This window comes from Elgaria multicarinata, chromosome 15 (assembly GCF_023053635.1).
Source record: "Elgaria multicarinata webbii isolate HBS135686 ecotype San Diego chromosome 15, rElgMul1.1.pri, whole genome shotgun sequence".
Taxonomy (NCBI): Eukaryota; Metazoa; Chordata; class Lepidosauria; order Squamata; family Anguidae; genus Elgaria; species Elgaria multicarinata.
This window is the reverse complement of record NC_086185.1, coordinates 6,567,470-6,691,344: the sequence shown is the minus strand read 5'-3', so window position 1 is coordinate 6,691,344 and position 123,875 is coordinate 6,567,470. Positions and strand designations below refer to the sequence as shown.

General features: G+C 44.5%; 3 protein-coding genes across 5 annotated transcripts; 2 read left to right on the top strand and 1 right to left on the bottom strand.

Moving 5' to 3' along the window:
- Nucleotides 1–10,948: 10,948 nt before the first annotated feature.
- On the top strand, nt 10,949–41,931 carry LOC134409300 (integrator complex subunit 6-like). 3 transcript variants are annotated; one of them, XM_063141986.1, is made up of 19 exons: nt 10,953–11,286; nt 11,465–11,542; nt 22,492–22,641; nt 23,270–23,359; nt 25,028–25,211; nt 25,696–25,824; nt 26,222–26,385; nt 26,885–27,037; nt 29,635–29,767; nt 32,540–32,634; nt 33,317–33,427; nt 35,506–35,721; nt 35,821–35,944; nt 36,599–36,741; nt 36,922–37,153; nt 38,101–38,490; nt 40,299–40,392; nt 40,789–41,189; nt 41,537–41,931. In XM_063141986.1, the coding sequence occupies exons 1-18, from the start codon at nt 11,176–11,178 to the stop codon at nt 40,886–40,888; spliced, it is 2,697 nt and encodes an 898-aa protein (XP_062998056.1). In that variant the 5' UTR covers nt 10,953–11,175; the 3' UTR covers nt 40,889–41,189; nt 41,537–41,931. The 3 variants fall into 3 exon arrangements, with proteins under 3 accessions (XP_062998058.1, XP_062998056.1, XP_062998057.1); XM_063141987.1 differs by lacking the exon at nt 33,317–33,427; XM_063141988.1 differs by lacking the exons at nt 33,317–33,427; nt 35,506–35,721; nt 35,821–35,944; ... (4 more) ...; nt 40,789–41,189; nt 41,537–41,931 and adding an exon at nt 29,951–30,030 and having other exon boundaries at nt 10,949–11,286; nt 32,540–32,624.
- A 2,869-nt stretch (nt 41,932–44,800) lies between these two features.
- On the bottom strand, nt 44,801–58,013 carry MMGT1 (membrane magnesium transporter 1). Its single transcript, XM_063142050.1, has 5 exons — nt 57,723–58,013; nt 52,900–53,158; nt 49,515–49,567; nt 48,402–48,505; nt 44,801–47,727 (listed from the first exon to the last, which is right to left on the bottom strand). Exons 1-5 carry the CDS (start codon nt 58,011–58,013, stop codon nt 47,565–47,567), a joined length of 870 nt encoding a protein of 289 aa, XP_062998120.1. The 3' UTR covers nt 44,801–47,564.
- On the top strand, nt 57,885–90,504 carry SLC9A6 (solute carrier family 9 member A6). The gene is made up of 16 exons (XM_063142106.1): nt 57,885–58,084; nt 65,106–65,305; nt 66,327–66,404; nt 67,111–67,187; nt 68,607–68,719; nt 71,011–71,116; nt 72,885–73,026; nt 73,690–73,795; nt 75,061–75,149; nt 75,574–75,687; nt 77,838–77,949; nt 79,344–79,497; nt 81,499–81,529; nt 83,430–83,509; nt 84,780–84,885; nt 85,862–90,504. Exons 1-16 carry the CDS (start codon nt 58,075–58,077, stop codon nt 86,132–86,134), a joined length of 1,791 nt encoding a protein of 596 aa, XP_062998176.1. The 5' UTR covers nt 57,885–58,074; the 3' UTR covers nt 86,135–90,504.
- Nucleotides 90,505–123,875: the final 33,371 nt, after the last annotated feature.

Genomic DNA, 123,875 nt, shown 5'->3' with positions numbered 1-123,875 from the left:
CTTAGTCGCGGTGGCTGCCGGGAATAGGGAGGACTCCTGGCGAAGCGGGCGGTAGCGGAAAGAGACCACAGGGAGCAGGGCGCACGCGCGTCGCCTATTCTTGACGTCATCGCTCTCGTGTTGGGAATTCCCCCCCGCCCTCTCTCGGACCATCTTTTCCCGCGCGTGCGCAGTAAGCGGGAGACAAGCACCCTTGTCTGTTACTGCGATGGTGCATGGCGGTAGCGGAGGAGGAGGAGGCGGGGGGAACGGTGGTGCTGAGGACGCGCATGCGCGCTTCCCTCAGCAGGCCGGTCAAATGGGGAAAATCGGCCACTTGATAACGGCTGTTTTGACAGGGCCTCAGGGCCGTCTTTGAACCAACCTGAGGCAAAATCAAAATGATGGTGCTTCTCCCATGTAGTAAAATAACAACGCAACCACATACAATAATATATATTATACACACGTATATGAGTTATAACTATGTTCCATGTGTGTCATCAAGTGGGATATATAGTCTACAAAAGCTTAGGCCAGAATAAATGTCTTAGTTGTTAAGGTGTCACAAGACTCACTTCTCATCAATGCATGTTAAAAGAGAGAATCCTCTCAAAGCCTAAACTACCCGTACCTGTCAGGATCTGTTAGCTGAACAGCTATCAGCATCTTTTTTCCAGATCTAAAACATCCAAGGACCAGGCAGTAGGCAATTTGCAATGTCATCCTCATCTTCATCACTTTTGCAAAACATATTTTGTGTATATTAATATTTTTTGTTATTCTCCGCTACACCTTGAAGGCCTGTCCTGAGGCAGAAAGGTGGGGTATAAATGTTTTAAATTAATAAACGAAACAATGAGCCTTATAGGTAATGTACATGTATAAAGGCAGCCCCTGCTGCTTGGCATATTGTAATGGTATTGTCAAGTCAGATAGGATTTATTTGTTTTATTTATATCCCATCTTCCTGCCCGCCCAAAAAAGGGACCCAGGTATGCCATTGTCTCCAAAAGAAGCGTTAACTGTCTAGATCTCACTTTTCTCCCTCACTCTGGATCATAAACACACAGAAGTCAGTCCCTCTAATCCCTATACCATACTGGCTCTCAGTATTGGCAATATAAATTAAAGCTTTTCTCTATAATCATGTTTGCTCATAACTTTCATGAGATGGGAGCGGCAGGCAGATTATCCATCACAGCCTGACTCTCCTTTAGCAGATATTTCTTCCAGTGTTTTCCTCTGTTTTCCTCACTGGGAATTATTTTAAAAACTTTCCTACCTAACATCCTTTGGCTTTTTTATTGTTTAGGTGAATAAAATGAATGTTCCCAATACTCACTCCTACCACTTCGATTGCTGCTGTAATGCAGCCCAAGCTTTCTCCCTTGGCACTTTGGCGCTTGTCAGGGTGAGAGATAATGGCATAATTATTATTGTTCTAAGAATTGTATTCCTAATGCCTGCTCAGCTAATGAGACCCATAAAGCTTCACCCATAATGGACCGGTTCCCTTTGCAGCAGTTTGTCTTTGCTGTTGCTGACAGAGTCCATGTCCTGCGTATTACATCATTTGGAAAGAAAGACTTCATGACTTATGTGCTTATAACTGAAAACAGAAGATGGAATTGGTGATTTTGATTAGGTTGTTGGTTCTCAATGTGTGTGTTGCATTAGGTTGTTGGTTCTCAATCTGTGTGGATTGCCCACAAATGGAAGATATAGTGCAAATTCTACAAGACACCCAGACTTGTGCTACACTGGTAAATGTTGAAGTGCAGGCGATCATCATAGCAATCTCCCATAGCCACGCCCTGAAGGGAAGTCCAAAAATGTAGGCAGATGTGTTGATCCATAACTATGTGCATGTTTGAATTACATGTGTGTACACATGCACTAAAGAGCAGCAGTTTATAGCACTATACCCAATCGATTAAGATCAGTTGACAGTCATAGAATAGAGAGCAAACATGGGACTTGTTAGCATGGAGAGGCATTGTTAATCCACCATTAAGTTCACTGGTTGACCTTAGACAAGTCACTGGCTGAATGTGAGAGAGAAAGATTGCATGAGAATGTAAAAGAGAGATCTACCCAATTTCCTTCTTTTCCGCCCCTCACTGTTGCTGCATTTTATTTATCTACTACTTCCTGTCTTGGGGCGGGGTGCAGTGGAGTTTATGGTTTAACGTCTAATCCGTTTTCCCTAACACAATTTTAGCACTAACTTCCCGGATTCCTTCAGACTTCTGTACTGCTTGATCTGTCACTTTGTTCTTACCTTGTAGCCATCTGACAGAACTCTGAGGAGACCAAGATCAATAGACTGAAAAAGTCCTAGCCATGCTCCCTTGAACACAAAAGGAAGCTAGTTGACACCTGATTAGGGATTACAGCCAGAAAAGCCACTTGATGGACCAATCAGGAGGAAACAGCCCATTTAAACCTAATGTTTTCCTGCCAGCTGAGGAATTGCTTCAATCCAGCCATGGCTCAGCACTCCCATCTTCCATAACAGCCCATTTTATCCACGCACCAACCCACAGTAAACCACAGCCAATTAAACCTGTAAAGAATTTTAAAAGCTATATACTAATAGCTAGTTAGCATTCTGGGCAGATGATGGAGCAGACTACGTGGGGTGGTGGGTGGTTGCATTAGCTAGGGTTCCTGGTAGAGATTATGGTCTAGCAAGGGGGAGGGGGAAATCATGTGGTAACTGACCCCAAAAGGAGAGAAGTAAATATGGAAACAAAGCTAGGTTTTGTTAAAAGCTGAGATATTTCCATTCCCTAGATATGACATTTCAAATTTTAGTAGTGAGAGAGACATTGGTGTGGTCCGCATGTAATGGCAATGCATGGTGTTTTGTTAGGTTAAAACTCTGGGTTGTTTCTTCCTGATGACCTCAGAGTTCTGGGTTCCCATGTCATGCAAACAACCCAGGAATATTGCATTCCTGTTTGATTTTGTAATGCAGATGCAAAGTGAAAGCAGCAAATGAGCAGGAGGCTGTAATGGTATTTTTATTACTATAGTCACTTGGTGTTGAGGAACTTTGAGCTGGCCAAAGATATTAGTGCTGCTGAGGCATATATAGTAGCCCTGCCAGCAACACATATTCAGAGAAATGTGTAACAGTTTTCGGTCCTAGCCTTTCTATAACAGGGATCAAGGTAGGAGCAACCTTCTGACCCCCCACTACCGCCCCCCTGGCTCATCCTCTAAATTTCTCTCTGATCTCGACTCGTGGCTGTCCTTTCTCCTCTCTGACAACTCTCCTACTCTGATCTTGGGTGACTTCAATATCCATGTAGATGACCCTCACGATGCTGCAGCTCTACGATTTCGCTCCTTATCTTCCTCTTACGATCTTAAGTTCTGGTCTGAAGCACCCACACATTCCCTTGGACACTGTCTGGATCTTGTCCTCACTCGGAACTGCTCTGTCCTGGACTTTTCTATTGTTGACTTTCCTCTGTCAGATCATCATCTAGTCTCTTTCAATATTACTCACAATCCCCCTCCTTCACGTCCCGCTTCACGCCCTTGTCGTGACCTGCATTCTATCAACAATGAGGCTTTTTCTCAGTCTTTAGCCTCCTCTCTTCCTTCTGTCTACACAGCCGTTTCCTTGGACTCAGCCGTCTCCTCCTTCAACTCCTCCTTATCTTCAACTCTTGATAATCTTGCTCCATCTACAACTCGGATAGTTCGCCCCTCTCAACCCCAACCGTGGCTCACCTCCTTCCTCCGCTACCTTTGCTCTTGTTCCCGGGCAGCCGAACGCCTGTGGCGTAAGACCAAGGACTGGGCGGACTTTGTCCACTACAAATTTGTTCTCTCCTCTTTCTCTTCTGCCATTTCACTGGCCAAACAGCAGCACTACTCAACGTTGATCCAGTCAAATGCTAAGCACCCTCAGCGGCTCTTCGCGTCCTTCAATTCTCTTCTGAAGCCTAATCCGCCATCTCTCCCCGCCTCTCTGTCTGCCAATGACTTTGCCTCTTTCTTCAATGCTAAAATCCAAACTATTCGCTCCGATCTAGCCAGCTCTGCTCCGCTTCCAGCTCCTGTCCCTCACCTGTCAGTTCCTCCTGCAACTCTCTCGGCGTCCCCTTCGGTCTCAGCTGATGAACTGTCTAAAATACTGCACTCGTCGAAGCCTTCCACTTGTTCCCGTGATCCGATTCCCTCTCGCGTCTTTATTAATCTTATCCCCGCTATCCTCCCGTCCTTGCTTCACATCATTAATTCTTCTCTGTCCTCTGGCTCATTTCCTTCTGCTTTTAAACATGCTACAGTCTCTCCCATTCTCAAAAAACCCACTCTTGATCGACTATCCCTGTCTAACTACCGACCTGTCTCTCTCTTGCCCTTTGTCTCAAAGATCCTGGAACGTCTGGTCTACTCTCGTTGTCTTGACTTTCTCTCTAATAACTCTGCTCTGGATCCCTTTCAATCTGGCTTCCGTCCTTTGCATTCCACTGAAACAGCCCTTACCAAGATCACCAATGATCTTCTTACTGCCAAGTCTAAAGGCCATTATTCCGTTCTTATTCTCCTTGATCTAACCGCAGCCTTTGACACGGTTGATCACGATCTTCTCTTAGATTCCCTCCATGACCTTGGACTCTGTGGCTCTGTCTATAACTGGTTCGCCTCCTATCTAGAGGGTCGCTCTTTCAGCGTGTCGGCTAACGGCAGCTCGTCCTCCTCTTTTCCCCTTTCAGTTGGGGTTCCGCAAGGCTCGGTGCTTGGCCCGTTGTTGTTCTCTCTATACATGCTGCCCTTGGGTAAGCTTATCCAATCTCACGGCCTCCAATATCACCTGTATGCCGACGATACACAATTATATCTCTCATCTCCGGAACTTTCTCCTGATGTTCACGATCGTATCTCGGCATGTCTCTCAGATATCTCAGCCTGGCTGCTTCATCATCGTTTGAAACTTAACATGGCAAAGACTGAATTGCTTGTTTTTCCTCCTAAACCTTCTCCTCACCTCTCATTCTCTCTTACTGTCAACGATGTCACACTTACTCCAGTCACGGAAGCTCGTAGTCTTGGCTTTATATTTGACTCCTCGCTCTCCTTTACTCCTCACATCGAGGCAGTAGCTAAATCCTGTCGTTTCTTCCTATATAATATTGCCAGGATTCGACCATTTTTGTCTGTCTCTTCTGCCAAGACTCTCGTTCACGCACTGGTTATCTCTCGGTTGGACTACTGCAACCTTCTTCTCTCTGGCCTTCCTTCGTCTCACATCAGTCCGCTGGTCTCTGTCCACCACTCTGCCGCTAAGATCATCTTCTTGGCCCGCCGCTCTGACCATGTCACTCCACTTCTGAAATCTCTTCATTGGCTTCCAACTCACTCCAGAATCCAATATAAACTTCTCCTGCTGACCTTCAAAGCTCTTCACGGTCTAGCTCCTGCCTATCTCTCCTCTCTCATCTCACACTATTGCCCCGCTCGTGCTCTCCGCTCCTCTGATGCCATGCTTCTCGCCTGCCCAAGGACCTCCACTTCCCTTACTCGGCTTCGTCCTTTTTCTTCTGCTGCCCCTTACGCCTGGAATGCTCTTCCAGAACACTTGAGAACTACAAACTCAATCACTGCTTTTAAAACTCAGCTAAAAACTTTTCTTTTCCCTATAGCCTTCAAATATTGAGTTTGTTCTGACTCTATACTGTTTAGCTTCACCCTACCCAGTGCCTGTTTACACTTCCCTGTGCCTGTTTGCATTCTCCTTCCCTCTTTATTGTTTACTACAACTTATTAGATTGTAAGCCTACGCGGCAGGGTCCTGCTATTTACTGTGTTATCTGTACAGCACCATGTACATTGATGGTGCTATATAAATAAATAAATAAATAAATAAATAAATAATAATAATAATAATGGACTTGATTGAGTATCTCATATTTGGAGTCAAACTAGATGTAACATGGGTGATGGGTGATGATATCACATCAAACCCAGGTGAGGCAGTGACTGTTCTGAACCAGTGCCTCGGCATAGTAATGGACTGGATGAGGGCTAACAAACTGAGACTCAATCCAGACAAGATGGAGGTACTGTTAGCGGGTGGTTCTTCTGTCCGGCAAGGTGATGTTTGCCCTGTCCTGGACGGGATTGCACTCTCCCTAAAGGATCGGGTCCGTAGTTTGGGGGTGCTCTTGGATCCAGAACTGTCACTTGAGGCAACTCAGTGGCAAAGAGCACCTTTTATCAGCTTAGGTTGATGTACCAACTACGCCCTTATCTGGACAGAGATAGCCTAGCTACAGTTATCCATGCTCTGATAACCTCTCGTTTGGATTACTGCAATGCGTTAAACATGGGGCTGCCTTTGAAAATGGTCCGGAAGCTTCAGCTGGTACAAAACAGGGCAGCCCATTTACTAACAGGGACTGGCCGGCGAGATCACATTACGCCAGTCCTTTTACAACTTCATTGGCTGCCAGTCCAGGTCCGGGCCCGATTCAAAGTGCTGGTATTGATATTTAAAGCCCTAAATGGTTTGGGGCCAGGTTATTTGAAGGAACACCTCCTCCCATATGTTCCTGCCTGGACCTTAAGATCATCTACAGGGGCCCTTCTCTGTGAGCCCCTGCCAAAGGAAGTGAGGCAGGTGGCTACTAGGAGGAGGGCTTCCTCTGCTGTGGCACCCCGGTTGTGGAATGAGCTCCCCAGAGAGGTCTGCCTGGCACCTACACTGTACTCCTTTCGTCGCCAGCTGAAGACCTTTTTATTCTCTCAGTATTTTAACACTTAATTTTAACTTAAATTTAAATTTTACTGTTCTAACTCTGTATTTTATATCAATTTTGCTGCATGGTTTTATCCTGGTTGTGCTTTTTATACTGTATTTTGTATTTGTGCTTTTAACCTGTTGGTTGTTTTATTATGGTTTTAATTTTTGTGAACCGCCCAGAGAGCTTCAGCTATTGGGCGGTATAAAAATGTAATAAATAAATAAATATGTACAAGATCTCCATGAGTGCATTTTTTAATGAAAAGTAGCTGGACAAAGTGGAAGGCAAAAGGAAGAGGGGCCGACCAAGGGCAAGATGGATGGATGATATTCTGGAGGTGACAGACTTGACTTTGGGGGAGCTAGGGGTGGCAACGGCCGACAGAAAGCTCTGGCGTGGGCTGGTCCATGAAGTCACGAAGAGTCGGAAGTGACTGAACGAATAAACAACAACAAGCTGGAAAATAATGTGACTTTGGGGAGAGGGATGGGAAGGAAAGAAAAAAAAAAAGAAGAAAATTATTTCCAAATAGCTGGAGGTCAGAATCAAGCAGGTGGTAGTAGTGTTGGAGGCCAAGGGATTAGGATAGCTTTGGGGTGACTTTTCTCAGTACTGAGCACGACCTTATTCTAGGTTGCTGAGACAAAGAGGAGGTGTGGAGTAACGAGTAAGAACAGATCAAGAAAATCCTGAGTTTGCAGCAAGCTCACTGGGTGGCCTTTGGCAAGTATCTTTCTTTCTCTGTCTCAGCCACTGTCTGGAAGATGGGAATATAGCTGACCTACCTTTCCAGACTGTCATAAGTATGATAACTACATTTTGTGAAGAGTGCACAGTATTATTATTGACAGGCGTGTCCTGCCTATCTTTACAGTGTAGTACGTAGGAAGTCTCAACGGACGTGGTGCAAGTAAGTGTACTGGATCCTGGCAACTAGTACAGGATCTATAACAATAATCAGTTAGCTGCGCTTAGCAGTGATCTCTATGTAGGTGCACTCTGGCTGTCTTTACACGGTAAAAACCAGGTCAAACTGGTGTCCTTTTATAGTTGCTTGATTCTAATCAGAGCCAATGTTGTGAAATGGAGAGAACAGGGCACCGTAAATGCACTGGCCGAGTTGGCCCTGGCAACCATATCTTTTGATCCAGTGAGTGCCTGCCCCAATGCACTGTGGAAAATGGGCTAGGGCTTGAGTTGATCTGGATGCACTTGGAAGCAGTGATCAGGGGTCTGGAAACAAAGCCCTACGAGGAGAGACTGAAACAACTGTGCATGTTTAGCCTGGAGAAGAGAAGATTGAGGGGAGACATGATAGCACTCTTCAAATCCTTAAGAGGTTGTCACACAGAGGAGGGCCAGGATCTCTTCTCAATCCTCCCAGAGTGCAGGACACAGAATAACGGGATCAAGTTAAAGGAAGCCAGATTCTCGCTGGACATCAGGAAAAACTTCCTAACTGTTAGAACAGTATGACAATGGAACCAGTTCCTTAGGGAGGTTCCCACACTAGAGGCTTTCAAGAGGCAGCTGGATAACCATCTTTCAGGTATGATTTCAGGTGGATTCCTGCACTGAGATGGCCTTATAAGCCCCTTCCAACGCTATTATTCTATGATAAAACATGTGGAAGTCCCCGCCCGTCTCCTGCATCTGGAATGCATTAGAAAGTGTGGGCTCATCCTTTCAGTCATGCTGAGCTTCAGCAATAGAACACCCTCGCTATAACTCAGGCAAGAGCTTCCTCCCCCATCCATGAGTGGGCAGGCAGGGTTGGTGGCACCAAACGTTGTGACGGGCTGCAAAGGCCACCCAAAATATGTGGACCTCAGTGTCAGTAGTATGCTTGGATGTGAGAAAATGAAGTACAAATTACTATGCACTCATCAGGTGTGCTTAGGTAATTTGGGTAGCCTTGTAGCCTAATCCACCTTATAGATCTGGGTTCATACAACATGATAACCCACATTCAGTGGTTGAGCATGGTTGAGTATGGGTTGTTGTTGAGCCAAGGGTTATTGTGTTGTCTGAACCCAGAGCGCTTTCTGCAGGGTGGTTTGTTAACCAGCCTGAACAGCCCAATAACTAAATAAATAGGTTTTTAATGCTTTATGTGTGTATGTTCTGTGTTTTAGAATTTTAAATGTTGTACACTTGTTTTTATCTCAATTTTAGAATTTCTGTAAACCGCCCAGAGAGCCCTGGCTATGGGGGTGGTATATAAGTGTAATAAATAAATAAAACAACTAAGAAAAATAAGCCACCCTGCATCCTGTGGAAAATTTGTGTGGGTTATCAAGTTGTGCGAACCCAGTCATAGGGTCTAAATGCCACTTTTGCGTGGAGGAAGGATGGGATGAAAATGTTAACTAATAATTTGCATGACACCTTTGGATTAATTAATGGCAAATATGAAATAATTTGCATGGTACATGAGGGAGAGGCAGACCTTAAATGTGTGAGAGATACAAAGTTGCCCAACTCTAAGAGTTTAGGACACCTTAGCCTCTTCCCTGAAAACAATGGCTATTTTTGGATTCAAAGCCCTGGCTGGCCAACAAGGCGTTTCCAGGAACCACGGCAAATAGGTGGTGGGCCCCAAACTCTCTACCGCCAAGCTGAAGGATTAGACCAGGAAGATTTAACTTCAAATCCTCAGGCAGCGACAATGTTTCTTTTCTCTTGTCCATCACCATGGGAAGGTTGCACCTTTAAAGGCAGCCTAAAAATACATTTAAATTAAAAAGTAAAGCTGACTGGGCCACCGCAGGCCAGTCCCTCTCTCAGTCCTATCCTACCTTGTAGGGTTGTTTTGGTGGGACACCTGTTTGGAGCTCTTTGGAAGAAAGTCAGGATAAAACTCAGCATATTAAACCTGCTCCCTTAGATATCACACCTAGATTTTGCTTCTTTGCTGGTGTGTGTGTGTATGTGTGTAAGAGAGAGCAATTGCCTTCAGAAGGTAGGCCTGCCTTCCCCAACGTGGCGCCCTCCAGGTGCGTTGGACTACAATTCCCATAATGCCACAGCCAGCACCATTTGGGGGAGGCAGATGGCGTCTTCGTTCTTGCTCTCTCCGATATATAGTTACCACCCGAATGTGTTAAAACCTTTGATGGTCCGGGCTGCTGCGACAGCGTCCCGCTCCCCCCCCCCGGGACTATTTATATCGAGATGGCATCGTGCGATCCTCTCCCACAAGAGCTGCAGCAGTTGTTTTACTTCCACGTTGCCATTCACGGGCGGCTTTGCGTCGTGGGAGTAAAGCCAAGCAGTTCCTGGGAACGTGTCATTCCGGCTGCAAAAGCAGGCGCGGAAACCACCTCGCGGTGGGTGGTGGGGGAAGGTTTCCACTTTAACTTTGCACCCGGGCAAACCGGGCGAGGGCCGTGAGAAGGCGCGGGCGCGTGGTGTTGCTCCAACAGAGCAGCGTCTGGGACACGCGAGAGCGCGCGCCTGGGGGAGGGATCCTGTGCAACGTTGGCTCCGGCGCAGCCCGATCCTAAGCACGTTTCCTCGGAAGGAAGCCCCACCCGGGCCCTAGAACGTGTGCACGGGGTCTGTTTTAGCAGCCGGGGCTGCCTTGCAGGCAAACGCGTGTCCTCTATCCCAGTTCGAGGCGCCCCTGGACCGAGGAAGCGGAGCCGCCCTCCGCCAGCGGCAAATGGAATCGGGGCGTGTGACTGCGAAGCCGATCGTGGGAGGAAGGAGCCGTGTGAAACCACAAGACGTGCTTGTCCTTGCACTCAGCGGGGGACTTGAGGCCCCCACCCCGCCCCGTGCAAAACGTGCCTGGGGTCCGCAACGGCGCCAGATTCCCTCCGTGTGAACGAGTTGGCAGCCACGCGTTCGAGCACCAACCCTTCCTCGGTTTTGCAAACACATACACACACACACACAAATAATAATAGCAACAATATATAATAATAATAATAACAACAACAACACGTCGCCTGCATTGCATTGCATTGCATTGCCTTGCAGGATTGCACCGCGTCTCGCGCCCTGCACTGTCAATCAGCCCTCGAGGGCGAAGCTGCCTCCTCCCCGTCCCTCGAACGAGCCCCGCCCCGCGGCCCCTCATGCATATGCAAACGAGGGCATAATCGGCGGCCAATGGCGCCTCGCTGCGGTCACATGCTTCCCTCCCGGCCGGAGGAGGAGGAGGCGGCAGCAGCGGCAGCTCAGGCCAGAGAAGTTGAGAGTGTCTCAGTGAAGGCAGGACGCGCGGAGGAGCCGCACACGCACGCAGGAGCGGCGCTGGCGGGGCGGGGGGCGGCCGGCCGGAGAAGGCGTCGGCGTCGTCGCAGCAGCAGGAGTAGCCGAGGCACGGCCGGTGGGGCGGACTGTGGGGAGGAGGAGGAGGAGGCGAGGCGAGGCGAGGCAGGCTGCCCCACCGCCTTCGCCCCGTGCCGCAGGGCTCGCCCGGACCATGCCGATCCTCCTTTTCCTCATAGACACGTCCGCTTCCATGAACCAGCGGGCGTATCTGGGCACCAGCTACCTGGATATCGCCAAGGGCGCCGTCGAGCTCTTCATGAAGGTGGGGCCCGGCCTCTCCCTCGGCGCCCCCCTCCCCGCTTCCCCTCCCCTCCCCTCCCGGGGCCTGACGTGTCCCTCCAAAACACGCGCAGCCTCCCCACCCCCCCGCCGCCCTCCATTACACGCCTTGACGACCGTCTCCCTTCTCTCTCCCCCCCCCCCCCACAATGTCTCCGCAGCTCCGGGCCCGAGACCCGGCCAGCCGCGGCGACAGGTACATGCTGGTCACCTTCGACGAGGCGCCTTATTGCATCAAGGTAAGGTGGGGGGGAGGGAGCCCCCCCAAAACCCGCTTCCCTGCCTCCGTGGTGGTTTCCGTTCCCCTCCCCCCCGTTCCTCTAATTCGTAATTTTTCTAATTTATTTATTTATTTCCCCACCAGCCCCCTCCCCCCTTATTATTATTATTATTTCTTCTTCTTTCTCTTCCGCCGCGGCTTCTCCTTCTCTCTCTCTCCAGCCTGCCTCCGCCCGCTTGGTCCCCGCCCCGGCCTGGCCCCGGCCTGGCCAGGCGCAGCAGCAGCAGCAGCCCCGGGGGCGCAGCCTGCGAAGATGGCGGACATTTTGCTTTTGTATGGAGGCGAGCGAGAGGCTGAGGGCGCTGCTGAGATGGAGGAGGGAGGAGGCAGGGAGGGGGAGGAGAGAACGGCCCAGCGGCCGACCCGCGCGCCGCCGCCGCCGCCGCCACCACCACGCGGCGCCTCCCCTCACGCTTCAGCCCGCCCCGCCATGGCGACGTGGGGAGGGGCCGGCGGGCAGGCAGACAGACGGGCGGACCGGCCTAGCCTCTGTCATGTCGTTCATCCTTCCAAAGGATGGATGGGTTTCTTCTCATCTTCCTCTTTCTTTTTTTTGGGGGGGGGGGGGCTAGGGAGCACCCCCATCTTGAAGGGGGGGGCAGTCCTCAAGTGAAACTGAAAGAAAATTAAAATTCACATAGACACCCACCCACACACCTACGCATACGGCATGCATGCATGCATCCCTAGGCCTAATTAAGGGAAATGCCCCATAACTGAAATTTTGTTTTTCCTGTGTTGCCTCCAAGGTGGGGCTCCCTTGTGGTCGTGGAAAGGAGGGTGTATAAATGTGTCTGGTAGCAAACCTATACACACACACCTATACACAAACACACACACGAGGTATGCACACAGTGTGTAGCCCTAGGCCTAATTGAGAGGAAAGGGGTATAGAAATACCCCACAACTGAAATATTGCTTCTCTTGTGTTGCCTCCAAGGTGGGGCTCACTTATGGTTGATGAAAGAGGGGGTATAAATGTGTCTGGCAGCAAACCTATACACACACACCTATACACACACACACATGAGGTATGCACACAGTGTGTAGCCCTAGGCCTAATTGAGAGGAAAGGGGTATAGAAATACCCCACAACTGAAATATTGCGTCTCCTGTGTTGCCTCCAAGGTGGGGCTCCCCTGTGGTCAGCAGCCACCCCATTTATGTATTTATTGCATTTCTTTACTGCCCCATAGCTGAAACTGTCATGGAAAGGTGGGATAGAAGTGTATCCGGAAGCAACCCTACACACATACACACATATGTAAGGTATGCACACAGTGGGTATCCAGTGAGAGCTTCCGCTATGGGGCGGTATAGAAATGTATTAATAATAATAATATCCATAGGCCTAATTAAGGGGAATGGGGCTAGAAATCCCCTACAAATGAAGTATTGCTTCTCTTGTGCTGCCTCCAAGTAGGGCTCCCTTGTGGTCAGCAACTGCTTTTAGGGTTATTTCATGGAAAGGTGTGATATAAATGCCTCTGGTAGCAATCCTATACATACTTACATTAGGGAGTATGATCCATATTGCAATGTCCCAGTGGGCAAGTGTACAGGTGTTCTGTTGAATGAAATAAGGGCATGTGGCTCCCACCCCATACTTTGTGTCCTCTCGGTACCTCTTGTCATTGCTCATAAATCCTTCCTGCCAAGGATTTCCTCTTCTCTACAAGCCCTTCTTGGTTAATGTTTTTTAGACTATAAGCCTACCGGCAGGGGCCTTTTCATTCAATTTCTGTGTAGTACCTAGCATGTGTTAATAATCTGTATTTCTTACCACCACCAAAAAGAATCTTTAGGAAATCCTCAAATCTATGCCTTACCAGTTATTTTCCCTACACCTTTTTTCCAGAAAGATTATACAAGAGTAGCTGTGGAAGGGTGAATGAAGAACGGTGTGGATTGCCCCCCCCCCCCCATTGCAGTGGCCATTTTGAATTCTCCCTTCTCTCCCATGTTGGCCCTATTCAGACAACATGCTAAACCATGGTTAGGCCAGTAACCCTTTTGCAGCAAATGGTTAGTGAGCATGTTTTAAACTGTGGCTGTGTCTCTACCATGGGTAAGAATGGTGCACATGACACATGGCTCACACCATATGCTAAGCCATAATGTTTAGCTCAAAATGCTTAACCACCGTGGTTTAGCGTGTTGTCTGAACAGGGCCATTGTCTAGGAACAAAATCATGCTGTCCCCTTGTAATATGTATTTCCATTACTTCACATTATGCAAGGCGGGAGAGAGGCAGGCGAAGTGGATACAGGCTCCTCTTTAGGGTGGGTGCGTGGGTTTGCAATTCTGTGTTCTTCCTTGCTACCAGGGGCAGCAGCGGTACATGTAAGCTATGTGATATTCTTTCTCCCACAAGGTGCTCCCAACTCAAATAATTTTGCTCCTTCTGGGCCACAGAGACAACGTCTCCCAGCTTGTGCCTTGGCTACAGAGGGGGTTCGCTCCCCAGGCTTCCATTCCTTCACACCTTTTGTTATTGTTGCCCACTTTTCTTTTCCTCTCCTGCAAAAGCAGGCAAGCTTTTCCATAGACAGTAGGGGGGTCTTGTATTAGTATTTCTATCAATAAAGATCCTTTGTAATATATACTTCCCATCTGTGGCTGTTGAGGATCAGCTGTAAAGGTGGCTGCCTCATTTTGAGGAAGACACACTGCCGTTATCAGTGTACTTGGAATTTGTACAAAGCTTAGTTGCTCCTGCCATTGAGTTCTGTCTTCCTTTCACACCACTTCTTGAATAACATTTTCTCCGCATCCTTTTCAGTCACACTTGTGCAAAGCAGTTATGAATTCCTGCTGCTACAGCTTGATTCGTCTACCTATTTGCTCCTGCTGTTACTGAAAAAGCTTTTTCAGCTTTTCAGCTAACCTGGAGAATCAGTGGCTAACTGGGGTCTAGATTTCTTAATTACTCTTTAGCTTTTCTAATCTTTGACTGATGCTGATCTAGAATTGGCTAAGTTCAAAGAGACTGTATGGGTTTAGTCTAAAAAAAAAATCCTAAAACTGCCTCTGCAAATAAGCTTAAGAGTGCAGCAGTGCTTTTTTAATGTCTTTTTTCTATGATATTTTCAGAAGTGTTTCACTATCCTTTGCTTTGTCATTTTTACAGCCACCTCTCTATTTCGAGAAGAACTGAGTCAGGAAATTGTGGCTTGCTCAAGGCCACCCACTGAGTCCATGGTTGAATTTGAACACGGGTCTGAACACAAGACCGTAGTGGTTTTCCTCTTGTGCTGATTGAAGCCAAGGAACATGATGCCGTTTGTTCCCCCTGCAACAAATTGTACACCTTAAAAGTACAATCAGCTTTCTTAAAACACAGAAAACACTTGCAGTTGCTCCTCCCACTTTCTGCTCATGTCCCCAAACAGTCATCTTTAATATCTTTTTTGCTATTAATCCTTCTGATTAAATGGAATTGACTTGAGGTTGTTAGAGGCCTCCCAGTTCATCAGTACTTCACAGTGTGATTCAGAAAACATTGAAATCCCCTTTTATTTCTTATACCAGTTCAGCACTTGAATATACCACTCTCTCCCCAATACATTGCTGAAGATACAAACTGGATTGGGAATAAATTTGTCCGTAGGTCTCTTTTATAAAGGCTCTGAGGGATACCAGTATTTTGAGAGAGAAGTAGATGAAAAATATCAAATGCCTTGGTCCACTTCAAATGCAAACACAGAATACACATGCAGTGACTGATGAAGCCAAATACTGGCTTCAGGACTCCACACATTTGCTTTGTTGCAATAGTTGAGCAAGGGTATGGAATGGTTGCATCCTTGGTAGGAGATGCTTACAGTATGAGCACAGTCTTACATCTAGCCCTTCAGGAGATACTTGCACATCTTGTGTGTCGCTTGTTTCCATCACCCACATTCTGTATGAATGTGCTCTAACGGCATTAACAGTAACACAATTAGCTAGTCTGAGAAAAGGCCAGCTACGGATGCAGCTCTCGGACAGCTCTTCAGCAAGACATGCATCTCCCCAACCATATTGTGGGCATGGGTCTTGCTTGTATTTAGTGGAGAGCCTGCAGCTCGCCTGAAGCTGATGACGTGATCTGATTTTTCCCATTCCAGCTTGAGAGACGAGCTGCTGGTTTCAGTTCAGCTCATCTTCAATTTTGACTGTTCTGCTTTGCCATAGTGGTGAGCAGTGGCTATCAAAGAAAAAACTTTGAAGACCAGAAGCTACTTTATTTCCCACAGTTATTGCTGCAAATAGCTCTCCCCCTCCCCCCCCCCCCATGGCAAAGGCAAAACAGCAATTTTGGAGTTGCAGTGGCAAGATTCTAATTTGTTTTTGTTGCTGCTGACGCTTCTGTAGGAAGAACTCTGAACAGAAGACATCTAGGCATAGTTCAGGAGGAAAGAGTTATAAACAGCAGTGGCCACTAAGAAAGGCTGTAGCTCAGCGGTAGAACCCATGCTTTGTGTGCCGAGGATCCCAAGTTAAATCCCTGGTATCTGGTAGGCTTCTGTCTGAAACCCAGGAGAACCCCTCCCAATCAGTATAGTCATTACTGAGCTGGGTGGACCACTGGTCTGATTTGATATAAAGTAGCTTCTGTTCCCTTGACATTTATTTCAATGCTTCCTTGGTCTGTAAAGAGGGTATCATTTGACGGAAGTAAAAGTGCGGTTACGTTGATTTTGTATGAGACGAAATAGCTATCTAGTCCAGCATTTTTTTCTTGAATGGTAGCTAGTGTCACACTCCTGGGAAAATCACTATAGGATTGGATGCAGCTAGCTATTCCCTTTTCCCCTCCAAAATCATGTGGTTTTGGAGGCTGAACATCAGGAAAAACTTCCAGACTGTTAGAGCAGTACGACAATGGAACTAGTTACCTAGGGAGGTTGTGGGCTCTCCCACACTAGAGGCCTTCAAGAGGCAGCTGGACAGCCATCTGTCAGGTATGCTTTAGGGTGGATTCCTGCATTGAGAAGGGGGTTGGACTCGATGGCCTTGTAGGCCCCTTCCAGCTCTACTATTCTATGATTCTATATTGCCTCTGTTCTGTGGAGGTTTGTTTCTTATCTATTGAAAGACCTATCCTTAATTCATTTGTCTTAATGCTTCCATAAACCCCACATTCTGGTGGGTTGAGAGAGTAATTTCTCTCCCATTTTCTTAACATGATTAAGAAGCTTCTTGCATATCTTTGCTTTAACAGCAACCTTTTTTTTTAAAGATGGGGTGCCTTTGTAGGTAGTCCTTTCAGTAGAAATCTAGTTCCCTGTAACCAAGTGGGTTCTTTGGGAGTTTTAGGTGCATAAAACTCGGTTGAACATCACTATGTAACAGGTAGGCTTTTAAGGTACAGTTGAGCATTCATTATTCAGCCTTCTCTTCAGATCTGATTATTTGAATTCACTGTGTTACTCCCATTTTTACACTTGGAAAGTATTGTTGCTTTAGCAGATATGACAGGACCACTTCAGAGGACAAATAGTCCAACCCACTGGATCCATGTTCTTGATGTTATGTGGGCCACACAATGCTTTATTTACAAAGGCTAATATGCAGTAGGACGTTTCAGAGAAAGTCCTCCAAAGCCAGAGAAGCACGGCCTATTTGTTGTACCTAACATGCAGTAGATGAGTGGCAGGATAAGGAGTATGTTGAAGCACGATCCTGTGGTTTCACATCATTTAGCAGAAATGATCCACGTCCTTTGAAAGTCTGCTCTCTCTTGAAAGCACAGGTAATTATTCTGCAGGAATACTTCGGATTCTGTGTTGTATCAGCAGTAGTCCACAATGATATCAAAAACATTTTGGGGGCAAACTGAAACTGCATGTCATTCTTGCAGAAAGAGAAATCACGTAGGGGAACTCCATTAGCAATTCACTGCACATAGAAATAGAGGGTGGCATAGGAGGAAATGTGAACACTTGTGAAAGAAACCAGTCATTGGGAAAGCAGCAATACGGATGTGCTAAGAAATGTAGGGAAAGGGTGATTGTGATGCCTGGATTTTGCACATGTACGATTTGGCAGCAAGTAGTGCTACCATTAATGCGTGTCTGGAGCTCCCAAGTGGATTTTATTCTTACCCTCCTGTTCTTACTGCATTTTGTGCTGCTCTTGTCTCATAAAGGAGCTGGCTGGCAACATTTGTTCTGGCTGAGCTCTCCGGATCTGTCACTGGAAAGTTCTTTTGAATCTCTGGTCAGGTTGCCTCTTCCTGTTTTTTCCAGATCTGCTTGCATCTTATGCCTGGAAATGGAGTAGACATTCCTTATGTAAGTGGCTGCTGAGAGTGGAACTTCATTCCTTTAACCCTTCTTGGGCTAAGCAGCACAGCTCTGTCATAGAGGACTAGTTCTAGATGGTTTTCTCTTTGCATAACTTGCAGACATGCCTGCTGTTTGTGTTCTCAGTGGCTCTCCCATCAGGAATATTTGATTCTTGGGCATTCCTGAAACTTGGGAGTGGTGTTCTTAAGTGCAGGATTGCATGTAGAATTTCTTGTGAATTTGACTTTATTAATTTAACAGCATTCCATTAATTGCATGAAATAAAATAAGCCAAAGACAGCTGTCTGTCCAAGTTGCCAATAATAATAATAATAATAATAATAATAATAATAATAATAATATTTGTTACCCGCCTCTCCCTCTGGATCGAGGCAGGGTACAACACAAATAAAAACACCATAAAATACATAAAACTAATTCAAATGTTTAAAACCAGTGCATCATTAAAAGCAGCACACCATTAAAAAAGGCATCTTAAAATTCAGCTGGGTAGGCCTGCTGAAAGAGATCAATCTTTATGTCTTTCTTAAATTCTGGAAGACTGTTAAGTTGAAGAATATCTCCCGGCAAGCCATTCCACAGTCTGGGAGCAGCAGAAGAAAAGGTCCTCTGGGTAATAGTTGTCAGCCTTGTTTTTGTTGGCTGGAGTAAATTCTTCCTAGAGGACCTGAGTGTGTGGGGCGGATTGTACGGGAGAAGGCGATCCCACAGGTAGCCTGGACCCAAACCATGTAGGGCTTTAAAAGTGATAACCAACACTTTATACTTCGCCCGGAAACTAATTGGCAGCCAGTGAAGGGATTTTTAAAAAGGTGTCTTAAATGTTTGAACAACCCAAAGTTCGTAGCACAGTCTTTTAATATATATTTTTATGGGGACATTTCTTGTGCCAGCAAAAATCTCTTCACCTACCCTACTCCCAACCATAATGTTTTAATTTCAGTGTTTCTAGTGCCTAAAGACACCTAGCCACGAACAGTTCTAAAAATAATGCAACCAGGGCAACTGTAGAATTGGGTTAATAAGGTCAAAGCAAGCTACAAGGATACTCAGCAGTTCGCCTGGTAGAAGACATCTTAAATAGTCCTACCAGTTATTAATTTCTTTTTGAGGGGGGTGGGCTGAGGAGTTACATTGATTAATTCAACTGTGCAACATTTGTTTGGTATTGTGGTACACATGTGACTAGTGTACTAAAACAAAACTTGAACTTGAAATGGCATTCCCTGTAGACTTTTAGTATAGAATCTACTTATTTATTTATTTTATTATTGCATTTATATGCCGCCTTTTTCCCTCCAATAAACCCAAGGCGGCATACATCCTCCTCCCCTCCATTTTATCCTCACAACAACAACCCTGTGAGGTAGGTTGGACTGAGAGTCTGACTGGCCCAAAGTCACCCAGTGGGTTTCCATGGCTGAGGGGGGGACTAGAACTTGAATCTCCCGGCTCCCAGTCCAAGACCTTAGCCACTAAACCACATTGAATCTTCTTGGTTTACCGCCTGATGCGGCTGTTCTTGGCAGTCATAGTAGTTTAACTAGTTGTACGATTCCTGATGTGCCTCTCTAATATAAAACTGCCCTGCTCTGTCACTTGCTCTGCTTTTGTGAATTTATGGCAGAAAGGGATTTCAGGTCTTTCCACTCCAGTTTTAGTCTCTCCCGCTCTGATCTCCAAGCTCTGGAGTGCTGTTGTGTGACGTGGAAGGCTTCTGTTGTTACAGGCCTGGTGGTGTGTCCCATCTGTTTGGGCATGTGACTTTTAATGAATGCTTGAACTAGGTGCTGCAGGTATTCGGGGAGCCCCACTTGCTACAAGCCAGCCATTAAAACTCACCCATGAAATTCTTACGTAATTGCAAAGTGGCATGTTTCTAACCTGCCAAGACAAGAGCCTGCCGAAGCATTATTGCATTGTTAGCTTGCAGAAAGTGGATCTTTAGAAAGCTTAAGAACTGTCAATTGGACTAGAGGCCGAGGAAGGGGGGTATGCAAGCCTCTCTCTGGCAATTTGCCATCATCATTATTATTATCATCTTTTTTTGGTCGCCTTCCAGGACAGAAGCCCTCTCAAGGCGGCTTACAGCAATAAATCATTTTAAATCACTGCCCCTTCTTGTTTGTTTTTCTGGCTCTCAACCCATAGGCACACCTCTGTGGTTATTTTTCTCTGCTCTTAGGAACACTGTTGTATCATGCAGTGTCACTTGCGAAGTGCTGACCTTTAGAAAGTTGAAATTAAAGTTTGTCGATTCACTTTTATTTTTCTTGTTGGGCACTGACAACTGGGTGAGAGGGTTTGTTTCCTCGTAAAAGAACCACAGAGTGCAATGGGTTAGTATGGACTCTTGTCATGTGGAAATTTGTTATAACCAAGTGGCAAAAGGCCATTTCAGATCAGTGGGGTGATCCCTGGCCTGTCTCAATCGTTGTTTCCGTCTCAGTGATTAGGCATCATCCACGATAAGGCAAATACTGGAAACAAGTAGTGATCTACTAGATTTTCTGACGTGGCTATTCCCAACCTTTTTTGGGTGCTGCTTCTTGCCAGCTCCTTATAAGGTTGCCTGCCTGGCATCTAGTAACCCCACTAGTATGATATGTAGTACCTGGAGTCAAACAAATATCTCATATGTCCTGGGATACCCCGTGACTGTATTTGGGATCCCGTCAGCTATTTGGAGGCAGACACACAACTACCCAGATTTCTGCTAGCTGAGGTAATAGGGAGGAGAGAGAGTTGAACACCGAACACTTTGCCTCCTGAGCCAGAAAAACGTTACACACACCATGAACTAGTTTTCTAATATCTGTTTTGTACTCCTGCAAGCCTGGTGATATCTCGCTCTTGGTGCCATTTTGGATACACCAGAACTGGGCTCAGACAATGAAGTTCACTATTGCTATGTGTGACAGCAGGGTGGGCAAAATTATGGGGTCACAGTAGGTGACACAGTGTATGCAAGGACAAGTTGTGCAAATCCACTGCAATATGATACCTCCTTTTTAGAAACTGTTTCTTGCAGTTCCAGATTGGAGTTAAATTGTCAGTTCATCAGCTGGGGGGATTTTTTCGTATGAATCCGTCCTCTGAGAAGTGTACAGCAGGGTCAAACTAGCAGTGAGACTAACATTTCCAGATTTTATATTGCCAGAAAGTGGGTGTGTAATTAAAGCATGGCAAAGATTTTTTTTTTTAAAGGAAAGACTCAAACTACCTTAGTTTAGTCAAACTCCTGCTGTGCTATCTTCTACAACGTGCAGTCATAGGTTCTATATACTTCCTTTTGTTAATTAAGTCACTGCCAATAATAGTTGGTGTTTGGAGACTATTTAAACAAAATCAATCCTTCTACAGAGAAAATAATGGTTTTCTTTCTGTCGAATCAAGCTCCTCAATTTTAAGGTTGCTTCCTACTATTTTTGTCTTTTGTTTTGCCTTGGGAAGCTGCTGGTGGGAGAACTGAGCTTTTGTAATCCCTTTAATTGGTGTCCTGTGTCAGTGGGTTGTTCTTGAAGTGGATCTTTCAGCGGGACTTGGGCTTACTAGCTGGAAACCAAAATTTGTTACTTGTAAGATCAGCAGAAACAGGATAAATGAACCAATTACGTTTTTAAAAATTGGATATACCAGTACACTGTGAGCTGGAATAGTAAAGTTTTAAGACAGTGCCACACATGTTGGGTTAGGTTTGCTGCCCTCATTTGCTGAAATAGTAAAGAAAAGTCAGGTCGTGATTTGTGGGGCACTGGATTCATTGGCATTGGTCCGGGAGGTGTGAAGTCACTGGCCACTAGAAGCTCCTCCCAGGCCTCTTTTAGCCTTTCCAGTGCCCAGCAAATACTGTTCTTGCTGCTTTAAGTGTTTCTGCATATTGAGGGCTAGGAAACTAAAACAGTTCTATGATATGCGGACATGGAGTGAATTGTGCTTGAACATAGTGGATCTTAGTCACACTCGGTCCAGTGATAACTGCTTCTGAGAGTGGTGAAAGATTGTGCTCCATCCAGTGGGGCTCTCAGGAAATTGGGAGGGTCTTTAGTGACCCAGGTAGGAATCAGAGTTTGCCCTTGTAAAAGTACAGACATGTCACTAGAAGTTTGTGTATGGTGTCCCCTCTTTTTCCCAGCACAAAGAAAACACTAGAGAAAGTTGTCTTATGCTCCACTGCTGTTCTTCAGGAAAGCACATCTTCTGCTAGGACTCTGTTTGCTATCAAGTAGGGTGGTTTAATTGGCCGATGTTCCTACCTAGTGAACTTCTGCAGTTTAACTTAATAGTACTGAAGGATTAGCAGTGATTCAAAGGCCCTTTGTAACCATTCACTTAAACATTGGAATGGGTTCTGAAAGACACTGCCAACAGTTGAGATGGGAAATTTGCTGGGCAAGTTGCTTTGTGTGAAAATAAGAAATTGGTGGGTAGGAATACTTAGGAGGGATTGGTAGTTCCGTTCTGTGCGTACCTGAGTAAATGGTTCCAAACACTTTACCAGTCTCCACCCTGACTTACTGAACAAAAAAGCGATTATTTGTCTTGTAGGCTTTTTCTTTTTAAAAAGATTAAAAACTTGCCACGGAGTAAGTGTGGACTTCTGCTCTTTCATAGGCTGGCTGGAAGGAAAACCATGCCACTTTTATGAACGAACTGAAAAACCTGCAAGCATCAGGATTGACGACCCTTGGGCAGGCTCTTCGGTCGTCCTTTGACCTGCTAAACCTCAACAGATTAGTGTCTGGAATAGACAACTATGGACAGGTAATGGATGCTGGCATTGAATTCCCTCGCTTCATCATCTGAAGAATTTCCGTAGCTCTTTTGTAAAGAGAAGGAGAATAGTTGCTGATGTGCTTAAAATAAATCAAGTAGGCTGCTTTGGGGAACTTGCTCATGTAGCCAGATGAGGCTGAAACGTGTGCCTTTTCTCCAGTCTCAAGCTACTTTTAGCCTGTGTGTGCATCTTCCATCCCCTCGTAGGCAGCCAGCAGGAATTGGAAATTGCAGCAGCTCTGGAGCTAAACCCCTGCCGGCTTTCCACAACTGGGAGTGAGCAAAGTTGAGATGCTGCTACATTATTTTGCTCAGTTGGTAGGGAGCAGGAGACCAGGACATGACAACGCTAGAGCATAAACCTGTTGCCCGGTTTTGACTGTCCCAGTGCAAAACTGGCTTGCCTTCTCTTGTGTTTTTGTCCACCATATGCTCATATAACTGCCTCTGCTGCTCCATTTTAGCTTCCTAAAATGAGGTCTGTTCTAGTGGGGGCCAGGAAAAAAAACCCTCAGTGAATTTTCATCATGTCTGGGTGGTAGTTTCTATGCATCTCTAAGGTCTCGTTTTTCTGTGTTTCAAAACGTTAACATGGGTATACTTTTCTTCTTTGTAGGGAAGGAATCCTTTCTTTTTAGAGCCCTCTATTTTAATTACCATTACTGATGGAAACAAACTGACAAATACTGCAGGTGTTCAAGAGGAGGTAAGACATGCTACTAAGCTTCAAAGTGCAATATAGCTGCACTGAATATGACAAGTTTGTTTGTTGGAAGCAGTATCCTAACTTAATTTTTTTTCGCAAAGCTCTGCTAGGAGGAGGCACTCTGAGGAAGGCCTTAGATGATGAGTGTAGTATATTTGGGTAGGGTCATGCCGGGAGTGGCGCTCCATCAGCCCAAGTTGTCCGGAGCCATGCTGCCAACAAGACCCTCCTCAATCCACACATGTATTAATACCGTTTAAGAAGAGTCCTTTTAACGGTGAATTGAAATGTTTCAAAAGCACCAAAACGCTAATAGAGAGACATACCCTGCTTGGTGTTCCCCGCCATGCCGGCTGCAAATAGGCGTTCTCTCTTTTCCCTCCCTCCCTCCCTCCCTCCCTCGGCAAGCCTGGGGCGGGTGCTTCTCATTTAAAGGGGCCGCACTCCTCTGGATCCTGCTGGTCTGGGTGCCTGGGCTGAGCAGCAGCGGACGGACAGAGGAGCTGAACAGATGAGAATAAAAAAGGGGCCGTGCTGTGCGTGGCCCCTTTAAATGGGAATCACCGGCTGCAGGCTTGCTGAGGGAAAAGAGAGCGAATGCCTTTGTTTTGCAGCCGGTGTGGCAGGGCACACCAAGCAAGGTATGTTTCTTCATTAGCATTTTAGTGCTTTTGAAACATTTCAGTTCACCGTTAAAAGGACTCTTCTTAAACGGTATTAATACATGTGTGGATTCTTCCCCTACATGGCTTGGGACCAAACTACCTTCTCCCATAAAAATGTCCCTGGGTTTTAAGACCTGGAGAGGTGCTTCTTGGAAAAGACCACCTTGAGCGCCCCCTGCCACCGCTTTGCCTCTTAGCGCCCCCCTATGCAATCCCACCGCCCACTTTGGGAAACACTGCTCTAAGATATTGAAGCTAATTGGTGTGGCTTAGAATTATAGATGATAACAGTCTTGTGCAGAGTTGTTTGTTGTATTTATGGATCTGCTTTTCCTCCAGGCTGCTTGGGGGTGTGGTACCTTCCAGCAACCCAGTGAGAGACCTTAGAATGTACAGACTTACACCGACTCAGACAATTCATGTATCTAGCTCAGTATTATCTACACCAGCCTTCCACAACCTAGTGCTCTCCTGGTGTTTTGGACTACAACTCCCAGCATTCCTGCTGCGAGTTAAGGGAATTGACTGCTGCGACTTAAGGGAATTGGAAGTCCAAAACATCTGTAGACATCAATTGGGAAGACTGGTCTATGCTGGCTGTGGTTCTCCAGAATGTCAGAGGGGTCTTTCCTAACCCTACCTGGAAATGCCAGGGATTGAACCTGGAGTCTTGTGCATGCGAAACATGTACTTTACCACTGAGTTACACCCTCTTCCCGGAAGAGAAAACTTGCCCAAAGTCTCCCTGAGAACTTCATGTCTGAAGCGAAGACTTGAGCAGCTGTACCAAAGAAGAGATGGTGAAAATCAAATCTCTACCCAGGCTGTCAGCTTCCCTGTTTTCCATTGCTTAATAATAACCATCCAAAACACTGGATAATTCTTGGATATTAGTTGGGAATTTCAGCAGAAAATAAAACTGGCGGCATGTGCGTTTTCAGGTAGGATCCAATATGTTTTATTGTTTTAGCAAAGCCTTTAGATCGCCTGTCTTTCTTTTTAGCTCCATCTTCCCTTGAATTCCCCACTGCCTGGTAGCGAGCTCACCAAAGAACCATTTCGCTGGGATCAAAGGCTATTTGCCCTTGTGCTGCGCTTGCCTGGAGCCTCTTCGGTGGAACCTGAACAGCTAGGGAGCGTTCCCACAGACGAATCTGCTATCACGCAAATGTGTGAAGTCACAGGAGGTAGCTCCTTTTTTGCCTTACGATTTCTTAGTGTGCAAATTTAAGTCTGCCTACTTGGAAATATTAAGGGATGTTACTCAGTGCAGTCAAGGATGTACATTATCTGGATGAGATTCCCATTCATGTATATCATTTAACATGTCCGTGGCTACAGCTGCATACAGATGTGAGTATAATCCCCCTCTTCCATGCATTAGTACTGGCTTGCTTGGGACTGTGGAAGAGTATTAGTAGAGTGTGTGTGTGTGTGTGTGTGTACTTAATATATACTGCTTAATATAATAAAAACTTTTAAGTGGTTACATATAAACATTACAAATCACATTGAAAAATACACACTTAAAAACTATTTCAACTACAATTAACAATAAAAAGCAACCGGTGTACCATTTAGGTGTGCAGTATGTTTCTTGTAATTTGCATAACCTAAAGTTGCCAAAATGTGCCTTCAGAACCTTGCTGTTTCTCTTGTTTTCCACTATAGGACGGTCATACTGTGTTCGGACGCAAAGAATGTTGAATCAGTGTTTAGAATCGCTAGCTCAGAAAGTTCAGAGTGGTGTTGTTATTAATTTTGAGAAATCAGGACCTGATCCACCCCACATTGGGGAAGGTACAGTAGAATCTTCCTACTTATTACAGGCTGTTCAAATAACAGATGCACAAACAAGTTTAGACAGAATAAACATAGTGTGGCACTGCAAAGACAGTGTAGACACTATACAAAACTGTCTTGTTAGTTTGCACTGGACAGATTTTTCCTTGGATATTTCCTTTCAGTTATTTGAAAGATTAAAGTGGTTTATGTATTACTCCAGAAGTTATTCTTCTATAAATTTTAACCAAGTTTTTTAAAAAATTCAAATCAACCATAACTATAACTTTCTTGCATCTATGCAGACTGACCAATACATAGTTTTAGTGGAGCATCTAAGTAGTGATTGGAAAAGTAACACTGGGGAGATAATATGCCATTGTTACTCATTGTTCTGTTCTTCTTTGGATTTTAGATGGACTCGTTGATGCCACAAGGCCCATCAATTCTTTTGGTTCTCAGCCGTGGCACAGCTGTCATAAACTTATCTATGTGCGGCCTAACCCTAAAACAGGAGTTCCTGTTGGGCACTGGCCAATTCCAGAATCCTTTTGGCCTGATCAGAATTCACCGACGCTGGTATGTAACAGAGGCTTTAGACTAATACGAACACACTACTGAACTGAGGTAATAACATAATACAGGATGTGTTGGAACTGGAAGCCCCTGATCCAATTTTCAGAACATCTAAACTAAAGATTTCTTCAAGTACGGTTGCCCAGCTTGGAGATCACGGAGGCGCTAGGCACACCCTCTTCTTTCAGCCTCAGACTCCCTCCCTAAACTCGCACGCACACACTGGAAATAATATGGCCCTACTGGGTATGTGAAGCATTCTGAAAAGTTTAAGGGAAGTGCTGGATAGTTACTAAATCACAGCATCCTGTTCCTTCTTTGCAACTGCTGGTGGATGCTTATGAGAGGCTTTGTCTTGAGTAACATTTTGACCTGTTGAAATGTGATAAATTAACGTTCTTTGCTCGCAGATAAATGCAATTGGGGTTGATGCCAAGCAAGGTTGTAACTTGCCTTTCCCCCCTTTAAAACGGTTCTGACTTTGGTCTTCCTTCCTTTCAAGCCTCCCCGCACAGCACATCCGGTGGTGAGGTTTTCCTGTGTGGATTGTGAACCCATGGTGATCGATAAACTTCCATTTGACAAGTATGAGCTTGAGCCATCGCCCTTAACACAGTACATCTTGGAACGAAAGTCGCCTCATGCGTGCTGGCAGGTATTTGCTTGATACCCATTACAAGGATTCCAACGCGATGCTGGGCAAACTTGTAGCAGAGAACATTGATGGAGCAGTAGAACCCAATGGGTAGCATTGGGGCTGTCACTTAGTAGCAGAGGACATGGTTGCATGCAGAAGATCGCAGGTTCCATCCCTGGCATCTTCAATCAAGGCTAGCAAAACTGGGAAAGACCTTCCTCTGCACATGTTCAGGTGCCTTACCTGAATTTTATGGGTTCTTGTGATACATCACCTTTGTTTTTAAGCATTAGCCTGGTGGCCCTTGGCAACTAGAAATTGCAAGCAGATGAGTGCATGGAATTCCATGCAGGTGAGAGAGCAGGCTGTCGGAAAATAGAGAATGGTTCATCCCTCCTCTGTGCCCTGAATGAAAACCAAGGGGGGCTGCTAAGAGGAGAGAAGCCCCTCATCTTCACCCAGCTTTGAAATGCAGCTCTTCGCCTTCCTCTGCTAGCCCCTGGCAAATCGACAATATATTTTTTTACAGGCTGGTTACTTTTGGGGTCTTATTTGCAAGACTATGATAAATGTAAACCACTCTGTGCCTTAATCACTTTCAGTACTATTTTTTTTAAAAGTGGTGATGTTTACTAAACTCCTCAGGTGAGTTAGGAAAAGTGAGCAACCCTCATATAACTTTCTATAGAAATGTTTATTGATGATTTTTCAGTTTAAATTGCATCCTGAGAGTGTACTTCAACACAAGAGGCAAAAGACAGAGAGCTATGCAGCTTTGGGCAAAATTATTTAACAAATATTTTGCCATTGAATTGAGTGGGAAGTGGACTGGCTGCGAAGTATTCCTCACCCTGGATTTATTTATTTATTTATTTCACTTGTTTACCGCTCCCATAGCCAGGGCTCTCTGGGCGGTTTACAGAAATTCTAAAATTGAGGTAAAAACAAGTATACAAAATTTAAAACTCTAAAACACAGAAATACACACATAAAACATTAAAAATCGATTAAAAACTAAACATGTGGGTAATTAGGATGTGCCGCCATATGCCTGGGCAAAGAGGAAAGTCTTAACCTGGCGCCGGAAAGATAGCAGCATTGGTGCCAGGCGAGCCTCATCAGGGAGATCATTCCACAGTCTGGGGGCCACCACCGAAAAGGCCCTATCCCTTGTTGCCACACTCCAAGCCTCTCTCGGAGTAGGCACCCGGAGGAGGACCTTAGATGTTGAACGTAGTGACCGCGTGCTCGTAGGGCCCCGAACTCAGAGGCTTAAGGTCATCCTATGCGACCGAGAGGCGCGTCGGAGGTGATTTCTGCCTCCCTGTCCTTCAGCCCTGCATTTATACTAGTTGGACTTCTTTGCCCATTTAGTGAAATCGTTTCAAAGGGGGAGGGATGGAGGCTTGAGTGGCCCCAGGATAGCTCATATCCTGGCCTCTCCAGCCTCCTGCCCACTGAAATGCTCACCACCCTTTCTCCCTCTCCAAGATTGCATTTCCAGCCTTGGAGAGGCAGCTGGTGCAGATCTTCGACCTCGAAGCTGGGAATCTGAAATATCCTATGGGCCCTAAGGTTGCTGTCTAGGTGCTATAGGATTACTCCCTAATTTAAGAGATCATAAGCATAGTTGGATGGGAACATCCAGCAACGTGAGATCTCTCTCTTTTTGTAAAGTCAGTCTGAGTCTTGCAAACCAACTTGGCCGTCTTCATTAATGAGCATATTGACCAACTGGTAATATGCTTGATCCTCCCAGAGTGCAGGACACAGAATAACGGGCTCAAGTTACAGGAAGCAAGATTCCGGCTGGACATCAGGAAAAACTTCCTGACTGTTAGAGCAGTACGACAATGGAACCAGTTACCTAGGGAGGTGGTGGGCTCTCCCACACTAGAGGCCTTCAAGAGACAGCTGGACAACCCTCTGTCAGGGATGCTTTAAGGTGGATTCCGGCATTGAGCAGGGGGTTGGACTCGATGGCCTTACAGGCCCCTTCCAACTCTACTATTTTATGATTCTATGATAATAGTGCAAGATAATTGTTTGGTAGGAGGATATCAAAGAATAAGGATAATTTTATTCCCAATAATTTATAAATATTTAGTACCAATATTTTAAAGCTTTGAGCTTACTCAGATTTTGAAAGCTCCATGAGCCTGGGTAGCTTTGTTCAGCAGTGAAGTTGATGCTTTGGTATAGAGTACGACTGCATTATTTACTTAAAATGTTTGTAGGCCACCTTTAGGTCAAACTCGCCAGGTGATTCCTGACATAAATTCACAATATAAAACGATACAAGTTTAAGACCGTAGCAGAACATGAATTAATTAAACAGTCAATTTTTTTTTAAAAAAAAAGTCATTCATCGCAGTAAGAACAGTAAAGTCAGATAAATATAAATTCCAGTAGCACCGCATGTGCAGCATTCCAAATAGGCAAAACACTAGTAAATCACATGTCTTGCAAAAATACAATATGCATCACTTTTTAAAACACACACACACACATCACTGGATTTTAAAAACTCTTGGCTTCCCATTTTAAAAGTGGCTTCGAGGCCCAGTAGCTCTTGGTTCATTAAACCTGGTCTCTCTTCCCTTGTGGTCCTCTAGGTCTTTGTGAGCAGCAGTGGGAAATACAGTGAACTTGGCCATCCGTTTGGGTACTTAAAGGCCAGCACCACGCTAACGTGCGTCAACCTCTTTGTGATGCCTTACAACTACCCTGTTCTGCTTCCTCTGCTAGGTGAGTGACGCGCAGCCGTGCCGCACAGCTGAGTAGGAAGGTAGTCTGTCTGTATTGTCCGTGATACTTGTTTGCCAGCCGTTTTCTTAAACGGGATGGGAGCAGTGAGTCTAAGAGTGTTGCAAACTGCTACGTTGGGAGAAGAGGATTTTTACACCCCCCTCTCCCTTTTTTTCTCTGCAGCAGAGGAGGAGAGCCACCTGCTGCCAGTGCATGTTTGATGCTGCTCACCTCCTAGACTCGTAGCTTCTTCCTTAATTGGAGTAAGGTTCAACCTCCATTCTTTTCCCTCTTTCAGGATGTGGTGTCTGCATATTCTTGCAGCAGCTTGTGTGGCCCGTTTTTTTGTTTTTGTTTTGAGAACTGATTCCAAGGGGTGTGTTGGGGAGAGAAGGAAGCCCACAGAGGACTAGAACCTTGATACCATCTAGGGAGGCTTCCTCCTCTCCCTTTCTTTTGCAGGAAATAAGAACCTCGACGTCTGTGGTGGGCTTGTTTCCCCAAACAGAATGACTTGTGCTCTGCCTTCCAATCCCGAAGGAACCTCAAGTTGACTTACCATATACTACACTAGTAGCTGATATATAATAAAGAGCCAGTGTTTTCAAAGGCTTGAGCAGTTAGACTTAAATTTGCATTCAGATTCCTGCTTAACTTTAGTGTCACTGCACGGGCAAGCGCGACACTCGTCATCCTCACCCCTAGTCATAAAATAAAATGCCCTCCTTTTCAGGGTTGCTGTACTGTCTCAGAAGGGATTGCAAAGCAATTTGTGTACCAAACTCATGTAGAAATAATTTAGCATGCGTAGTTTCTTGGATGTTAGCCGATTCTAGTAGATTCTTGTTACTGAAGGTGGGTTCTGACTTACAAGTTTCGTGGAAAGAAACACAATAGCTTTGTGTGGGTTTGTTTGCACCTTCTGTGTAGTATCGTCCTGACCATCTTCCTCCATCACCCAAAACATACCAATGCAAGGCTTGATCACGTACCCCATTTAAGTATATGCCTTCTGCTTCTCACCCTTTTGAATCACCCAAAGATTGTAGTTCAGAAGTGCATGCGTCTTCCTGCCTGGTAGGTGAACTTCAAAGTCATAGTTAGGACCTGATGATGGTGTTGTACAAACTTTACAGCTCTGTCTTTTCCACCTTCCCTGCCACCTCTTGCTTTTCATGATAGAAAACAAATGTCAGGCGGGTTCCTTTTTCCAGCATCTGTACTTCTCATCCACGTGCTCTTTGCAGGCCTTCTGTTTTCAGTCCAGCTGACTAAAATGTCAAAGCAGCAGGGTGGGGATTCCAGACCGCCTGAGTCACAGACAAGATGTTTGCTCTGGAGTTGGGTTTGCTTTGTGAACACGGGGTGACAAATGGCAGCAAACCATGGGCCTTGAGTTATTCCTTCTGTGGAGGAAATGCATCCAGCTCAATGCTGGATTATTATGCTTGCCTTCCTGGGCATCACCCTGAAGCATTTTGCTTCCTTGAGGCAAAATGATTAAGGGTTTGCATAAATACGGCTTGAACATTTATTGAGAGGCCTGTGGTGTTTGCATTTTAAAAACAGGAGCCCTGCCCAGCCTCAAATGGTGCAATGCCTCTTTAAGAGGAATTTTTGGAGGACTGCTTAGGACCGTGCCCCACCTTTTTTATTTTTTGCATGGTATTAGGGCATCCTGGCTGCTGCTTCAGTGTGATTGCTGGTGTGTTGAAGGAAATCTCACCTTTTTTCCCTGGGCAAAAGAGAACAGGGGACTCCTTGCGACAATCCCTTTTAAATTTCTTTCCTAATGTATGTGTCGAGAAAGAGAAGGCTACCTTAGAGGAATGTCTGTTTTGTCTTCGCCAGCATTCTTGATTTATTAGAGTGTTTTGTCAGATTTGTAGCAACTCTTCTGATTTTTCCCCCACCTTTTTTTTCTTTTTGGGCCAGCTTTTCCACGAAGACTACTGCGTTATTCAAATTAAGCCTGGTTTGCTGCCCAAAGTTGGTAAAGCTCCTGAACTGAGCTGGAGACAGCAATGAAATCCATGGCGAAACCTCCACATTGCCCCTCCTGTTCTGAAGGGAAGGCCACAGTCACCCCATGGCCAAGCTACACCCCAGAACACATGAGGGGTGGAGGTTGGCCATGGGGGCACTTGGTGAGCACAGAGGAAGGCTTTGGGTAGTAAAGTAACCATTGGATGCTTCTAGGAATAAGCTGCATGGAGTTTTTGTCTACCTAAAAAAAAAAAAGTCAGTGTCGAGATTCTTCGTTTTGACAGGTCCAGCTTCTGTTGGGAATAGTTTGGTAACTTTTATGCTTCAAAGAGCTGCTTGAGCACTCTGTATATAACTTAAAATACCCACTTTAAAACATTTCTGTCACTTTAAACAGTCTTGCAGATAATAATGCCATGGTGTGGTCCCCCCCCTCCCTGTGTTCCCCTCACCTGAATGTCTGGGAATTGGGAAGGCACATATAAGGAATGAGCTGGTGTCTCTTAAGCTGAGGAGAATCCAAGCTCCCCTTTATTAAAACTAAGAAATGCCACTTCCCTTCATTAAAATTTGTGGTTGTTGCTGTGGTAAAACCCTGCTGTGGACTGGGTTGTGGCCTGTCTTTGTAAGTTGGATATATAAGAGAGAGTCTGGAGGGAGGATCTGCCGTTTGAAAACGGAAGTGGACTTCAGTTGTTAAGGGGTAGTTCTTTGGGGGAAGATGTAGGTGGGATACCTTGAGTGCACCTGTGTGTATGACTTGGAATTGTTTCTCCTCTTTTGCAGATGACCTTTTTAAGGTTCACAAACTTAAGCCAAATCTGAAGTGGCGGCAAGCTTTGGACAACTGCTTAAAAACCATGCCTCCCTACTACTTGCAGGTATGTTCCTCCGTCCATTTGATGGGTCTGAACAGATTGGTGGTGTAGAATAATCCTCGTGTGTGTGCTCTTCTAAGCAAAACTGTTCACATGCCAGGATTCAGAAGTCTTTAATGCTTGCAACTTGCAACAACTTACTGGTCTCTCCTCAAACATTATTTTGGAGTTGCTGTCTAGCCCAAGTCCAATGCTTATTTTTACTTTATTTCCACCCTCCTTATCTTTGGGCCAAGTAACTGCTGATTCCTGTGCTACTGCTAGTAATGTGGGCACCCCCCAGATGACCGTGTTTAACGACAGAGCTGGCAGGGACAGGGAGGGGAGTTGGTTGGTTGGGAATGTTGTAAATCACCTTGCATCGCTTGGGCAAGATGCCACAGTATGGACTTGCATCATCCCGGCAATGAGGGTCCTCTATAGCCTTTTGTGCTTGGCGGTGCCACGTTACATGACGCCAGTGCTGATCACGTGGTCTGAGGCCTATTGTGAGTTGGCTTAAACCACCAGATGTCCTACCTGAACCCTTGCTTCCAAAAGTGGCAGGCCTGGAGCATCAACTCGGCTGTGCCTTAAGCTTCATGTACACTGATCTGTGAGGCCTTTTTTTAAAAAAACAAACACTTTTTTTAAAAAAACAGATTTGATACGCTTCTTACTCTTGTGTATTTTGTTTTCCTTATAGCCATTAAAGAAAGCCCTAAGGATGATGGGAGCTCCAAATCTGATATCAGATAATTTAGATTGTGGACTTAGTTTCAGTGTTATCTCTTACCTTAAAAAACTCAGCCAACAGGTAGTATCGACAAAACATTTGCAAATAGAAATACATTGATGATGATGATTTTTTTTTAGTGTGTGTTGCTCTGGTTATATAAATAAATCGCCTAAGGAATGTCCCCCCCCCCTGTTTTTTGAGATAGGTAAAGATCTGACTGTGTTTGTTTCAAATAGCTTGCGGTGGTGGGCCTAATGCAAGTTATAGAGGGGGTGGGCAGCAATTCAGCTGCCTGTCCAGCGTTCGCTGGATTTTAGTTGTGTGACTCTGATGCCAGAGAAGCCCCTTGATCAGTCTTGCCAACAACTGAGTCAGCGGCAACTACTGATCCGTGCTGCTGGTGGCTGGAGGCCATGCTTCTGTCTTGAAACAGCTTTTAGAAAGGATTATCTAAAAATTGTAACTCTAAGGAAAGGCCACTTGTTTGCTTCGTCAAGTTCCTCCCCTTAGCGTGTGCGAAATGCGACAAATACTTCTGTTCTGGCTTTGCTGGGCTGCAGATGAAAGTTGTACGGAATGCTGCAAAATTTTAGATGGGGGCTAACGCTTTAAAGGATGCTGTGGGATTATCCTCGCTTCGTGTGGCCTAAACTGTCTTGCAGATGAGAGCTGAAGAGTTAAATTGGGCACTGTTCATATACAGTTTTCTGCATTCCCTCCCTGCTATGCACAGCGCCATTTCCGCTGCTTTTGATAGTGGATTAAAATAGGGACTACAAAAGCAATGGACTCGTTGTGTCTGTTTGCAGTAACATGGGCAAAACCACCCTTTTCTGTTTTGGATAACGTGGAAGAACTGCTTGCACATTTCGCTACCTCTAGATACAATACAAGAGCTTTAGAAAAACGAAGTGTTTACCTGCCAGGTAGAAAGGTCTTGAAATACTCAAGCAGTAGTCTAATATCTCACGAAGATCTTGTAGAACAGTGGAGGTGTTGAAAGACCCAAGGTACACAAATGGAAAATCAAGTGTATGTGAGTCCAGTTGAAATAGCTGAGACTTAAAGTACTCTAAAGTCTCCTTGATTTTTAATTTTGGGACACTTGGAATAAAGCCATCAGACTGCCTTGAGGTAGCTACTTTCATGTCTGTTGAGGGAAGACTTTAAAAACGTTACTGCTGCTTGTGTTGTGGCAGCTGGTGTTTGTGTCCTTTGTTTGAGGTTGTTCGAGAGAGCCAGTCCATGTACAATATGTAAAATGCTTGATGTGAGATATGTGCTTATTCTTGGAAAAGCCCAACAGTTAACCCTATAAAGATTCCAAGTGGTATAAGGCATTATTGATATGCAATAGTCAAGAACTTTTAAGTTGCACAAATTAATTTTTGAGTAACTTCTAGTCCAGGAAGCAAGCCTCATGGTATTTATTTCAGCAAGTGTGCTTAAAACAGTTTCTAAACACTAGTGCAGAGTCCAAGGAGTTATTTTAAGTGAACCCAATGGAATTGTGGATGTGTTTTCTCTGCTCAGAAAGCTTCCATGTCCCAAACTGGGTTTGAAACTCCATTCAGTTCCAGAAGTACTGGCGCACAGAACTGACTGCGCTGCTTCTTTGAATCCTGGCCCAGCCTGCGCAAATCTTTAATCTCTTTGCACCACGTTAACCCCCTATTGGACTTACTGTGATTCATGTAAATACTGCAGTTGCAAGCTTTTAAGTTACACAGATTGCTTTCTAGAGCAGCAAGTAAATGTGACTAATCACAACAAGATAGGCAGCGTGGGGGCAGGGGAGCTAAAAAAAACCACACCACTGTTTGCCCACCAAAGAGTTCTATGGTCATCGTTTTTCCCATGAAAAAGCTGTGTTGATTTTGTGACTCATTTTGGACTAAAAGGCATCTTTGGGATCACTGATGAAAATGCCCCATGTAACTTGAAAGTTTGCACCATTTTTAGAGATGATTGTGATAGTGCTTTAGCCATATGCCTTGAATCTTTGAGGAGACCCGTTACGAGCAACCCTCATTCTCTTTCAACATATACAGGGCACGCTTCGGCTGCCCTTTTTGATATAGTAGGAATTTGTTTTATACTAGAAATGTCTGCAGTGCTGTTTGCATCCCTTAATGAGCCGTATGATTTTGTTGTAGACAAAAGTAGAGTCGGAGCGGATAATAGGGTCAGTGGGTAAGAAAGCGCCGCAAGAGACGGGCATTAAAGTGAAAAATAATTCCAGCGGCCTCTCCCTGATCCAGAGCAGAGATTTCAAACAGCTACTTCAAGGGATCTCGGGCGAATCTCCACTGAGGCTGCCTGAAATGAACGTGAAGGAATTTGCTGGCTTCCACATAGGGCTCTTGAACAAGGTGAGGTTGTGGTGGAGGAAACGGCTTTGCTTCGCTCACTTCTTTCTGGGGCAAGAAGGGGACAAGTTAACCAAGATTCTGTTCTTTACCACAAACCAGGATCTGAAGCCACAGGCCTACCGGAATGCGTATGATATTCCTCGCCGCAGTCTTTTAGACCAGCTGACCCGAATGAGGACTAACCTGTTGAAAACGCACAAACTGATTCTAGGCCAGGATGAAGGTCAGTGCTACCCTCGGCACTGAAGTGCGGTTCTGGTTTGGCTCCCTCTGGGTGGAGCGCAGGAGCGCAGGAAGCGGCCTCACCTGGAGTCAGGCTGCTTGTCAATGACTGGCAGTGGCTCCCCGGGGTTTCTGGCAGGGGCTTTTGCCAGCTCAACCTGGCGAGGTCGAGGATTGAACCTGGGATCTTTTGCACACGAAGCAAGGGGCCCTACCAGAGCTGGGGCTGGCATCCCAGATGCTGTCAGCTGCTTGTCCACCCCTTCCTCGAGTTTTCCAGGGAGGAAATTCCACAGCCTTAGATACGATACATCAGCTTCAAGGATACTCTTCGTATGCACGCCCCAGCCTGCATTTTAAAGCCTATGGGGGGGCTGAAGCTTTATAACACTGGCACAAGAAAGGTCACAGCTAGAAAACACTACATAGCAAGTAAAAAGCAAGAACAATGCATATACCGGCCTGTAGGTTTATGTGTGACTTACTTAGCAGTTGTTCAGCATGGGGTTGTTTGATACTAGAGGTTTAGCGTTTGGTATGTTGCGATAGGCGGTTCTACAGATTGTGATTAAGACAAAGGAGAACCTGTCCTGATGATGGGGCTGGTTGAATCTTCTGACCACGGGGCGCCTTGACCTTTCCATCTCGGTTGCAGATTGCCTTCACAGCGTGCCTGTGGCTCAGATGGGAAACTACCAGGAATACCTGAAGATGATGCCTTCTCCGCTTCGGGAAATTGACCCAGACCAGCCCAAAAGGCTTCATACTTTCGGTAACCCTTTCAAGCAGGATAAGAAGGTAAGCGGAGCGTCTTGCAACCAGACGAAACATTTCACTGGCTTCCCCCCACCCCTCCTCAATAGTTTCTCTCAATTCCTGAGCGCGTGGGGTTGCTTCTGCTGCTGCACCTTTTTTTTTTTTTTTTTTGCACTAAGTCCTTCCAAATGGGTTGATGGAAGATGTTTTCTTTCCCTCTAGGGAATGATGATCGATGAAGCAGATGAATTTGTCGCAGGTCCTCAGAACAAAATCAAACGCCCAGGAGAGCCCAACACCCCTGCGTCCCTGAAAAGAAGGCGCAGCATGTCCCCGCTGTTGAGACGGCCCCAGTCACCCCCTGTAATAGCCAATCACGTCGGTGGAAAGGGACCCCCCTTGGCTGCAGGGTCTGCGTCCAACCCCAACCTCAAAGCCATGCCAGCTTACAAAGGTATTTAGAATTACGGCTTAGTAGTAGTCTCTCTCGGGTCTCCATCCTGCTTCATTTACTCCTCCTCTGTGCTTTCTTTTAAATATCTCTGCCTCTTGGGGGTAAAGGGACAGCAAGCACAAGGTTGCTTGTGCCTGTTGACAAAGCAGGGAGGTGCAGTCAGTTGCATCCTCTGAAGCATGTACTGGTATGAGGCATGCCCTTTTTGTGATGTGTGCGCTAAATTTTCAGATGCACCCACAAACATTTCAGGCCTTAAAATGTGAAGCGGCTCCTGAGTGCCATATGAGAACTGGCGATCGTCTTTAAAGGAAAACAAAGGGAAATGATTTGTATATGAGAGCCCCCCAGGGTTTTCCTTTTTTCACCAGCTGTTGGCTCCCCTAATCTTACGCCCTGCATGTTTTCCTGGGCAAGCAGAGTCGAAGGCCGGGGAAAACACGTGCTGTGACATCCTAAGGGATATGTTCCAAGCGGCATTATTTCCTCGGAGCTGGAGTCAAGGTTCTTCGTAAGGCAGAGAGAAGAGGCTGAATGTTCAGAGATGTTTCCCCAGACCGTAGAACAGCCTTCTCCAACCTGTTGACTCTCCAGATGTTTTGGTCTACAATCCCAGCATTCCTGACGATTGGCCACGATGGCAGTTGAAGTTCAAAACATCTGGAGGGTGTGCTGTAGAAGATCCCAAACAAATCACTAGAAATTCTGTAGCTTCCTTCCTTCCGCTTTTCCTGAAGTTGCCCTCCCCTGCTATGCATTGCAAGGGCTATTTAAACGCAACCGAGCCTGTTTCGTTCATAGACAACCTAAGTCATTTTTTGTTTGAGGCCCCTTCCCTGCCTTCCTGCTAAAGGACTCCCAATTTCTAGAGGCTGGTCTTGAACCTCTTGACCTCTGAAGAGCTTTCTGCTTCTTTGGAGCTAAGTGCAAAGCCTTGTTTCTTGCAGATGCAAATAGCAACACAGTCCAAGATGGCGACAGTGAGAAGAAGGTGGAAAACTTCCAGGCGCTGGACAAACCGGGAGACGGGCTGCTGGCGAACCCGGCTCCAACGTCCCCTGCTGCTGTGGTGGACGACGACCTGCCAAATGACATGGGCTCCTTGCCCAGTGAACTCAATTGCATTGGGGAAGATGGGCTGGACCACAGGCCTGATGCCAACTCGCTTGTTCGGGGACCCGTAAACTATAGCGTGTCTTCGGAGGACCAAAAACTCACCGCAGAGCCAGCGCCTGGAACTGTGCCAAATTCCGTGAAACTAACGCCCAGTATGTTTGAAGGGAACAACGAGGTTATCAAAATCAAAGTTATGAAGGAGGTTCGCAAGCCTGGGAGAAGTAAGTCACGCGTTGGTCCCCGTCACCCTTCAACGAAAAGAGCAGCGGCAGAGAAATGTGCTCCTCAGCTGTGGTTTTGACAGCTGTGCAATAGGTTGTCTGGCTCCATTCTGACTGAAGCTCTTGGTTTTTCAATTCCTTCATACTCTAAACACACTCGCTTGAAAGGGAAGTTGAGGTTTATTGTGATGGCGGCCTTAACAAGCAACTTTTAAAGTGTGATTCCTGCCCCCCCTTTTTTTTAATTGGCAGAAATTGACACGTGAGCTTTTGAGAATAGTTCTAAGGGTTCTGCAGGACACCGTCTTGTCCCTAATGTTGTTCAGCATCTATATCAGCCTTCCTCAACCTGGGGCGCTCCAGATGTGTTGGTGACAGTGGGGCATTCTGGGAGATGCAGTCCAACACATCTGGAGCGCCCCAGGTTGAGGAAAGCTGATCTATATGAAGCCAGAGGGGGAGCGGTCATTAAGGGATTTGGAGCCAAGTGTAATCCGTATGCTGATGACACACAGCTCTATCTCCCTGTGACATCTGAATCAGGTGAAGCTGTCCAAGTCTTGGATCAGTGCCTAGACTCCGTGACGGGCTGGATGAGGGCCAATAAACTGAAGCTGAGTCCTGGCAAGAGGGAAGCCCTGTGGGTGAGCGGCTCCTGGGTCCAGGAGATAGGTTCTGGGTGGCGTTGCGCCACCTTTGAAAGATCAGGTTTGTCTGAGGGTACTCTGAGGTCTATCACTGTCATTGGAGACCCATGTAGCCATGGCAGCTCAGAGTGCCTTTTACCAGCTGTGACTGGTTCTCCAGCTACAGCCTCTCCTGGAGAGGGATAGCTTGGCCACAGTGGTACAGGTGCTAGTAACTTCAAGACTGGATTACTGCAATGTTCTCTATGTAGGGCTGCCCTTAAGGCTGGTCTGGAAGCTGCAGCTAATGCAGAATGCAGCGGCTCTGCTGTTATTAGGAGCTGCCCCTTTTCAGCACAGAACTGCACTAGTTGCCTATTAGCTACTGGGCCAGGTTGAAGGACCTTTGAACTAGTATAAAGCCCTGAGCAATTTGGAAACAGGATACTAGAGAGAGAGAGAGAGCCTTATCAACCTGCCTGGACACTGAAGTCATCAAATGGCATGCTTCTGGTGGTTCTGCATAGCCCTGTGGTCCAACTGGAGCCCACCCAGAGTAGATCCTTCAGTGTGGTGGCTCCCTCCCTGTGGAACTCTCTACCTCTGGAGGTCAGGCATGCACAAACATCGTGTTTTCAGCACCTGCTAGACATTTTTATTCCAAGAAGCCTTCCTTGATTGACCAGCCAGTTTTTATTCTGTTTTTAAAAACATATGCTTCAAAAAAATGTATTTTAATACAGGCTTTTTTATTTTTATCTGATTGTTTACTGCTCTGGAATCTGATTAGATGTGGTGCAGTATATAAGTATAAATAAATGTGGGAATGCAGTTACGAAGGGGACGGGAGGAAACAGCACTAGTGGGAGAGAAAAGGGTCTTTTCTTCTATGACAAAGTGAATACTGTCATGTTGGAGATGTAAGGGAGGCAGCAGTCTGGCTTCTCAGCTCCAGGTCCAGTCCCATGAGGTCCTGCAAAGCTGCTGATGTTTAGAAAAGAGGCCAAGGGTGACAGTGGATGCCTGAAAAGGGCAAAGTCTCCTCCATCGCTGATGTGTGGCAAACTTGAAAAAACTAGGACAGTGCTTAAAAGCAAACTTTGAGAAATCCTCATTCTGTGTGTGTGTCAGTGTCACGATGACCGTGATCCTAACACTGTCTTTTGTTTGTTTTTATTGTAGATTATGAGAAAATCTTTTCTCTCCTTGAAGAAGTGCAAGGCCCTGTGGAAATTCAAAAATATTTCATTGAATTTGCTATTAAAGAAGCCGCAAGGTTTGTATCAAGATGATTTGTCACACGTTCAAACAAGTGTTAGATGGTGGCCTCTGTTTTTGACATGTTTCAATTGTTTGAAGTTACTCCCTTCAATAGTGACCCAGGGGGCAAGACTCTCTTTATTTTTGTAAGTAGATTTCCCCACAGACAGATTTTAACTATTTTCTGACAGACCAAAGATCTTGGCTTAGACTTCCGCCTAGTTGATTGAAATATTTAACAATGTTAAAACGCAACAGGTCTGTTCTGGGGGGGAAACCGAGCGGAGTGTGTCAACCTCGTCCCATTTGTATATAGTAATGCAAAGGTCACTGTGTGTTTCGGAGGGAAAAGTTGAAGATGGAGTGGAAAACCCACATTAAACGGCTCCCCCCCTCCCCCTCTCTTTCTTAGGTTTAAAAAACGGGTCTTAATTCAGCACTTAGAGAGAATACTAGAGGAAATAGAGTTCAGCAGCCTTCCCAACAGAGTTAATCATGTCAACAGTAGATAATAGTGTGCCGGCAAGACGAATGTACGGGCCAGGGAGAACGAGTTTGCTGTGTCGCAGAGGAGTGGAAGAGGATGCGGCAGTGACGGCGGCAGCTGCCACCCTGGCGGCCGGGCGGTTTTTCTGTTGGAGTCTAAGAAGAAGGGTGGCGTTTTTACGTTTGCGAACCTCTTTCGCCGGAAACTGGGCTGTGACCCTGATGGATTTGCTGCAGGTGTGGCTTCCTCCCTCCCCGTCCCACTTTGGAGGGCCTGAACCACCGAAGGGGCTGAAGAAAATACCCAGTAGCTGCCCTCTCCTGCAGGTGATGAGAATTTACTCACTTGAACCCTTTGTTCTCAGACGCTTTTAAGACGCCGCTTTAGGCGGCAGGTCGAATCTTTTATCTGCACTTGTGTTGGAGAGAGATCCTTTGTCCTAAAAGAGGAGAGAGGGAGAAAATCCCCTCCATGGTAGGAGTGCATGTGGTCGCTCCAGACACGAAGGCGAAAGCTCCCGAGAACTGCTAGCAGGAGGTTTCAGGGTAAATCTGAATTTGAGAGTAAAGGCGATGCTAAACTGAGTTGAGGACAGCTGTCAAGAGCCCTGTGACTACTGTCCCGGGTGGCCGCTAAGCAACCTACCTCAGCCTCTCTTCTCTTTTGTCTGCAGACATTATGAAAGCGCACCCGAGGCTCCCCAGGTCCAGACTTCAGTTCTCTTTCATCTTGTGAGGAGGACGGAGACTCTTCACGTGGACTTGGCTTTGGAAGCACTTAAAGGAAACTTTGGGTTTAAAACAAACAGAAAAAACACAACCCCTTCCCCCGCAATCTGTCTACATATAAATATATAAATATATATATGTATGTATTTTACTTTTTAAATGTTCATATGAGAAGAGATTATTTTGGACACTGTTGTTTACCAGATCCTTAATTTGATATATCAAACGGTATGTGTGTGTGTGTGTGTATATACATATATATATATATGAGAGGATTTTTTGAGCACTTGTACATAATAAAAATCATTTTATGATTTTTCTAATAAGTGCCTAATCTGAATAGGGTGTTGCTGGAAAATGTCTGTTCATCCCAGTTGTCTGTGAACACACAGGGGAAAAAAACATTGAAGAGGGGAGCCGATGCTGACCTCTAATGCCGTCTTCCCATTTCTTCGAAAGACACGGGGCTGAACTGATAGGGTGGGTTCTTTCATGGCTCTCCTTTTTCCTTGCCACTAGGAGCTGGCTCTTCCTCAGATAGTCACCATCTGACTCCCCTCTATGCTTCTCAGTCATTAGTAGATCCTCCCTTCTTGTTCCTCGATGGTGGTTATCCAAGAATGGGGTTATTTCTCCTGCGTATGTTGGGAGCAGGACTCTACAGATGGCTTCATACTCTGTCCCTGTTCCACTTGCTTTGCAACAGCTCTAGCTTCGGATTTTTGTTTTCCTGGCTATTTACCTTACTCTTGATGATGGAAGTTTCTGTCATATCCACTGCTGTATGCCCCATGGAAAAGCTCCCATGCTACGCTACTGAAGTGCAAGTATTCTAGGCAGGGCCAGTCTCCTTTCAGCTGGGGCCACGTGGAGGAGAAAGAGCAGTACTGGATCTGGCAGGGAGGTGCAAGCCATCTTCCTGAGAGCTCCCCTCTTTAGCTGCAGTTTTTAGCGTAGTGGTACAGGGCCCTGAGTAGAGCCATGGGAGATGCCCAGCCAGCAATTTAGCAGGAGAGTGGTTGCGAAGGAGCTTTATTAGGCTTCTTGCAGTTACATTATGCAACATGGCCTAGCTGTTGCTGTAAAACTCAAAAGCTGCCCCGAACTGGCAGCATTCTGGTAGATAGGCTTAATGCAGCAAGAGGACTTGGAAGCTGCACTTTAGAATAATAAGTTGTGCTGAGACTTTTTGGAATGATTTTGGTGGTCTGTAGTTGCTGACAGAACCACTGTCGGATGAAGTGGGGGGAGAGGGACCTCCAAAGGCAAATACTGAAAGACTTGAGGAGTGTGATCCCAGGGCAACTGCACAGGGGCCTGTGAGCATCCAAGTTCGTCCCACTGCGTTGATAAAGGCCTTGTGGCTCCTTTCACCGGTGTCTCTAATCGTGAGGATGTAAACTTTGAAGCTGCCCTGACATTCCATTGTCAATTGCAGTGTGTGTGTTTATAGTTGGGGGTCGGCAACGTCTACACCTTTGTTCTCGCCACCAAATTTGCCGGTGCAGCAGCAGGAAAGGCCCTTTTTTTGCTACCAAATTCCAGCGTCAAATATGAGGAGGCACAGAGGTGAAGGATGTGTTGCCCACACCTAGTGTATAGCTATGGTAAGCTCCGTTAACTGGCTCCAGATGCAAAAATACACTCCTAAGAATTGGAACACACCATGCACTTCATTGGTTAAGTTCATCTTGTGTGTGCTGACAGAACACCACTGCTGCATGTGAAGAACAGTTAATAGCAGGCCAGTGCCAAGCTTGAATCAGGCAAAAGACACTCCCCATAGGCATAGTGGAAGAAATTTGCACAATACCCCTGTGAATGCTAAAAATAAAACCCAGCCCTAATTTGTGCAGTTTCTGTCTTGTTTTCCTGCACTGCAGTCTTCAGCTGTTGTGCTTCACTCTCAACATCTCCAGGGAGGGAAAAGGAGTCAGATGATTACAGGAGATGGAGTCAAGGCACATAATTAAGCGGTCCCTCTGTACCTGGCCAGCTCAAGGTTTTATTTTCACAAGTAGACATGGTAACGTGATGTTTGCATCCTGACTTTGCCTTGCAGGCTTTCTGATACCTATTTTAGCTTTAAAGAAAGCCTAGCTTTTTGGCATGGGCATGTTTTCTTTTTTAATTATATCCCATTAGATCAGATGCATTGGTCTATCAAAGCCGACAACCATCGCTACAATAAAATTAGACAGGTGAAGCTATTGAAAACTTGGCAACAACCAGAACCACAAAGATGGTTTCAAAACAACACTGAGGAACCGGTCTTCAAAAGGCTTCTGCATATAATCTTTCCACAGTGCCACAATTTATAGGCTTAAGGGTGGAGCAATTTTGTCATTTTAACCCTGTTTGTCTAACTCAGCTAGGCAGCAACCGGGCTGTTTTGAAATGTAAATTGCTCGGCAAATCATATACTGTTAAGCATGATCATTTGCCATGACTCACTGGCACTCGTACAGGGGATTGATTTGCTGTAGAGATGGGTGGGTGACAGCATTACAACCACAAATTTTGCCCCACATATGAAAACACCAGTCTAGATTGTATGCTTATGAATGCCCTAAAGTCCATCCTGTGTATTGCGAAAGGGCTGCTTCTAGCTTTTGAATATGCAGCTCTACTGGAGGGCAAGTAACCACAGAATCACGGTTTTTCCTTCAACACACAATTGCTGCATGGTAAAGAGCCTTGTTTTGGTTCCTATAGAGGTAGGTCATTGAAGGAACTTGAGGCATAGCTCTCAGATGTAAAACTTCTGGGCTGTACTACTTTAGATCAGCCTTCCTCAACCTGGGGCGCTCCAGATGTGTTGGACTACACCTCCCAGAATGCCCCAGCTGGCTGGGGCATTCTGGGAGGTGCAGTCCAACACATCTGGAGCGCCCCAGGTTGAGGAAGGCTGCTTTAGATGGAAGCCACTGAACTACAAAACAACTTCCCTACTTTTAGAAAAAATAGGTCAGAGAACAGGTCTCTGACCTAGGAGTTATTAAATGGGTAGGATTTTGTTTTTGTATGGAAGGGCACTCAACCATGTAAACCTAGCTGCACCTGTTTGGAAGTTGGCCTACAGAATGGTACTTTAGTAATTGAGAAGATGGGGTGTTTATTACACTTTAGAAAATAGCCTGGTCTTTTCATTAGTTTACACTTGCAAGAGAACGGAAGCTGCAGAAATAATCCATAACTCACACACTTCGTAATATTAGTTCTTTATTGGACATTGCAAGATCAAAAAGGGGGGAAACAAAGTCTGCACACTTGTGGAATAACCATTGACGCTAAAGGGTAAAGGTGGCTGCCTGCAAGTTTTAAACAGCCCAGAAGGTGCTTTAATGGGCTGCAAACTTCACAACATGTACAAGGGGAGGTTGAGGAAACGCCTTTAGGTTCTGGAGCAAGACACTGTTCTTGCAGCAATACTTGCCACAACATAGCCTTTTGGCAACCTAAAGCAGGCTTTGCCTAGGCTCATAGGAAATTGGTTAATAAGCAAGCAGTCCAGCTTGAGAAGGCTTTTATGCAAAGTGGTACCAAAAAGCAAACTCAGAATAGGCAAATTGTATTTTAGAGCTGTCATTTCCTCGCGACAGCAGGATGAGCTTTCGTTGCCCCTCTTGTCACTAAATAATGGCTTGCGCTGGTCTTGTTTTATAAGCCTTCCTATTAGTTTGCCTCCCTGGCTATAATCCTAGGCACAATCACTAGTACATAAATTCCACTGAACTGTGGGACTTGTTTCCAACTAAACACATTGAAGACACTGCTGCAAGGCTGCATTTGGGCAAGTGGTTTGCTCTCCCTGCAGCCATTTTGTGCACTTTCATGTTGGGATCCACAGGGACTACAGTAAGGCTCTTGTGCCATATGCCTTTATGCAAGCCAGATCCATCCAATCAGAGGGCTCAAAGGTTTATAGCCTCTACTGTCAGAAACCGAATCAGAAGCTGCATTTTAGCATAAACTGGGGTCTTACTCCAGCATATCTGGAGAAGAGAATAATAAGGCGGATAGCAGTAGGGTGATGTTCAGTTTGCCACCTTATGGTTGACAGGCAGAATTTCACCTGGACTGAACACAAGGCAAAAAGAAAGGGTCAGCATCTACTCAAGAGAAGGACCTTAACACTGAAACTAACTTTTAATGAACAGGAGCAATTGTTGGCTTTTTAAAAGGCCATCTCTTTTCCGCCACAACCAAAACTCCGGTATCCTGGTCCTTTCAGTAGGGCAACTATGGGCAGAATTTTCCTTACATTAGATTACCTCCATGTAGAGAAAAATATATATACCAGCCTTCACAAACCTCCAGATGTGTCGGACTATGACACCCAATGGCCATGCTCCCTGGGGGGTGATGGGAGTAGCAGTCCAAAACATTTGGAGGCAACCGAGATGGCCATACAATGTGACTTACGTAGTGGAGTGCATATGCTTTTATTTTGCCACATGTACACCAGTCAAGCAGCTAGCATACAGCAGATGCTCAACATGTGTAGTGGTACCACACTTCACAAATGGATGGTGCACAGAAATCCTCTCCATGTAGGGAAGTGTGGCAGGTAAAGCACCCCTTAAAGACCAGACAGGAGGGTCAATTTTCCTGCATCCTTGTTACTAACTCAAATCAGTTACATTCCATGGAAATCCAAATTGGAGGCAAACGTATAGTGAATGGAAGGGAATGTATCGCCTCCACCCAAACATCCCGCATACTTCAAGGCAGAAGAAATCTCTTCTGGTGATCAAATGCCACTAGCAAAAAGAGCAACACCGTGCAGTGGAAAAACAAGTCAAACATGTTCAATTATTCAAAGAAGAACCCAGCTGATCTCCCATATCTGAACCAAACATTCTACCATTTGTTCCAATAAGACAGTGTACATATAAATGGACGGAGCTGAATCAACATGCTCCCTTAAGAGCAGAGAGTCAAGAAATGAACATTAAAAGAACTGAGCAGCCTTTTAGCATTTCAAGATGGACATCGTAAGCAGCACTTCCGACTTTTCTTTGCATGTACCTTGCCTGTTACAAGCCATATATTGGATATGCAGCTGCCCTTCGCTTTACAGCAACAATCCTGTTTCACAAGTGAGCGCAATACTGAGACCCTTCAGCCCTACTTTCAGTCGCTGAAACACCGCTCGGTGTGCGCAATAACCACAACATGCTACAAGTGGATGGAACTTCTTGTAAAATCTTCATGGGGTTACGGCTGACATGATTCAACACCCCCTTCCCTGGCGGCTGATTAGAAACCTCAGGGCAAGTTTTCTCTCAAAAATGGTCCACCTTACTTTAAAAGCTGTGAGCATTTCAGGAAGCGCAAGGATACTGACCAACCAACAAAGGAAGTGTTTGTCCCCTTGGCAATTTGGGTTTAATGCCCACTTGAGAACTTGTGTCAGTCTGAATAGCTCTTCATATCATATCGTGGCCACATTACTTCAAGTCAAAGTGCCAAAGACATGAAAGTAACACAATCATCATTGTCTTCTGTGAAGGATTAGAGGAAAGGCAGGGGAGAAAGAGAAAGGACGGACACAAAGCACCTCCAGCCACTTCCTCAGCATACAAGAAAACAGTACAAGCAAATACCCCCTCTTCTGTGCTTATCTGTTGCATTAAAACCATCATCTGCTATTTGGTAATACGGAATTTGTTTTAAGTGAATCAACCGCATAGTGTTTTAATGGATGAAAGGTAAAATGTATTATTTCACAGCATAATTCTAGCAATAATTTACACTGTTTGCCAATTCACAATTCAGTCATTGTCATTAACAGTGTTCAAAGAAGGTCCTTTTTTTAATATATTTATATATTTATATATATACTTTATAAAGTCTGGAAGATCAATATAAATACTGCTCCAGAAATTAAAAAAAAAGTGTTTACATCCCCAACTCCAATATTATAGCTCAGTGTCCTGTTCTATTTTTAGTATCATCTGTAAAAATCTTTTAACGGCGGAGAGGTTCAAGTTTTCGCAACTTCAGCGATGCGCTGGACGACAAAGCATCCTGATTGGAGGAAGAATGGACAGTGTCTGGGGATTGGAATAATACTCTGCCCCGGTGATTAAATACATAAAAGGATGGATGGTTCCTTAATGTATCAAATGTCCTTAAATGAGAGAGAAACAGAAAGGAGAGAGTGGAATTAATATTGAGTCATAACAGTTAATTGACAAACAGCTCATTTTGGAAATAGTGGATTCTAGACGCTGAACTATTGTAAAAGCGCCATAACCAACATTACCTATAGATGTTTTTGGGATCTGCCACAAATTCTTAGGTCACATCTCAACTCTATACCCTCCCTTCAAATAGTGCCCTTAGGTAGAAGGTGCAGCAAGAGTAAAGAAAGGAACAGCACTGACACCTTACAGGGGAGGAAGAATGTTGTTGTGAGACCCACGATGCTTACAAATGAGGTGGCACTGCTATGGAACTAAGCCAAGGAGCTAGGGAGTTGCATATTACCTCCAACCATAGAGGTTTAGTATAGCCATCATGACTAATAGCCATTAACAGACCTATTCTAGGGTGATACCATGCAAAGAACAAATTCCTTGTAACTTTGCTGTGCATGAGGGGGAAATACGGCAGGTTGCAGCTTTTCACTCCAGCAGCACCATGCAATGATAAACAGCAGCCACCAAATCCTCCTCTAATAGGGTAACAGAAGAAAATGGGCTCTCCTACTTAAGTGGTTTTGAAAGGTGGGGGGTGGGGAAAAGTAGGAAGCAATGAAGTACGGAAAGTGGTAAGGCGGGGGAGAGAAAGGCAAAAACATACTTATTTTTTAGCTCTGAAGTGGCATCCATGTCTTTGAATTCTCCTGCAATATGTACTATCCCATAACAGGTAACCGCAAAGGCCAACAGCGTCTGAAGAACTATCTATAACAGATCAAAAAGAAAAAGAATACAGCACCTGAGTCTCTTAAGTAAATACCTCTAAAGAAATCCTCTCTCTTGTTTGATCTGAACTACCCATGTTCACTGAGCTTTCCAAGCTGGGAACTCCCAGGGCTTCTGAAATGTGCAATGCAGTAGACCGAGTCCTAGTTTTGGGCATGAAATGCCTCAGGCTGTTTATGTGGTGGCATAGGGTATGAACATGGGCATTATTTTGCAACCGTACCTATCTTCCAAGACTCAATAATATGGGGGAAAAATAACTGGATAAAATGTATTACAGTGTTACTTAAACTGATTCGTAAACTTAACTCTCTCTCTGAGTTTAAGGCAGCTGTAAGACTAGTCTTTTCAGGCAGGCCTACCTAGATGAATGTGAAACCAAGAATTTTTAAGATGATGTTGATTTGTTGTACTAATGCTGTTCCCCGCCTCGATCCAAAGGGAGAGGCGGGTAAGAAATCAATAAATGTATTATTATTATTTATTAGGATTAGTATAGTGAAGATTACAACAGCTCCAGACAAACAAATGCTGGGCAAATACCAGAAGGAGCAGGATGTTTCCTTTCCAGTGCATGGGGAACAAAAGCTAAGGCTTCCTGAGTACTAACTGGAAACTGGGGGGAGTTCTAAAGAGATGATTCTATGGCAGGTGGGAAGATGCTGAATTTAGGACGTTTTAATCTCAAGCACAGTGCAATGGCTACATGACTCAAGATTTGAAGTACTAGATTATGGGAAAGAACGTGGAGGCACAAGCAGCTCAAATTCAGCTGGTGGAAACGGCAGAGTGAACAAAAAACAGAGATCAAGTAATACAGGGCAGCACTTTCACAAGTCAGTCAAATTGACCCATTCGTCCATGAACTCAGGTTGTTCGCATGCTAACTTTATTGCAAATAAACTAGTTTAAATGCAGATATATCATTTTACAGATCATAGTCAAGCCTTTATTTTCATCACCGGAATAGAAAAAATGTACAACTTACATCTATCGGCAAGGTTTCATCTTCCTTTTCTGTTAACCTCATATAGGAACGATCTGCAAAATAAAGACATGCTGGTAAATAGTTTTGATTTCCTATGTTATGTCCACAGAGCCCACAAAGGGACCACACTGCTGGATTTTCTATCAGCACCACCACAGAGGAAGACCACCTCATGTTGGTTCCCACAGAGCAGCCTCCCCAACCTGGTGCCCTCCAGATGCTTTGGACTTCAACTCCAAGCATCCCTAACCATTGGCCATGCTGGTTGGGTCTGCTTTGGACTTCAACTCCAAGCATCCCTAACCATTGGCCATGCTGGTTGGGTCTGATGGGAGCTAAAGTCCAAAACATCTGGAAGGCACCAGGTTAGGGAAGGATACCATAGTGTCTCGTTCGAGCTGTATTAATCTGATCTTTAAAGCCTGCCTTGATGAATAAAAGTGCTCAACTCATCTCCACAATGCACAGTGGGACAAATGCATCCAACAGGCACAACCAAGTAATCAAAACAGTTACTGATAGTTCTCCAAGAAGCAGATCCAAGGCCGCATGTTAATTTAGCTCAGGGCTGCAGTACCTGTGGATCTCCAAGTGTTGTTGGACTCCAACTGTCAATCATCTCTGACCACTGGCTATGCTGGCTGGGGCTGATGGAAGCTGTAGTTGTGGCTGGAAGGCCACAGGTTCCCCACCTCTGATCTATCTTATCACAATTTCAGGGGTTTCCCCAGAAACCCGTTGCCCCAGGAAACACTTTTGGCCTTCTGCTAGAGGTTGCTTAAATCAGCACAGCGTAATTATGTTAGCGCTCGTGCTCCATTGGATACTGCCCACCGCTAGCTGAAAGGGCACATCACAACATAATGTGACTTGGACTTTTCATACTGGCAGTCGCATCTAGAGACCAGTTAAGCTGAAGCAAAAAGAGAGCCACAATCTGTTCTCTATCATCTGAGACTGTAGGACAAAAAACAATGGGCTTAAGTTTACAGGAAGGCAGATTTCGGTTGAACATCAGGAAAAACTTCCTAACACACAATGGAACCAACTGCCTAGTGAGATAGTGGGCTCTCTGTCACTGGAGGTATTCAAGCAGAGACTGGATAGCTATCTGTCAGGGGTGCTTTAAACTGGATTCCTGTGCAGGGGGTTGGACTGATGGCAGAAATGGCTCCTCTCACTTCTATGATCCTATAAATTTGGACAAATTTGCAGTGTAACTCCAGAACTAAGCTGGAAGAGCTAGAATGAGTATAGATGCATCACGGCTACAGCAGTAGTTAACTCCTGTCATAAGCTAAGGAGCATGCACAAATACTTACAGTCAGGGTGACAGCCTAGTAGTGCTATTTTAACTTTTTCATTCCAACAGTGTGCAAGGGAACATACATACCAGAAATGACAGTCTCTTACCCACAGATTATAAACTATGTGTAAGTAAGAAGACACAGATGGGAGGAATTCACCTCACTTGCCTTTAATTCAGGAACTTTATAGGCTGGGGACACAGAGTTCTAAACTTAGGGAAAGTACCTGTCCATGAGATCAATGTTTGGCAGTGTGCCAACTATCCAGCCATAACACTCCATCTCGTGATATAATTCCAGAATGGGCCCATGAAATTATCAGCTCAGTCAGACAAAACCTCAACAAATTTACTCCGTCTTTATGAAAACTGGATTGTTATCAACAACTTATCCATCACACATTTCAGAAGTGGGCGGTCAGGATCAATGCAACACACTGCACCAGATGTTACGTCTTAATACTTAGCAAACCTGGCTAATGTTTTCTAGGCTTGGTATGGGGTCAGCTAACTTTGCTAAATGAACATTTCTAGAAGGTTGTCTCAACCCACTGAGCTTAGCACTCTTATTCCTTTACACCCCAATCCAGACAAACATAGGCCCTGTTCAGAAGACACCTTAAACAACAGTTTTAACCATGGTGGTTAAGCCAGAAAGCCAGGCTGTGGTGATATAATCATGACACCATGCATTGGTAAGCAGTCTGCTGCCACAAATGTCTTAATAAATAAAATAAAATATTTCACATCACCTGAAGCTTCTAGATGCTCTTCAAGGGTAGCCCCACATAGAGCACATTGCAATAGCCTAACCATGATGTAACGAAAGCATGGATAACAGTTGCTAGATCAGACTGACTCAGGGACGAATGCAGCCGTCAGACTAAATGTAATAAGGCAAAGACGCTCCTTGCTACCACTGTCACCCGAGAATGTAAGGACAGGGTAGGATCCAGGAGCACAGTTAGTCCCACTCAACCCAATGGGGCTTCCCTCTCGGAAGGAAAAACAGGGGTGTGTGTGGGGGTAAGATTACACTGTGAACCAATTAAGACAGGCTTCCCCAACCTGGTGTTCCTCAGAAGTTTTGGACTACAGCTCGCAGGATTCCTGACAACTGGCCATATGGCTGGGGCTGATGGGAGTTGAAGTGCAACACCTCTTGGAGGGCACCAGGTGGGTGAAGCACCCAAAAGTCGCTGCTTCTCTGCTGTATTTAGTTTTCAAGCTTGCGACAGGTCACTTCCAGTGCATCTGCGAACCGCGATATTGATCTCATTTTTAAATCTTTCTTGAAACGTTTCTTTTCTCAAAAGCTTATAATCCGTAGTGTGACGATACTAGTTTTTATTATTAGTTTTATTGTCCCCCATGCGGGTTGGCCTTTCCCCTCTCTGTTTGTTTTGTTATTTTAGAATGTGAGCCATATGGCAGGGTGTTTTGTATTCTGTTTTATTTTGTTCTGTTGATGGTCCTATATAAATAAATATTAATAATAATAACTGATTTGACCCAAATCAGTATTTCTCATTATGTCCTTTTACAATGCAGCAAGTATTGAAAGATGGGATCCACCAGGTTACGTTATCTTCATGCTCGACTCCCTCTTTGCTCTATATCTGGACATTTATGAATGACTGCTTCTAGGTTTGTTTGGTAAGGGCTTGCCTTTGAAAAAGAGGTCTCCTAGCCTGGTTCCCCTTCGGACGTTTTGGACTAAAATCCCCAGGATTCTTGACCACTGGCCATGCTGGCTGGGGCTGATGGGAGTTGAAGTGCAACACCTCTGGGAGGGCGCACCAGGTTGGGGGGGGGGGAAAGAAGGCTGTTTTAAGGTCCCAAAAGGCTGCTGCTGCTACAACCGACGAGGAAGGCGCGCCCCAACACCCGCACCCCCTATATCCAAGCCAGAAGCCCCCTCCCACACCCGCCAGGCCGCCCCTCGGCCCGCATTCGCTTCTCGGCACCCGTCTCTCCTGAGGAGGAACGTGGAGGGAGCGGGGCCCAGGCCCGAAGCCTGCCTAGACGTCCCCCCCTTCGCCGGGGGAGGAGAGAAGGGGAGAGGAGGGTGTCACTCACGCTGCGCGGCGGAGAAGGCCGCGTGCGCCAGGGCGAAGAGCCCGACCCCGACCAGCCCTTTCCACAGCGAGGCGGCCGCCATCATCCGCCCTCCTCCCTCAGCCACCGCCGGGGCTGCGCATGCGCACGGCGGACTCAGGCGAGAGCGGGACGAGAAAGAGGGGGTTGGGTGCGACAGGAAAAGCCTGAGCCGCTCGGCGCGCTGGGATGGCGTCACGGACGGGCGATGTCGGCCCGCGCGCGCGCTTGTGGGCGGAGCCTGAAAAAAACAGGCCTAAGTCGGCGAAAGAAGAGGGCGGGGCTGCTGGTGGCGCAATCCTAGAAGAGGGGCGGGGCTAAGGCGCGTCCGGCTGTGGTTGGAGCACCCGCCCTTCGCGCGCTCAAACTCCCCTCATCTTCTGAGGCGATTTTTGGCGCTTCTTCTCCCCCGCTCCCCCATCTCCTCAGCGAAGGTGTGGAAAAGGCCGCCCGCCTCGTGAGTGAGGCGGAGAAGGCCAGGGCGGGGCTCTCGCCTCCTCTTTCCTCAGCGCCCCTCAGGACTAATGAAATAAACGTCGAAGCAGCGATTCATAAACGTCCACATTTAAAGCAAAGAGTGGCATCAGTCATGAAAACAGTGTGACACCCAATAGTTTCAGACTTCCAGTGCTGTATAACAATATACTGAGAAAAACTGATTTGTATATTGTCATACAGCTGATGACGAGTCTCTACAACAAAGAGAAAGTCCCATCGTCTAAGATACATGTCAACTGGGCTGCAATCTTGCACCCGCTTAATTCGGAGCGAGCCCCATTGATCTAACTTCTTATAAGGCAGTTTCCAAGCTTCCCATGAGTTTTGTACCTCTTGCATTTTAGGGGCTTTTGATCTGTTACATATACATGAATGTATATATAGAGAAAAATGTATCTGCTCACAGAATAAGTTAGCACCTCTGGCCCACAGCCCGTTGCTGGGCTAATAAGGCACCTCAAAGGCTCTTGGTTTTGGTTTTAATGAAAAGTCTGGTTTTAGTAGAGGGGAAAAAAGCTTTATAATCTCTAAAGGATTTGCACTGGGACTAGTACATTTTTTTTTTTAAAAAAAAACACCTTTTTATTGAAATCCTTTTAGGTTTATATACAAGTAGTAGGGTGGCCGGTTGTCCCACTTTGTATAGGACACTTCCATATTTGAAGCTGACTAAGGGCAGGCTAGCCCAAGTCCTGTTTAAAGATAAAGGCCTGGTTCAGACAACACGCTAAACCATGCTGCTTAACCACAAAATGGTTAAGAGAATGTATTAACCTTAATGCATTTCATTAACCATTTTTTGGTTAAGCAGCATAGTTTCTCGTGTTGTCTGAACCAGGCCAGAGTTAAGGGCAAACTCTGGAGTTGAAGTTGGCCATTAGCAGGAACTTCCTTGAGAATATTGTATTTCTATTTAAATTGTAGTTATCATTTCTAAAAAACATATAAATGAGCATATGTAAACGTTATGCCAAATGGGTGGTTTTTTGTCCTCTTTTGGCAATGCCTAAGTGGCCATCCTAGTCATACAACAAAAATAGGAAACAAAAAAATAAACTGTTCTGTTAGTCTCGGTATTATTTAACATTTAGAATGAATTTGGAGTCAAATGAACAAAAAAGTACTCATTTGTGGGTGGCACCAACTTATTCATAAAGTTATCTCTAAGGGGTTGCTATTATTAAGGTTGTGAAAAGTTGTAGGACTTTTTTCCTGTCTAAACATGCATAGGATTGGACCCTAAAATATCAAGAGTATAGCAGTTGTGGAAAAGGAAAATTCCATGCCAAGGATGATTGAAAAAGGAATTGAAAATAAAACTGCCAGTATCATAATGCCATTATATAAACAGATGGTATGGTTGCATTTCAAACAGCTCTTTGGTATTCTCTCAAAAAGAATATCATAGCATTGGAAAGGGTGCAGAAAAAGGCAACTATTAACCTAGGGTTGTTTGGAACTTTTTAATTTATAAAATTAAACAGGAGCAAGAACATAATATAGGTTAATAGGATTATGATTTATGGAGAAAGTGAATAGTCATCTTCCCCTCTTGTGATACTAGAATTTGGGGTCTTCCAATAAAATTAAAACTAGATTCAGGACAAACAAAAGAAAGTACTTTTTCAGACAGTACTTAAGGTATGGAATTCACAGGTGTGGTGAGGCTACTGGATTACAGATAGCCTTTTAAAAAGGTTAGCCATGATGTCATTGCAGGTACAAACTAGATGTGACCAGAATAAAAGCTTTTCAACTAAATTTTAGAATGTTTTTAGGATGTTTTAAAGATATTTTAATCATGTATGGTATGTTTTTAATCAGTTTTTAATGTGTTTTATATTCATTGTTGTTCTCCGCCTCGATCCAAGTGGAGAGGCGGGTAAGAATTTTTTATTATTATTACTATTATTATTTTATAAACATGTTGAGGAAGGAAAGTCAACAGACAAGTTTGTAGAAAAGTGTGTTTTATTTATATCATACCGGAAGACAAACTTCAGTGATAAGGTCGGCCATTTCACTTGTGTAATGATGCTGACCTAAAAAGGCCCTTGTTCTGTGATGTAGTAGAGCTCTACTTATATTATGGCCTTCAGCCCTAGCTGAAATATCTGCACTGACAAACCAATTATTCTTTGTCTACTCCACACCATCTCATTTTGAAAATGTCAAATGCTTTATTTTTCTTGGCCTTTGGCTCAAATGCCAAGTTATTAGAGCAACCACATCCTCAGACTGTATGTCTTGATAACTGGTCAGATATGCTTGTGGGTTCTTTAAATGCAGCTAGGTACGTCCGGGAAATATACTGCGTTTAAGGAGCTCTTTTAGTACGCTTCTTTTTCAGCTCGCTATTTGCGTCCTGGCCCCATTCAGACAACACGCTAAACCATGCAGCATGGTTTAGCGTGTTGTCTGAACGGGGCCGATGTAAATTAGTAAGCAAAGTTAAAACAAACCATGCATATTGTTAATTTTACGTTTTTATCACACTCCTGCCCATAGGTGTGTGCAGCATATTGTGTTAGGGTGTGCACCCAGGGATTATTATTTTTAAAGGCGAACATTTTTTTTAACTCTCAACCATAGTAAGGAGAGTGGTGTAGAACAACTGTGCAGACAAATTTCTGACCTACAATAGTTTTTTTGGTGTGGTGATGGAGCAGCCGGAGGATCGTTCTGCTGCATGTGGATCCCCCTCTGGATCCCTACTCAGTGGCCCCCTCAATCCATGCTTATTGCTTGAGACAGTAGGGTATGCCTGGACACACCTGGCACACCCCTTGCGCACGCCTATGCTCCTGCCATGTTTAACGTTAGCCTAAAAGATATGCTGTGCTAGCAATTTCCATGTGTTTTAACTTTTTCGGGTGTGGATTGGGTTTGGCTGTAGAGTAGCAATCCTAATAATCCTGGAAGCAAACTTAGGGTGCAATCCTAGGCATGTTTAGACAGGGGGAAAATGTCCTACAACTTCCAGCATTCTCCATCCAGCATGGCTGGGGCATTGTGGAAGCCTTAGGACTTTTTTGTTCTGTCTAAACATGCCTAGGATTGCATTCTTATTTGTAACTGCTTTCAAAAAACCCAACTGGACTGGGATGTAAAGCAGCAAGCACCACACACAGGCCGGCAGCTCAACCCTTTCCACCTTTCCTTGGGAGTAAATCCTTTTGATTCGAATGGGAAGCTGCCATTGCCTGCATGCTCACCCGTGAACTCGGCGGGACTCCCTTCTGAGTAAACGTGCGCAGCATGGGCAACCGTAGTGGGGACTGCAAATAAGGCCTGTTAGAATCGGCAGGGTTCCACAACGCATAGTTAAATCATGGAACTCACAACCACAAGATGAAGTGATGGCCACCAATTTGGATGGCTTTAAAAGGGGGTTGGATAAATTCTTGGAGGAGAAGGCTACCAAGGGCTACTAGCCCTGATGGTTATTTATGTGCTACCTCCACTATCCGAGGCAGTAAGCCTGTGTGCACCAGTTGCTGGGGAACATGGGTGGGAGGGTGCTATTGCACCATATCCTGCTTGTTCATCGCTGGCCGATGGCTGGTTGGCCACTGTGTGAGCAGAGTGCTGGACTAGATGCACCCTTGGTCTGACCCAGCATCAGGGCACTTTCATTATGTTCCTTCCCAAGAAAGAGGGAAGACTTGGGGTTGTTGTTGTTTTAAAGCCGCGGGCCTAAGCAGCGACGAGTCTGGTGGCAAGCACTTCCTTTGTAAGGTGACCATATGAAAAGGAGGACAGGGCTCCTGTATCTTTAACAGAAGCATAGAAAAGGGAATTTCAGCAGGTGTCATTTGTATACATAGAGAACCTGCACTGGTGAAATCCCCTCTTCATCACAACAGTTAAAGCTGCAGGAGCTATACTAGAGTGACCAGAGGGCAGGGCACCTGCTGCTTTAACTGTTATGATGAAGAGGGAATTTCACCAGGTTCTTCATATATACAAATGACACCTGCTGAAATTCCCTGTTCAGTACAACTGTTAAAGATACAGGAGCCCTGTCCTCTTTTCATAGGGTCACCCTATTCCCATGCAAACGCAGCCCCGCGGGGTTGGCCTCCCTGGAGCAGGGCTCGGTTTCCGGAGGATCGGGGCGGCCTTGCTCCCTGTGCGCCTTGCCGGCCGCGCCTGCGCGCCCCTCCTCCTCCTCCTCCTCTCCAAGGCCCCGGTAGTGGCGCCGCCTCCCTCCTCCTCCTCCGCCGCCGCCGCCGCCTCCTACTCCACTCCCGACTGTGGGTAGAGCAGAGGAGGAGCGAGCCGGTGGGTGCCCGAGCAATGGCCACCTTGGCCCAGCTGCTGCCGCTGCCGCGGCGGTGGTGGCGCTGCGGCCGCCAGGGAGGGTCCCCGGGGCGCCCCGAGTGCCCCCAGCAACAGCGGCTGCTGGGGCTGCTGCTGTTGGCGATGGCCGGGCTGGGCGCCCGCTCGGGGTCAGGAGCGCAGGCGGAGTCCCTGTCGCCGGGAGCGCGGCCCGTGGCCCTGGAGGAGGAGATCGTGTCCGAGAAGGCGGCCGAAGCGAGCCACCGGCAGGACAGCGCCAACCTGCTCATCTTCATCCTCCTGCTCACCCTCACCATCCTCACCATCTGGCTGTTCAAGCACCGCCGCGCGCGCTTCCTCCACGAGACTGGCCTGGCCATGATCTACGGTGAGTGAGTGAGTGAGCGAGCGATCGAGCCTGCCAGCCCGCGCCTGCTCCTCCCGAGCAAACCCGTCTCCAAAGCCCCCCCAGCAGCCCCGAGCCCAGCACCCCGCCTTTTGCCCTGAAGGACCCGCCCACTGCTACCAGCTAGGAACAGAGGAAGCTGCCCTCCTGGGTCCAGCTAGCCCCGTGTTGTCGGCACTGATGGGCAGCAGCAGGGCCTCCAGGAAGGGCCCTTTTCTAGCTCTCTCTGGAGATGCTGTCAGTGTCAGGGATTGAACTTGGGACCTTCTGCATGCAGCGCTGGTGCTTTTATCGCCGAACTATGGTCCCTTCCCCTCTGCTGTTGAGCCATCCTTGTGGCTGCCCTGTTTTTAATTGCACCCTGTGGTTTAGGGTGCAATCCTATGCATGTCCAGACAGAAAAATGTCTTATAACTCCCAGCATTCCCAAGCTAGCATGGCTGGTTGGGGGATGCTGGGAGTTGTAGGACTTTCCCACTCCTGTCAAAACATGCATCTTTAGAGACCATCTACCCAGTCCCTATCCTTGGAGCCCACGATTTAGAGAGAAGCCCACTGGTCCGTTTCTAGGCATCCCACAATTTAGATAAGGCCTTTGAAGTCCGCTGTGTCACTCGCCCACTGGACACGTATGTGCATCTATATATCCAGAAGCTTTATTGTGTACTTCATGCACCTGATGAAGTACGTGACCGTACAAAAGCTCAGGCAACAATGCATTTATTAATCAAGGTACCACAATACTCGTTGTGGTTTACCTATGTTCAGAAGCAGTTGATCTTGCTGAGTGTAAATTACAGGTAGGGCTATTGTTTTCAGGCTATTTTGTGAGCTTTCAAGACAAGGTATTTTGCTGGCTCCTGTCAGGAACAGAATGCTGGAGAGGAAGGATATTTGGTTCTATCTGATACAGCTCGTGTTACATTCTTGCTAAACCACCTTTCTGTTTACTTTATCTATCATTCACACAATGGTGCAAAATCTACCTATCCACCCTTTGCATTCTGTCATCAAAAGACGTGTGAGGACCTCTTCTAGACTTTAGAAGAGGCCGGCCAAGCACTTTAAGAACTAGACAGAGCAACTTTTATTATAGAAATGCAGGGCTCTGAAATGTTGGGTTGTCACTGTCAACCTCTGCAACCGTGAAGAAATTGGTCTCTTACTTCACTTAGTACTGAGTTTCCTTGATGTATATCTACTCAACAACTGCTTCCACCCAAAACTGAGTGCTAGACCTCATCTTTATCTTGAAGTTGAGGCCTACATATCATCAGCCACCTCCCATCCGTCTCATGCCTTCACCTGCTTTGTGCTTACATTGGCCCCAAGAACCTTTAGCATCTCCCAACTATTCAGTCCCACCTCCTAAGTCAACTCTACCTTTTCAGAGACTACTATGTCACTTACAGTTAATTCAGTCTACCTGATGCTGAATTCATATATGTTTCATCTGAAGCTAAATTCTGACAAGCTTAATGTACGATGTAAATCTTCTTTTTAATTATTTTTTCCCCTGTGGGTAGTTTATGGTCTTTGGGTAGTAATGCAGCACCTTTGTTAAATTTATCCATCTGTGTGTGTGTTTTTCTCCAAAAGCCCCACCATAGGTTTGAGTTAGCGAACTGGTCTCTTCATGGTGGCCATATCTGTTAGGGAGGATGTTTGTAGCGTAATTACAGCCTGATCCTATTAGTGTTTACTTAGAAACAAGCCCACTGAGTTTAAGAGACTCACTCCCAAGTAAGTGTGCATAGGATTGCAGCTCTAACACTATTCAGGGTGTGTTAGAACCTTTATCTCAATTATCCTCACCACCAATAATGTGAGGAACCTATCTTTTAGACCCTTGGGAAACTAATGCTGAGAGATTGGATCTTGCTGAAGGCTATCTATTAAGTTTAAATCGTGATCTCCTAAACCCAATCTTCTAGATGTAGGTTGGAAATCCCTTGGTTTCCGCAAAGCCTGTAATGTGTGCACATATCTGAATGGTTTTGACTTCCCTGGTGTTGGCTCATGCTGCATATTAGTGCTAACCTGCTCTTCCCTCCCACACGTCTTCATTTCCACACACCCCCAGAGAACTAAAAGGAAATTCACAGCAATTCCCCTTTGCCTCTCCAGTCTATGACTTGGCTTCTTTCAGGAGGGTGGTCACAAGAAGGGTGTTGGGAAATTTGAGAGCATAATCTCCTCAAGGAGAAAGCTGATGGCTCAACAAAAACAAGCTAAAAGCTGCAAGAAGTTTAAATTACTTGAATTGACTAGCCTCAGACTTTTAGGTAATGAGGCTTAGTACATCTGAGTTGGATTATGATAAAGTTGCTAATTGAGCAAGCAAAAATAAAATCCTGTTTATTTATTTATTGAATTTTTATACCGCCCAATAGCCAAAGCTCTCTGGGCAGTTTACAAAAATTAAACCCATAAAACCATTCAAAATATAAAACAAACAGTATAAAAGCATAATGTAAAATACAATATAATAACACTGCCAGGATAAAATCAAGCAGCAATGCAGAAATTAATACAGATTTTTAAACACAAATTTAAAACGGCAAAGTTAAAATTAAGTTACTAGACTGTTAAAATGCTGAGAAAATAAAAAGGTCTTCACGTGGCATCTAAAAGAGTATAGTGTAGGTGCCAGGCGAACCTCTTTAGAGAGCTCATTCCACAGCCGGGGTGCCACAGCTGAGAAGGCTCTCCTCCTGGTAGCCACCTGCCTCACTTCCTTTGGCAGGGACTCACGGAGAAGGACCCCTGAGGATGACCTTAGGGGCCCGGGCAGGTACATATGGGAGGAGGCGTTCCTTCAGATAGCCTGGCCCCAAGCCGTTTAGGGTTTTAAATGTTAATACCTGGACTGGCAGCCAATGAAGCTGGAAAAGGACTAGTGTGATGTGGTCTCGTTGGCCAGTCCCTGTTAGTAAACGAGCTGCCCTGTTTTGTACCAGCTGAAGTTTCCAGACCGTTTTCAAAGGCAGCCCCACGTATAACGCATTGCAGTAATCCAAACGAGAGGTTATCAGAGCATGGATAACTGTAGCTAGGCTATCTCTGTCCAGATAAGGGCACAGCTGGTATATCAGACTAAACTGATAAAAGGTGCTCTTTGCCACTGAGTTCACCTGTGCCTCAAGTGACAGTTCTAGATCCAAGATATAAAGAACTTGAAGAGATGTGAGATATATATATATATATATATATATATATATATACACACATATATCAGAACAGATGTCTCAACACCTACCTGCATTCCTATCTAGAAGGTTTGAAAGAAGTGATTATACCTTCCTTGACATCCTTGTACTTACCACATCGACCCAGAAGAATTGTGTTTGGCTGTGGGAGAACTAGATTCAGAATATCTCAACTTCCACAAAGTTTTTGGGACAGTCGGCCTTACAGACTTGTTCCAGAAGAGTAGGCGTTTTAGTCTGTAGCAACAAAAGCAAAAGGAGTCTTAACTAATTTTATGAATTATATTTTATTTGGTGTTGTTCCCCACCTCGATCCAGAGGGAGAGGTGGGTAATAAATAAATATATTATTATTAATTGTTATTGTGGCACCTTAAAGCTTAATTAGGGTGACCCTATGAAAAGGAGGACAGGGCTCCTGTATCTTTAATGGTTGTATTGAAAAGGGAATTTCAGCAGGTGTCATGTGTATATATGGAGAACCTGCAGGTGCCCTGCCCTCTTTTAAATCTGGTCACTCTAGTATAGCTCCTGCAGCTTTAACTGTTGTGATGAAGAGGGAATTTCACCAGGTTCTACATATATACAAATCGCACCTGCTGAAATTCCCTTTTCTATGCAACTGTTAAAGATACAGAAGCCCTGTCCTGCTTTTCATATGGTCACCCTAGCTTAATCAGCACCATGACAAATCTGTTTATCTTCAGGTTGCCCCCAGACTCTCAGTCTTTGCTACAGAGTTGTTTTGATGGTAAATGAAAATGACATTAAAAAACAGAAAGTGAAGAAAATGTAAATCAGTTTGTAACAGTGGGGAAAAGTGCTATGAGAGGTTATAAAAGTAATTGAGCATTATAACCATATTCACTATTTAAAGGTAGTTCTTTACTTTTCAGCTTTCCGCAAGTTGGGACCTCCAGATGAGCTGGACTACAACCCCTATCATCCCCAGCCAACAATTCCATTCGGCATGTTAGCTGTGGATGATGTAATCTAGCCCATCTGAAGGGCCCCTGGTGGCAGACGACTGGATTAGACTATTGAAGTCCCTGTTTGAAGAGCTTCTAGTTAGGAACGTAGAAAGCTGCTGACTGAGTCGGGCCATTCATCCATCTAGCCCTATATTGTCGACACTGACTGGCAGCGGTCCTCCAGTGTTGCAGGCAGAGGTTTTCCTCGCCCTGCCTGGAGATGCTGCCGGATATTGAACCTGGGACGTTCTGCATTGTTGTCGCCTTTGAATAGGTATTGATTTCATGTCACTTACGTGTTCAGAAGTGATACGTTTCAGTTTTTTCCTGGAAGTGAAATGAAGTTTCACTGTTAAACTTCGCATCAGAACAAATTTTTATTTTTTTATTTTTTTTAAAAAAATATATAATCCAGCTTTTGGCACTAACAGCTTTCGACATTATATAAATAAAACATTGGACCAAATGTGACCAATAAATCAGATTAAAAACAGTTATTTTAAAACTAAGAGAAGTGAAGTCAAAATATTTAGTCTCTCGGGTCATGTTCATGGGCACAGCTATGGAAAAGTTGTACAAATAATTAATTCTTGCATAACCTGAACTATAGATCAGGAGTGGGCATGGCGCCAAGCGTTTGGTAGGAAACAGGATTAGAGCAGGGTGGCCAGAAGGAAGCTTTTGACCACTAGAAGACCCGTTTAATTTTTTTAACCTTCAATAGATATCTCCTATGTATTCATTTCCCCTGCTCCACCGTAGCAATGGCTATAAACCTGTTTCTTTAAGTAAAAGCTGGGATTTTCCAGAAGGCTAAATCCTGGTGGCTGATCCAGTTTTTTGCTTTTCCCCGCTTGTAGGTTTTGAAATCTCTTTGTACACAAGGTGTTCCTTAGGCCTGAAGCAAGGGGAGAGTTTCTCCAGTCTTATAATCCATTCTCTTTTCTCAGGAGGGCAAAGATTCTCCCCATGTTTTCAAGACAGAGTCAGGCAAAGAGACCGGTGTCATGGAAATTTCCTTGGCTGGAAGCCAGGGTCTTTTAAGACGCCTCTGAACTGTTCAGATTTGCTCGGGGCTTCAGGAATCAAACAATCGAGCCAGATTGCAGGATGTATTGGAGGGACTTTCCAGCAAATCGGTGCCATCAAACGGAATTCAAATATAAGAGATTCAAATATGAGAGGCAAAGCAGGAAGAGCTCCTGAAAGCAGAACTGTGGCCGTGGCTGTTATTTCAAATGTGGAAGGCAGGCTTGTGCAATGAAATTGTTGATGTAGGATCTGCCTGGAAGGTTGAAAGAGTGGTTTAGTTCAGTCTTCTGTATAGCAAGGAAGTGGATGCCTTTAGGATGCTGGGATAAATATTGGCCTGGTTCAGACAACCTGCTAAACCACGCTGCTTAACCACAAAATGGTTAGTGGAATGCATTAAGGTCAATGCATTCTGTTGACCATTTTGTGGTTAAGCAGCATTTATTTATTTATTTAAAACGTTTATATCCCGCCCTATATCATTAAGATCTCAGAGGCGTACAGATAAAAACATACAGTATAAAACAATAAATATGCACAGTTAAAAACAAATTAAACCATAATCCAAGTTAAAACAATATATAATTTAAAAGCAGTAAAAACAGTTAAAACAATGTGCCAGTGAGTTTAACCATCAAAGGCTTTGTTAAAAAGCCATGTTTTTACTTTGCGTCGAAATGCAATCAATGTTGGCGCCAATCGGGCCTCCAAGGGGAGGGCATTCCACAGTCGGGGTGCCACCACAGAGAAAGCCCTCTCCCTTGTCTCAACATAGCGTATATGTTGCATTGGTGGAATGCGGAGAAGGGCTCCTCCAACAGATCTAAGATCTCGGGCAGGCATATATAAGGAGAGGCGTTCTCTCAAGTATCGAGGTCCCTAGCCGTTTAGGCTTGGGACCTCGATTACCAACGCCTTGAATTACCAACGCCTTGAATTCTGACTGGAAGTGTATAGGCAGCCAGTGCAGTTCCTTTAAGACCGGTGTTATGTGGTCTCTGTATGATGTACCCGCCAGCAGTCTAGCTGCAGCATTTAGCACTAGCTGCAACTTCCGCGTCATCTTCAAGGGCAGCCCCACGTAGAGTGCATTGCAGTAGTCTAAGTGGGAAGTTACCAGTGCATGCACTACTGTGGCTTAACACAGCATGGTTAAGTGTGTTGTCTGAACGGGGCCATAGTGTCTCTTGCTTTCTATAAAACAAACCTCAGAGTCTTGGTGACAATAACTAACAATCTGCACCTATGTTAAACAAACAGTCAAGCCTTATGAGTAAACATCGTGGCTTATCTCATCCTTCACATTGATATTGGGGTTCAATTGATCAACAGACCTGGCCTCCTTAATCTTTCTCTTTTGGGAGCTCGGTTTAATTGTCAGCACAGATCTTAACTGGGGCTGGTATTCCAGCACGTTTCTCCCTCATACGAAGGGACCACGGTTTATTTTTATTTATTTATCTATTGCATTTACATCTTGCCCTTTTCTCTTCAAGGAACCCACAGTGGCAAACATAATCCTCTTTCCATTTTAACCTCACAACAACAACCCCTGTGAGGTAGGTTGGGCTGAGACTCTGTCACTGGCCCAAAGTCACCCAGTGAGTTTCCATGGCCAAGTGGAGACTAGAACCCGGATCTCCTGACTCCCAGTCCAACACTTCAACTACTACACCACACTGGCTCTCTAGCACATCTTTCATTAAGCTGAATACCAGTCAGTTGCTCCTAGTTACATGCCCACAACAGTTGCCTTAACTAACCACTAGCACCCTGTATTCCTCCTTTACAGGTGTTCTGGTGGGGGTCGTCCTTCGCTACGGGATACACATTCCCAGTGATATCAACAATGTGACCTTAAGCTGCCCGGTGCAAACAAGTCCTGCTACCTTGTTGGTCAACCTCAGTGGGAAATTCTACGAGTATACCCTGAAGGGAGAAATCAGCGCCCACGAACCTCATAATGTTCAGGATAACGAGATGCTCAGAAAGGTGAGATGGTTTTGGGGTTCTCTGACCCTTTGCTCTCTGGCTGTCCTGGCAATGTTGGTTTGGCCCCAGCCTCCCTGCGGGTCCCAATAAAAGCAAGTCAGAAGCCTGGTTCGTTAGGATATCTCGTGTTTCTTCTTCTGACACAACCTGTTTAATGTTCCCTGAATTTCTTCCCAGCTTTATCTGTCCACCCTCATGTACTTCATATAATTAACCCCTAACACTATCTATTCCATCTCAAATTGGCTAGCTAGAGTTTCCAGTGAGGCAACTTCCTAATCACCCCCCTCTCTCTGTGCACACGCATACATGCACACGCATCGAATTTATGCACTAAATCATGCTTCCCGGTTCCCATCTTCAGTTCTGCCTAGGGTGGGATAATCAGTTTCGATTAATGGGAGATTTTTTTCCTGTGAAATCAATTCATGCCCCCAGATTATAAAGTAGAAAATGTGGTGCTGTGAAGTTCTTTTGTTTGCTAAGATGCAGTTTTATTCTTGTTTTAAAATGCACTTAATCAAGCAGTGAACTTCATATTTATTTATTTATTTATTTGTTGCATTTATATACCGCCCCATAGCCGAAGCTCTCTGGGCGGTTTACAAAAGTTAAAAACAGTAAACATTAAAAGTATACAAAATTTAAAAACATAAGAACAACAGTATAAAAACAACAGTATCCATTTAAAAACAACAGTTCTGGGGTGGGGGTCCGTTAAAAAACAAACTTAGCGTTGTTAAATGGTGTTAAATGCCTGGGAGAAGAGAAAAGTCTTGACCTGGCGCCTAAAAGATAGCAGCGTTGGCGCCAGGTGAGCCTCATCGGGGAGATCATTCCACAGTCGGGGGGCCACCACCGAAAAGGCCCTCTCCCTTGTTGCCATCCTCTGAGCTTCCCTCAGAGTAGGCACTCAGAGGAGGACCTTAGAAGTTGAGCGCAGTGTACGGGCAGGTTCTTGCATTTGTCTAAGTTTTTCTTCCCTAAGATTTTCTTTTTTTTTCTTAACAAAACCCTACAGGTGACCTTTGATCCGGAAGTATTCTTCAACATATTACTCCCTCCAATTATATTTTATGCAGGATACAGCTTGAAAAGGGTACGTTCTTGTTCATTTTAATCTTCTTAAATATCTTCAATATGGAAATATATTTTCAGGTTTGCATAGATGCTGGAAGGGGAAAGACATAAAAAAGGAGTGTGTTAGAGACCCTTTTTCAGCTGCAAAACCGGCAGCTATTTGCACAACCTGTCTTGTGACTGAAAACAGAGTCTCTGAATATCCAAATAAATATTTTATTATTATGTAGCATTTCCATATTTATATAATACGTAAAGCCGCTCGCAAAATCTCTGGGCTGTTGTAAACGAGAGAGCGTGCTGGTACCTGCTTCAACCCTGGGTTGTTTTGACATGTGGACAGGGCTACAGTGAGTAATGAAACTTTTAGAAGTTCTTACGTGCTTCCTCCTCACCTACATCCGTGGAGTCTTTGTGTGAACTACCTTGCTAGAAAAGAGCATTTGTAGTGCTTGGTAAAACTTCAGTTTCAGCTGGGAAGGCAAAAGTTACACCCTGACTCTCTAAGAACAGAGGACTCATTGCACGTTTCCCCAATCGTGTTGTCCTATTATTTTCTTTTTCTACGGTGTATTGAACAATCTGAATTAATGGATAGATTGCACATTTTGGAAGAGCTAACCAGGGATTCACTTGACAAGTATTTGACTGTTGGCTTTGGAACAATTGTTTCTAGCATTTTAAGGTAACCAAAGACTCTTTCTTCTTCCTACTTTTTCTTCTAGCGGCATTTTTTCCGAAACCTGGGATCCATCTTAGCATATGCATTTCTTGGAACAGTGATCTCCTGTTTAGTTATCGGGTGAGTGTTTTCTTTGTGGTTCTTTTAGCTTTAATCACTGATTGGAGGTAACAGCAAAAGAAGCTTGTGAGCCGAATTGGGAACCCCGCAGTTTGCATTTTGGTCTACAAGCCACAGGTTGCCCACCCCTGTCTAAAATATTCCATATTAACCAATCAACAAGTCAGTAGTTTTGTATATTTCAAAAGCTGTTTGTTACATAGACAGTCTGAAGCTGTATTTTGCATATCTGGCTGGTAAAGCTATGGAAAGCTTTGTAAAAATCAAATGTTGGTACCAGATTTATTTATTTACATATATTGCCCAATAACAAAAGTTCTCTGAGCAGTTTATGACAAAAAGATGTGATAAGAACTATATAATATGATTGTGACTGCTTTTTTTAAAAAACCTTGTTCATAACAGGATATGGTTACCTTCTCTTTAGTTGCTGGTATAGAATGCAGCAGCTAGAACGCTTGTGGGAGCTTGGCGTTTGGATCGTATTACTCCTATTCTGTATCATTCACATTGACTGCCTTTTAGTTATTGGGCCCACTGCAAAATGCTGGTTTTGGACTTTAAAGTCCTAAATTGTTTGGGACCATGTTATCTGAAGGTCTGCCTACACCCATGTGGCCTGCCCAGGCATTAAGATCAGTGTAAGAAGTCCTACTCCATGCCTCACCAGCAAGAACCATGAAACTGGGAAGTACTAGGGATATCTGCAAAGATGGCACACCACCTGTGTTTGGGTGCCATGGTGTAGCATTAATGAGAATTAGTCTCGCCTCCTCCCTGGCTTGTGTGCTTCTGTACCCTTCTTCTTCAGCTTCTGGTTTAGATTAACTGCAGCTTGGCGTTTTGTCGGAACCCTAAACTGTGATTAAACTTAACTCTGTTTAGTGAAAACAGGCCACCTTCATAAACCATGGCTTGAAGTTGGCTTGTTTCCACTAACCATAGTTAAGATTCACCAAAGTTTGTCTGTGTTTGGATAGCATAGCAAGTTGTCCGTTAATCTAAAACAGCAGGGGATGTTTGTGAACTCCTTCTCGCACCTGCAGCAGAGAAGTGGGGGAAGCACAGGAGCTTGGTTAGAGGCCACACTCGTTTTTGTAGCACTAGACTATTGTTTAGTGTTACGTCTGAGCCAGTTCTGTCCATGGGTTTCCTAGGATGCCAGGGTGGATGGTGGAACCGATGAAGCGTAGGAGGCTAACTGTGCAATCCTTTACATGTCTACTCAGAAGTAAGCACTACTGAGTTCAGTGGGGCTTATTTCCAGGTAAATAAATGTAGGACTGCAGTCTAAATGTTCTTACTTCTGTATGAAAGGTTGGTGGGTTTCCGTTACTTAGAAATCAGTGGTGGGTAAGCATGAGCACATGCTAAGCTTTCAGATTCAAATTAGCATTGTTGTGTTTGATGAATCACCAGATCCTTCATGTATGGCTGTGTTGCACTGATGAAAGTAATGGGGCAGCTTGGAGGAGACTTCTACTTTACTGATTGCCTGCTGTTCGGTGCCATTGCCTCAGCTACTGATCCAGGTACGTTGTAGACTGTGGCCAGGATCCAAAACAGATGTTCTTTGTGTGAACGACAGGGGTGTAAATCTGTACCTTTAACTCTGCTGTTGCTATGGGGTTGTAAGATCTGCCCCTAGGTATGATCTATGGTCAATTGTTCCAACTGGCTGGGCCAGGCTTTGGTGGCTGCCAGCCAAGGTCATCCCTGCCTCGAGCCAGTCCAACGCCTACCGGCACCTGGAGATTATCAAGGCGGTGGACAAACAAACGGGACTCAGCTGTGGGAAAAAGAGGGGGGCCTGGCCCCTCTGGGAGGAGGGTGGGCTAGAGCCCCGGAAGGGCACGGGTTGGTCTACCGAAGCCATGGGACAGGGGGTCCCAAAAAGAGATAAAAAGCTCTATGAAGAAGATCCTCCCATCTTCCTTGGAGGTGCGCGTGTATGTCAAGTGGGAAGGTCCGGTCCGTGGCAGCCACGGAGGTTGCCCTGAGTTAGAAAGGTTTTTTATGTTTTAACATGTGTGGGTATTCTGGAGAAGGCCAGCTGGACTTCAGCTGGGTGTGGGGTCGTATGAATGCTTCTTGGGGTAATGGCTAAGTATTAGAGCGTTCTCTCACCTTCTTTCCTCACTCCCCCTTTTCCACATCCCCCTTCCCCCCCCTTATTCTCTCCTTCCCCATTTTAAAAGGGGCTGTTTTACCGACCAAGGCCTTATGTGTTAGTTTTAGTGATTGCAATAAAGTTGCTTTGGTCCCTAAATGTGTGTCTGTGGTTTATTCCCGTGAACATCTGGCTCATCCCAGTTGCGGACAAGGCAGGGAGGTGGGTTACTTGGGAGTTCAGGACGTTTGGTCCAGGAGCCTACCTTGCAGGGTTGTCAGGTGGACCCTGACTTCCTCTACACTTTGGATCCTAGCTTTTGTTGTATTTTGCTAGCAGCTGAAGCAAAACTTGGGTTTCCAATTACTTTTTTTAAAAAAAAAAAACCTTTCAATATAAGATGCTTTAAGGCCCACTGGCTTGTGTTGGGCTTAGTACAAATGGCCAAGTTTAAGATGGACTGTCTGAAGAATTGGTAACAAAAGAAACTTCAGTTTCTTTTGAATTGTATAAACCAACTAACATCAGCCTGAGTGATCTGTGTTTAAAAATTCAGTGGATTGAATCTTTAAATTAAACCTACCTGAGAGCACATCTTGGCTTCATTACCTTGCTATATAAACTAGCATGAGATGCCCCAAGTACTTAATGCAATGCGCCAGTGAAGACTGGGAAGAAAGCAGCTTTTCTGAGGGCCCATTAACTTGAGCATGTTCTTGCTTCGGACATGCGCTTGTGCGAGAGGTGCAAAAACTAGTGAGCTTTCATGGATGTAAGAAATAGTGAACGTTCAGCTTGCTGATGGCACCCCTGAAGCCACTCTAAGAAAACTGTCCCTGCAACACATTTATAAAATGAGTCAGTTGCCCTTGGGGGAATCTTGCCTTTTTCATAAGAAGGACCATAAATGATATGTGAAAAGCTGGTGCAGAGTTGTGAAGTGGGAAACCTTCCATTCAGATTTTTTCAGTCAAGCACTCAACGGAAGGCCAGAGCCGGTATGGTGTCATGGTGTCAGACTGGGACTGGACAAACCCGGGTTCAAAATCCATGACCTACCTAAATAGGCTGCGCTGAGAGATAAAACCGCCCAGAGAGCTTCGGCTATTGGGCGGTATAGAAATGTAATAAATAAATAATAAAAATAAATAAATAAATAAACTGGGAGAGAGATTGGAACCATGGAAGCCTGACCTTGGAGGAAGGTGGGATATAAATGTAATAAGTCTCCACATCTGCAATGCAGAGATAATACCGTATTTCTTCGATTCTAAGACACACTTTTTCCCCATATAAACATCTCTAAAAACAGGGTGCGTCTTAGAATCGCGGGTGCGTTTATTATTTCTTAGAATCAAAGCTTTCTTTCTGTTGGTGGTACTGAAATTAGTGTGCGTCTTACAATCGATGGCGTCTTACAATCGAAGAAATACGGTAATACTGGTCTCTCTACCTTGTGGGTTTGTTGTAAAGATTGATGAAATAATGTATATGAGTAGTTTTGAGTAGTTAGGTATAAGATGGTGGTGGAATATTAGGAGGAGAGGAAGGAGCCCTTATGAAATTTAGATTGCCCATCTTGGAATGCTGCTAACGATACAGAATTCTAGCAAGAGGGTGTTCGTTTGAATAGCCGTTTAACCCCCTCTCTTTTCTTTTCTTTTCTTTTCTTTTCTTTTCTTTTCTTTTCTTTTCTTTTCTTTTCTTGTTCAGTGACTGTCCTTGCCATATTCCATGAGCTTCAAGTTGATGTTGAGCTCTACGCCCTTCTCTTTGGAGAAAGCGTGCTCAATGATGCAGTTGCCATCGTGCTGTCTTCGTAAGTTGTGTGTCTTTTTCTCCCCCCTCCCCTTAAAATTGAAATAAGTGGTATCTAGCGTGACTCACCTCCTGGAGTGTCTGAGAAGTCGCCATGCAAGTCAGGTTGGCTAAGGGGCTTCCAAAGTGGTCTTCCATCACTTCGGTGCTTCAAGAGCTTCACTGGTAGCTGCTAGGTTGCGCTACAAGATTTTATTAACTATGTATACAGCCCTGCCCTGCCTGGGCCCTGGTTACTTGAGTGCCCGCCTCACTCCTGTGTCCCACCGTTGGCAGACTCACGCTCAGGAGCAGGGTGCCCTGATGGTCCCCCGCTACAATTTGGAATGTGCAGTGGCCAGGGCCTTTTCAGTGGTTGGTCCCCGGTCGTTGAACAATTTGCCACCGGAGATTAGACAGACTTCTACTGTCAATTGTTTTAAATGCCTCTGTAAGGCATTTTTACTTTCACAAGCGTTTGGGGGAGGGATGGTTTAAATTTTAATGTGGGTTGAGGGTTTTTAATGGAAATTGTTTTATGTTTTGTTGTACAGCACCATGATGCCAGAAATGGCGATGTGGTGCTATAAAGATGTTTTTAAATAAAAAGGTACCTCCAGGAACATCCAGCACTGGCAAGTGTAGCTGGGAATTTGGGGAAATCCACGTGGCACAGTGCGCTAGGCGTTGCAGTAGGGTGAGGGCGTCGCCATAGGTTTTACAATGAAGTGCAGACAGAACAGTCATCACTTGTTCCCGAAGAAATAACCAATTATTTGGGCCTAATAAGATGAGCTATGCTAGATCACACCAAAAGTCCATCTAGTCCCGCATCCTGACGCACAGCACAACATTCCTAGTTGGGGCCACAACTGCACTACAGCCGAGAAATCACGGTGTGCTGCTGATTCTAGTTTTATTGTTGCATCCTGAGGAATCCTGGAATGCTGCCCCTGCCCATGGTCCCATCCCTCTTTATTTTGTTGGATTTAGCACATGTAGCGGACAAGGCAGCGTTTGTTCATACCATGCCTGCTGCTCTGGAGTATGCTCAGATTGGGCTGCCCAAGCAGATGCATAGCTTGTATTGCTGCGGGCAGTTTCAGTTCCTCTGAGATAGTGTGGGGCTTTTCCTGTTGATGTCATGTATAGCTTTACTGCTCCGGTATTGAGAGCAGGTGATGCAGGTGATCAATCAGAAACAGATTTAGACTCAGAAGACGCTGAGCTAGACATTAGGCAGTTAGAGCTAGTGGGGGAGGAGGTTCACACAGGTGAGACTTCAGCTGAGAATCTGCCCCCTCCTGAGTCTTATCTGTTCAAGGCCAAATTCTATGCTTTCAGGAGACAGGGAGTCAACTTCCGGGGATGAACATTCAGAAACTTTACTTGATGCTAAGAATCGCTGGAAACGAAAACGTTCAGCGAGGTTAGCGGCAAAGAGACAGTCGGACAGATTGCATGAGAAATTGTCCACGCATCAACCACCTTGAAGTTCTGGACATTTGAAAAGCCTTTTTCTTTTCTTTGAATGGACAATTGTCTTGCTTAGTTTGCATAGTTTTTGCCTAAGGGGGAGTTTCACAGAAGGTGCCTAGTTTGTGTTACAGAAGTGTTTATTGCTTGCAATAAAGCTCTGTCAATTGCCCAGCCCTTTGCCCCATTCGTCTCCCAGAGAAAGCTGGAGCAGCTACAGTACACGACAGTTGCACAAAACCAGGCACTCCGATGCATTTGACACCCTGCCAGCACCTCCTAGCCAGAAATGACTGCCTGTGTTTTCCCCGCAGTTCGATTGTAGCCTACCAACCCGCAGGAGACAACAGCCACACTTTCGATGTCACGGCAATGTTCAAGTCCATTGGAATTTTCCTGGGGATATTCAGTGGATCGTTTGCCATGGGGGCAGCTACCGGAGTTGTCACTGCTTTGATATCCTTGACTTGGGCTTTTAGAATGTTTTGTTTCTTTAAGCTTTAAACCATTTTGCTTCTAAATAATACAAGAGGGAAAACTTTTGTGGTAAGGAATGGCTGTACGGACTAAATAACTCTTAAAGCCTTCCTTGAAAAAGTGCTACAAAGTACATTATGGCTACATCTTGTTGTTTCCTATTAGAGAATTTATTGCCAAAAAGCCCTTGTATAAGGTGAGAGTGCAACACTTAATATTTGATTTGCTAAAACTTTTATATGTTGTGTTTTTCCAACAATAAAGTTGAGCTCAAAGCAGCTTATAACAATAACAAAGCATCAAAAACATAGAAATAATGCTTTCAATTATTAATTCCATATTGCCATAATACCAGAGGCACAGTATCAATAACGCAAGAATGAACAATACAGTGGAAACCAGGACCAACAATAAGTGTTACAGCAACAGTGCAAATAATCTAAATGCAAAAATATTCAGCTTCATTTCTGCCAGCTTCTGTAGGATTTTAAATTTGCCAGATTTTGCTTTGCTCATGGAGAGAGATGTCCTTTTGCCTTTAGGGATCATAAAAATTGAGGTGAGGAGTCCTTACTCTTTTCTGCTGAATGTTTTTATCCACCTTGAAGTCCACGTGTATCTCTTCCTTAACCGCCCTGCCACGTCACCAAATTTACCAAACTCCGTGAGTTCCAGCTGCTGGAAACTGGGTTGTTTTTCCTGATGTCTTGGAGTACTTTTCTGTTGGCTGAAGCTTGTGGTTTTACAGGTAGGCTGCAGCATGTCTGGCTCTGTGTGTGTGTGTGTGTGTGTGTGTGTGTGTGTGCGCGCACAGATGCGCCTATGCTGCCGCACCCGTGCAACACCATGCAACTCTGTGTCACATCACATCCCCAGCAACTGCTGCACACAGGCTTACTACCTTGTATACTGTAGGTAGCACATAACCATCAGGGATAGTAGCCATTGATAGCCTTTTCCTCCAGGAATTTATCCAGCCCTTTTTTAAAGCCGTCAGAATTGGTGGCCATCACTACATCTTGTGGTAGTGAGTTCCATAATTTAACTATGTGCTGTGTAAAGAAGTATTTCCTTTTATTTGTCCTGAATCTCCCACCAATCAGCTTCATGGGATGACCCCAGGTTCTAGTATTTTGAGAAAGGGAGAAACATCTCCAGGTAGGGCTGGAAAAGACTCCTGCCTGAAATCTTGCTGTCAATCAGTGTTGATAATACTGAGCTAGATGGACCATTTGTTTAACTCAATCTAAGTCTGCTTCCTTTGTTCCTGTGGTAGTACAATGCAGTGATGCTCAGTCCATTTCTGCATGATGAAGTCCATTGCATCCTCTATGATAACAGGGCAGCACGGTTACTAACAGGGACTGGCCAACGAGACCACAGTCCTTTTCCAGCTTCATTGGCTGCCAGTCCAGGTCAGGCCCGATTCAAAGTGCTGGTATTAACATTTAAAGCCCTAAACGGCTTGGGGCCAGGCTATCTGAAGGTACGCCTCCTCCCATATGTACCTGCCTGGACCCTAAGATCATCCTCAGGGGTCCTTCTCCGCAAGCCCCTGCCAGAGGAAGTGAGGCAGGTGGCTACCAGGAGGAGGGCCTTCTCTGCTGTGGCACCCCAGCTGTGGAATGAGCTCCCTAAGGAGGTTCACTTGGCACCTACATTATATGCCTTTAGATGCCAAGTGAAGATCTTTTTATTCTCCCAGCATTTTAACAGTCTATAAATAAATTTTAACTTGGTGTTTTAAATTTGTAATTTTGCATTGCTGCTTTTTTTATCTGGTTGAGCTTTTATATTGTATTTTATATATGGTCTTATACTGTTGTTTTATACTTTGAATGGTTTTAATTTTTGTGAACCACCCAGAGAGCTCCGGCTATTGGGTGGTATAGAAATAGAATAAATAAAAGTCTGTGTGTTTCGGTGTGGTTCTATTTGTTGTGTGTTTAGAAACAGGTTTAGATTATTGGCCGAAGTCTGTGGCAGAGTTTCAATGTAATTCTCTGTTTCCAGGTGTCGTAGCAGTATTGTTTTGTGGGATCACGCAGGCACACTATACTTATAACAACTTGTCCACTGAATCTCAGCACAGAACTAAACAGGTGAGTTCTCTGATCAAAGAGGCGACATGGGGCTGACCACGCCCTTCCTCATGAGCAACAAGCAAACTTTTGCTTTGAACAAGTTATACCAGTATTTTGCCTTGGAAGCTATTACTTTTTAAGCTATTTTTGAAAATTCTACTTTAAAAACTTTTCTGATTTCTTATAACATGCCTTATCAGTTCTTTTTAATGATTGGTATTATTAGTTATATGTTTAGTATTTACAGAATGTGATGTACCAGTAACTGCAAACTCACTCTTTTTATTTATTTATTTTTATGGCTTTTTTTCATTGTGCACGTTGGAAGAAATTCTCTACCCAGTCATATTGCTTATGGACATATTTGGTATTTTCTAGAGAATCTGTAATAATTGCTATAAGCATCAATGAAATGTTTTCTCTCTTTTTGTCTTGTTCATAGTTGTTTGAACTTCTCAATTTCTTGGCTGAAAACTTCATCTTCTCCTACATGGGTCTGACATTGTTCACCTTCCAGAATCATGTGTTTAATCCAACGTTTGTTGTGGGAGCTTTTGTATCCTTTGATGCTTGTAAATTAAGAGGTAGCTCTCAATCCACGGTTGTTGGAGAAAAAATGACTTTGGCTATAAATAATTCCTGCATATGTTACGTAGGGTGACCCTATGAAAATGAGGACAGAGCTCCTGTACCTTTAACAGTTGCATAGAAAAGGGAATTTCAGCAGGTGTCATTTATATAGATGGAGAACCTGGTGAAATTCCCTCTTCATCACAATAGTTAAGGCTGTAGGAGCTGTACTAGAGTGACCAGATTTAAAAGAGGGCAGGGCTCCTGCAGCTATAACTGGTGTGATGAAGAGGAAATTTCACCAGGTTCCCATATATACAAATGACACCTGCTGAAATTCCGTTTTCAATGCAACTGTTAAAGATACAGGAGCCCTGTTCTCCTTTTCATAGGGTCACCCTATGTTACATAGGATGACAGGCTAGAAAAAGAGGGCAAATAGAGAGACCAGGCCTGAGAGAGGCCTACACCCTGGTATTTTTTATTTATATTTATTATATTTATTTGTATCCCGCCTTTTACCCAATGCTGGGCCTCAAGGCGGCCTTACAAAGTTTAAATCATACATTGGTGGGGGAACATAGTTTAAAATACACAACAAAAGTATAAGACATTAACATAGATGGAGGGCCAGATTACCCTCCAAAGGCCTGCTGAAACAAACAAGTTTTAGCCTGCTTCCGAAAGTCGATCAAGGGGGGAGCCGGTCTAGCTTCCCCGGGAAGAGAGTTCCAGAGCACCGGAGCAGCCACCGAGAAGGCCCTCTCCCATGTTCCCACCAAGCGCGCCTGTGAAGATGGTGGGACTGAAAGAAGGGCTTCTCCAGAAGATCTCAAAGCATGGGCAGGCTCATAAGGGAGGATACGGTCTTTCAAATAACCTGGACCTGAGCCATATAGGGCTTTATAGGTCATAACCAGCACTTTGAATTGAGCCCGGAAACTGGAAGCCAGTGGAGCTGTTCTAACAGGGGAGTTGTCTGCTCCCTGTAACCAGCCCCAGTCAACAATCTGGCTGCAGCTATTTGAACCAGCTGGAGTTTCCGAACACTCTTCAAAGGCAGCCCCACAAAGAGCGTTTTACAGTAATCCAATCGGGATGTAACTAAGGCATGTGTCACCGTGGCCAGGTCCGACATCTCTAGGAACGGGCGCAGCTGGCGCACTAGCTTTAACTGTGCAAATGCACTCCTAGCCACCGCCGAAACCTGGGCATCCAGGCTCAGGGCTGAATCCAGAAGTACACCCAAGCTGCAGACCTGCGTCTTCAGGGGGAGTGTAACCCCATCCCCCTGGTAGCAGATCATTCCCCCTTAAGAAAGAATCAAGATTTTTTTTAGGGCTATTTAGTGCTGTACAGTGATTGAGGAAGGTCATTTAATACGGGTACTGTCAGTTGTAATACATCTGAAAATATTCAGAATTTCCAGTGGGGCTTTAAATTTCCCACTTATGCTCAATAGCTATGTGAAGGAAGAGAAGTAGCAGTCAGCAAAGTGGGGCATCTTTCATGATCATCTCCTGCTGCTGCTGGCATCTCTTCTCCTCACAGAGGGTATCATAAGATATTTATTTATTTATTACATTTTTATACCGCCCAATAGCCGAAGCTCTCTGGGCAGTTCACAAAAATTAAAACCATTAAGAACATAATAAAACATCCAACCATCTAAAAACCCAAATACAAAATGCAATATAAAAAGCACAACCAGGATAAAACCACACAGCAGAAATTGATATAGGATTAAAATACAGAATTAAAACAGCAAAGTTTAAATTTAGGTGTTAAAATACTGAGAAAATAAAAAGGTCTTCAGCTGGCGATGAAAAGAAGTTATACAGTATATACCGCTCTCCACCCAGTAACATTTCCAAGCAGTGAACAATAAAAAGGGGAGAATCACCATCTTACTCAAAATGCAGAATTAAAACCTTTAAAATCAGATTGTGCTAATAAAACCATGGCTTTATTAGCCAGGGAAAGCTTGCTTAAATAAAAATGCCCTTGCAAAACCATGGAGATGCATGGGATTGGCTTCCTGTAGGCACGCATGTGTACACTGTAATGTTTGAAGTGTGGTACGCGTGTGTGTTTTCTCTACAAATACAACAATCCTCAATGTATCCACAAATCTAGCTGGCAGTATTCCTGGGGAGAGCTGCAAACATTTACCCTCTCTCTTTCCTGCTTAATTTGGGGAGAAGAAACAAGATCGGGACAAATTTTCAACATATGATGATGTTTGCGGGTGAGTAAGCACCAGTTGATGTATTTCATGTTAAGCCCTTCATAAACAATTGTCAGAAGTAATTGCTACTTTATTAGGAATCATCACTTTATTAGGAATTGAATGAGCCTGCCAAAGAGATCATGAATGGAAACTTTCCAGTTTTCTGAGGTATTTTTTTAAGCAAATATAAAGAAGAGCCCTGCTGGATCAAAGGCCCATCTATTTCCCACTGAGTCCAACCAAATGCGTCAAAGAAGCCTACAATCAGGACATGAAGATAGAGGGAATAATGATTAAGGATGATTGGGAGAGCGTGTATTAAACACTTCAACACGCTAAACCTCTGTATTGTTCAGAAATTTCCCAATTACTCCTGTAATTATGTGCCTGCTATACCAAAGCGTGTGAGTGTGGAATTTCTGAAAGTGCAATATTTTAAGTTTCTGCCATTTTGAGTAGCGCCACCACACTAAAATTAAGTTATAGTGTGGTGGCACCAATCAAATAGAAGTTTAGAAGTTGCTGTAAGTATCTCTTAGGCTTTATTTATTTATTTATTTCATTTATATCCCACCTTTTTTCCTCCAAGGAACACAACAAGTCCTCTTCTCCATGTTATCCTCACAACAACAACCCTGTGAGGTAGGTTGGGCTGAGAGTCTGTGACTAGCCCAAAGTCACCCAGTGGGTTTCCATGGCAGAGTGGGGACTAGAACTCAGATCTCCCGACACCAGTCCAACACCATAGCCACTACACCACACTGGCTCTCATCAATTTAACCCTCATCAATTAGGGTAGGGTGGCAAACTGACCCCAATTCCATTTTAGACTGCAGAATTTGAGCAGAAGTAGACCTACACCATGGTCCTGCCGTGATATTGTTGTGTTTTCCTCAAATTTCAGCCACTTGCTGTTTTCTTTTTGGAAATGAAAGCATGTCTGGGGCATAAAATAATCCCATGATCTGTTGATTTTGCCATTTGGTGTCTTTATGTCCCCCAAACAAGCAACATTCTGGGGTTGTAAAAATGTCCCATAGGTTTTTGTCAAAGAGAACTGGTCTAGGGAAGTAGGCTTAAGTACTCTAGTGTCAGTAAGTTAGCACATGGGAGAGGGGTGGGATTTCGTTGAGGGGACATTTACTTCACCAGAGACAGATTTGTTATGGTAGCAGAAAAATACTGCTCAACCCTCAAATTTCTGGATACAGAAACAAGAAGTAACAAACCGAAAGTGGAAAAAATGAGAAACTGAAAGAAACCTGACTTGACATATTAATCTATCCCCACTCCACCTCCACATAGACACACACTATATACAAGCTCTTGTGCAAAACTGAAGTAGTTCTTTGGAGCTTGGCCATCATCCACAAATAGTTTTGGCTAGCTTTTTCCTGTGATTTTCTCTCCAGGTCTTCGTGGAGCCATGGCCTTTGCCTTGGCCATTCGGGACACGGCCACCTATGCCCGGCAGATGATGTTCAGCACGACACTTCTGATTGTGTTTTTCACTGTCTGGGTGTTTGGCGGTGGCACCACAGCCATGCTCTCATGCCTGCATATTAGGTGAGTGTGACGGCTGCACTCTTCTTTCGCTAAGGAAATGTGGGGGTATGCAGCTCTTCATTCAGATGGATGAACCGTATACTTGCTTCGGTGGCCTGTTATAGTAGCCTTTAGAAAACCCGAAGAAGGCAGAAGTCTCCCTCTAAACCAGTGGTTCCCAAAGGGGGCGGTGGGATTGCATAGTTGGGTGTTAAGAGGCAAGGGGGTGGCAGGGGCCCCCTCGAGGTGGTCTTTTCCGTACCAGGAGTTTTGGCGACAGAAGGAAATTTCTGATCGCTCTCCTGCACTATGGAGAGTGGTTCAGAAGCTCCTGGTTGCATTTCCAACGTCATATTTGGTGGAATGTGGCTTTAGTGTGGTCTGCCTACTTCTCTCCAAGCAAAGAAATTGACTCCAGATTACTAAACGTGGTGTTAAGTGACTTTGAACCAGACATTGGGAAGCTGGTATCCCTTCATCAAGCCCATCCATCACATTAAGAATTTACAGAATAGTGAGGTACTCCTTCCTAGTTACTAAATGTGATATCTAATATTCTTGCTAGATGACTATCAGACTTTAAAAAGATGATATCACTGGATCAAGTTCATCAATTATGTTTAATTGAATAAACTAAAAAAATGTAATTGGATTTTGAATAAATATTCAATTAATTGTTCCTGTTTTGAATTTTATTGTTATTATCTTCCTTAGTGGGTCGTTGAAAACCGCTATTCTGAATAATGATTTTTATAGTGTAGGGTAGGGGGCACTGGGCATGAGTTTGTGGAACCAAGGGGGTGGTGACCTGAAAAAGTTTGGGAACCACCGCTCTAAACATTCTTCCACAAAAAGGAAATGTTGCTTTTATTTCCTTCTATGCCTATGACATTGGGGCTGGTCTTTTTGGAACGAGAGTGTTATGTAGGAACTAAAGAGGAAAGTTATCCACTTGTGAAATGTATCCTCTCTGCCACTGGGGGTCACCTTGGTCTTGATGATTAGAATAAAACAGCCAGGGTGGATTTAATTTAAATCAATTTGATTTAAATCATGATTTAAAACACTACTCAGAAAGACTCCATTTAATCATGTGACTTCCCCCCCCCCAAAAAAAAAGTGCACTCTTCCTCACTATATTTTACACAACTCAGAGTTACCAAAGACTCATTCTTGCTGGTATAATCTTAATATTTACAACCAGATGAAGGTTTCATTTTTAGAATAGCAACTTTTCAGATTAGTTTTACAGTTATATCAAAAAATACTGATTTGGTTATACTATTAGAAACACATCATAGATGGATAATTATGAAATTATTGTGTGGTGAACTATCTCCAGTTTAATAGGTTAATCATTCATATTTGGACAACTTTTCTGCTGTACTTTATTGGAAGGAGAAAAATAATCTTACAGAAACCTCTGGAAGAGCATGATATTGTGAATGGATTAATGGAATTCATTTCCCAAAAAATTTAAACAACCTCATGCTACATAATTAAAAGCTAATCCTTATTTCATGCTGAATAACCTTTGGACTTTAATGTATCTTAAATAGAAAACTATCTTTAGATAGATTTTTCCTCAAAAAGCATTTTATTAAAAAAATCCAATTTAAATTTTAAAAAATCAAATTTTTAATATATATATATATATATATTAAAAAATCATTGATTTTTATCCACCCTGGCAGTGACCAAATGGAATGAGAGTTGGATTAACATCACAGTCTTAAAGTTGTAATCCCATACATACTTACTCGGGAGTAACTCCCAATGATGTCAGTGGGTGATTCAGTAAATGTGTGAGATTGAACTGCATCTGTTTCTCAGGGATGTGTCGTGCATTTACTTTCCTTTACTTTTTGTTTTTACATGTGGGTCAATATCCATGTAAGAAAAAGTATTTAGTGTAGCGCTTATGTTTTTTTCTAGCCAAACACACCAGAAAGCTTTGTAGATTTCTCAGCTCAAACCCTTGAGATAACTTGAATAGTAGTTGACCTGTGCTTTTGTCTGCAGGGTTGGTGTGGATGCAGATCAAGAGAACTTGGTAGGTATCACTGCTTTTCTTTCTCTCTGTCTCCCACTCACACCCACCCCTCCATTGTCATGGTACCCCCACATTTTTGTTGGCTAATTTCATCTCTGAATAATTTCTTATAAGTTTGGCAAGCGCTTTATAGTTCTTAATACATCTTTACGACTGTCTTGCAGTGTAGTGATTGCCTTAAGGCCACGTGGTGAACGTCATGGCTGAACGGGGATGTAAACTCTATTGCAAATGTATCTTCTAAAGTGAGGTGCCAGAGGAAAGTTTATGGACAGGGAAAAACCCAATCCTTAGCAGATCTGGAGTGTCTGTTGTTCCTCCCTTGCAGAGAGCACTAAGCATCAGCATGGGTGTGCCAGAGTGCTCCAGAGACTGTAGGTGTGCAGTACATAGGGAGCTGCCTCGTACTGAGCCAGACAATTGACACACCTAGTTCATAGAATCATAGAATCATAGAGTTGGAAGGGGCCTATAAGGACATCAAGTCCAGCCCCCTGCTCATTACAGGAATCCACCTTAAAGCATATCTGATAGAGGGCTGTCCAGCTGCCTCTTGAATGTTCTGTATTAGCGACAGCGGTTCTTCAGGTTTTCAGACAGGATGCTTTCCTCACTCTATCTGGAGACACCAGGGATTGAACCTGGGGCCTTCTGTGTGCAAAGCAGGTGCTCTACCACTGAGCCACGGCCCCTCCCACAGCATTTGAGTCAGAAGCTCCTTTGAGGGAGTTGTACAGTGTCTGGGCCTGGCCGAAAGGTTAAAGTGAAGAAGAGGTGAGCCAGCCTATCTGTCTTTTCCTCTGTTAGCACTGCCCCCCATGCCCACCTGCAGTCACAAGAGCTAGTGTGAGGACTTTCGAAGGCATGTAAAGGGAGGCTGACTCAGTTCTTTCCCAGCTGGAGAAATCTGGTCTTTGGCTCTGGTATTACACAGCTTCCTTTGCACTCCTCGAACCAGGGAAGGGCCGTAGCTCAGTCGTCGAACGCATGCTTCCCAGGTTGTCGATGGACCAGTGCCCGGACTCAACATAAAGCAGCTTCCTGTAGTTATATCAGGATTGAGGGACTACATGTAACTTCATCGCTTGCATGTGTTAGCGCTTTAAATCAGGGCAGGGGAACCCGTGGCCCTCTAGAGCAGCCTTACCCAACCTAGTGTCCTCCAGATGTGTTGGACTACAAACCCCAGCATCCCCCAGGCAGCCTAGCTAATGGAGAGGAATGATGGGAGAAATCGTTCCAGTCATCTGAAGGTTCCCCACCCCTGCTTTGAATATCAATGAGTGGAGCAGAGAAAAGGTATTTATTTCAAAAAGAGAAGCAGTATCTGAATATTTTTAATAAATAAAATAAATAAATTAGCCCTCTGAGCTCTTCCCTGCTGAGTACAGCGAATTCTACCTGCTGCCTCCTGATTACCTGCATGGAGAGGGAAGCTGTCCCATTCCACATTTAACTTCTACCTACCGCTCACTAGACAGAATTCAGCATCACCCTCAAGAAAGCTAGCAAAGTTCCAGGACCTCGAAAAATACCCACCCCACTCCCGATTAATGTATTCATCCTCTGGATATACGACTTTCTCCTTATCACTGTTGTCCACCCATGCAGTGTTAACCGAAAGCAAGAAGGCACTCGTGTGTTCATTATTGCATTTCAAAACCTGAAAATAAAATGCTTGTAAAAAGAAAGGACGATAAAGAAGAAAGTACCCTTTTAAGAAACAGAGGTGTCCGTGTCATTGAAAAAGCTAGCAACTCCCTGGGACTTACTATTTCACCAAGGTTATCACTAAGGCAGGGATTCTTTGCTGAGCAAATGCCATGTTTGGAGAGTGATTCTTGCAAACTGGGGAGAGACCCAAACTGCACTGTGATTGTGTTTCATTCATGTGTTTCAGGGAGTGCCAGAAAATGAAAGGAGAAGTACTAAAGCAGAGAGTGCCTGGCTTTTCCGACTGTGGTACAACTTCGATCATAAGTATCCTTAATAAAAACGAGAATCCGCCGTCCTTGGTCATGTATGACGTTTTTACCTCTTCGCCTGTGCACCAAGAGAGTAACAGCTGTTCACCCTGCATGCTGGCAGGAGAAGCCTTTTGCTCTCTCTGATGCCTCTCCTGCTCAGCTGTGGATTCTTGTCTCTCATGCATCTAATTACTCAGCACAGAGAGCTAAGAAGTACAGTGATACGTGTTTGTTGTATTTGCAATTGCTTAGAAGGACAGCGGGTTATTTTAGCTTCCTGGGAGTGAATATATTCTCCAAAAGTGCCGTTCATCACACAAAGGCCAACCGTCTCTCAGGTGGTCTGGAATAAAGTTGACACTGCTTAGCAGTAAATATTTTAGAGTTGTGGGACAAACACTTACAGAGAAACATATTGTTTAAGTGTAAAATAATCTTTCATCCGCTCTCCCAGCGCCGGAACTTTTGAAAACTACTTTCTTTAGAATGAAACTGGCACTTTTCCAGGTTTACAATATCTTTTTTTAGATGCGGTGACCAGAACTGTACACAGTATTCAAAGTGTGGTCGCATTGTAGATGTTTTAAGCATTAACGCCATAATAATAATAATAATAATAATATATTTCTTACCCACCTCTCCGATTGGATTGAGGCGGGGAACAAGAAGCATAAAATACACAAAATACTAATTAAAACCATAGCATACACTGTTAAAAACATCCTAAAAGCATATTAAAAGTATCCTAAAATTCCACTGGATAGACCTGCCAGAAGAGATCTTGATAGCTTTCTTGAATGCTAAAAGATTGTCAAGCTGACGAGTCTCCTCCGGCAGGCCATTCCCCAGTCTGGGAGCAGCAGAAGAGAAGGTCCTCTGGGTAATGGTTGTCAGCCTAGTCTTTGCTGACTGAAGTAGATTCTTCCCAGAGGACCTGAGTGTGTGGGGTGGATTGTACGGGAGAAGGCGATCCCACAGGTAGCCTGGACCCAAACCATGTAGGGCTTTAAAGGTGAGAACCAACACTTTATATTTCGCCCGGAAACTAATTGGCAGCCCGTGAAGAGATTTTAAGCATTGTTGCTGCTTTAAAGAATTTTTAATGTTGTATTTTTGTGATTTTAACATATAGTTTTATGGTTACGTTATATATAGTTCTGGGTACATTAAGAAGAAGGGTGCAGTATTTGTTATTGTTCTGATCCATAGCTTTAAAGACATGTCCAATCCTTCTTTTAGATCTCTCATCAAAAGTTTTATTCCTTAACCAACGCCCTCTTCAGCTACCTGAAGCCTCTCTTGACCCACAGTGGCCCTCCTCTTACAACTACTCTTCCCAGCTGCTGTGGGCCCATTGCAAGATGCTTGACCAGCCCACAGGCTTACGAGGTAAGTGTTGAGCCCCCCCAAATGACCATGGGGTTGTCTATTTAGTTATTTCATTTCTATACTGCCCAGTAGCTGAGGATTTCTGGGAGCTTCACAGAAATTAAAACCATAAAATACATCATCAAATACAATATAGCAGCTTACAACCACAATACCAAACCACAATGTAAAAATACACCCAGAATAAAACCGAGTAGCAATGCAGAGACTTAAAATACAGACTTAAAACACCAGAGTTAAAATGGGATGGTTTTAAGGATGGCAAAATGAAGGTTTAAAACACCAGAGTGAAAATGGGATGATTTTTAGGATGGTAAAATGCTAAAATCAAGGAACAACTGGAGAGCATCAGGCTGAGGAAGGCCAGTAGACAATAATTTCTTTAGCATTTTGTGTCCTTAAATTCTAAGCATCTTTTCAAGATGCTGAGGAAGCAGGTCTTTAGCCCCATTTTATAGGTATAACTGAGACAGGGAAGACTATTCATTGACTTAGTGGTTTTTGGACCTAGTCTTTCTCGGCCCAAATCTCATGAAACATGACTGTGGGCTCATCTACACCAAGCAGGATATTCCACTATGAAAGTAATATATAAAAGGCAGGAGCTACACTACTGCTTTATATTGGTACTGAAGTGCTCTGACAACTGTTGGGGCCCAGGACACATCCACACCAAGCAGGTGGTATGTAAGCAGTACATGGCATGTGTCAATGGGCCGCAACAGTTGTCAGTGCACTTCAATACCTCTATAAAGCAGTAGTGTGGCTCCTGCCTTTTATATACCACTTTCATACCGCTTTCATAGTGGAACATCCTGCTTGGTGTAGATGAGCCCGAGGTTACAGAATCTTCTTGTTCTCATTGTCCATTGATGCCTTTAAGGATTCCCCTTCTCTGCTTGACCGCCTAGAGGTATTACAGGTATCTCTTTAACACATTCACAATTTAATAAAACAGCTCTTCCTTTTTATTCAGAACCAAGAGCAGCTGAAAGATGATGATTCAGATCTTATTTTGAACGACGGAGACATCAGTTTGACGTACGGGGATTCAACCGTGAACACAGATTCTTTGACATCTGGTACATCTAGAAGGGTAGCAGGAAATGGTTCTGAGGATGCACTGGACCAGGAGCTTGGCTTTGGAGATCATGAACTTGTCATCCGGGGTACACGCCTAGTTCTCCCCATGGATGACTCGGAACCTCCCTCAAACGTAGTAGATAATGCTCGACACGGTCCAGCATAAGATCTATAGTTTGATTTGACTGTCAGTCAAAATCAACTCAAATCCACATACGATCATGAAGAAAAATGTACTACCTACAACGAAAACCTACTGCATGTCTCAGAATGTCTAAGCTGTATAAATATTTATTTATTTATATGGTGTCAGGGGAATATAACTATCTGTACGAGGCAACTTGTGAAGAGCAAGCTGTTAATTTCATAAGTTTAAAATCAACACACAAACTCATGGACTGCACTGTGTAACAGTGGAACTGTTTCAGAACAAAATTCTGTGGGTGAAGAGAAGAGAAAAGAATGGGATGAAACAATTTGCTTTTCTGTTGTCTTATGAAAAAGTCAACATTTCTCTGAGAGCAGAAAAGAGGTGGTGGAGAACATTAGTTTGCTATGCCTCTAGATGACCAGTGTTTTAGCTACCCATGACAGTCGCTTTAGAGTATGACTGCTTTGGAATCTTGAAATTTTACTTTGAAGCACATCCATACGATTTGGTAGAGTAGATCTGGACAAAAATTGCCCAGATGGCCTCTATCTTTAGGCTTCCAAAGCAATGATCTTCGCTGATGGTCATTTGCTAAGAAGCTGGGATGGAAATGCAGGACTGTCACTTAATAAATTGGGAATAATGACTTGTAAACATGAGCAATTCGCAACCCTCTTCCAGTTCGCACAACAGGGTCACGTTATAAGACCAGAGGTGGTTCTAATGAAGTCCGTTCCTTTTGAGTTTGTACGTATTTTGAGGGTGGTTATTTTTTTGTTTTGTTTTAATTTCTCTAGCCTTAACAAGGACGTAGTAAAATTTCCCACAATAGGTTCAGGTTTTGAGTTATGCAGCAGTCAAACGCTGGCAGAGTTTGGTTTCTCACATAGAGGATTAAGCAGTGTTTCTAGAGCAGGTAAGGACAGTATGAAGATGTTACTGGGTTCCTTTTTAGCTTCTAGTTGAGCGGCTGTGCCTTTCTGGTATGTAATCTCCCCCTTTCTTATGGTGTAACTGTTAAGAAGACCAGTTGAAGTTACTAGTCTGGTACAGTTCCATGCTACATTGTGGAGTCCAGCTGTGTGAATAGCACATGCAGAGTTTTGAGACTCGATGTGCAGGTTTTAAAAGAGGCATTTTAGAATACTAGGTGGTACCGAAAGGGAGTTGTCTGTCCGTCCATCTTGTATAGCTGCACTTTTATTTGGTAATTCCTCCGCATGCTTGTGTGTCTCTAAAGAAAGAAAGAAAACTTTTGGTTTTTGTTCTTGCATCTGTTTACTGTAAAACGAGAAATATTTTGTATGCTGCCATAGTTCCTTGACAATTTTTATTTTGCCCTAGGATGAGCACTGAACAATTTGCTGATACTACACTTCATGTATTTAGCTTTGTCCTGCCATGATGAACTTCTTCTTTTAATGGTGCAGCAGGTGGTCCTGAAAAGCTGAGAATTCTGAATGTCATGTTTTCTTCAGAGAAAACAGTTGCCCTATGAAACCTTTTCCATGTACAGCTCTTATTTTTCCTTTCAGACATCACCATTGATGGATCTTCTCACAGCTAGTTCCTATAGGGCTGTTCCTAATGTAACAATGTACTGATTGCCCTAGAGAAGTACGATCACCTTAGAGAATGTAGAAACCCATCTGGATCTGGTTCTGGTTGGGCATCGTTTTAGGAAGCAGTACAGCTGCTCCTTCGATTATGCTTCAGTTTTGGGGCCTGTTCTTCGTTATTTTCCCAGTGAATGGTTTCAACCCCAAATGCCTGTGCACAGATTGGGGGGCCGTGGACCTAATGCCTTTAGATAAGTGTTTTCTAGTCCGGTTTGCTTGTTACTTTCTCCATTTGGTTAAGGGTGAGCAGCAGCGAGTGACAGCCTGCAGTTTGTTCCAAGTTCAGATTTCTCTTCAGAAAGTGACAAGTGAATAGATCTACCACTTCTTATCTTTTTAACAAGAGGGCCTTCGCTTTGTTTGGATTTCATCAGAGGGTTATTGTCCCAGCCTTTCAAGTGCTCATCAGGATTAGCAGGAACACTAAGAAGTGTAATACTAGGAGGGGGGGTTGTTACATTACTGCCAAGAAAACAGATTTTTCTTTTTCTTAAAAAAGGCTTTGAGTTCTCAGGTCTGAATTACATGCCTTAAGTATACTTCAGTGCAATGTTCTGTGACCACAAGATCATAGGTTCTTTCCCTCCTAAGAGTGAGGCATTCTGGCCACAGCCAGCCAAGAGTGCCTCTTTCGCAAACCCCATTCAAATGAAGGAAAATTTCTCGAGAACAACTCCAGTCTGGTTTGGGTTTTGTTTTGTTTTGAACGCGAGAGAAGTAGGACCTCCTTTGCACCCAAGAAATGCCAGTTTATCTTGTTGTTGCAGGAGTTTGCTTGGTACCATTATGTCTTTTCTTTTCTTTTTCCTGCTATGCAGGAATTCCATGGAGTGTGTTTGCGCGTGTGTGTTTTTATATGATGTCTGTATCTTAACGTCAGATGTTAAATAATAATAATAATAATAATAATAATAGGAAAATGTTCGTGTGTTAACATTTTTGCATCACTTCCACATTAATGATTTGTTTTGTTTAAGGCTTTTCCAAACAAGATATAAGGATACCTCTTTCTCTCTCTCTCCCCTTTAAACCTTGTGTAACCTGATGTCTGTAATTAGGTTTCCAAAAGATCCCCCATTTCATACTGTAGAATGCTGTCATGTTAACATACTTGACAAATCTGCTTGTAGTTAAAGAGTGGATCCCTTTGGATCCCTCTTCTGTCCCCCCCCTTAATTGGAAGGCTACATATATTCATTGATATCTGCTAGATGACATTGTTGGGGCTTGTTCATGCAAACATTTTTGAAGACCATGTGCAGGGGCAGCAGTTCTTGAGGTCACCCTGTCTTCCTACCTTTCCCACAGCAGTAAATAACACAAGATCCGGTGTCTGTACCGGATAGCTCTCAGTGTGTTGTCCATAATGAGTCAAAAGAGGGGTATACATAAACTCAAGGGGATCCTAGATACAGGTGAATCCAAAACAGTATTGGGTCACACTGTACAGTCTAGCTAGGAAGAGGAGGATGAGAGGTGTTCACAAGACCAAGGTTTTCCCAATGTCCTCACTAGGTACAAAAATGTTCTTACCAAAAGACCCTCAGTTGTTTCTGCTCTGTCCTCATTAGCAGTCATGGGGAAAATAGATGACCCATGAAAGGTGGTGGGAACCGAGCTTGAAATTGTGATTTGCTTAAATAGGGGTAAATGTTAAAGTGTGGCACTTGGAGATATAAGTTCCCTGGTGCAAGTAGCAATGTGCCCTTGCTAGGAATTGGCCATAGATCTCTTCCTACAAAAGGCAAGCAGATGTGACCCTGGAGTGCTGTGGAGCAGCGATCTTGTAGTGCTTCTCCAGAGGCAATTCCCCAAATGGTGGCTATTGAATGTACTTAATTTAGAGTGGTCCTTTTTTGACCCATAATTTAAGAAACTATTCTGCACTGTTTCTGTAACTTAATTATGAATAAAGATTTTGTATACGATGACAGGAATTGCTTCAGGAGCCTTCTGTCTCTACCCCTAGTTTCCCTTCTACCAGATAGCACATCTCTGCTAAAGTAATATTCCATTTCTTAGTGATCTCACTTTTTATATAATAATAATACACTCCCCGTGTTTGTTTCATAAGTTTGCTGTTCGGCATGTTGAAATCAACGTGCTTCTGTAGTTCCAGACTTCTAATGCCAAGGATGATTTTACCTGCTTATTGAATTAATATTCTGTTTGTCAGAGTGGTTATTTTGGGTCACCAGATTTTAATGCATGTGAATAATAAAGGGAGCCTTTTAACATTGGAACTAGTTAAATACATCTACTGCAATCACCCAAAATTCATCCATGATTTGCCAGAAACAGCTAATAATAAATTATTTGCTAATTACTTTGATATTGCAGCAAAGCATTCTTTGTGCTTAATTTCTCCAAGGGGTCTTTGCACCCATAGTTCTTAAGACTTGAAGTGCAAGTGTGGGAATTTATTACCTCCAAAGTCCAGGCATGGGCCCTTATAGGTAGTGTCTGCCCCAGGGCTACAAACGCGATAAAGGTTTATAATACTTCCCTTGAAACAAGTCTGTTCTGTAAACTGAAACAGACATCTTTTTCTGCATCAAATGACACTGTAGGTGAAGTTCTGGTTTACTTACTTACTGTTGGAATTGTCTGTTTTTATGGTATTAACTGCTGTAGTTGTGGTGTTCTTGTAATTATATACTTAAGCATAATTGCACCTTTTTTGGTTTATGATAACTAAATCTTTTATTGTTACATGCACTGTGAAAAAAAAATCATGGGCCTATAAAAACAAGTTTGTTTCTTTGAGTTTTGTGTGTCTATGTCTTTCTTTAATCCCTTTGAAAATGTGTGTGTTTCTAAATTACTAAGTTATTTCCTACTCAGTGGCTTCTGGGAGGTCTTGAACTTAAAATAAAAATAGTCCTCTTTTATAATGCAGCTGTTCATCTTGCACAAAAGAAAAAGTGAAGCAATTCAAAGTGCAAAAGAAAAATGGGTTTTAAACGATAATAAATTCACAGTGTATAATAACAGTACAGATATTTACTAATACAAATATAAATAAAAGAATCTTCATTAACCATAATGACTTGCCAAAGAGTTTTTGACCTTACTGTCTTTCTCAGGGGCTTGTATTAATTAAAATAATAAACAAGTAAACAAAATAGCTTTAGAATGAAGCCAAGAGCTCTACTTGATTCTATGGGGCAGCTGATATGTTTGGAGGTCTAGGGTTAATTACTTTGAAACATTCTGGTCTATATTTTGTACTGTACATTTGTTATACAGTATTTTTTATTCATTATAGCTTAAATAGATTTTAAACCCTAGTTTTCACTCCTTTGTGCTCTAATACAGCTGTTAATAGGGCAGAACATTTGCTAGAACACCCTAATAAAGATCTGAGTGGGCAAATTTGCAGAGTTTTACTAGAAGCTCTTTGCACTCACACAGCAGCCCGGTGCACTTCTACAACACCAACCGCATATGCACCCAAAGGGTGTTTCCAGACGCCTCTCGAGGGATCGGGGCAGTTGTGCCTAGCAATCTGGCATCTGGAGCAGCTGCCTGGATTTATTCTCCACCTCAGCATCACTGAGGTATGTGGCCTAGCAGCAAAGGAAGCCTCTTGACAGTTGCTCCAATAAAAGAAGTGAGGAAAGTGTGGTGACTTGTGTTACGTAGCATCAAGTGTATAATGTAAACAGCAGAAATGCAGGCTTCTAGCAAGTCAAATCCAGAGGCTAGAGAGCAATTGCAGTAATAAAACCTGTCAAGCACAGTGACACATGCTAGAGTTGGAAAGAGCTCCTTTGGCACTGGTTGTGTTTTGGTCCAGTGTTGACATGGCAACCATGAAGAGGAGCAGGACTGTAGTTGAATACAACCCTGCCTTGTAAATGTGCTTGAAAAAGTTAGTAGCCTGAAAAAAAATCAGTAGCCTGCTGAAGATTGCCAGAGGAGAGATGCAGTTCATTTATTACATTTATATCCCACCTTTTTTCTTCCAAGGAACCCAAGGTGGCGTACATAATCCTCCTCCTCCTCCTCCATTTTATCTTCAGAACAACAAACCTGTGAGGTGGGTTGGGCTGAGAGTCTGACTGGCCCAAAATCACCCAGTGAGCTTCATGGCCAAGTGGGGACTGGAACCTGGATCTCCCAAGTCCCAGTCCAACACTCTAATCACTATACTACACTAGTTCTCAGTGTTGGGTGTGGAGAAGGGTGCTGTCCTGCATCCTTCTTGGTTTCTAGACTGGGTGCTGAGGAGGGATGGAGCCCACTCATGTGCAATTCTTGGTCACTTATGACTATTTTTTTTAAAAAGGCATATATCCTGTTTCCCCCCCACACCAGGCAGACTCAATTCAGCTCACAAAATATACTTCTTAATATTTTTTTTAAGATCAACGATGTACCGAAAATGTTTTTTAAAAAATATACCATATAAAATAAACATAAGAAAACAGCATCAAAGCCAGTATAAGAAAACCATATAAGGGAACAGCATTAAACACATGAAACAAACAAAAAACATTAAGCCAAAAGCCTTTGTTAAGAGCCACAGTTTTGGTGCTTAAAATAATGTAAAGTTGGGTTGTGATGAATCCCACGTGGAAGGGCGTTCCGTGGAGTGGGTGCCACTTCCAAAAATGCTCTGCTCCCAATAGCCAGATTAGCCTTAAATTCAAGGCAGAACATCTGGGATCCAAGGATTTGCCTTGAGGAACTCCAAGAGACATCAACAGCAGCAGCCTGGGTTAAGAAGTCCCACCCTGTGAAGGACTAACATCTATTTATTTATTTATTTATTTATTAATTACATTTCTATACCGCCCAATAGTCGGAGCTCTCTGGGCGGTTCACAAAAATTAAAAACATTCAAAGTATAAAACATCTGGCTGTTCTGACAACTTTTTCCAGGCTGTAGCCATTCTCCACCTAGACCTGCTGTGGGCCAAAGATTCAGAAGCAAAGTGGCATTTGGAGCAACTCAGGTACCAAGCTGTAGAGTCCAAGCAGCATCATAAAACAGTTGGACCAAAAGTCGATCTCCAGATGTTTTGGACTTCCAACTCAGCATTCCTGACCATTAGCCATGCTGGCAGGGGCTTCTGGGAGCTGAAGCCCTAAACATCTGGAGATCTACTTCTGCCCACCTCTGCCATAAAATATTTTTTTTTAAAAAAAAAAACCACCTTGGAGGGATTTTGAGCCTCTGAAAGAAAAGTATGGTGTTTTGGGTGTTTTTTTAAGTAATTTTGGAGCAAATAAACCCCAGTCCAGTGGGTAACAAACATCCACTGCTATTAAGAGCTGAAGAATCTGTAAGGATCAGGCCCTGTTAAAAGTACAGCTTTTAAATTCTTGGTCAAATATTTAGACAGGGGCATCTATAAACAGGAGCTTTTATATTCAGTCAAGCTTTTTTCCAAGAAATTCCAAACCACTTTCTCCCTCCGTTGTCATAAGAAAGTGCCAAACCGTTGCAGAAATCAGGGAACTTCTGTCAGCAATTAGAAGTTGCCATATATGGACACAAGCTCCTAACTTGGGCTAGTCCACCAAATCGTGTGTGTGTGTGTGTGTGTGTGTGTGTGATGTTCACTTTTAAGGTGATGCGTGAGCATTTCTGCCCCTGCCCCCTTTTGCCTAAGCGCCTGGGAATGTAGAAAGCAAAATACGACCACTCATAAGTCAAAAATCCGTCTGCTCAACACGTTCGCTTTATCGGTGGCAGCAGCAGGCTGTTTCCTCTCTTGGTGAGGTGCGTTAGTGCAGAACATAAAGCAGCCAGAATCTGTCGGTGTAGTGAACAGAGAGATGGAAGCAGCCCTGAGCTGTATAATGCATTTGCCACAGCCGTGCTACTCTGGTAGGCAGCAGCTGGGAAAACCAGCACCCCCAAAGTGGCTATTTCTGTTCTTTCTCTCCCCCACTTCTGTTTTTCTCTGTGTAAAGCATGACTAGACTGCTTGGTCCCCTCCAGATGTTTCGGACAACCGACTCCGCATAATCCCTTATCATCTGGAGGGCACCAGGTTGCCTGTACCTGGTGTGATTGACAGGTTTTTTTAGTGGGACCATAGCTCCGTGTGACAGAGCACCTGCTTTGCATGCAGAAGGTCTCAGGTTCGATTCCCGGCTTCTCCAGGTAGGGAAGGAAAGCAATCCTGCGTTAAACCCTGGAGAACTGCTGCTGCCAGTCAGTGTTGGCAATACTGGGCTAGATGGACCAGTGGTCCGACTCATTATAAGGCAGCTTCCTATGCTCCTAGTGACTTTGCTCTTCTGTCTTAGACTGGTAAGCGTTTCTCAACTCTTTATCTCCGTGGCAGAGGAAGTGCCATGTGCGTGCTGGTTACGGGACCTTGGAGACACCCGTTCGCTTAACTTGGCCTGTTCTTCCGTGCTGCTTTCCAGCCCCTACAAGGCAGCCTGGGAAGTTTAATGGGATTTGCCTTCTTTCCCCTTCTACGTCAGGGATGGAGAAGAGCCCATATAGTTCCATAGCAGAGCACATGCATTGCAGGCTGAAGGTCTCTGGTCCAGCTCCTGAGCTTTCTGGTTCGAAACAGATCTCACATCACCGGTGATATGCAAGACCTCAGACTTTCTGGGGGAAAGAGTTCCACAACGGAGGCTCAGCCGAAAAGGGTCTCTTCCCTGAAGCCTTCTGCCCCATTTCAGATGGGGACACAGAAGATCTTAACATACAGCAGGAACAGAGAACCACTCACCCTACAGAGCCCATCATCTCTGATGTTTGGCCATGTTGGCTGGGGTTGATGGGAGTTGGAGGCCAACAACATTGGGAGGGCCAGCGTTTTCCCACCCTTGGTATACGGGCAGGCAGGAGAAGACATTCCCACAATTTCCCATGTCCCAACCTGTGTAGGGCTTTGAGTTATGCGTGGAAATAGATCGGGACCCAGTGGAGCGCATTAAGCATTGGTGAGATGTTTTCCCAACATCTGGTCCCCAGTTAGTAGCCTAGTGGCTCCTTAAAGACTAGCACATTTATATTATGGCTCTAGTCCCTGATAGGTTGTGCCTTAGTACAACTATCCATCTTCAAGAGCCCACAAAATCCTTCATTATTTTTAACGAGTTAAGCAAACTTTTGCACCAAATTGGTTGGCGATGTCTCTCAAAGGTTAATAGGGAGAAACTGAAAGTGGGAGATTTCTGGGTGCTGATGTTACTCTGGCAATGGCATTGCCAGCCTCCGCGCTTGCTTCTGGAGCTGTAGTAAACCTCTTTCGCCTGTCCCTTTGCAAATAAAAAGGTGATTGCGAAGTCACAGGTGACGCAGCGGCTTATCCTCTGGTCGAGAAAGGGGCCTGTGTCTACCTCCGTACTATGAAAATGTCTTGCTACTATACCACGAACACCTTAAATGCATAGATAACAGTTTGTATGATTTTCCTTTGTCAGCTATTGGCGGGGTGTGACTTTTCCATGGCAGCTACATAATCCTTGAAGTGTGAACTTGAACCTCTGCCTTTTAACTTTGTGTGCCCTGATTATTTGCATGGAGGAAGCCGACATTTCTAAGTCTAGCACTGGGGAACTTGCTAAAAAGTTTCCTGGTGAAAATTCCCACTTTCTTCTGAACCCACTTAGCGGAGAAGGAGATTAAACCTTCCCTCCACTTTCAACATTTCCAAATAAAGCTTTTTTCCCCCCCTTGCAGCTGCTTCTTCAATGACTAATGCAGCGGGATCCTCTCCCAAAGCTCTGTGCTTATACTTCATTCTTGTTTGGATAACAAGCCAACGATTCATTTGTCTCCATTTTCATTACACTCGCCAGGAATGGATATACACAATACCCACCCTTCCAAAAAAGTTGTTATATTTCTCACTGGGCAGCAGCATTGCAGGACTCAACACTCTCTCAACAGATCTGAAACGATGCACACTTTCCCCCCCCCCCCTCAAACCAGCAGATTCCAGTCTGGAATTCGCTTAACCATTAAAAAGGGGGGGGGCGGAGGAGTGAGTTTGCTTGCAAATCTGTAGTTAGGAAAATATTTTCCACTTAGAATGAAAAGCCAGTTCCCTTCTGGGATGTTACAATCTTAGGGCAGCCTCTCCCAACATGGTGCCCTCCAGATGTTTTTGACTTCACCTGCCATCAGCCCCAGCCAGCATGGTCAGGAATGCTGGGAGTTGTAGTCAAAAACATCTGGAGGGCATAAAGTTGGGGAAGGTGGACTTTGGGTGCTCCCAGATGAAGCTTTTATTGTGCAATCACACTGCCTCATTCACAGAATTTTATTAAGGAGTCCAGATGTGGTGGTCTTCTATTTGTGACGTTTCTATCGCCTCCCACTTCTGCACCTGTCTGTGTCTCTTACCAGGAAAAAAAATGTAAAAGAAAACCAACAGAATAGCTGCACAATGCCTTTTGATCGTTATTGCTGAGAGCCCTCCGTCTGGAAGCATCCTGTGTGTCTCTGCCTGAGTCCCTGGAGAGGTGTTGCCAGAATAAATACTGCATACTTTTCAAATCTGTATGTAATTTTGCCTTAATCTTTTGTATGTGTAAAGTCTGGTCGGTGACCATAATAAAGTTGATGATGTAAATACTGGGCTAAATGGGCCAACAATTTGACTATGACCATATATAAGAACTCCCTGGACTCAGAGGAGGTGACCTGCTTATTCTTACATGAGTTCTGGCTGTAGTTTCTCTGGCAGCTGGTAATTCAACAAGAGTCCTTCAATAATCCACATATAGACATGGCGGAGTCATAGTTTAAATGTTCCCATCTGAGAGGAGGCTGGTTGGAAGGAGATGAACCAGAGCTGCCTCTCTTGCAGGGAACATCCGGCAGCCTCATAAAAGAGAGGTGGTAACTGTGTTCAATGCCTGTACCAGAAGTCACTGAAAGGTCCAATCACTCCAAGCAGTGGTGCAGGAATCTGCCTCTCCTTGCGCTATCCATGGCTACCAGTCATGATGGGCATCTGCTACCACCGGAATCAGAGACCGCAGGCCTCTGAGTGCCAGTCACCTGGGATACAACAGTGGGACAGGGCTACCGCCCCCATGTCCTGCTTTAGGGCTTCCCAGAGGCATTTGGCTGGTACTGGGGGAAGCAGGATGTTGCTCTAGATAGACCTTTGGTCTGATCCAGCAGGGCTCATATAATCTAAGAACCTAAGAAGTGCCCTGATGCTGGTTCAGACCAAGGGTCCATCAAGTCCAGCACTCTGTTCACACAGGGGCCAACCAGCCATGGGCCAGGGATGAACAAGCAGGACATGGTGCAACAGCACTCTCCCACCCATGTTCCCCAGCAACTGGTGCACCCAGGCTTACTGTAGCACATGTCCATCAGGGCTAGTAGCCATCCAACCTCCTTTTAAAGCCATTCAAATTGGTGGCCATCACTACATCTTGTGGTAGTGAGTTCCATAATTTACATTGATGGTGCTATATAAATAAATAATAATAATAATAACTAGGCGCTGCGTGAAGAAGTCCTTCCTTTTCTCTGTCCCACCAATCAGCTTCATGGGATGACTCCATTGGGTTCTAGTGTTTTGAGAGAGGGAGAAAAATGCCTCCCTATCCACATGCGTCATCCTGGCTCCAGGTTGTTGAGGTCCTTTGGACAAGGCATCCTTCATGTGGCCCCTCTCTCAGTGGGTCCACCTTCTCACCACCGTGGTCACCAACTACTCTTCCTCCTCACCCTCTTCCTCCTCATTGCTACCACTTGCTTGCTTGACAGGCAGAGAGCAAGTAGGCCGTGGCATCGGCTACTTCTTCTTGCCACCACCGGTGTCTGGACCAGAGCGAGAGGCCATTGAAGGAGCAGGTTGCCATGAAGAGGAGCAATCCCAGGGGGATCTTGTCAGATGCCCAAGCGTGCCTACCCTTGGCTCCCACCCTGCTTCTGCAGCAAAAGCCAGGAGGGTAGGGAGGAAAAGCTGGCAATGGCAACCACAAGGCAGTTCAGTATTTGCTCTGTCCTAAGTGCCAATTGAGCTTTCATTCCCCACCCCCACGTGCACACAAAGGATTCAGCACCTCACTCTCCCAGCACTAAAAATTCCTCATTGCTCAGGTCATTTCCCTGTTGCGCACTTATCTAAATTGTGTATAAGCTGGGAGTAGATTATTTTGAATTGTGACAATGGAAGAAAAGAGAGTGTGTTGGCTAGATCCTGGACCGTGAGCCAAATTTCACTTTCATGGGGGTTTTGCTGACTTTATGAGAAGGGAACACCACACTTTCTCCTGCCTGATTCAAAATCCCTTTTAACAAACTAAAACCAGAATCATGAGCTTTTAAAAAATATTATTATAGCTTGCGTTTCTTGCATCCTATGGCAGACTCTGCATTAAGAGGGGGATTGTTTTTAAATTTATTTATTTATTATTTAAGAGGGGTGTCTTTCTGGATCGGTCCCTGGGAATGCAGCTATATGGAAAGTGTGATGACAGTGGAGTTCTTAACTCATTCATATCTGCCTATCTAGATCTGGAGTTCTGGTATTCCACCTTCTTAACTATTTGTCCAAGGTGGCTAACATTTGAAATCCACAGAGAAGTGCAAAACCGCAACACAACCATACAATCATAAAACAACTGCAAACAACAAAGCGCAACAGCAATGCCAGCAGCATTAATAAAAATTCAGTTCAGTTTGAACTTAATAAAAGCCCCACGGCATCGCAGGGGAGGTCCGTCCCGTCCTGCGTGAGTCCTGCTTCCCTCTGTAGCCAACCAGACGTTTCCTGGAAGCCTGTGAACAGGACCCAAAGGCAGCCTCATCCCCCTGCTGTTTGTCCTTTGGCACCTGGTACCCAGACAAAGATTGCCTCTGTATATGGAAGCTCATTTCTATCTATCGTGGCTAATTAAGGGCATAAAAATAACACGCTGGAGCAAGCCAAAGTCCAGAGTTGGGGAACCTTTTTCTTTTCTTTTTGGAAGCAATCCATCAGTAGTCAGAGCCAAAACTGGGTAGGCCTCCCCTTCTCTCTCTCTCTCTCTCTCTCTCTCTCTCTCTCTCTCTCTCTCTCTCTCTCTCTCCCTCCCTCCCTCCCTCCCTCTCTGTCCACCACCCTTCTGCCTCTTTCTGTCTTTCCACTACCCTTCTGCCTCTCTGTCTCTCTCTTTTTTTGCCACCCCTTCTGCCTCTTTCTGTCTTTCCACCACCCTTCTGCCTCTCTGTCTCTCTCTCTTTTTGCCACCCCTTATGCCTCTTTCTGTCTTTCCACCACCCTTCTGTCTCTCTGTTTCTCTCTCTGTCTGTCTCTCTCTCTTTTTGCCACCCCTTCTGCCTCTTTCTGTCTTTCCACCACCCTTCTGTCTCTCTGTTTCTCTGTCTGTCTGTCTCTCTCTCTTTTTTGCCACCCCTTCTGCCTCTTTCTGTCTTTCCACCACCCTTCTGTCTCTCTGTTTCTCTGTCTGTCTGTCTCTCTCTCTTTTTGCCACCCCTTCTGCTTCTTTCTGTCTTTCCACCACCCTTCTGTCTCTCTGTTTCTCTGTCTGTCTGTCTCTCTCTTTTTTGCCACCCCTTCTGCCTCTTTCTGTCTTTCCACCACCCTTCTGTCTCTCTGTTTCTCTGTCTCTCTGTCTCTCTCTCTCTTTTGCCACCCCTTCTGCCTCTTTCTGTCTTTCCATCACCCTTCTGTCTCTTTGTTTCTCTGTCTGTCTGTCTCTCTTTTTGCCATCCCTTCTGCCTCTTTCTGTCTTTCCACCACCCTTATGTCTCTCTTTCTGCCATCCCCTTCTCTGTCTCTGTCTGTCTGTCTGTCTGTCTGTATCTCTGTCTGTCTGTCTGTCTGTCTGTCTGTCTGTCTGTTTCTCTCTCTTTCTGCCACCCCTTCTCTGTCTCTGTCTCTTTCTGCCACCCCTTCTTCCTCTTTCTGTCTTTCCACCACCCTTCTGTCTCTCTGTTTCTCTGTCTGTCTGTCTCTCTCTCTTTTTTGCCACCCCTTCTGCCTCTTTCTGTCTTTCCACCACCCTTCTGTCTCTCGGTTTCTCTGTCTGTCTGTCTCTCTCTCTTTTTTGCCACCCCTTCTGCCTCTTTCTGTCTTTCCATCACCCTTCTGTCTCTCTGTTTCTCTGTCTGTCTGTCTCTCTCTCTCTTTTGCCACCCCTTCTGCCTCTTTCTGTCTTTCCATCACCCTTCTGTCTCTCTGTTTCTCTGTCTGTCTGTCTGTCTCTCTTTTTGCCACCCCTTCTGCCTCTTTCTGTCTTTCCACCACCCTTATGTCTCTCTTTCTGCCATCCCCTTCTCTGTCTCTGTCTGTCTGTCTGTCTGTCTGTCTGTATCTCTGTCTGTCTGTCTGTCTGTCTGTTTCTCTCTCTTTCTGCCACCCCTTCTCTGTCTCTGTCTCTTTCTGCCACCCCTTCTTCCTCTTTCTGTCTTTCCACCACCCTTCTGTCTCTCTGTTTCTCTGTCTGTCTGTCTCTCTCTCTCTTTTGCCACCCCTTCTGCCTCTTTCTGTCTTTCCACCACCCTTCTGTCTCTCGGTTTCTCTGTCTCTGTCTCTCTCTCTCTCTCTTTTTTGCCACCGCTTCTGCCTCTTTCTGTCTTTCCACCACCCTTCTGTCTCTCTGTTTCTCTGTCTCTCTGTCTCTCTCTCTCTTTTGCCACCCCTTCTGCCTCTTTCTGTCTTTCCACCACCCTTCTGTCTCTCTGTTTCTCTGTCTGTCTGTCTGTCTCTCTTTTTGCCACCCCTTCTGCCTCTTTCTGTCTTTCCACCACCCTTATGTCTCTCTTTCTGCCATCCCCTTCTCTGTCTCTGTCTGTCTGTCTGTCTGTCTGTTTCTCTCTCTTTCTGCCACCCCTTCTCTGTCTCTGTCTCTTTCTGCCACCCCTTTTTCCTCTTTCTGTCTTTCCATCACCCTTCTGTCTCTCTGTTTCTCTGTCTGTCTGTATGTCTCTCTTTCTGCCATCCCCTTCTCTGTCTCTGTCTGTCTGTCTGTCTGTCTGTCTGTCTGTATCTCTGTCTGTCTGTCTGTCTGTTTCTCTCTCTTTCTGCCACCCCTTCTCTGTCTCTGTCTCTTTCTGCCACTCCTTCTTCCTCTTTCTGTCTTTCCACCACCCTTCTGTCTCTCGGTTTCTCTGTCTGTCTGTCTCTCTCTCTTTTTTGCCACCCCTTCTGCCTCTTTCTGTCTTTCCACCACCCTTCTGTCTCTCTGTTTCTCTGTCTCTCTGTCTCTCTCTCTCTTTTGCCACCCCTTCTGCCTCTTTCTGTCTTTCCACCACCCTTCTGTCTCTCGGTTTCTCTGTCTGTCTGTCTGTCTCTCTTTTTGCCACCCCTTCTGCCTCTTTCTGTCTTTCCACCACCCTTATGTCTCTCTTTCTGCCATCCCCTTCTCTGTCTCTGTCCGTCTGTCTGTCTGTCTGTCTGTCTGTTTCTCTCTCTTTCTGCCACCCCTTCTCTGTCTCTGTCTCTTTCTGCCACCCCTTCTTCCTCTTTCTGTCTTTCCATCACCCTTCTGTCTCTCTGTTTCTCTGTCTCTCTGTATGTCTCTCTTTTTTGCCACCCCTTCTGCCTCTTTCTGTCTTTCCACCACCCTTCTGTCTCTCGGTTTCTCTGTCTGTCTGTCTCTCTCTCTTTTTGCCACCCCTTCTGCCTCTTTCTGTCTTTCCACCACCCTTCTGTCTCTCTGTTTCTCTGTCTCTCTGTCTCTCTCTCTCTTTTGCCACCCCTTCTGCCTCTTTCTGTCTTTCCACCACCCTTCTGTCTCTCTGTTTCTCTGTCTGTCTGTCTCTCTTTTTGCCACCCCTTCTGCCTCTTTCTGTCTTTCCACCACCCTTCTGTCTCTCTGTTTCTCTGTCTCTCTGTCTCTCTCTCTCTTTTGCCACCCCTTCTGCCTCTTTCTGTCTTTCCACCACCCTTCTGTCTCTCGGTTTCTCTGTCTGTCTGTCTGTCTCTCTTTTTGCCACCCCTTCTGCCTCTTTCTGTCTTTCCACCACCCTTATGTCTCTCTTTCTGCCATCCCCTTCTCTGTCTCTGTCTGTCTGTCTGTCTGTCTGTCTGTTTCTCTCTCTTTCTGCCACCCCTTCTCTGTCTCTGTCTCTTTCTGCCACCCCTTCTTCCTCTTTCTGTCTTTCCATCACCCTTCTGTCTCTCTGTTTCTCTGTCTGTCTGTATGTCTCTCTTTTTTGCCACCCCTTCTGCCTCTTTCTGTCTTTCCACCACCCTTCTGTCTCTCGGTTTCTCTGTCTGTCTGTCTCTCTCTCTTTTTTGCCACCCCTTCTGCCTCTTTCTGTCTTTCCACCACCCTTCTGTCTCTCTGTTTCTCTGTCTCTCTGTCTCTCTCTCTCTTTTGCCACCCCTTCTGCCTCTTTCTGTCTTTCCACCACCCTTATGTCTCTCTTTCTGCCATCCCCTTCTCTGTCTCTGTCTGTCTGTCTGTCTGTCTGTTTCTTTCTCTTTCTGCCACCCCTTCTCTGTCTCTGTCTCTTTCTGCCACCCCTTCTTCCTCTTTCTGTCTTTCCACCACCCTTCTGTCATCTCCATCTCTCCCCCCCCTCTGTCCTCCCCTTCTCAGCGAGTGTCACTTTCCCCACCTACCCCTCTCATTTTCTGTCACTCCCCCACCCTCTCACCGCTTTTCCTTCCTGCCCTGCAGGCTGCTGTGGAACGGACAGACCGCTTTTACCAGAAGTTTGAACTGAGAACTTGCAGAAGGTTTTTTGAAATTAGGTCAACAACCACATGTGGCCCCTATAGCTGCCATTTGCCCATCCCCAACCTAGCCTGCTCCCTACAGTGGGCAACCAGATGCTTTCAGGAAGCTCACAAGCATGGCTTGAAGGCAACAGTCCTCTCCTGGTATTTGGAGGTGAACTGCTTCTGAATATGGAGGCTCTATGACTAATAGCAATTGATAGACCTCCCCTCTCTCTAATCAGGGAACGCATAAGAGAAGACAGTGGTTTTTATCTGGTGCCTTAAACAGGAGAGCCCTGTAGACCCCAAGTGAGCCTCCCTGGGGAGGCTGATTCAAAATCAGGGTGCCACAACTGAAAAGCCCCTCTTTCCAGGCACCATCTGCCTAACCTTTCAAGGTGGGGAACTTGGAGCAAAGCTTCTGGTAGTCTTCCTAGCAACCGGGCAGGCTTATTGTACAAGAGGAGGCCATTAAAAGCATGGGCACCAGTTTCATTTCCTTGCCCTAATCTTGTGGGTTTGACAAGAGATATTTAGCAGATATCTGTACCAGGTGGGAAACACCCACTTCGTTTCTGTGTGTTAAAGGAGAGAGGGTCCAGAATAATAATAATAATAATAATAATAATAATAATAATAATAATAATAATAATAATATGACAGCACTATGTTACTAAGAAATGATTTTAGTGAAGTGCACAAAATATTGAGGACATGTGTGCAGGCACTCTGCACGCGATCAAAGGCATTCCTCTTTTCAGTACTTTGCAAGTTCCAGGGTGAAGCCATGCTTTTAAAACTTTTGTGTTTTTATATTGTGGTTTAAGCTCGATACTTTAAGTTGTACTTTATGGTTTTCGTTTTTGTGAACCGCCCAGAAAGCTTCGGCTATTGGGTAGTATAGAAATGCAATAAATAAGTAAATAAATAAAGCCAGGTTCTACAATTCGACTGATCATTTGATTTATAGACTACCCTTCTGCCCAATGCTTTGTTTCACAACAAAATAAAATCAGCATAAAAATCCTTAGGCCCTGGTTATTCTTTCACCAACTTTTTTTAATGTTATAAAAAGGTGGTGTCTACGTTTTCCTCTTGCTCCTTGTCTGCAGGAATTGACCTCTTTGGGAAACCTGGCACCTTCTCCGTCCGGCCTCTCCACCTTTGAGGCCAGCTGAGTGTCCGTGTGTCGTGCCTTTGGACTGACCCAGTCCGCCTGCCTGCCTCTCTACTCCTCCTTGCCCTGCCTACGATTTGTGTGCTCCACCCAACCCTCTTGCTTCTGCTTCCAGCTCTTGGTTTCTCCTCTGCCTTCTGAACACAGCAACAGCAGCAGCAGCAGCAGCTCCAGCGTCTCTCCCGGGCATCCAGGCAGCTGGTGAGGGGATACTACAGCGTGAGTAGACCTCTTTCCCTGTCTCCATCTCTAGCATCTCTCCAAGAGGCTTGCAACTTAGATGTGGCAAAGGGGGAAAGAATATTACACGGTACTGTTTCCAGCCAGCCATAACTGCAGGTCTAGTAGATAGCACCTTCTTAGGTTGGAGTGGGAGAAAGATCCTTCCTCTCCAATAATTTTTTTTTTTTTTTGGAGGGGTGTGTGTGTCTTGCTTTATACTACTTTTTCCAACTGCTTCCTAACTGAACACAGCTTTATTCTAAACAAGAGGCTATAGCTGGGAATGTTTCGCTGACCGGGTTGCGGTGTGTGTGTTGTGATACGCTGGCAATTTGCAACTTTTCTTCCCCTTCTGTGTTTCTTTGCCATGAAAGCTGAGATTATTCTGGTACCCAATGGCACAAAGTTGCGCTTGGAGCATCTGATATTCACAGCCCTGCTAATAATGGTTGATCTGCTTTGCCTTTGGAAACTCAGCTGTTTCAACTCAGAGCTGCTTCGTCTTTTATTTTTTGAATTCCTGTTTGAACTCTTGGTTGTGAGGATTATGCCCCATAGCAGAAGGTTACCACAGATCAATGGGTGTTTTTGCGTGCACCAGTTGCTGGGGAACATGGGGTGTGTGTGTGCTGTTGCACCATGTCCTACTTGTTCATCCCTGGCCGATGGCTGGTTGGCCCCTGTGTGAACAGAGTGCTGGACTAGATGGACCCTTGGTCTGATCCAGCATCAGGGCTCTTCTTATGTTCTTTTGATTAAAAGATTTCACCCCACTATTTGTTATTTTCTTCAAGTGTCTTAATGGAGTATTCTGTGAAAGTGTCAGTACCTGCTCCTGTTTCAGTTTTATAAATCTGCCTTTTAATTGTTTTGTTATTTTTATTATTATTAATTCAATTTATGCATCCCTATATACAGAATACACTAGGCAGCGCACAAAGTTAAATCAATTAAAACAAGTTAAAAACAATCAATAAAGCCATACAGCATAAACAAGGCCTGTTTTTTCTGTGAACATAACATTTAAGCTTGAGTATTGTCCTTGTGGTTTATGAGTGTACAGAACCACTGAGAGGCAGCTGAGTTTACTGCCTTGCAAACTCATGTTGCATAGTTACAAAGAGCCTCAGCTATGGACCGCAAAACCCCCGGTTCGAATCTCGTTGCCTCTGGCAGGAATTCACCATCTCTGTGCCTCAATGCACCCCTTCCTCCTGCAGTATAGAGAGAAAAAGGGCCAAACTAGACTTGATACAGGAGGCACAAAGGATTAGGGTCCCTTTGCAGTTTTAGCAGCTGGAAGCAGGTAAGGAATCAGATCAAGACCAGGTGTACTGGCATCCCCCTTTTCTGCAATGACTGCATTCGTACTGGGTTCAGGACAGATACTAATCTAACAATAATCCTCCATAACCAGCAAGCAGTAGAACTAAGAGCCTTGCTGGGTGTTTCTGTTTCAGGGGGGACAGCAGCACGAACAAGGAAGGCGTAAGCTATGGTTCTGCATTCAGACATCAAAACAAGCTATGGTTTAAACAAGCCAAGCATGTGTTATATTTGTAGTTTGTAGCTGGTTAACAAACCATGGTTTGTTTGCAGGGGTGGATTCAGACATCACGCCAAGCCAGATTTCAAGAAACCACACCATGGCTTAGCACTACGTGCGGACCAAGCCACTGTTAGACTCACTGGGTGTTTTGATACACCCAGCAAGGAAGTTATTATCTTCAGTTTAGCAACTCTTCCAACAGAAAGCTTTTCTTCTTTTTTATATATCAATACATACTTCTTTCCCCCTTTTCTTTCACTTTTGTGTGGGAACCCTGTAGGAGGTGAAACAGCCCTTTTGGAATCTGACAGTGTAATGAACTTTTGTTTTTTTAAAACAGGCTGAATTAACACCTTATTTTAGTTTTCTCAGAAATTAGGGAACAGCAATGATACATTCAAAAATGGCCTGTTAGGTCTGTTTATTTCGCTTTTCCATTTGGAGAGGAGAGAAGAGACATTGCTCAGAAAGAAACTGATGTTTTCCGCCGAGAGGACGAGGAAATTGCTCAGACGGCTTAGCCATGATTTGTACAAACCACCTGAAAGTAAATAGCTGAGTTTAAACTGATGTAACCAAATATGGCCCTGAAAGATCCTTTGTGCTCGGAAGAAAAGTAAATCCTGTTTAAGGTAGTGGTAATAAGGAAAAACAAAAGCTTTCCACTGAATTGCATTCATAAATGTGTCCTAGTTCTGAATTTCTGCTTGAAAGCATAGGCTGTGATCCAACACATGATTACTAGGGAGTAAGTACACAGAAACACAGTTGAACATATTTCTGAGTGAACAGCTTTACCCTACCTGGTGCCGCTCAGATGCTAAGAACGACAACTCCAGCCGTGCCCAACCAATGGCCCTGGTCACTGCGCACTAAGTTAGGAAGTCTCATGCATAGGAATCTTATGACGTCATTCAACTGTTAATTGATGGACAGTGAGATCTTATGCATATTTACTGAGAAGTAAGCCCCATTGAGTTCAACGGGACTTAATCCTGAGTATCTATGTAAATGTTTGCAACCCATTTAACTCAATATGGTTTACATCTGAGTAAACAAGCATAGGATTAAGAATATAAACTAAGAACATAAGAGGAGCCCTGCTGGATCAGACCAAGGGTCCATCTAATCCAGCATTCTGTTCACACAGAGGCCAATCTGCTGTTGAATAGCAACTGATAAGCAGGACCTGAGTGCAACAGCACCTTCCCACCCATGATCCCCAGCAACTGGTGTACATAGGCTTACTGGCTCTGCTACTGGAGGTAGTACATAGCTATCAGGACTGGTAGCCATTGATAGCCTTCGAGCTTCATCACACCAGCGTTATACTGTGCAATCACTGCGAATTGCCTGCAAAGGACTCTGAAGTTTTCCACCTTATTTTCCACCTGCTTTTATTGTGAAGTACTCTGAAGTTTTCCAGTTTATAATCTGCTTTGACTGTGAAGGACTCCCATGCATCCTGCTTTAATTGTGCTTCTAAGGCAAAAGAAATGACCTATTTTGCTGCTAGTTTTAGAGTGAATCATTTATTGTTTTCCGAGCGGCCGTTGGGGGCGCAGGAGCAGGATTCGATATGTTTAAAGAAAAATTAAACAAATGCTTACACCTGCGTAAGTTTTAAAGATAAAGACATCAAAATTGGCACAGCAATAGATATTAAGGAGAGGTTTAAGCATACCAAATTTGAATCGGATTGGGTCATCCATTGATTTTTAATGATTTTTTACAATTCCCCCCTTAAACCCATTTCCTGGTATGCAAAGGATCTTAGGAGTGCTGCCGCCCGGGGTGTGATTTAGCTAGCGACAACGACAACGACAATGACAGCTAAACGCTGTAGGGGATCATTAGAGGGAAACAGGTGCATGGGATGAAGCTATTCTCCTCCAGGAATTTATCCAACCCCTTTTTAAAGCCATCCAAATGGGTGGCCACCGCTACATCTTGTGGTAGTGAGTTCCATCATTTAACTGCGCGCTGTATGAAGAAGTCCTTCCTTTTATTTGTCCTGGATCTCCCACCAATCAGCTTCATGGGATATGGCCCCGCTGGGTTCTAGTATTTTGAATAAGGGAGAAAAATGTCTCCCTCTCCACATTCTTCACACCATGCATAATTTTTAGATCTCTAACACGTCTCCCCTTAGCTTCCTTTTTTCCAGGCTAAACAGTCCCAGATGTTGTAACCTCCCTCATGGGTGCATAAGATTACACTGTAAAAGACAGTATCATTCTCATATTGTATCTAGAGGCACGATCTTCCTGCATGTATCTGCCCAGACCATGACGTAAACTTCGGAGATACCGCTGCGGATGCCTGCACCAGTTTTTAACTGGTCGTATCCACCCAGAGAACATTAGTTATTGGGCGGATTAGAAATGTACTAAATAAATAACAGGTTTTTTCTTTTTTCTTTTTAAAAAAAACATCAGGAACCTAAAGCTAAATTCCATACAAGGTATATTGGTCATGTTTATTCAAGAAAAATTTCAAGCACACAAGTGTCGAATTCTGTAGCTGTTCCTCATTCAGTTCACACCTCCCTGGGAGAAAGTCAGAGACACTGGGTCACCCTACGCCCCTTTCCTTTAGAGACAAGTTCCTAATGAATTATGGCCAGTTCACTTTTGAGTACGACAGCCGTCGCCTAATAATAAATATGATTTAGCGGAGTGGGAAAATATTTCAGATTCCTAGAGGCCAGTATAAAATTATAAGGCGCCAGTTCTGCTCAGAGCTGAGCAAATTTTTTAAATTCCATCCGGCCAGACTCAGATATTTAGCAGCCCAGGCAACCAGACACCTGAAAATATTCCAGCCTTGATATTGGCTGTTGTGTTGACTCTCAAAATGCGTGCTGAGGCACACCAGTGTTTTGCGTGATCACTGCTGGAGTGCCATGAGAAATAAAACCGATCCATTACTTAAAGGTCCCTGCAAGTGTCTCCCACAGAAGGGAATCATTTCATGGAATCAGAATAGTAGAGTTGGAAGGGGCCTATAAGGCCATCGAGTCCAACCCCTGGCTCAATGCAGGAATCTACCTCAAAGCATCCTTGACAGATGGTTGTCCAGCTGCCTCTTGAAGGCCTCTAGTGTGGGAGAGCCCACAACCTCCCTAGGTCATGGGTTCTCTTGTCGTACTGCTCTAACAGTCAGGAGGTTTTTCCTGATGTCCAGCCGGAATCTGGCTTTCTTTAACTTGAGCCTGTTATTCCGTGTCCTGCACTCTGGGAGGATCAAGAAGAGATTGTGCCCCCCTCTTCTGTGTGACAACCTTTCAAGTCTTTAAAGAGTGCCCTCATGTCTCCCCTCAATCTTCTCTTCTCCAGGCTAAACATGCCCAGTTCTTTCAGTCTCTCTTCATAGGGCTTTGTTTCCAGACCCCTGCTCATCCTGGTTGCCCTCCTCTAAACACGCTCCAGCTTGTCTGCATTCTTCTTGATTTGGTGATGTTGTGCTGTTTCCCCTCGATTTGAAAAGGCTGAATGCCTCTCCTGAGGCTCAGTTACTGGCAGTAAGAACTTTAAGCGAAAAGATTCTGGTATTTTTTGCCCCGCCCACAAGTGGAATGTGGCCTCCACAATGGAATGAAGGTTTTTGAGCTGAAAGTGGTTCTGCACCCCTGAGCTACAATGTTATCAGGCACAGGTTGAGATTCCCTTTTATATAAAGCAAAGAGGTTTATGCCCTGGACATGCATGCGGAATGAGCAAACCAGATGCATTTGGACTACAAACCCCATCATCCCCAGCTAGCAGGCCCCTGTGCTGGCTGGGTTGATGGGAGTTATAGTCCAACACCTAGGGGGTGCTGGCTTTAGGAAGACTGTCCCATGGCACTGCTATCTCCAACCTAGTATGGCTTAGGGGTAAAAGTTAACCCAGAGTTGCTCTGTGGCTGAAGGAAGACTGGGGCAGGATCTACACTACTGCTTTAAAACAGTTTATAACAGTAGTGACATCTGTTGGGGCCCAGGACACACTCCAGATACAGTCTTCAAACCGTTTTCGAAGTGTCGTATCCCGCTTGGTGTAGATCTGCCCCCGGCGAGAGAAAGACCGCGTCCTGCCCTCTGGGTGTGGGAAACAGCTTGACTTGGCTGGCCTCTTGCTGACACTCTGTTTGCCTTCTGCCAGTTCCTGCTGCCTTTCTCAGCCGCCTCCCTCGTTTGTTCTCTGCTGTCTGCCACGGAAAAAGAGAAACTGAGGCTTCCTCATAGTTTACAAAGTTTAAAAACTTTGAACATTCATAACAGATATACAGAAATTAAAACCATCGAAAGCATAAAACCAGATTACATATCAATTCAACATACGTTGTTAAATGCCCTGGAGAAGAGAAGAGCCTTAACCTGGGGCTGAAAAGATAACAATGTTGGTGCCTGGTGAGCCTCATCGGGGAGATCGTTCCATAATTGGGGGCCACCACTGAGAAGGCCCTCTCCCTTGTTGCCATCCTCCGAGCTTCCCTCGGAGTAGGCACCTGGAGGAGGACCTTAGATGTTGAGCGCAATGTACAGGTAGGTTCATGTCGGGAGAGGCGTTCCGTCAGGTGTTGTGGTCCCAATCTGTGTAAGGCAGCCTGGCATGTACAAATGTTTCCTGGCAGGGAGACGTATTTAAAAAGATGGTTTGTCACTGTACGTAACTGAAGGATATGTGTGCTGGCTGATTTGTGCCATCTGTTCAGTGTTGCGTGTGTGCTTTAACCCAGGCAAGCTTTAGCCTTGCGCATTCATGTATCCTTCCAGAGCCGGTGGTACCAAGGGTAGGCGTGGGTGGGCATCTGTGAGGGCCCATACCCCAGGAGGGGCCTGCTGACTCAAGCCCCCTGAGCGTGTTCCTCCTCTTCACCATTGCAACCTGTTTGTTCACCTGCCCCTTGCTCTGATCTGGACAGGTGAGAAAGAGGAGCAAGTCATTGATGAGGAAGGGGAGCAATAGCAGCTGGTGAGAAGGGAGACTCCCAGGAGACCGTGGGTCCATAAGAGAATTGATATCTCACTTTTGTTTGAATTACCCTGAGGAAGGACCTCGGGTGTCATGGCTAACCCTACTGCCCCTGTTTTGGGAGAAGATGTAATCAATCAGAATCAGATTTAGAACTAGAAGACACAGCGCCAGACACCAGCCAGCCTGGACCAGTGGGAGAGGAAGCTCTCACGGGCGATTCCCCAGCTGGGAGTCAGCCCTCTCCAGAGTTTATCTCCTCAAGGCCAAATCCTACACACTCAGTGGGAAGTGAGGTTTCTTCTGGAGGTGAGCGTCCTGACAAGCTAGCTGACGCTAGGGTCCGCCAGAAGCTCAAATGCACGGCGCGGAAGGAAGGCGTGAGAAAGTCAGTTCGATTACACCAGAACCTGCCTCCGCCCCAGGCTCTCTGAAGTTACAGGTGTTTCAGAAGTGGCTTCCTATTCTTCTTGAACAGACAATTGTCTTGCTTAGTTTGCATACTTTTTGCCTAGGGGGACGTTTCCAAGAGGTTAGACTCTCTTCAGGTAGAAGAGACGTTTGTTGCTTAATAAAAGCTTTGTGGATTGCTTAGCAAGCCTCATCATTTGCTTCCCATCGAAAGCAGGAGTTCTCTGAGAAACATGACATCGGGGTCCGAAGCCTGATGGCAATTATTTTTAATAAACACTGATGGTGCTATATAAATAAATAAATAATAATAATAATAATCTCCGTATTCACCCCTTTGCCTCTGGCTTTTTTGGCTTCCTAACTGAAGCTCTGCCTTGCGGTTTCCTCGGCTCAATCTGTGGTGAAATGTTCTCCATTTATCTTTTCTTGATGTCCAAAGAGTCAAGGAATGAATCCATTCTAAACAAATGAGTCATATTTTTTTATTACTACTATTATTTTTGGGTGACTGAGGCGATCGCCAAGTGTTAATTTAAACCATAAACCCACCCCGTGTGCAATGGAGTTAACGAGCAGCCCGATAACGAGAAAGACAACCGGCTGGCAGCCAGGGAAGCAACACGATACCCAGATGGTCCTAAAAGTATGCTGGATCTCGGGCTGGATCATTTTACTCAGTGTACATTTGGGCTTTGGAAAAAATCTAGGAGCCTTTTCTATTATTGCGTCTCTTTTTTTTAATGCAATAGCTGGCAAAGGCAAATGCCGTTCCCCATAACGCGCTCCCTCTCTCCCTCTCTCCCTCCCCACCACCCGCAGACTGTTTTGACATGTATGGAAACAAAGTTTTTATTTAACAGATAAAGTCTGGGATTTTTTTTAGTCACCCAAACAAGGCTGCTGCCAACAGAGCAAATACCGACGTATCAAATGAACTGGGGAACGAAAGGCACTTCTGGGGAACTAAATGGACTTTTATTAGGTGGAAGGAATAAAGGAAAAAAATTTCAGATGCTTTTGTTTTGTTAAAAGCCACCCTTTAATAATCATACTTTTTATCTAAAATGTTTCGGAGGAAAATGGTTCTATTTCTATTATTATTATTATTATTTGCAGATTGCGAAATTAAAACATCGGCATTTCAAAAAAGAAATCAAACTACACAGCTAGGAAGCCTTGTTCCCATAACCCTCTTTAGATCTCCATTGCTATGTTAAATCCACTCTGTGTGAACAAAAGCGACGGTGGGCCTCCCCAACAGCACAATCTGAATCAAATAATCTTGTGCAACACTTCTACCATGTAAAGACTCGCCCCCCTCCAAAACCTAACTTTTCCTTATGATTTTTGTTTTGTCTCCAGCTGGCTTAGAAATTCATTGTCAATCTATCCTGACCTGAATTTAATATTAAATTCCCTGCACACACCTTTCATTGCCCAAGGTGAGTTTCACTGACTGGAGTCTCAGTTATCATATTTGTGAATAGGCGCTTTAGCACCAATGTGTAAAAAACACTTCCCTGCACGGCATGGCTGATGGAGAGCAAAGTACATCCAGGGCTTATCATAAGAAGAGCCATGTTGGATCAGACCAAAGGTCCATGGAGTCCAGCATTCTGTTCACACAGTGGCCACCTTTGGCCATGATTAAATTAAAAGCCGCCTTTCGCCTTGATTTTCTGTGAGCAGAGAGTGGTTTTCCTCTGTAAGGTAAAACCATCTCTAAGGTAAAAAGCAGGATGTGAATGGAACAGCACCCTCCCTCCCATGTTCCCCAGCAACTGATGAACATCGGCTTACTGCCTCTAATACTGGAGGTAGCACACACCCATCAGGGCTAGTAGCCCTGGATAGCCTTCTCCTCCAGGAATTTATCCAACCCCCTTTTAAAGCCACCCATATTGGTGGCCATCACTACATCTTGTGGTAGCGAATTGTGGTAACTTGGTGCTGTGTGAAGAAGTCCTTCCTTTTATTTGTCCTGAATCTCCCACCAACCAGCTTCATGGGATGTGACCCCATTGGGTTCTAGTATTATGAGACAGGGAGAAAAATGTCTCCCTATCCACATTCTTCACACCATGCATAATTTTGTATCCACATTCTCCGCACCATGCATTGCCAAATAATAATAACAACAACATTTTCATATGCTCATTTATTAGTATGGACGCAAATGTAGAAATGATGACTGTAATTTAAATAAAAATGCAATGCACTTCACCATAGTGAGGACGACTGTGATGAAATGACCTCTGCTGTCCAGGAGTTAACTGTTGATGGGCAAATTCAATGTCCCCCTGTTGCTGGTGTATTTCTCTTTAAACTGGACTTGGACTGGACAGCCCTTCAAATAGGGGACATCTTCAAACAGAGGACTGCCCTCTGGCTGAGGCCATTTACAGACGTCTCCTTCTGGAGGCCTGATCCGGGTATGGAATCCAGTTGGTGGTTGCTAGGCAACCCCCGATGCTTGCCTGGTACTTCGTTTCCTAGCAACTGCAACATCTCTTCTCCTCCATTGCTGAGAACAAACACCTCAGGCAGAGGCTTTGGGAAGGGAGGCTTCAGGTTGCCCATATGAGTGGTAGCAACGATGACGTTGAAGATGCAACTGGAAACGTCGACGATGAAGGCAAATTTCTGGGGACCGATAGCGGATAAGTGACTTTGGACAAAATGTGGGGGTGGAGGCATCTCAACAATTTGTTATTAGTCCCCCAAATGGCATATGGTTATTTACGGGCCTGCTGTATAAAGTAGATACTTCATGTGCTTCCTCCCCCCTTATGCACACATATGACCCAGTGATCCAAGCTATAATAAAATTAATTGCGGGGTCCAAAATGAGCCAGCTGAATCTTCCAGTAAATTTCCATGAAGCGCCATAAAAGGGAAGGTTGTATAAGGGCTCTCCGTTGGCACGGTGAACTAGGACTGCACGTTCAGCGTCGGGCGAAGCGGCATGCAAACTGTTCATGGGGACCTTTTGAAAGGTCTCTGTCCCTGGCATCCTGCCCAGGCTTTTACCCTGTCGGGTGTAGCAAGCCAACCGAAGGAGCTGTGTAAAAATAAAATGTTATTTCTTGCCAAACAGTCCCGGTCAAGCAGCCACATTCCGTGGCATGCAACTAAAACAATGGCTATTATTATTATTATTATTATTATTATTATTATTATTAGCTGTACCCTGCCACGCGTTGCTGTGGCTCAGTCTGGTTAAATTGAAAAGAAAGAAAAGACAAAGCGGATGTTTCTAATATGTTTAATGTCACAATGCTTGTGGATATACAATATTTTTAGTTGTTCCATTGTCTGTGTAGATATAGAGATTGTCTGGTTTGCCGACTCGCAACATATAATTGCGAGAACACGCAACATATAATTGTCCATGTGAGAAGCAATCTGTGTCTAGATCTAAACCGCACAATTCTAAAGATTGGCCCTGAGCTTTGTTGATGGTGATTGCAAACGCCAATCGAATTGGGAATTGCAATCTCTTAAATTGAAATGGCATATCTGTTGGAATCATAGGAATGCGAGGAATGAGGACATCTTCACCTTTGAAAGGTCCTGTCAAGATTGATCTCCGACTATAACAATTGCCACTTCGTCTATAGTTGGAGCATTGAATCTTCGCACATGTTCTCCAGCAGGCATTTTGTCAGCATGAATAACAATCTTGTGTGTATCAGATGGCATCATGTCAATTGCTGTTTTGAACAAATGTACTAAATTGTTTTTTTCGTGAAGTAGCTGTTGCAGTTTTGAAACGACTGACCTTTTTATGCCGGTATAAATTCCGCAGCGTGCATTCAATTCATCATTGCCATCACCAATGAAATACATTTGTAGGAATTTATGTTGACTATCTTGAAACGGAAGGAAGGAGCCGGCTTTATGATAAATTTGTCCTTTGACTTTGAAAGTTGGCATAAATGGAGCTGTGATGATTTCTGCGCCGAACGACGTCATTTGGAAGCATGAGTTGTATTTCCTGATGTTAGATAGGAAATGCTTTGATTCTGCGGTATATCCGGCAAGCAAAGTTTGTAATGGCTCTGGTGGTTCTCCAAGTTCTCCAAGGCAGTTTAATTTTTCCAGCAGCGCAATGCATTCCTTTTGTTTCTCCATTAAATTTAAGAGCCCTGTAATAAGGACACACTTCAGTCATAGTGCCGATGAGAACATGCCGCCTCAAACTATAATCATCAGCTGGGTTGTACCGGAATGCAAGGCGATTGTAATCATGTGATTGTTTACCACGGAGTCGTGTTTGACGCTGATGTGCTGTTTCTTGTTGACGTCTTTCAGCCACTCTCAGCCTGTCGCGTTAATTCTGTTGAGAACAAAGCAGATCTGAAGCTGTAGAACGCGATTGCCGTGCTCGCAATCGTGCATCCTCAAGTCTGGCTGAACGTTGCTTGGCTGCTTCCTTGGCATGTATTTGAGGCATTCTTTTTCTTTTTTTCTCGTTTGCTGATGCCCGTTCTTCCTCGGTCTGATTTGCAATTTCTCGTCGCAGTGCTTCCGCTCCGCGAGTACGACGACCTAAGTGTGATCTTCTGTGAGGCATTATTTGGATGAAGTAAAGCAGATTGTTTGGTTTTTTAAAAAGGATGTTTTTACGGTGAGGAGGTTAGTGGAAACTCCTGGCAGTTACCTTTCTTCAGAACATGTAACTGTCACAGGTGTGACATCTATATTCACTCAGCCAATTGCGAGAGAATATGCAAATAGGAGAGGAGGCAGAGGCAGCGGATTGGCCTACTGGTTGGCGATGTCACAATAATCAGCAGGACTGGTTTTGAGGAGGCCTATTTCTTCGATTTTAAGACAAACCTTTGACCCCATATAGAACATAGTTACATAACAAAGCTCGCATATTCGAATGCAACGTTGTGTCAAAATTTCAAAGCAATCGGTGAAGAACTTTCGGAGATATAACGTCTGTTTCGAACGGACATTTACATTTTTATTTATATAGATTTACATTTCCAACATAACATGTTAAAAGATGCGCTTGGGCTACAGCTCAATCAAACCGTCCTAATGCCATATGACTTAGCTTTCCATGACCAGCAGACATCTCCTCACTACTCATCTTCAGACTCGTCCCTCTCCACTCATATATCTTGTTGTATTCTTATATAGATATAATAAGACTTTGCCAAGTGTTGGAAGACAGTGAAGAGCAGGGGCATTTGTTTGAGGTTTCCAGCCAGTGTGGATTTAAAATAATGCATTTATCGTTGTGGGAATGGCAGAGAGCCTATGCCCTATCATTTGCTCCACTAATGCATATAGTGCTGCAAAGTGATGTTTAAGGTGTCTTGTGGTACAACGCTTTGTGATTTCATCTACAGGGAGTTGTTTGGAGCATACAGTATTTAAATATCTGACAGAGTAAACCTTTCCCTTGAAATCCTCCCTCCAAGTTCCAGTTTGCTGTGGATTTCAGACTATATGGCCTGGTTCAGACAACATGCTGAGCCATGTTGCATTTGCATTCCCTTAACCATTTTGTGGTTAAGCAGCATGGTTTAGCGTGCTGTCTGAACCAGGCCATTGTTTCATTCTTTACTAACGTACTATTTCCAAATTTGAATCTCCTGCATACAGGTTCTGCTTGCAAAAACTAAGCTATCTAGCAGTTCAAATTGAACAAAGTTTTTTTTTTTTTTAATCTTACGTTCCATTCCTTTTCTTGACCCAAGAGGTTGGGTCATTATGCTAACTAAAGAATCATCCCTCTATTTTGAGTAGGAGTAACTAATGATAGTGCAGGGCTAACATTTGATCTCGTTGCCTCTTTCTGTGTGTGCTGAGTTGCCTTCCAAACACCATGGAAATTAAACCCTTGGGCTGGCTGTGTGACAAAGAGATTAAGGTGCTCCTTCAAGTTGGAATGAAATTTTTGCATGTCCTTGGGGATGGAGATGGTGGATCAAGACCCGACTCTTATTTTAGAACACCATTTGGCTTGGGTATTATGCCAAAGATGCCAGGCCTCATCCGGAGTATTGGGCAGGATAACCTTTGCACATAATCCTTTCCACAGGATCCTGCTGTTGGGGGTGTGTGTGTGTGTGTGTTTGAAAAGCTTTGTTCGTCTTTGTAAAGAATGACAGCTGTCCTGTGACAATTGTCAGGAGCATCACCAAAATATTCTTGCTAGCCATATCTGCTTGGGCGACTACTGTGGGGAAAAAAAAGTTCCGGAGAGGCAGACAGCCATCATTCTGGGCTGCTTTTTTGATAGACAGCTATATATATTTTAACCAAGAGCCAAATCTTGGTCACTTTACTTTTACAGGACTTGTAAACTGAGATGTCCTGTGGGCCAGACAGCACTTGTAGATTTGGCATTATAGAAGTCCTCTTGTCAGTTACTACCAGTAAGAACTGGTATCCAGTGTATTTTTAAGCAGCCGAGAACAAAATCTATTTGTGCATCTATGTTGTGTAAACACTGGCTTTCACACGGAGCAGGCATACCTAATTTTCTGCTTCTTTGCTGTCTTCTGAACATTTCTTGTCCTTTTGTTTCCCTTTGTTAATAGTTTTCACTGGTTTGATTTTGTACGGTATTCAAAACTTTCGGCCAGATCCCCTCAAAGCAGGATCTGACACTTTGAAAACTGCCTGTGGCGTGTGACCTGGGCCCCAACAGTTGTCACCACTGTTATAAAAGCCGTGGTGCAGATCCTGCCTTTGATACGAATGACAATGTTGGCCAGTACAAGCTGTGAGTCCTCATGAAAAGCCCTACTGCTATGCAGCCCTTAAAAGGCTCAGGAGCCCTTGGCTGAACTGAACTTGCCAGTCCTAGTCGTTTAATCATAGTTCAGTCATTTATTATGGTTATTTATTTATTTATTTATTTATTGCATTTGTATACCGCCCCATAGCCAAAGCTCTCTGGGTGGTTCACATAAGATAAAAACACTTAAAAACAATGCACAAAAACTAAAAACCACAAAAACATGCAAAAGGCACATACATTTAAAACCACTATAACAACTTTACAAATGATGAGCCAAAAAACAGATCCAGGCTCATTACATATTGCTAAGGGAGAACAGCAAAGTCTTGACCTGGCATCGAAAAGATGACAATGTTGGCGCCAGGCAGGCCTCGCCAGGGAGATTGTTCCACAGTTGGGGGGCCACCCCAGAGAAGGCCCTCTCTCTTGTTGCCACCCTCTGAGCTTCCCTCGGAGTAGGCACCCGGAGGAGGACCTTAGATGTTGAACGTAGTGTTCTGGTAGGTTCATGTCGGGATTATTTTGGTATCTCATCTTTCCTTCAAGGTGATGTAGATTAGGCTGAGACACTCACCCAAGGTCCCTCGGTGAACGTCACAGTGAACAGGAAAAAGTGGACTGTGCCCATCTGAGTCCATTGCCCTCTCTTCTTCTTCTTCTTCTTCTTCTTCTTCTTCTTCTTCTTCTTCTTCTTCTTCTTCTTCTTCTTCTTCTTCTTCTTCTTCTTCTTCTTCTTCTTCTTCTGTGGGCTGGCAAGTGTGTTCAGGGGCTTTTCCCAGTGCCAACAGAAAGAACCTGGTTTCATTTAAACACACCATCTGCTCCGCTCCGTGAACCTTGTAACCCACGACTCTGCCTTTCTCTTTGGCTTTCCCCAACTCCACCTGTTGCTGAAACTAAACGTCACCGAGTACTAGCTGAGAGGTGCTTGGCAAAAAGATGTGGGTGGGCAGGTGAGCAATGAGGGCATAAATCAAAAGCAGCTTTGAAGCGCCCCGAATGGTACGCTTTTCCTCTTCCACTGTATCGCTTCTATTTTGGGAGTCTCGAAATTGGTTTGGGTTAAAGCTGGAACACTTTGAAAGTAAGCAGACGTGGGGAAAAGGAGACTCGTGGACGCAAGGGGACTTCCAGATTCTTTTTGTTGGTTGCTCCTCTCTCTGAGCTTCATCCCACATGCCTGCTTCCCTCAGATTATCCCCGTAGCGCTAAGCTTTTGCCATTGTTGTTGTTTTTGCTACCGGGCGACAGCGATCCTTTGCATACCAGGAAGTGAGTTTAAGGGGGGAAATGTAAAAAAATCATAAAAAATCAACGGATGACCCAATTCAATTCAAATTTGGCATGCTTAAAGCTCTCCCTAATTTCTATTACTGTGCCAATTTTGGTGGCTTTATCTTTAAAGCTTACGCAGATGTAAGCATTTCTTTAAAAACCTTCTCCTGCGCCCCAGCGGCGGTTTGGAAGATACGCTCAAAAAGTAGGGGCTAAATATGGCAAATCTTTTGGCTTTATTGCACAATTAAGGCAGGATGCCTGGGAATACTTCACAATCAAAGCAGATTATAAGGTGGAAAACTTTTGAGTCCTTTGCATGCAATTCGCAGTGATTGCACAGTATAACGCTGGTGTGATAAAGCTCTGTGTCTCCTTGCCCAGCGCTCTCTCTGGAGCCTAACAGACCCAACATTTGTAACTGACTTGTTGTAGACATCCACTCATGATGGCAGGGCATCAAGGGACCACGACACACTAGATGCACTGTTTAAAATGCATGCGTGACTTATACTGAGTCAGGGCTTATCAACATTTTCAAGAGGTGACTGCACTGTTTCCCTCTTGACAATCACACCTTCAGAATGAAAGTACCAGGGATGTGCGAATCTGTAAAAACTGAGCTCGCTGAAGTTTTCCAAATTCCATCTCAAAGCTTATTCGGACATGAGTCCCTTTAAGTTGCACGCTTTGGGCATTCCCCCCTTTTCGCATGAAAATCTGTATTTTCATTCATGTTTTTGTAGGCATCAGTTGTGCGCATCTTTGAAATGTGTGTATTTGTGCACATTTTCCAAATGTATGCGCCTTTCAATTGTCCACATGCTGCCGAATGCATTTTGGGGGGTCCACGAATCACATGGCAAACTTGGAACTATATGTGTCCGACTCTGTGTTCAGTCCAGAAGGTGCAAACTGGGTAAATCCTCATAAAAATCAATCAATCAATCAATAACAGAAACAAAGTGCTCAGACATACCTAAGCATAATACCACACGTGTACCACCACGGGCCACATGAACACAATATCCATATGGGGTTGGAGCCAGAGGTCCTTCCGTGACTGGAAAGGCGCCTTTGGGTTCAATTCCAGCTCTCTTTGGATCTGATGCAGCTTTCTCCAAACTACTTCTTTTCAGGTATGTTGGACTGGGGATGATGGGAACTGCAGTCCCAACACATTTAGAACTTACCAGGTTGGGGAAGACCGATCTAAGCTGCAACGTTTTATTTAACGCAGCTGAAAGCTGCAAATCCTCGGGTGTGCTTGTATATCGGTCGTGGCCCTCATTACTTGAATGGGCTGGCCACTCTCACTCTAACAACTAAGCCATTTTATTTCATTATTTATCATGTACTAGCTGTACCCGGCCACGCGTTGCTGTGGCTCAGTCTAGTTAAATTGAAAAGAAAGAAAAGACAAAGCGGATGTTTCTAATATGTTTAATTTCACAATGCTTGTGGATATACAATATTTTTAGTTATTCCATGTCTGTTTAGAGATTGTCTGGTTTGCCGACTCTAGAACACGCAACATATAATTGTCCATGTGAGAAGCAATCTGTGTCTAGATCTAAACCGCACAATTCTAAAGATTGGCCCTGAGCTTTGTTGATAGTGATTGCAAACGCCAATCGAATTGGGAATTGCAATCTCTTAAATTGAAATGGCATATCTGTTGGAATCATAGGAATGCGAGGAATGAGGACATCTTCACCTTTGAAAGGTCCTGTCAAGATTGTTCCTTCTATGACGTTGCTCAGTAATTTTTTTACTGCAAGCCACGTGCCATTGCAAAGTTTTGTGAGAGAACATGCAAATAGGAGAGGAGGCAGAGGCAGTGGATTGGCCTGCTGTTTGGTTTTTTAAAAAGGATGTTTTTACGGTGAGGAGGTTAGTGGAAACTCCTGGCAGTTACCTTTCTTCAGAACATGTAACTGTCACAGGTGTGACATCTATATTCACTCAGCCAATTGTGAGAGAACATGCAAATAGGAGAGGAGGCAGAGGCAGTGGATTGGCCTACTGGTTGGCGATGTCACAATGACCTATAAGAGCAAATAGGAGAGAACATGCAAATAGGAGAGGAGGCAGAGGCAGTGGATTGGCCTACTATTTGGTTTTATAAAAAAGGATGTTTTTATGGTGAGGAGGTTAGTGGAAACTCCTGGCAGTTACCTTTCTTCAGAACGTGTAACTGTCACAAGTGTGACATCTATATTCACTCAGCCAATTGTGAGAGAACATGCAAATAGGAGAGGAGGCAGAGGCAGTGGATTGGCCTGCTGTTTGGTTTTTTAAAAAGGTTGTTTTTATGGTGAGGAGGTTAGTGGAAACTCCTGGCAGTTACCTTTCTTCAGAACGTGTAACTGTCACAGGTGTGACATCTATATTCACTCAGCCAATTGTGAGAGAACATGCAAATAGGAGAGGAGGCAGAGGCAGTGGATTGGCCTACTGGTTGGCGATGTCACAATGACCTATAAGAGCAAATAGGAGAGAACATGCAAATAGGAGAGGAGGCAGAGGCAGTGGATTGGCCTACTGGTTGGCGATGTCACAATGACCTATAAGAGCAAATAGGAGAGAACATGCAAATAGGAGAGGAGGCAGAGGCAGTGGATTGGCCTACTGGTTGACGATGTCACAATGATCAGCAGGACTGGTTTTTAGGAGACCTATTTCTTCGATTTTAAGACAAACTTTTGACCCCATATAGAACATAGTTACATAACAACGCTCGCGTATTCGAATGCAACGTTGTGTTAAAATTTCAAAGCAATCGGTGAAGAACTTTCGGAGATATAACGTCTGTTTCGAACGAACATTTACATTTTTATTTATATAGATAGATATAGCACCATCACCATGCAATGGCGCTTTACAGGCAGGAATGGGGAGCCTCCGACCCTCAGAAGTTTCCCAACTGGGTCATTGACATCTTCCTTATGGCCAAGCCCCCTCTCCTGGCAGGGGAAAAAACTCCTTGATCAGCTGATCAGAGATAAGAGCGTTTCACTGCCAGGGAGAAGGGGCGAAGCCTCAGAAGGAGGTTGCTGAGTGATCCAGCCCTGTAATGTTTACAGAGTACAAGAGACCAGTCTGTGCCCGAAGGAGCTTACAATCTGACACAGAGGAAAATGTTTATACTCAGCTTTTCCTTCCAAAAGGAAGCCCAAAGTAGAATTTAGTGTGTTTGAGAATTCACTAAGCATATTATTATATCCGCATCACCATATTATTATATCCACATTGACTTATTGGTCTTTTAACTGGGCTGCCTGCCGGGGAAGGAATTTATATGTAGACTGAATGTGAAACTTTACTCCGAAGTATATAGATCTGATGCCCTTTTCACTCCCTGTTTACTGCTGCTGAGTTTCTCTGTTTGGCGATAGTGACTAAGAGCTCATTTATTCCTGAGCCCTTTTTTGAGCCACTCATTTTCTAACGCTGAGTGATAGAAGGAAATGTGAGAAGTTGATCATCCGTCCGCCCCGTCTTTTTATGGCAAGATCGTTTCAGTTGTGAAGGTGTTTAGGAAAACACAATGCTGACTGGAGGTGATGGGAACACACCTGGTGGGCACCAGGTTGGGGAAGGTTGGTCTAATCAGTAGATTAATCCACTAAAGCCATGGTTCTCATAGATCTTGGGTTCCACTCAAGCTTCTCTGGAGTTCCTCAATGAGGAGATCCACATGGGTGGATAAGCTTCCGTGAAAGACAACTTGCCCATTCCTACCAATTTCCCCTGGAATGTGCAATTCCTGAGGAGTGCAGGCTGAGGTTTCAGGCACACAGTTTATGCAGAGTGATCGTCAAAGCCAAATGGGCGTCTGAGGGCAGAGTAGTTTCTCAAGTCAGGGTTTGTCGGTTCAACGTGGTTTGCAGCCTGGCTTCAAAACACAGTTTCAGATCCTGGCGTAGCAACTATTCACAAACCATGGTTTGTCAGGCGAAGTCATGCCAGATACATTGACAAATCATGTGTTGGCATTATTTATTTATTTATTACATTTTTATAACACCCAATAGCCGAAGCTCTCTGGGCGGTTCACAAAAATAAAAACCATGAAGAGCATAGTAAAATTATTATTATTATTATTTATTTATATAGCACCATCAATGTAAAACAACCAACAATCTAAAAACACAAATACAAAATACAATATAAACAGCACAACCAGGGTAAAACCACACAGCAGAAACTGATATAGGTTAAAATATGGAATTAAAGCAGCAAAGTTTAAATTTAAGTTAAATTAGGTGTTAAAATACTGAGAAAATAAAAAGGTCTTCACCTGGCGATGGAAGGAATACAGTGTAGGCGTCAGGCAGACCTCTCTGGGGAGCTCGTTCCACAGCCAGGGTGCCACAGCGGAGAAAGCCCTCCTCCTAGTAGCCACCTGCCTCACTTCCTTTGGCAGGGGCTCGCGGAGAAGGGCCCCTGAAGATGACCTTAGGGTCCGGGCAGGTACATCTGGGAGGAGGCGTTCCTTCAAATAACCTGGCCCCAAACCAGACTTTGAATGTTAGTACCAGCACTTTGAATCGGGCCCGGACCTAGACTGGCAGCCAATGAAGTTGTAAAAGGACTGGCATGATATGATCTCGCTGGCCAGTCCCTGTTAGTAAACGGGCTGCCCTATTTTGTACCAGCTGAAGTTTCCAGACCATTTTCAAAGGCAGCCCCATGTGCAACGCATTGCAGTAACCCAAACTAGAGGTTATCAGAGCATGGATAACTGTAGCTAGGATATCTCTGTCCAGATAAGGGCGTAGTTGGTGTATGAATCTTGCATATTTATTCTTCTGTCCATTATATATATGACTTTCCCAAACAAAGTTTCTTTCTTATTATGTGTGTGTGTGGTCAACAAATCATATAATGCTGTACTTTCCTTTGGGTGTGTACGAACATATATCATATCATGTTGAATTATTTGTAAACGGAGTTAAGAACATTCAAGGAAATATTATGCAGGAAGTATCAGTAGGTTGCAAAAGTGATTCTCTAACCTGAGCAAGTAAATTTGAAGTAATTGCTGAATGTTTCTATGGAGCATATATTTTTAGTTATGGTTTTCATGTTAAATGGAGTGTGACCATTTGAAAAGGAGGGCAGGGCTCCTGTATCTTTAACAGTTGCATAAAAA

Bases quoted from the DNA above. Each gene is read 5' to 3' on its own strand.
- LOC134409300 (XM_063141986.1), top strand. From the start codon at position 11,176: ATGCCGATCCTCCTTTTCCTCATAGACACGTCCGCTTCCATGAACCAG. The intron at 23,360-25,027 runs GTAAGACATGCT...CTTTCTTTTTAG, and splicing joins CTGCAGGTGTTCAAGAGGAG to CTCCATCTTCCCTTGAATTC. The intron at 35,945-36,598 runs GTCAGTGCTACC...TCTCGGTTGCAG, and splicing joins GATTCTAGGCCAGGATGAAG to ATTGCCTTCACAGCGTGCCT.
- SLC9A6 (XM_063142106.1), top strand. The intron at 75,688-77,837 runs GTATCCTTTGAT...CCACAAATCTAG, and splicing joins CGTTTGTTGTGGGAGCTTTT to CTGGCAGTATTCCTGGGGAG. The intron at 79,498-81,498 runs GTGAGTGTGACG...TTTTGTCTGCAG, and splicing joins CTCTCATGCCTGCATATTAG to GGTTGGTGTGGATGCAGATC.
- MMGT1 (XM_063142050.1), bottom strand. From the start codon at position 58,013: ATGGTGAGGGTGAGCAGGAGGATGAAGATGAGCAGGTTGGCGCTGTCC. The intron at 48,506-49,514 runs GTAAGTTGTACA...GATCTGTTATAG, and splicing joins ATGAAACCTTGCCGATAGAT to ATAGTTCTTCAGACGCTGTT. The intron at 47,728-48,401 runs GTATGTTTTTGC...CTCTCATTTAAG, and splicing joins ACTTCAGAGCTAAAAAATAA to GACATTTGATACATTAAGGA.